Below are 144,179 nucleotides of genomic sequence, written 5' to 3' on the forward strand. Positions count from 1 at the left end.
ATTGACTGTTTTACAAATCTGAATGCCAATAACCAGTAGTCACGTGTTCATCAGCTTCTGTTTTTGTGATATGAAATCCAATCAGGTCATTAATCGCACAGTAGGTTTCATGCTGCATTACAATGACAAGCTCGTTGTTATTCAGATGCAGCCACACATATTGCTTGGCTGCATGCCTCTGTTCTGGATTTATATAAGAAGGGTTTGAGCAAAAGAATTGTAGGTTGGTGTACATTTTATCATGTGTGAAAATAACCTTTCAGAAACATATTCTAAGGTATTAATTTGGCTACTAAAAAAGCTATGATTTTTACCTCGTGGCAAGTCATGTGCAGAAGTAATCTTTGAGGTAAAAGCTCAGTGAAGACCAAGCACCTCAGTTTAGCCTTGAGTTAAATACACCAAGGCCAGCTCCAAATGTGTGTTTGGATAATAGGTCAGTTACATCATGCTAAAAATAAAGTGCTTAGTCTTCTCTTTTTACGTCAGAATAGTTCTAATAGTTCTAGTTTTTCACCTATTTCAAGGTGAAAAAGCCTGCATTTTAAGCAATGAAAACAAAGTCTTCTATAATATGGTAGCTTCTGTATTAGTTTGTCCATTCACAAGTCAAATGCAACAAAATGCCACTCTTTCAAAAGGTTAGCAGAGATCATTTTCAACCACCCATACATCCTCTGAGATTCAAAGCACCGTTTACTGGATGTACTGCTCAGAAAAAGCCTGACCAACTAGTTCTGTCCTGTTTCTGCCTCTAGTTTGCTGCTAATATGATCTTATTAACATGTTCATATTAACACAGTCACCTCTTTCAGTGACCATGGTCATGATCAGGGTTAATATGCTCATGTTTTCAAATCTTAGAATAATGTAGAAAGTCTTTCTGGACCAGCTGCTTCCATTTTGCCCTGAGATTTCCAAATTATATGTTGCTTACAGAGCCCTTCCTACTAAATACTGTTCAAATTCCACTCAACAGACCTGGTAACTTGCTGTAAAGATGTCTACTTTAGTTGAAGTAGCATGCCCATATCAGCATGCAGTTTTAAAGGGCTTGTGATTGACTTACCCATTCTAGTTATAATCAGCCACCGTCACCTCAATTACAGAAGGTGTTTCTTAGACAAACTATTGGTAAACTATTTCAGATCAACAGCATTGCTTTTTTATTCAGTGAAAGTGAGGCCGGTCGTTTTTAAAGCAGTGCTAGTGATCCTTATAGTTTTCTGCTGAATCTTATTTTAGTAACAATAATCAGGAAGCAGATATCATCAATGAAGTCTCTGAGCCTAATATTTACCTCTGAAACTTTGGTTTCTAAGCCAGAGATCTGTTGTGTAGCTCAGTCAGTGAAGATGCATAGCAAAAGAGCGAAGATGAAACATTCCCCTCCAGTTCCTTGAAGTATGTAAGATGTCCTCAGGGCCCAAGTCCTGGTAACCTCCATGAAGCTCACTGCATATGCCAGTACGACTGTCCTTTATGTGTATTGACACATAGAAACTAGGTTTCCCTATTCTGTACTTCCTTTTATGATTTATTTTTTTTAATCTAAAAGCTGGATTTCAAACTCTGCTGTGCCCGCAGTTATAATCCTAAGGGAATCCAGTTGCTGGTTGCTTGTACCTTACTCATTGTTCAAACAGGCCCACATCTCGTAATGGCTCTGTGCAGGGAACTGGCCTATTTGGTACAGCTTGGCCTGTCCTACAGAGGCAGAACTCTCCTACGTTTGTAACATGATTACGCCAAAATTTGCTGTAGTTACTTCAGTTGCCACCATAGAACAGGCAAGGCCAAAATAGGTTAAAGTACTTCTGTATGAAGCCTACAGAGCTTTGAAAGCTATTTGCCACATCTGTCAGAGTCTAAGAGTGCTGTACCTAAAACGCAGCCCCTCAGCTTGATATTCCACTTCTTCAGGCTAGGGGAAAGCCTCATCCTGTGCATCCAGTAACAGCTGTACGACAAACGTTTAGCCCAATGTTCACTATGGCTAAGACACCAAAAGAAGCAGAGCCCAGCAGGTAATGCGGAAATGAAAAAAAGGATTTAATCTACACTTGAGTTCAAAAGGTACAGAGAGAGGTAATGAACAGAACACAGGAAGGGCAGGGACAAATGAGCCAAGGAACTCTACAAAGAAGTACAAATGAGATACTAAGCCATTATAAGTTGCTCCCTTGGTTTATGATAGGCAATTGTTTGCCTTTGTGTGCTCATAAATGCATTTAAAATAAACAGAACATTTCCTAGTATAGGCCATGGCACTGGTTTTTGAGTGGGGGTTGTTCTTTTTTTCCTGGTAAAAGTTTTAAGAATAGCATAGGTATATTAAGATGCTGACATGAGAAACTCAACAAAAGAGCTACAAACCTTTTCCTGTTATTAAACAAACGGAAAGTAAATATTCAGGATTGGGAGATATTCCATAAGAGGATGTTCTCTTGTTTTGTATTTAAAGACATATATACTTTTGGCAGCAAATTGATTTATTTGGCTTATTTCAATTCTTAAAAATGTGATGATTTAGAGATTCATCCTGATTTGCTTGTTGTTTTGTCCTTTTTTCAGTTGTGACATATGAACCTAGACAGCATTTCAGATGAGCTTTGAGACACATTTCAGATAACGTCTGAATCCCAATAGTATTATTTGTGTCCTTAATGGCAGATAGCTATGTTAAAGCATGCTCCTGGACCAGAGAGTGTTGAGATTATATGGAGTGTCACCAAATTTTCATTTTGTTGTATAATAAAAATTAACCTATTTCTGATTTCTTAATATTGCAAATGAGCTAAAAGTGTTGGAGACAAATTCAGTTTTAGATGTTATACACACATCTACATGAACTATAAATTGCTAGTAGCTGGTCTGCATGTGGTCCTGAAAGTTCAGTCTTTAGATGGTCTGATATACAGCATTCTCTAAAATCTATTCTATCCCTACATTTAATATAACTGACAATGCATAGGAAACCAGAAGAAGAAAAACAATGAAAAAAGTCTCCTGGGTTATTCCTAGAATGGAATTCAGCTCAGGATAAACTAATGTTAAGTAACGCCTTCATTTCAGCTCCTTGGAATTGCCTAGTACTTGAACTATAAATAATTAAAAAGTATATGAATGGGTATGCAAATCATAAACACATCACGGAGGATATAAGCAGGTACCTCCACTCGCAGTGTTACAGGTAACCAGGGAAGTGAGTAAGAATGCTACCAATTTGGCATAACAAGACGACTCTCCAGATATGCTGAGGCAAATGAGCAGAGTGATGACAGAGATACTCATCTGCCAGCGCACGCAAATAGATGTTTGGAGTCGCAGCCTGGTGCTTTCCATGAGCACTGCACTCACTATTTTGGCAGGAGATGAGCATGCACTTAAGATGGAGTGCAAACCCTGCTGTTCACAGTTGCCATAAGGGTCCCTTGCACAGCCAAAGCAGCGAAAAGCATCTTTAGTAAATGAATACCAAGGCCAAAAGGCTGTCTACAGACAGTTTGTTCAAAATTGTGAGAATAAAAAAGAACATGTGCTCAGTTACCAAAACATATGTCTACATGAGCATAACTATGCTTCCCAACACTCATTGGAGAAGTAGGTAAATATCAGCTACTGATATTTGAAGAGAAATGCCATGAGCAAAGCTATTATTGAACAATTAATTATTCAGGCATACCTAAACATTTGAGCCACTGTTTTTTTGCATCTGCATGCATCTGAATGCAAGAAGAACTGTGTACAGAAAAGCTTGAAGCCAAACTGAAAAAAAAAATCCTTCCAGTTTTTCCAAATATTCACTCCCACCAGTTAATTCAAAGCACGTAAAATTTGAAAAAAAAAAAAGAAAAAAAGAAAAAAAAAAGTAATTAAGAAATGCAATGTTGTAAACAACCAGAGAAATAATATTCAATATCTGAATGATCTGACAGCCTTCTAGGTCCTTTTTCTGAATGTGGTTTAATGACTATTAGATGCATGAAGTAAAAGGGGTTTTGTGTGTGTGCATTTTGCATTAGATTCAGTGCCTTTTTATACAAAGACCCAGGCACACAACGTCACTAGTATGAAAGTCAGTCTTGTCTTTACAATTTTCAGTCAAGCATAGCACTTTTTGTGCATTTTGCACAGGGCAACTGTATTCATTGAAGTTGTGACTGAAAATTGCTGAAATATGGACATCTAGTGGAGACAGCTAATCATTACAGTTTTCCTTCCAATGGAAATACCCCCCCAAAAAAAAATAAAAATGAAATGGCCTGTTCCTGACTGTCTTGCAGGAGCCTGGAGTTTTGTCCTTATCCTTTGCTGCCTGGCTACAGCACAGCTGCATGCAGTGAAGGTGACGCAGTCAGAACTTGGTAAAATAGAAGCTGTGCGTCATTTAACTTACCTAGGTGATTGATGGAGCAGAAAAACTAACGACCCATGAAGGAACAAATGTTTCTCAAACAAAAGGTAAATAAATCTGATAATGGAGCTGTAAGGATGGGTGAAAATCAGAGGTTGTAAGTGCCCTTAAATCCCCCTGAAATTGCAGTCTCAGGCCTTCTGCATGAATTTCTATGGGGAGAAGAAAAGCAATAACTTTGGGGGTGTTGAAAGCTGTGATGCAGAGAAAATTAATGTTTACATCATTTTTAAATGCATACAGTTTGTAATACACATTGAGAGCTAGCTGAGGACAAAATTGCAAAATGCATTGCATTGTAAGTGCACTGCAATGACTGCAGAGAGCCCCCGGGTCACACTGACGGGATGGGATTCAGCCGGATCCAACGGTGCCGTAAGAATTCCTCATCAAGGTGTGTTTAAACTCCGAGAATACAAAATCATTTTCCATTAAGTATGATAGCTACATATTCATTTTTAGTGTTCTCCTGTCTCATGCTATTCGCTTTATTGCTGTTCACCTCGGGATTTCTGCTATTATGGGATTTCTTACTGGGCTGATGCTTGGCCAATATTTGTCCGACTTCTCTTTTTTTTTTTTTGTCTCCTGTGAAAACTGTCTGAAACTAAGCAGAAACTAACCTTAATTTATTTCTTTAATAAACAAAATTAAGATACTGCATATTAATAAAATGAAAAGTATTCCCTTGTTGGTTTTCTTTTTCTTTTTTTTTTTTTAAAGTTTCCAGAAACAGTCCCATATTTCTGTCAAAGTTAATGTAACTAGAATTTCCATGGGAATTTGTGTTGATCTGGGGAAACTGGAACTGGCTAATGTAAATAACTATGGCCCATCCTCCAACTACTGTTCAAATCACCTTGTGAGAAAGACATGGGCTTTATTTAAAAGCAAGCGTCAAAACATTTCTCGTGGACTACAGCTAGCATGGGATACGAAAACTTTACAGGAACATTCTGTGGAAACCAGAGACAGAAATTAGTCTAATGACAAATCATGACTTAAATTTCATGAGACTCTACAAAAAAAAAATGTTTTTTTGAGTTGTATGGAGTCCAAAATTAACAAAAGACACAACTAGGACATCTCATTCTTTTACAATTTTATGACTAACTTCCTTGAGAAGATGCAAGAAAATGCTACATAGGCAAATATTTTTACAGACTAACATTTCTGTTTCCTTTAATAAGCCTAAGAATGTAAAATACGTCTTTAAGGAGTACCTAGCCTGTATGTTTCTGCTGAGATGGCACTGGGAATTAACTTCCCAGCCCCTTGTAAAAGTCCCCAAACATCCAGAAAACAACCACCTTTGATAACAAAACTCTCCAGCACTTTCTGCATATGGCAACTTAATTTTACTGGCAGTAGAATCTTCACAGCATGAAAATTAGTTAATATTAGGTGTTAAATATTGGTAAATATAACATTAAATGAGTTCTCATATGAATAGAATGTGTTTTATCTAATGATACTAGGCAAACTGTAATACGACTTCTATTGTGGAAGGACACAATAAACTGCAAAAACATTGAGAGTACATGATTGCAAATGCTTATGATTTTAAAGGATATTTCCAAATTTGTCATCACAGACAGTTTAATTAGTCAGATAGTGAGTGCCTGTCTTTCCATTGTAACTGTTTTTCAGTTCTACTCCTCAACCACTGGCTAAGAAATTCTGTACCAACAGAAGCTAGCAGCTTCCCCCTAGAAGGAAATACTGTTAGTTCAGAGGGACAACCACATATGAACTGGTACTAGCGTCCCCAGATAGGATGATTCGGCAGGAAATCATGGGTATGGCAATGTGAACAACAGGACATTCAGAGCCAGGCAATGGACAGCTGAAAACAGCACAGCAAGGGCAAGAGTGTTAACGTTTGAAGCAATGTATGTCTAGAAGTGAAGGGTTACAACCAGATTGTTCTCATTACAATTTGGAAAAGAGGGTTATATCAGCCTTTTCAGAAAGCTGGTGTTGGTTTGGACCTTAATTTGATAAAGGATAATTAAGCTCAGTATCAAGAAATAGTAAGTAATGGAGTACCCTGCATTAGAAGCAATGAATTAGCCACAGACAACACAAAATAGGCTATTCTCACAAAGATACTCCTGAGCCAAAAGACTGTAAAACAGGAATGGAAATCTGAGAGATGATTTAACAAAAGGTATGGGCTTTCAGCCTCTGTAGGACAGTATAGAGTACTGCAGTTTCTGTGGCACTTCAAAGAGATCGGAAAACCTCCTGAAAGGATAAATCCTGAAAACTGCCATGAAAGTGATCTTCAGTCCTCTTAGTACTGTCCCTTGTCTCAAGGCAGGATCAACTTTACTTGAACTGTTCTTGAAATATGTTTGTCTAGCCTGCTATTAAAATTTCCAGCAATGGAAATAATCCTATCCTCCCAGGTAAAGACAGAGTTGACCTGCCCTCCTAGGTATAACATTATTTTGTGATGTAATCTAATGGTCATGCCTTCTATAACAGCCTATTTTGTCAAATTTACATTTTCTAGACTGAGTTATTTCAGTCTTTCCTCACGTCACTCTCATCACTCTCTTCTCGACTCTGTCCAATTGCTCTACATGAGCAGTTCTTCTAACTAGACACGCTTCAGCTGAGATTCCATCTCATGCAAAAGAATTGATGAGTTACTTCTTGTCTTGGATGTGACACTCCTGCTTATAAATGCCAGTGTAATACCTTTTTTCAAAACAATATGACATTTCTAACACATTCCCAGTTTGTGATTGACTATAATCCTCAGGGTTCACTTTTCAGAGCTACTGCCTAGTCATCTAGCTGCTGCCTTGTCATTGCTGTCTCAACATAAAAAGAGAAATCCAGACCTTTGTGAAAGCATCTGTACAATCACTGATATTCTAAAAAAGAATATTGTCATGACTCATCTTAAAGAGAGCTTGTCCTTCAGATAGCAAATATTCTGGTTGAAGAACAATCTGAACTTATAATCAGAAAAAGAAATGAGAACAGATATGTATTCTGCATATTCAGTTGAAGAAATGAGTGTGATTTAGTTAATTGACTGAATGGCGTATACTGTGGTTTCCCTCTCAAGGCTGTATGAAGATAATGAGATGTGGAGGAAAGCAACTGACCTATAGTTTTTTGATGTTTTGTCTACTTCTCACTGTAATGTACGTCTCATTGTAATATGTCTGCACAATGAGAGAATATAGACATATCTATCCTAGATACTCCCTACTTACATTTAAAACTGATTTGATTTGACAAATTTGCAAGGAATTTTGAAACCAAGTGGTATCTTTGATATTTGCTTATTTTCATGTTGTTACCTAGAATACTTTAGCTCACAGGTATTTTAAAGGTAGAGTTCTAAGAATGAACCTGAAATTATCAGAGCGTTGCCATGTACTTTGGAGACAAGAATACAACGGGGTCCTCTGTGGTTTACCCTCAACGCTTTGTATGTGAATCAATGTTCAAGATAAATGAGCACTCATCAGGTGGTATGTAAAGTAGATCTGCATAGGAAATAACTAAGAATACTTGCTTGGTATTCTCATGTTTTGCTCTACATTTCTTGTGTGGCCTTATAACCATCACTCCCCTCTCTGTGCCTCGTGAATCTGTCTGTAAAACAGGAATAAAAGATGAAATATCCTAATGATGTGGTTTTACAACTTTTCATCAGTACATTCACTGATCTCCCCACTGAAAATCAGATGGACTTCCCTACTGAGGGTCTTCCCCCACAGACCAAAATGTCTTGGTCCTTTCTTTGACAGCAGTACCTCACAACCTAACCTCTGAGCAAGAAACGGTAGTTGCACTGTAACTGTGTGTATGATTGTGAATTTGATGAGGCCTAAACTGGTGTCGATTTCATCGAAAACACAAAAAGGGATGTTTGCTTCTTGCTACCTACTGAAAATGCTTTGCATTTTATTCAGGTACTTTTTTTTTAATTACACTACCATTTCCTCCTCAGTTCAACTCATAATAAGCTGCACAATCACCTCTGTTAAATTGTGCAAGTAGCATTGCATTATCCTAGGCAGCCACATGAGTCACCACAAAGTCAAGGGTTTGTAACAGAGCCAAAAACAACCGCTTCAAGCTGAAAACGATCTTTTTCCCTCACCTCCCACAGCTATAAAGTTCCACCCGCCCATGTATCTCAGCTGCCCCTCATTATGAAGCTCATCACTCATTTCAGAACGGGCGTTCCACGCAAAATGCCGACTTTTTCACTTTATTGAACCGCCAGCGCGGGCTGTCGGGCAGCCTGCGGGCACTACGGCAGCACCCAGGCCGGCAGTAGCCACCACCGAACGGCTGCGGTGCGAGGTCTCGGGGCCTGCTCCCCGCAGCCCGCGGAGGCCACTTTCCCTCCCCTCACGCCATACCCTCCCAGCTGCCGCGCAGGGCCCCGCGCGCAGGCGCAGCCTCCCGCGGGGCGGGGGCTCGGGGCGCTGCCTGACGGCGCCCGCTAGCGTGCGCGGCCTCCCCGTGCTGCGGAGGGTGCGGGCGGTCGCCGTAGCGACGGGCGGGCGGCGGGGCCGCTGAGGGCCGGGCTGGGGCACCGTGGGCACCTCGTTCCCTGCCCCGGCCTCGGCCCCCAGCACCTCGTCCCAGGCGGGGCCGGGCCGGGCCGGGCCGGGCGCTGTCTGTGGAGGGCGGCGGCGGCGGCGGCGGCGGCGTGGGGGGTAACGTAAAAATGGGTGAACTTTCACTCTTAAATATGTTTTGTTTCCACTTTTTTAGGAGGAAACATTAATATTAGGAAATGGCAGAAGCAATTTTCCGTCCCCCAAGAAGGAAAAGAAGAGTGTTTGAGTCGTATGAATCCCCCTTTCCCGTGGATGTAGGTGGGAAGGATTTCAGAATATGCCAGGCTGAAATTATGAACAACAATGTTATTGTGAGGAACCCCGAGGACATAGAACAGCTCTATAACAAGGTGGTGTACAACTTTTGCACAGTACTTTTAGTGTGTAAACACAGGTAGAGCATAATGTTTATTTAAAATCTGCTTGCCTCATGCTTCCTTGCCCTGTTAGCCTCCGTTAACCCTCCATATCTCCCTCCTCTCCAGAAATATGTACAAAGCATGTGTTCTGTAACAAATACAGAAAGTACTTCATCCTTAACCCAGCAAATAAATACCAGAATAAAGTGACATGAGCAAAAACAAACAAAAGTTCATGTCTGTTATGTTTATTTATCTTTTCAACACTTATGCAGCCTTGCAGAAGCATTTTCTCAGAAAGTTGGAGTATTGATGTGTTATAAATGCTTGTAAAATTCTTTTAAGCTCAGAGTTTATTGAAGTTACTTCTTGAGTAATATGAGCTATGAGCCCTTTATGTCTGAGTACCATTTCATCACCATTCTTAAGCAGTAGTTTTATCTATGTCTTTGTTTTCTGTTATGCGTTGTCACAGCATTAGGTGCTCTCTTCTGCATCTGCTTTCAACAGTCTGCTTAGAGGTGTCATCTGACAAATATTTGAAATTGAGGAAAAAGACCCAAAACTCCCCTGGTTAAAATTTTGAGTGCAAGAGTACTGTGCATGGGTTATGCTTTCCCATTAAATCAACTTTGATCCAGCTTCTAGAGGCCTAATCCCAAATTAAGACTGGTCTTAAAACTGGTTAGGCACTGTACAAAGGTGGAAAAAAATGTAGTCCCTGGTTCAATGAAGCTTACTAAAACAGAGACAACAGATCAGTGCAGACCAACTGTGAATGCAGCCCTTCACCAAACTGGCACAAGAGGCTGTGCTATCAGGCTAGTTATCAGAAGCTAAACAAAAAGCTTTAGGCTAAGATTAGATGCTTAAGATTTCAATTACTTTTTTTCAGCAGATGAGGGCAGTAAATATTCTGTCACTTGAAAAGAGGTTCATTTTTGTCTGATAAAATAAAGATTTTTTCCTTATCTTTGAAGGGTTATTTTGGAAAAGGTATTCTTTCGAGAAGTCGACCAGCGTACAGCATTTCCAATCCTTTCCTGGTTTCCAAATGGCAAGGTAAATTGTGCCCATTTGTACTTTATTCACTAACTAATAATACTTTTGATTTATCTTCACTTGTTGAAGATATACATGTAAAAACAGCACACAGAAACAGAGTCTCTCTGTTGTGTCAGATCAAAGTTCCATCTATTCCCATATCTTGTCTCTGATGATGGCCAGTACAAGATGCCCAGGAAAAATACATATGTTGATATCTCCCTAGCACATACTTCTAACCTCCACTGATTTGTTTTGGAACTGTGTTAAGTAAAGGTGTATTCCTGGTACATGTCTTCCCATAACTGTCCAGTTTTTCTAGGTTTTAATCTGCAGTTTTTAGTGTCCATGAAACCATAAGGCAAGGATATGTGAAAATTGTATATCTAATAGTTGCTAATTATATCTGGTGTGCTCTTGGTTCCTTAGAGAAAGACTGTCATGCTTTATCCATCTGTTCCATGACAACTACGTCTACACAGACCTTACTGGATTTTATAATATCCTCGCAGAATTGTCTTTTTAAAGGCTGGAGAAAAATAGTGTATTTAGTTATCTTGTGCAGACAGTTTCATCTTCATTACCTCTGCACCTTTTCAAGTTCTTGTGTGTCCTTGATACAGGTAGGACCAAAATGACACAGAGTACTGAAAATACACTAATAATTGAAAATTATTAGGCTTTAGATTATCTCAATGATCAAAGTCACGTGAAAACTTTTTAATGTTGATGAAGCTATGTATGATTTTTCTTAATACAGGTGCTAATGTAAACATGCCCATAATTACATCAAAAAAAGTAAGTCAACTTATATTTTTTACAAGAATAAAGTCATATGTAGAAGGTAGGAGTTTCTATTTAGTGTTTTATCTTATTGGTTTTCAGGTTGTTGGTTATATAAATGCTGATGACTTCTATTTCTTTCCGTTGTATTTCAGTTATAAATTACATTTGAAAAAAATGAAATAGGTGATACTCAGTTTGTTTTTTCGTGTAAGCTTATATATATTAAATGCTAAATAGAAGCCAAGACTGAGTGCATGCGTAGTAACATGGTAATTAATTCATAGTAGCAAGCATAGCAAACTTGTTCCTCAGCTGAGGAGGAGAAGGAAATTTCTGGGGCTGACTTTAAAATCTTTTACAGTTCCTTAGTGAATTAATATAGAGCTGAAGCAGCTCTTGAATTTTTATATTACGTAAGTGCTTTACCTTTTTCCCATAGGCATTGACAGTTTGTACATATAGCAAAACAGTGTGGGACCACATATTTATTTTGTTCTGCTTAAATAGTGTATGATCTAATCAGTGCATACTAGTTACTGTGTTTGCTTTTATTCTATGATGACAGGGGAAAAAATACTATAAAATTTAAAGTTCAACTTCTTCAGTCTTCAACTTTAGGTAAAATCGTAGTAGCAACGTTACTGCTACTACAATTACTACTACTTGCAGAAACACTTGCCATGCTTATGAGTCTACTTTGTAACTGCTTAATGTGTTAGCAGGTAGTGCTGAGCATTAGTGAAAGTAGCATTGCATTGGTGCAGAAGGTGCACTGTGTCTGTCTCAGTAGATTGGGAAGCGCCAATTGCATGGTAATTAAGTCATTGAACAAAGAGGAGTCTTTTTTTGTAATGAAGTACGGCACTGAATTATATGGCTTTGTTATGAGACTTCAGGGAGGACTGGTACTTTGTGTTGACACATGAAATTTGTGTTTAATTGCCTTTGCAGTTCATCATTACCTGGTCTGTAATTGCTGTGTTAGAGTTTCGTTTTGAGAAGTAAAGCACGTTGTACCATAATTGTCTGGGTTTGGTTAAGGACAACTGTGCTCAGCTACCTGTAACTTTCACAGAGAGATTAATGTCTTAAACTGGATATTAATGCTCTCTTCAAGTTGAGAACTAACACCTAACATCTGGGATTATGGTAATTATTAGAAACTGTAAATCATATGTACAGTTTTCAGCTAATAAATCACTGAGAGATGAGAGGAATTTGGTTAAAGATTTTTCAAAGGTAGTTAAAATCATGTTTGAAGATAACTGTTCTCAGCGGTTGGCTGTGTAATAGATGAAGTATTTAAGAGCTCTATATTCAAATTCTTTGTTGCAGTTTTTAAAAATGTGAACTCTGATACCAAGATGTTTTTTTCAGGGAATTAGTACTTAAGGCTTGCTTGGGGGAACTGAGTTTTTGCTTGAAGTTTCTGCTTCTTGAAACTGTATCAGAGTAGTTCTCCATGCATAGTTCTCGTGTAGCATTCTGTAGCCCTGTTTGTTGCCACAGAAATTTTAAAAGTCAAAACAAAGCCAAAGAAAGTAGCAAAATCTTGGGTGTTCCTTCTTGTCTGAAGTTTTCTGAGGAGTGGAGTGTCCTCTCGTGTTTTATGGGGCGGTTATTGGGACGCGTGTTCAGATTTGTTTTGTGAACCGTGTTGAGCCTTCCTTTGTCATTTTTTTTTAATACGCTTGTTTTTAGGGTATTAATTAGAGGTTGTAATGCTCTAGAAATCTTCATTTATTTTACTTGTTTCCTAGGTACCAGTGTCGTGTTCAGTGGGCTAAAAGTATTTTGCAAGAGCAAGGACTTGATGACTGCTCCATTACTGAAATTCTTGAAAATTACACTAAGCCTCTTGAGTTGCCACTTCTGGAAGAGGAGGGAGCTGAGCAAACTGGTGACAGTTGCAAAAGCACGGGCCCAAATACAGAAAATACAGAGCTTTCCAGACATTCTTCTGCAGACACTGGAAGTGTAGTAGCTCTAAGTCCTGAGTGCCATAATGAAGGCCACCAGAAGGCCTGTTTGGAAAGAGGTCCAGTTTTGGATCCTGTGGCTGCATTTGGCCCTAAAGAACAGAAGACTGCTGACTTGAAAGAGACAGCTGAAGTGTCTTGCCAGAAGCATGTTTTTTGCATGCATTGCAACTGCAAGGCTAAGGAGAGCACTGAACAAAAATCTTGTGAGATGGTCAAGTCAAAAGAATGTGCTCCAGAATATGTATTGGTGCAAGAGGAAGAGGAATATGGCTTATGTCCTGAAGGTGACTCTGCTCATGAGCAAGAAAATGTAAGGCTAAAGAGTGTCCTGTTCGTTCAGAGAAATTATATAATCACTGCTAATTTAAGAATATGGTGTTTTTTCCAGTTTAAAGTTTTAGTAATATACTAAATTTTTGTTGTAGCTTGTCAAGAAGCAAAAACTGGTATGTAGAAGAAATCCATTTAGGATTTTTGAATATTTACAACTCAGCTTGGAAGAGGTATGTTTCAAATAAATAAGTTGTAGTGTGTGTTTTAACTGCCAAAAGTAAGCATTGATATATATTACATTGTAATTTAATATCTGTCCCTGAAGTACAGGGTTCTCCCGTGTCTCCTAAATATTTGGAATGTTTTGGTCATTAAACTAATTTTTGAAGAACCTGCAGTAATTACAGGAAATGTTTGTTTAAAAAAAAAAAAAAAAGTAGGGTCCAATCCCATTTGCTTCTCCCGCTGACATCAAAGAGACCAGTTACAGGAGTTAAGTGTAGAAATACGAGGAGTATAATATTTATATAAATCTTGTTTCTGTTGTGCTACTACTAAATATATTCACATGTTACTTTAATACAGTGCCTTCAGGAGTCTACAGTGCGTGCATAGATTTTTTTGTAGTTTTGTATTAGATGAAATTTAAAGGTTGTAAAGAGCTCAAATGAAAATTTCGGGCAACTTGTTTGTCTGACAACATTAGGATTCTTGTATAAAATGAACATGAGCCTTTGTTGTTGTGTGAAATATGAACTACAGGAAGAGTCTAGATACCAGTTAAAATTTACTCTGTTTATTTTTTCAGGCTTTTTTCTTGGTGTATGCTCTGGGATGTTTAACTATTTATTATGGTGAGGTAAGAGATGAGACTAACCTTGAATTAATGGGGATGCCATTAGTTTTGAACTGTTTTGGACTGAAATTTTTTACTGATTATGGCAGCATTGTATGCTGTTAATTCCAAAAGAGGAGAAGGCACAGTAATTGGGAAAATTTTATTACGAATCTGTTTTAAAAATACTGGTCTGAAAATGTTATGTCTACCAAGACAAATGTATCTAAACAGGGTCTTTCTGGAGAGAAAGTTTTCTTGTTGTAATTTATGCTTTAAATATAGGGAAAGGAAGCATGGGAGGAATAATATGGTGGATATTCTTTCTTTCCTGAAACAAGAAAATTCTGTGGCGTTTTAAGCATTAGTTTATAAAGATATCAAACTACTGCTAACATAAGAACAAAATAATTGCAACCTATTCTTCTAGTTTAAGATTTATCAGATTTCCTTTTAAACAAGAGCCTTATGGGAGTGATCATGAAATGATTAAAAAACTAAATGGAAACTACAGGTTTCTGTCTTGTACTTAGGGATTTCACATTTTATTGCCTGAAGTTCGTTCTCTTTGCAGTGGGACTGTGATATCTGACATTTTGCTGTTATGCTGTACTATACACGGTATTCTCTATGTGCTATAATATTAATATAGTTGTGTTAATGTGTTCACTTGACTTACAGGAGCCCTTAACAATTTTGAAGCTATGGGAATTTTTCAGTGAAGTGAAGCCCAATTTTAAAACTACTTACATGGCATATCATTACTTCCGCAGTAAGGGCTGGGTCCCCAAAGTTGGACTGAAGTATGGAACTGATCTCTGTGAGTAGCTTCCTTTAAAAAATAAAATATTTTGCGACTGACTTCCTTTCAGATATGACAGCCAGTGCAAGACTTTGGTGCCAAAGATAAATTCAACAATGAGGAGATGCATGACTGGAGAAGGCTTTGCTGCTTGTAGTTGGCAAAAGACATCTTTGGCTAGGCTATAGATTAGCAATACAGTTAGGATGTGAATGAAACATAACGTCACGTATTCAGTAGCTGAAGAGATAGCTTGAAAGGCCTTTTATTTTGCATAATGAAATCAAGAATTAACATAGGATTGCAGGAAACATTTATTTTATCATTAAAATAGTTAGCAATGTCCATAATCCCTTACCGAGTAACTGAAGAACAAGTATGTCAAGATTGTGCTGGGCTAGTCCTCTAGATTAGCGTGTAGGTTTGGCTGAATTCAGCTTCCTTGTTCGTAATACCCAGGGCTATGGATAGGGTTTTGGTATTGATCACCTAATGTACATGTGAAATTTATATTAGTGTGGTCATCATTCATTTGTGTTCTGGCCTGAATGTGGTGGTCAGCATATCGTTGCCTTTGGATTTGTGCCAAACAAAGTGGATTAGTTTAACGCTGGCAAGTGTTCGGCCCACTCTTGAGCTCCTCTAGCATCTTGTTCTTTGACAGTAGCTTCTTCGAGTTGGTATTGCTAAGATTGTGCATAATGGATAATTTGCAAATCACGATTGCCACTGGAATGAGGAGCTGCTCATGCTTTTCCTGATGAGGTCTAAGCTAGCCAGCCATATAAGAAAGAAAGCCTGTGCTAGATAGTCACCTCTTACAAGCTCATGACAAAGGGGAGACAGGAAATGTAACCATTTAGCTCAGTTAACCACAGTCCAACTTCTATGAATCTTGTCTGTATGTGAACATAGAGAAGGAAATTTTAGTGGGTCTACAGACGGAAGTGTGGCAGTGTTTAAGAACTTGTGTCTTTAGCCTCTCCTGAAACCTGTGGAAAATGCCCACTTTGAACAGAAATTCACTGACTTAGTGATCTTCCACTTGTATTCCAGTGGCTCAACTTCTATTGCAAAGACGGTGTTAAAAGCATGAGTCTGTTGCAGAAAAATTCCATCCTAAATTCTTTTTCTCTGTGGCAATTGCTAACTGTCTTTTGGCTCTGTTTTTGTTTTTTTTTTTTTTTCTACCTGCCACTATCCTGTCTGCTGCTCCCATATTTTTTGTCTCTCTTCCCTCCCTCTTCGCTTTCTGGGACAACTTAACTCTGAATTCAAAAGTGTTGAAGTTTTGTCTTGTGTAATTAAAATTTATGAAGCATCTGAAAATATTTACGGACCCAGATATGAAACTCAGAAGGAAACTTTGATTATCTAACTCAGGTGTTTCTCCTCCTTTTCAGTGCTATATCGAAAAGGACCCCCCTTCTATCATGCAAGGTTTGAAGCTGATGTTTTTTATGAACTTCTTGGTTTTAAATTAGAAAATTTCTCTCACTATTTTAGTATCTTCACTGATTAAGCACATACTCTTCACCCAAAATACTTTGTCAGATGTGTTCATTTAGCAGAGGTACTAAATCACACAATTTTATTGAATTCTTGTGACAGTAGTAAGATGTTTAAAGTTAAAAGTTTCAGTAAGCATATTTCACACTCATATGATGAATGTAATTTAATTTAGTAATAATGACTTTAAAAAATATATAGTATGAATAACATGTAATTTGGTTGGAGATTTGACCCTCAAAAAAAAAAAAAAAAACACACACCAACTTTTAAGGGATGATTAATATCTTTATTCCTTAGCTAGTCAGGTTAAACTCCTAAATAGTAAATTGATTTTAAGTGTCAGATTGGCATTCATAAGAGAATAGCTCCAAGTACTGGCAGAAGGGTGAGGAGGCAAAGTGCCAGTCAGTGTATTCACAATTTCATCTTTTCTCCTCTAGCTTATTACAGACTTAAGCTTCAGAGCTTGCTTACTGCATGCTGGCATATTGCTTAACACAGGTTTTTAGGCTCTATTCTTAAGATACACGATCTTCCTAAAACAGTAATTTTCTTTCTGTGAATTGTCCCATCTGCTTTGTTTTCCAGTTACTCTGTCATTGCTGAATTAGTGGATGACACTTTTGAAGGTTCTCTTCGCAGACCATTCAGCTGGAATTCCTTGTCTGGCTTGAACAGAACAACTGTTAATGCTTCTAAGGTAATTGTGTAAGCTACCCATTTTAAAATAGCTTTGAAATGACGAATACACAATTTAGTTCCAGAGAATAGAGAGGTAGGAGTGAGGCCAGAAAGTGAATCCTTCTGATTTTAGTCTGCAGAAGAACATACTGAGTTGCTAGTAGGCAAACAAGTTTCATTTGTCAATATCCACACTTCTGGAAAAAGCTTATTAAAGTTCTGTCCCCTGTAGGAATTTTAAATGTTGCGTGAAGAACAGTTAGAAAGACATGAGGGACACTTCTTTTCTGCTTATCAGTTCCAATTTTAAAGTCGTGTCCATCTATCAGGTTTTCCTTTTCAACTGTAGAATTTAAAGTTTCCCAAAGATTTTTCTGTGACAGAGCCTTATGCATAATGCTTTTATTCTCATAGTCATGCTGCTCAGGTGTTGTGTTACAATTCTAGTTTATTTCATAACGGTATTATGCTTTGATAAGGAAAATGAGGTATCCAACTTGTACAGCTCTTGGTTTGCAGAAGATGTCTTGTAGGAAACTTGGTATCTGCACTTCTAATTAATCTAAAACTTGTATAGAAAGAAATCAGATGAAATTCTTGCATTTTGTTTACCAACAGGAACTTATGTTATGCTATTTGATTAGACCATCTGATATGACTGAAAAAGAGATGTCCACACCAGAATGTTTGAAAAGAATTAAGGTTCAGGTGAGTAACTCTCTCCTTTGCCTGTGTAGTTTAGCCTTGGGGCAGCTGGACAGCTAATGACTTATCATAAGAGCCCCCTTGAACTGCTGCTTGCTTTTTAGCATGCTTTGTTTTTGCATGAATAGCTGCAATAAAATAGCTAGATCCCTTTGTGCCCCAAGGCAAGAGAAGTGTATGACATGCCATTTAAACACTTTAGGTCTTCCAGTCTAAATCTGTATGTTAGTGCTATTGTGAAGCATTTGCATGAGAAAATATAACTGTGGAGACTAAGGTTTATGGATGTTTAAAAATGGAGAGAAACATGAAAGGAACTCACTTCAGGAACAAATATAGTCATCTGTTTAAGTTTTTCAGCAGTTACATAATATATGTCAATCTGTTAAGGCTTAATCACAGTCTCTCACTGATTTTTAGCATTTTTTTTCCCTTTTCATTACCATAATAGGTATTGTTGTTTTTTTATTTCAGGAACTTATTGTAACTCGTTGGGTGTCTTCCCGTGAACGTAGTGAGCAAGATGACCTTTAACTGAATGCATAAGAAGAACTTATTTTTTTAATACATTGCATTTTTTAACCTGATCTCACAATGAACCATTGCCTCAGAACAGTCTCCACCAACATTCAGTTGGTGTGTATAAATGTTGTCTAAAATTGAGGCATATCCTATTTAGTGGAGAGAATGTCGTATTGAAAAATAGTATGACTGAGCTCTAATAATGCATATGAAGGGGAGGAATTAAAGCTGTGTCCCAAGTCAAACTACTATGCTGTTTCCTTGTAATTCATAAATTTTAAATTGTTTATAAAATGTATTATTTTGAACAGTGACTAGACTGTAGTGATTAGTAATGGTATTTTTAATACTCTGACAGATTCAGGCATTAGTGCTGAATAGGCAGTATGGCTTGCAGAGCCACTGAAGTGCAAAACACAAATCTCTGACTGAAAGCCTAAGCAATGTGGAATCAAATGGTTTTCTAATAATACCTCACAGATTCTTCAAAGTTGAACTGGGGAGTTGTAAGGCTTGCTTAGTTCTGTGGTTCACACAGGGACATAGTCTTTTTTCAGAAAAAAAGACTTAAGCTTGAAAGGGAGAGTTTAAAAAAAGAAAAAACAGCAGTAATTACAGTGAGTCAGATAGATAACCTTTCTGTCTTTAAACTAGGCAGCACTTTGTCTTCTGTACTTACATGACCATAAAAATCTCTGGCCTAAAATGATGCAAGTCTTATAAGTGCTATGGAGACATGGTGCCCTTTGTTGGCTTTTCTTTTGATTTGGCTTTTGCCTGTTGCTCTTTTCCTTTGCTGTGCTTTTTTTCTAAATTGGCATTTATTCACAAGTTCTCTCTAAAATTCTTTTGCCATTGGAAAGATGATGTCAAGTGATTGTTGTCTGAATATTTTCTGGTGGTTGCCATGTTCACCTTAGTCAGTCAGGTTTTCTTGGCTTACCTCTCTCTCTTCCCACTCTCAACATCAGAACACAACAATAAACAGTAGGCGTGCACAATGACAAAAACCAAACCCTATGCCCCTCAACCTTGAAATACTTTTTTTTTTTTTTCCAGTTGAACTAAATCCATGTTAATGTTGCTGGGAGGAAGGCTTGGCTTAATGATTCAGTTGGAGGCTTAGGATTTGAGATACCTATGGTACCATTCATCTTCCACTGGAAACTGACCTGATGTGATAGACTTGATGAAGTTGTACAAACTTAGATTTGGGAAGAGATTTGATTGTTGCAGTATTTGAGCATTGTAGGTCTTTGGAATGTAAGACCAATCCAGGCTCTTAGGTGGCTAGACCCTGGAATTCAGTGGTCCCAACTAAAATGCTTATTTTCACAAGCAATGCTCAGAATTGATGAATTCTTCCCAGAATGTGCAAGGATTTCAATTACTTCTGGAGTCTAAGCACCTAACAGCAATTTTAGGTGTTAGGCAGTAGGAAGTGCAGGGACGCCTTTCCTCGTTTGGGTAAGATGTCTTACTGTAATTGAGATTTGTAGCAGAAGATTCCTTACTGAAAGTAAGAACCAAATCTCGTAACATCAAAGATCAGTATGTATGGATCACCCATTTAAAACATAGCAGGTGATATCTCCTGGCTCTGCTCTGTGCAAGAACACATTTAAGTTGCCCATCCAGCTCTGGTTTCCTTTGCCTTGAGAAAGTAAACTTGTTCCTTGAAAGCAAGATGCCCAAACCACACGTCAGTGTCCTTTACTTGTTCTGAAGATGGGTTACTGTGCCCAAAATAGTGAAGATTCTCTGAGCTGTAGAGAGGAAGTCAGTCTCTCTAGCTTGGCAAATATAGGCTTCAATTTCATCATTACTTTTTTCTTTAATTCAGAAACTACAATGCATCTGTAGAATTTGTCACAGTGTACTAGTTGCTTTGCTCATCCTGGCTTACCTTATAAGCTATGGACTGGGAGACTGTTTTTTGTATGGAGTGAGGCATAGGATACTGCTGAGCAGTTCTGCCGTGCTACGCTGGGTGCCCACGAGTTTCTAACTTGCGGGTTCCTAAACAGGGTGTCTGCTACTGAGAAGACACATTAAAAAAAAAAATAAATCCCACAATGAAAAAAGAAAGAAAACGATTCAGCTCCTTCAAGTACAGCCAGCAGTTGTGGTTTAAGTATCAACTTAAACTGGAGTTTGAGTATTGCTCCTATAGATTCAGGCAGGCATCTGAGCTCCATCTTAGTCTCTGAACAGTAAGCTTCCTTGCTTCACAGCACTGTGAAACATTTTTATTTTTTTTTCCTGTGCTGTGAGAGAAAACATTTTGCTGCAACGGTAAGGATACACTATAGTTACTGACAATGATGGTGGGTTTGAATTTTCCTTGTGCTGCTTTTGTTCACTATAAAAGAGGGGGTTACTTCCTGTTCTCAGTGAAATTCCCAGGACTGGTAAGAATTCTGTCAGCTCTGTCTGTTCCCACCAAACACAAAACCACAATCTTGTTTACTGAGGTCCTTAAATTGTAAAGACATGCCATGAATGCAGGGAATGATATGCAACTTAGTGGAAGATCTAGTGTTTGTTTTCATTTAATGGAAAGACATAAAATGAAAATGTTAATTGCGTAATAGCTTTTTCAAGCTGAACATCTATGTATGTGTTCACTGTATGTGACATGGTGTTTCAGTTCTAGCTGCAGATAACTACGCTTCATGTTTCAGTACTACTGTACCAAATCACTCAGATAGTTCTACCAGGGCACTGATACTTCCCATGTATTTATATTTTAACAGTTAAAATACAGTTCTTAAATGAAGTATGGATTCGACTTACTCAGAAATAACTTATTGTAATTTCTTTTTGTAAGCTAAATCTTAACTGAAGAATTCTGACTTGCTCTAGAGGTTGCTGGGTAAATCTCTAACAGTAGCAGAATTTTGTGTTTCAAACTGTTTGTCTCTATTTTGTTGTGGTTTTGAATATGCTTTTAAAGAAACTAGAATTTAGAATTTAGCAAGAAGTGAAAGAATATGGGGGTGGGAAACCGTGGTCTTTGCAGCTAGACAGTGTTGTGGAGGGGCAGGGTTAATGCAGTTTGTGCATACAAAATTATAAACTAGATATGGGCAAAATCACAATCTTTTATGATTACTTCTCCATCTTTGAGCAGATAGGACACAAATCTAGACCCAAACTAGCTTATTTTGCAGAAACTAGTAGAAGGAAAAAGAATACTTGTCTTAAACTAGAATATGTGTAAATAAAGTGTGCCAAATTATGAACAGTAGAATTTCATCCTCAGTATACATTTCTCTATAATCTACAATATGTAGAAGTGCTGTTGGAGGATCTCTTTTTTTTTTTTTTAAACTTAAGTTTCTTTTTGGTAAATTCTCAAGTTTTACCTCTGAGATAAATTCTGAATTTGTTGCTCAGCACAGACGTGACACTATGATTATCTTCTAATTCTAAGCATCTGTCTTGGTGTGAGGAATAAGTGTGCAAAATGCAAAGAAGAATTGGAAAAGAAATATGTCAGACAAGGAGGCTGGATTTACTTGTTATATTTATTAGTAATTGAAGTAAAGGAAAATGACTTTGCGTTGTCATGGACTTTAGACTTGAGCAGCAGGCAAGTATAATTTCCTTTTTCGCCTATCTGTAAACAAATGTGACAGCTGAGGAAAAGTGATGGTTTGGTTTGATACAGCTTAAGTTACAACAGTTAACTTGTTAAAACCCTTGATTACCCAGCAGTTACGATTTCTGATATTAAGCCTCTTGGCAGAACACAGTGTATAGTGAATGTAAAAAGGAAAACAAGATATGGATTTTCTCCATATCCAGTTTCCATAGAAATTTTCTGTAGCATGTACATCATGTGCATGTTATTTTATTCAAAATACACAAATTTAGTTTCACGATCCTTCCATAATACGCAGGTTAACATACATAAAGTTGTGTTTTTAAATACACCAAGCAGTTCATATATCTTAAACCCTGAGATTTGGAGTCTTAAGGCTTCCTTTTCATGTTGTATTTTGTAGGTGTTTTAATGTCACAACCTGTCAATTTCCACACTGGTTTTCTCGATCAGGAAGGGGTACAATGTAGAAATCTTTAGTAGTTAGCTCCTGATGCAGGGTAATATATTTAGAAGCATTCTTTGTCTGTGGGATCACAAATTTCTCTGTAAATTCACTTTTACTCATTTGCTGCTTTCCTTGTGCAGTCAGTATACTGTTAATGAATGCTAGTGCGTATGTGTAGCAATTGTGGTCATGTTCTTCATACCTAGGAAAAATATCTCATTAATAAGAGTTAGCACTAATTGTTTAATCACTGTGCATGAAGGAATATTTTAGTGAGTGACATAAAGAAGCATGTATTCTCCAAGATCTGTTGCCATTTGCTTTCATTGCTGGTGCTTAAATATATTCTATTAATTGCAAGTTGTGCTTTCCAGACAGAGATACTAGAAATTGTGAGCATAACATCAAAAACAAACGCTGCAGACTTCAAAATAAGGAGTTTTTATTTTTTATACTGAACTTTGCTTTTACCTTGTTAATCTTTGCTTTTCCCTGTGTTGTTTACTCTGTTACCTTGAAAAGTTCTTTCTGCAGCAGTAACCTCCTGTGCCATCATATATGCTTCTTTCAGTGTGGCATTAACTTGGAAGCTTACTTAAAATCAAGCAGACTCTATCACTAATATATTATTGATACTGTTGCTATGCTGTACAGAGTGCCAGTCAAACTCCCACTGGCAAGCATTTGTACCAAGTGTGCAAGAACAGAAATACTACCTGAATACAGTAGCCATTTAAAATGTCCTGGTCTTTTTTTTTCCTTTTTTCCACTACCCAAAGCTAGGAGCACCAGACCTTTATTTTTCATTGTCAGAATGTTTTTTCAGATTCTGCCAAATGTTTCATGTTGGCCAGTAACAATTTGAGTAACTTATTCCTTTCCCTCATCGCATAGTGCTCCTTTTTCTGTTGGCCCTGTGTAACTGCATTTGATGGTCAGTCTCCTGTCTGCCATCTGCCTAATTTTCAAGCTTCTTCTGTAACTGCCTCATCCTGTGTCACTTCTCCGTTGTTCCTCCTAGCCCTGTGACTCATTCCTAGTCTCATACTGTCAGTGGCTCCATGGTTTGCGTTGCCACAGGGAATCTTCCGCAAGCCTTGCATGTCAGCCCTGGGAATTTACGAGATCTTTTTGCAAGTTCTGAGGACTATTGCTATCAAAATCAACCCTGAGCCCAGTTCAGGATTGCTGTTTCCTCCAAAGCTCTTCTGGTTTGTTAAGGGTACTTATTTGAAGTGACATATGAGATCCCATGTAGTAAGCAAGAATTTGCTACAGTGCTCTTTACCAAAATAGTTGTCAAAAAAAAAAAAGTAGGAGGAATTTCGAGAGGGACCATCACTGCAGTGCAAAACAATGGAAAATTACATAGCAAAAATGCTGGATTCACTTCAACTCAGTGCTGAATTAGGCCACTTTGCCAGGAGGTGGCACATGGGGAAAACAGAATAAAAGCTTGTGGAAGAGATGCATGCATCTACCCACCTTCTGCCATTGCTTTTTTGACATCAAGTTAATTTTAGTAATAACATTAAAGCACTGGGAAATGTAGACGTGTCAAAGATAATTGTAAAGCCAATAGGATTTGTGTTCTGTAGGTATTTTAAAAAATCTATTCTAGGTCAAATTCTTTCATCTCCTGTTATTAGGGAGATAATGTATTATCTCTGAAAACTTATAATCAAACACATACAGAATTGCTATAACCTGCTTTTGATTTGTTGTTGTTTTTACATAAGATGACGTCTACTTCCATTAACTGAAACACTTCACAGAACTCTGCTCTGACAGGCTGCTTGTTAAATGTACCATTATCAACAAACAGCTCAAGGACTGGTGATTTCTGGGACAGCAGCTGCTTTGTCACCAACAGGCTTGGTGATGCAGCAGTGAATGTTTTTGCTGGGCTGCATAACTTGCAACACCGTCATCAGGCATTAATTTGAAGGAAAGTTGCAAAAAGAACTGAACATTCTGGATGGAACATGCTGGTTCAATTCAAAATCTGTGGAAGTCTTTCTGTATGTAACTATCCAAAGCAACGTTACCAACCTGCTGGAAGAGCTAAAAAAAAAGCCTCATTATTTTTCCCATTTCTGACCATTGTCAGCAAAGAAGTCATCTGGAGGTAAGATCTGGGCAAGAATCCCATCAGTGTAGTCATGATTTCAGCCTTTAAATCTAAATACCTCTAAAACTGTTGAACCCTAGAAGAAATTATTATAGAATTGCACCTGAATTTTTGTACTCCTGTACCCAGCAGTATACTCTTTAAAGGTAATGTTCCAGTGAAGTGTTCCTTTTCATGCAAGATTATTTTGTTGCTGAAAAGTCCCCTAAAACGTTCTCTTATTTTAGCACTTTCATAGTCCAGCTACTTAAAAGCACCTACAGTTTAGCAAGGCCACTGGGTTTCAAGACAACCTGGAAGAGTTTAGACTAGGTTGTTAGCAATGTTTGTTGTGAAGGAGCTGAATGAACCACAACAACATCATACATCCAAAATGGAATACCTTAATTTATCATCCCAGACTAAGTACTCTTATTACATTCACCTATTAAAAAACCTACCTGTGAGGAAGCCAGGCCTCTCCCACAGAAAAATCCTCTAGGAGCTTATCCCACTGCTGAAGAAGCTCAAACATATCTGGTTGTACTAGTGGGATACTAACACACTGTTCCCATCCAGTTTCATCTCTGTGAATGCCTTCTTCGTTGTAGTTATACACCACTCCTGAAAACAAAGAGCAACAGATAATCAGGTAGCACTGGAGAAAATGGATTCTCATGTACTTTTCAGTGATTTTGAAAAGTAATTTTCCTTAATGCCATTCTTTCTTACTAGTTAAGATCATAGCTTCCCAACAGTGGCCTTCTATGGCTACGGAGTAGAAAATGCAGTGTTTACTTTTATCAAACAACTGTTCTTATTTTTCACAATGTGATTTTGGAGCTTTTGATAACGAAAACAACTTAAGGACAGACATGATTCTTTTTTTGAAACCTTGTAATTAGACTATTTTTCTATTAAATAAACATCTCAAGTAAGATATTGCATAATGAGCTACTCTGAGAACCTGTCACGATTGTTAATATGGCTCTTTTTTTTTTTTATTAGGGATGATTTTGGAATTAGCGAAAATATGTTTTTCAAGATTTCCTGAAAGTGTTTTCATTTGGGTGACTTGTTTTTGTTTTGTTTTTTAAATAGGCTGCCTAGCTTTGTATTTCCATGTCAGGAATACAAGTCACCTGTCAATCCCTCTGTAACTCCTCAGCATTTACGTGGACCTGGGAGTGGTACGTGGCTTCAGTTTGAAGCTCCGTGCTCACTGCTGGAAGGCAGGATAAATTCTTGGATTTGGATTTCTTGATCTTTGTGTGATACTCTTGCAGTCCACAGCTAAGCTCCCACTTCCCATTCCTGTGGTGTGCACAAGGAAGCTTTGCACCCTTCTACAGCAAGGCATCAGCTGTGTGGGTGTTGCAGCCCACCCTTCTACCAGGTACGAGGTGTTACGGTGGTAGAGGTGGCTTCGACATGACTCTCAGGCTGTTCCGATTACCTTAGGCAGAGGGGTGCAGAGTTGCACTGGGCATAGAGGAGCGAGGCAGCGGGTTTGTAAGGCAGCTACAAACTACATTTTACCGTTGGTGTTGGTTATTCCAACGTGAAGATCAGATTTCCCGTCGTATCCTCTGAAAGAGAAACAGCGTTTGGGGCTGAGCGCGGCCGTCCAGGCATAAGTGCCCTCCCCCGGAGCAGGGCCTGCTGCTCCCGCCGTCCGGCCCCAGACGAGAAGCGGGGCCCGGGGCCCTCCGGGCCGTGCGGGTGCCGCCGTCCGGCCCGGCCCGAGCCCCGCGCCCCGTACCCGAGGAAGGTGCCGGCGGAGGGCCGCAGGAGGAGGGCTCGGCGCTGCCGGTGCCCGTGGCGGAAGGGGCAGGGGAGGCGCACGGGGGCCGCGGCCAGGCCGGCGCCGCGCAGGGGGCGGCCGCAGGCGGGGCAGAGCGGCGGCGGCTGGCGGCAGAAGATGGCGGCGCCGCAGTGCCGCAGCCGCACCACGGCGGCCGCCTCCGGGGCCACCTCCATGGCCGCCTGCGCCCTCCCGCTGCCGCCGCCCTCCCGCTGAGCGGCGCTCGCGGCCCGGCCGGGAAGGCGGCCCCGGCCCCGCCTCTTCCCCCGCGGCCCAGCGGAACCGGGGCGGGCGGCGGGGCGGCGATGAGCACCAAGCAGGTGACCTGCAGGTGAGCGCCGCGCGGCCGGGCCGAACCCCACCCCACCGCCGAGCCGCCCGGGGCGAGGTCGGGGCGGCCGCTCCCCGCCGCTCCCCCCCCCCCCGGCCGGGCCGCGGGGCGCCCCCTGCCCTCTCCTCCCGGCCCCTCCCCGAGGCTGCCCGGAGCTCGGGGATCCGCGGTCGGCCCGGCCGCTGCTGGAGGGGGGCCTCGGGAAGGGGCCGGGGGAAACGGCCCCGGGGGAAGGCAGCGGCTGCCGGGCTCGTCCCCACAAAATGGATTCCTGAGCGCTGAACTGCTTCCCCCCCAGGTACTACCTGCAAGGAGTGTGTCGGGAGGGAAACAAGTGCCTGTTCTCGCATGATTTGGCCACGAGCAAGTCATCTACTATCTGCAAGTATTACCAGAAGGGACAGTGTGCCTACGGAGCGCGGTGCAGGTAAAGAGCCGGCCTTCTCCTTGGAGCAGTGAGCTCTGAGGGACCGGGGCTAGTAATCGCGTGCCCACGGCTTTAAACCCCAGGGTCTCGAAGATCAGGAAAAGATGGGACTTTCTGAACAGCAAAAAGAATGAAATACTATATCAAGCAATGATGAGCCTTGTCTCCCACTGCTAAAGCCAGCTCATGAATACAGTATTGTAGTTTGACAATGTCTTAGCTTCAGGGATGATCTTATCCTGTAGAAACTAAACTCCAGGTTTCCCATATGTTTTCACCCCGTTCTTATTACTGTGAGAACTATTAAATACTAAAAACAGAACTTCAGATGTACAGCTTCACAAAAAATGGCATTTGGCAGTGTGGTTTGCTTCCCACGTTACCACAGTGCCTGGAAGGGGGCCGTGTTTCGGCAGTGCTGTGCTGGTTTGCATGGTGGAGCTTACAGCTGTGCTCACGCAGATCCTAATGCAGAATTTTGAGGACTTTCAGCTCTTAGAGCAAAGTGCGTTTTTTTCACGTTCCCCTAGGTTTTGTGGGAAAAGTGAACAGCTTTGCACCCTTTCCTGCAGCCTTCTGGTCAAGGCTCCTTGAGAGATCCTCCAGTAAATGCTGTGTGTTAGTGAATGTAGTTACATCCCACCAGCCTGGGGCTCCTTCACAGACAAATTCTGGCCACAGATGAGAAACATGTGTTTTGCACATTCACCTGACAAAAGCTGGAGGTCTCAAGGTGTTACTATGTTTGTAATAGCTTTTTCTGCGATCCTTTCTTTGGTATTGTTAATGGTATCAGAATTGGAACAGAAAACCAAACATTAGTGAGCTGCCTGACTCCCATAAACTGCTTAGATGGAGCTGGCAGTTTGTAACGTGGCTGCTGGCTGTGCTGCTCACTGGGAGCACCTGGCACGCTGCAAGGAGCGCAAGGACAGCTGCAGCCTATGCTGCTGTTTTGCTCCAGCTGTTTTGGGACAGTTGAGGGCACGTGATGCACATAACCTACTGATGTGTATGGCAAAACTGGGCGCTAAGTACAGGACCAGAAACGAATATGGAGAATATTTTTGTTCTCACCAGTAACACGGTAGTATTCAGGTGTGCCTGTGGCTTAGCTGGACCAGCCTCTGTACTGTACTGGTTGCTCCTGTTCTACTGCTAAGCGTGTTTCCATCATTTTACCAGGTGTCTTGAATCCTTCCCTATCCTGCACACAAACACTGCGTCTCCTGCCTGTAGTGTGGCAGCATGAAGTCTAAGTGTTGCTGCTTGGAAGGGGAAAACAAGATCAAAAAATGTCAGTCCTTACTGCACATCTTTTAATTTTGCTTCTCTGAGAAATGTCAGCAAACCTGTTTGTGTGGGGAGATGACGAAGATCTGATTTAATATGCACATGAATAATGTTCTTTCAGCTATGCTTGGTGTCTCTAGAGAAGAAAATCTAGGTGTGCGTTCAGAGGCATCCATTTTCTGAGACTGAGAAACTTCTAGTCTGGCCTTGAAAGAGAGTCAACATTTCAGTCAACTTGTTAAAACAACCCTTTAATTTTTTTAATTTTTTAACTTTTTGTTTTAAAAAGGTAGCTGAAGTGGCTATTCAGCTTTATTTTGTTACAAAAAGGACAGGGAAATTCATCGAGGGAGCTGTCCCTCTGCTGTGCCCCTGGCTTAGCTTTTGTACCACTTACTCTGTCCGTTTCTTTTGTAGATATGATCACACCAGACTTCCTGCGTCAGGGGGTGCAGCAGCTCCTGTGCCACCTCCCCTTACATCGGCAGCGCTGCACAGCCCTCGCCATCCTCCTGAGTCCAACGCGCCAGTAATCAAGAGCAAGCTGCGTGAGACTGGCAAACGGGAAAAGAAAACACTAGTGCTCCGGGACAGAAGTGAGTAGGAGTGGTTCTGTGCTCGTCTTCAATGATGTCATCCTCTGATCTTTATGGGAGTTGGATATTTCTTCACCTTTTTTGTTACTTGAATTTCATGGACAGCTGGAGAGGGATGCTGTAGGGCTTCCTAACTCATGAGTCCCCTTTCCTGTAAACACTTGTGCCTGTCAGTACCTTTTAGTGACAGCGTTTAACTGACCTGCTTTTAACCTGGTGTTCCCTGAAAGGGGTTTTTGGTCTAGGGTGGATTTTTTGGTAGATAGGTCAGGAATATTGTTAAAATATCCCCGCTTGTCAGATCTTTTTGTGCATTTTGTTCTCAATGAGAGGGCATTTGAAATGGTGAGAAACCTGGCTGCTTTGTGCCAGGGCACCACTCTGTGGAGGATTGTGCCAGTGCGTAGGAACACAAGCCCCAGAGATGTCCCTCCATGCCTCGCACCCAGGGACAGGAGCTGAGGCCCCCTGTTGCCAGCACACTGTTCCTACCCCTTATCACAGTCACACCAAACGGGCCAGTTGCCCTTATGTGAAATGGGAGGATTTTTTATCCTGCTTGTAAATAGAGAGAGACCTTGAAATTCGTTTGTGAAAATTCTTGCAGTTTGGGAGCAAAAGAGGCTTAAGGATGAGAAGATGTCATCGAGAAGGAACTAAAAAAACAAACGAAAAAAAAAACTGCTGTTGCTTGAAAAGAAAGTACAGGAAGCTTCTTGAGTAGGTTTTGTGCTGTATCCTGTATTGTTCATAATATGTTTCTTTTTCATAAGATCTGAGTGGCTTGAATGAAGAAAGGCAGAAGCCCAGTGCCACAAGTGATGTGGTGTGTTGCAGTGACAAAAATGATAACGTAGAAATGAAGCCCCATTCGTATCTGGAAGCTATTTGCAGTGGACTGGAAGATCCTGCAGCTGGAAGTTCTTGTGCTGATGGAGAGCAGTGGTGTCCTTATGCTGCAGCAGGAGCGTGTCACTTCGGAGATCGCTGCCTTTACCTGCATGGAGACGTGTGTGAGATTTGTGGATTGCAAGTACTTCACCCTTTTGACCAAGAACAGAGGAAGGCTCACGAGATGGTAATAGTAACATGAAATTGCATTGGATTTGTTTTGCTTGCTGCAAGATTGGGTTTGTTTGATCTAAAATCCAAAGATGTTTTATGTAGAATAGCCTGTTGTTCCAAAGGGCTTTTCTGGCTATACAATGATTCTAACAGAGGTCTGTTTAAGTATCTAGGACTTAATTCGTAACAGCGGTGCAAATAGCTTTATACAGCAACTTCTTTTTTTCCCCTTTTCCTCCTTATGAGAAACTTACCTGCAGTTCTGGGAGACCAGAAGACCCTAAAACTCTACCAGGAAAATGTCTTTGGTAGCTTACAAGAGGTCTCAATGGTAGACTGCTGTCTTAGAGCAACCACCCTGCTGGTCTGCTGAGTCACCTCTTCAAATATCCCAGCTTGTTCAGGGCTGATTTCAGGGCAGTGTGAAACAGGGACAGACTGAACAGAGTACAAAGATTTTGGAGATGAACTTTAAGTAGGAAGGCAGGGGGGACTGGATGAAGCATTGGCTGGGTAAGGAAGCCCTTAAGAGGCTGCTCTTCCCCGTGCCCAGCCTCCAGATTTAGGTCAGAGCAGGTGAGGAACAGGAGTTTTCATTTCAAGGCTGAGGAGGAGAAAGACCACAGGCTTTAGTGGTTACTGAGTCATGGTCTCTCCAGAGCCTGGAGTAGAATCTGAGGGGTTGGAGTCTCAGTTCTTGCGCTCCCAGCGTATACTTGCAAAACGTGCTATTGTGGGAGTTCCCATCCCGGCAGCCTGCTGATGTCTGAGCAAGCAAGAGGTAAAGCTATGCAGGCACAAGCACCAGCTCACCCTGTAGTGCTGTAAATCGGTTGATGGGTCAGTACTGGGATACCATGATGAGATGCTGTAGGAAAGCCCATAATAAGAGATTAATTCCTTATCTAGGATAGATAGTACCTGGTGACTGAAGAGGGTGGCTTTAGTAACAAACAGGGTAACATCTTGAGTGTGGTATCCATTCTGGACCCTGAATTAGATGATTTTTAGGGGTATTTGAAGCATTTCCTTGTGTGATACCCGTTCCATGACAGATGCAGGCAGGTGTAAATTGCAAGTGTTCAGGCAGCCTTACTTCTGATACTTCTGAAGCTGCAGAGAACATCGGAGGGCTGAGTTATGTGATCGCCCTTAAAGTAATTAAAAATAAACAATGATTACGAAGGGTAGCAGTGATGCTCTTAATCAGTGTACCTTGTTTTTCCTGTCAAATCCCTGTCATAGACGCTTTTGTTTTACAAGGAACAGGCTGCTCTATGGACTACAATAACCAGTGACATCTCTCCTGTGACAGATGTGCATGGCAACATTTGAGCATGACATGGAGAAGGCCTTTGCCTTTCAGGCAAGTCAGGACAAAGTGTGCAGTATCTGCATGGAAGTGGTATATGAAAAGCCATCAGCCTCTGAGAGGAGGTTTGGGATCCTTTCCAACTGCAATCACACGTACTGTTTGTCCTGCATCCGGCAGTGGAGATGTGCCAAGCAGTTCGAGAATCCCATCATAAAGTAAGTTTGTGTTAACTAGACTGTCGTACTGTGGCCTGTGTCAGTGAGATGGGCTCTCCGGTGTGCTTTGACTTGATTTGGAAATAAATGTGGTCATTCCTTAGCTGTAAATATTAGCCTAACCATTAATAAGATCTAAGCTCAGAAAATCCTGGTCGAAGTGCTGGGAAAGTGCAAGACATCAGATTATGTCTGTGAGATGAGATCAACCTCCACGTCCAGGTAGAAGACATCAGGTAAGTTTACTTGCATGCTGCAGCTCAGCATGTTGGCCTTTTTAAACTTAACCCTCTCTCACTGCATTGACAATGTGGCAAAGTGCAAACATTCAACTGCAGAATAGCTGAGTTGACTTCTGCCCCTGCTTCCTTCACAGGAACCTGTTTGCAAAACAGTAACTCCTTCCTATGTATCTGTTGAATTACTGCATTCTTCTCTTAAATATAGCTTACTCAAGCTAAACCTCCCGTTAATCACACATCTGTATCTGAGTAAACGCCTTCATCTTCTAACTACGTAAAAAACATATTCTAAACAGATTCTTCCTTAGATGAAAGAATTTTAAACATCCAATTAGGGCAATTTCCTTTTTTTAGAATCTCTTTGAAAACTCTTTCAAGATACAAGCACGCTGAGCAAGAGGAGGGAAATATTTTCAGTCTGCTGCCAAAATAGACTTTCCTGGACAACTTTCATTATGAATTTCATTGAAGTGAAAGTTAGCTCATTAGACAGGTACTGAGACATTCCGGTTACAACAGGGACTGTGGCTTTTTTGCAGAAACAGTGCTCTGGAATCAGGTTTGGGTGTGATTAGGTACTAATACAAATTCTCCAAAAATGTTTTTTACATTATTCATAATAGTGAGCATACCATTTTTTTGTATAGTTACTCTAAATGACGGACTTGGATTAGTTTCAAAAGCACTGCCTGCAGAGACACGAGGTGTTTTTATGGGACTTACAGGGAGGTACCAGGTTATAAAGGTTTTCCTAGGCTTCTTGGGGTATCAGAAGTTGCTTATATAATTCTTGATCTTAGTTCCTAATGAATAAATCCATCTCGTGAAACCACTAAATGAACAACTCAACAGTGCTGTAGATTTCAGTTCGTATTTCAAAAGGCTTAGGGACAGTCCTTTTCCTTTATTCATCTGCTTTGGCTTTCTGCTGTATGGGAGCCGCAGCACTTTCATAGCAGTTAGTTTATTTCTGTGTATTGGGCCTTTAGCCATGTTTCTTCAGGAAATATCTATCACTTTTGTTCAAGTCTTGAAACAAATGCAAGGCAGCACAAGCCTGACTGTGCCATTTTGGATTATTTCAGTTGAAATAAATAAGAAATGTGCGTATGTGCTGTACTAACCTGTGAAGCTGTCTGGTGCATCCGTGTGACTAACTGTCGCCCTTTCACTCAGGAGCCTGCAGTTTCGGGCTAATTTATTGACTATCGCTTTCAGAAAGTAACAAAGCATTCCTTCTTTGTCTTGATCCATTAAGGTCTTGTCCAGAGTGCCGTGTGATATCAGAGTTTGTCATCCCCAGTGCGTATTGGGTAGAAGACCAGGAGAAGAAGAATGAGCTGATTGAAGCATTTAAGCAGGGAGTGGGGTAAGTTCATTAACCGCAGATATTATTTACATTGTCCTTAAGATACACTAAGACTTACTCAATTAAAATCCCTGTATTTTGATACTTAGGTGATTACAAACCATTCAGTAAATAACTCTTAATCTCTGTTAACGGCACACCGTTTTTGTTTAGCTTAACTTTTCAGCTGTTGTGAAAGGGTCTGTTGTAGTTACAGATCAGAAGTTGCTCAAACTCATTGTGCTCTGAAATGTTGAGGCTTTGTCGTTTCACTTGCCAAAACTGGATTTGTGCAGTTTCTGCTGATCCTTTGGACGTAATTGCCTGGAAGGCTGTCAGTTATGGAGAAAACAAATAAGGAAGGAAAGCTTGATTTTTGTGATACTATCTTGAAATATGGGCTCAAAATTTCACAAGTCTTTTGTAATGGCTACTGGAAATGGAAAATACATCACTCCATTCCCTTTATTGTCTAATAAAGATTTGCCTAGTGATTGGAGCACTGGGAGAGGTCTGCTAAAGTGTTGTTTTACAGCAGCTTTGCAAAGCTGTGCTTGCCTGGAATATGTACAGGTCACTTAGTTCAGGGAACAATAAGGAACCATTAACTTATCTCATTGCTCACCCTTTTAAAGGGAAGCAAGTAGATTTATGCTTGACCCAAATGAGTCATGACTATTTTGCTAAAGGTTGTGCAGCTTTATTTTGTGATATGCACTAACTTTTAAAACTTGCCCTTTGGAGTACAAAAAAATAGGTTTAACTTAAAGCGGTAGCTGTTTACTAGCTTTTCAACTACTTGAGAAGATTTGTCTTTGAAGTATTGTTATAACTTAGCAGCAGAATTGCTGAAAGCTGTACTACTCCATTAAATCTTTAATTCATCTTTAATCCAGCTTCTTGTTTTATCTTACAGTCAGGCAAAATACTTGAATAAAATTAATCACTTTACACTGAGGTTCTTGATACTGTTAGTTTTCAATACCCTATTGCTGGTGTGGTTTTTCACTTTAATCCTGAAGGACTTTGTGCTGAGCGTAGTAAGTTGTGCTCAATATCTTGGCTTAGGCAGTTTTTAAATGACCACACATTCTAAGTAAGGCAAGCTTTTGTTTTATTGGAATAGCACCATCAGGTAGTGTTACAAGCTAGGTTTTGGTTTTGGCTTTTGCTTTTGTATTTTGAGAATACAAAAATGGTTTTTGCTTTAAGTGTTTGGCTAAGACTAATGTGTTGTGTTGTACCTAAGCATCTCTGTACCAAAGAGGTCTTACAAATAGATCTCTTGGCAGTCAGTTTAAGTTTGAGGATGTAGTATTACACAGAATGAAAAAATACTAAGAAGATGTTCACTGAAGGGGACTCTGAGCTCAGAGCAGGGGGTCGTCCCAGCACAAACCCATTCTGATTCATATGCCAGCACAGAAAGAAACAAGCCAAACTTAGAAAACTGGAAGTCACAGATCACTTGTGTTCTAACCCAAGACAAATTAATTCAGTTTTTAATGCACGGCCTGATTTTTTTTTTGTGGTGGTGTTTGTTTCTTATTATTGTTGAGCTTTCTTCTCCCTTCAGTTGCTATTTAGGAGGCTGTATTTAGGACTTAGAGCTCAGTTTCATCACTATTTGCATATTAAGTTTGCATATAAGTTCAGTTGCAATTTCTCTGTAGCTTCACCTTCAGATATTTTTCATGGTAGAACAACACACCAAACTCCACCCCATCCCTAGTAACGCCTTTATAAAAAAAAAAAAAATGCTATGTCACTAGAACAACTTAGTTGAACACCAAAGCTGATGGAAACTTAAATTAATAAAGTATTGTCACGGAACTTCTAAAGGAGATGATGCGAGGAACTGGTTCATAAAAACTAAGCAGTAGAAAGCGACAGATTTTGTTCATGGGAATGAAAACGTATCTGTGCAGGATGGATGGCATTCTTTGAGCATCCTTCACTTCCAGTATCTTAAGATTTTTTTTATTATTATTATTCTTTAACTTATGGTGCTGCTCTTTTATGTATTTCTTCATTCATGTTTAGTTTTCTTTCCCATCTATTGAACTGTTACCAATTAACATACCAAGAGTTTTGGTCTCATATTTAACAGTAGTACTCTGCATCATGGAATACGATGAGATAATTAAGCCATGGAAAATGAACTCTATCTGCTTCCAAACTCACTGAAGGCAATAACTCTCTCTTCTAATTGAATCAGAAAAAAACCCTGCAAGTACTTTGAACAAGGGAAAGGAACCTGTCCATTTGGAGGAAAGTGTCTTTACCTTCATGCCTATCCAGATGGGACTCGAGCTGAACCTGAAAAACCAAGGAAACAGCTCAGCTCTGAGGGGACTGTGAGGGTAAGGAAATACTCGTCAGTTGTAATTGAAAACACTTTTTGAATGTGAAGTGTACCACTTAAATGTGTTCTGTGTAATGCATGGCCTTAAGAGAAGTAAAGAAAACATCCCCCAGTTTTCCTTGAGGCAGAGGTTTGTTGTTAGGGAGAGAGGGCACCTTTCATTTAATAGCAAAAATTCATCTTTTTTTAACCAGTGCTTCTCATTGCAGACCTCTCTACAAAGAAACAAACCAGTTAGCACTTTCACTTATAGTACAATTAAAAACTACTCTCACTTGCCTGCAAGTAGCTATCATTGAGACCAGCTAAGATGGTTAAAGCCTTCTCAGAAACTCATCATGCCTTGGCCGCCATCCTGAATGGTCAAGACAGGCCTAATTATTTTAATACTATTTAGATATTAGATACAGCTCATTAATGCTGCCCAGTCTGACATAAACTATTATTTACACAGTAACACTAAACAGACTAGTTGTCACTTGAATTAACAGCAAATATTGCTGGTTTAAGTCTCAAGTTCAGCTTTTTTTGTTTTTAATGAGGAAAGAGGACTGATAAAGGAAGATATTTTAATTGAACTATGTCAAGCTAAATAAGATATTTTTTTTTTTCCTATCGCAGTTCTTCAATTCCGTTCGTCTGTGGGACTTTATTGAAGACAGAGAAAGTAGGACTGTGACCAGCACAGATGATCAAGTAACAGAACTTGGAGAACTTTTCATGCACCTTTCTGGGGCTGATGAGGATTCTGCTACTTCTCAATAAAGGCAACTAAAGGTGCACTCTTTGGTAGCAATCCAGCTATTTATTTAGCGATGGTTTTACTTATTACAGCACAGTTAGAATGAATGTGCCCTGTGGTTTACTTGTGCAGTCCTGGTAAAGTTTTCAGATAGTTTTTTGTATGGCAACAGAAAAACTAAAATATATTTAAAAAGTTAAACTGATTGCATGGAAAAAAATCCCTTAATACCAAGAGGATTCGCTTCCTCTTTGGCCTAACGTATGCTGTCTTGTAAATTGAGTGGTAATGTTAAATATGACTCTTCTCTTGCCGTTTAAAGCATAAGCTGTTAAAAACTGTTGCTAAAGCTGTTTAGGGTGCTTTTTTTTCCCCGTTAAATCAACTAAAACGTGTATCTACAAAAACCCACTAGGAATTATGATGTGTGTAGCTTCTCCTTTCTTACAGAAGGGATTTAAGAGCTAATACATTATACCTCAAAGTACTTAGAATTCAGAAAAAGTTTTCTGTATTCTTACAGTGAGTGTTTCAGGAATGGGGCATGGACGCTGCCTGTCTGTCGAAGACCATACAAGTTCGACCATACAAGTTCGGTTCCTACCATTGTTTTAAAATAATGAAGCGTATAGTGGCAGGAAATGCCTCCTGGAGCACCTGTTGTAAAGCAAATACAATTGTACTATATCCAGGCAGAGAGCAGTAGTACTAATACTGGAGTTAAAAAAATACAGCTAAATTAATCTTACAGCACAAACTGGATATTACACACTGCATAATGAGAATAAGTAGATAACTTTCAGTATTAATTGCAACAGTAATAACTTTTTTTCCAAATGTATTTAACTTGAAGGGAAAACCTTGATTCAGGTTAAATGAAGTAGCTAAAATTGAATGAGGTAACTAAATAATTTTATATCAGTGATCTTACAGTTCATATCTATACAACATTAAATAATTTCAGTCACAAAAGAAACAATTAGTTTTAACCACTACTTATCTTAACTGTGTGGGGAGTAGATATTTAGCCTTTTCCATCTCCATGTATTTCTTGGATTCTGAGACACATCCTTCTGAGTCTCAGCCCCATTTCCATGTACCTTCCATCCCCAGTTGCAGCCAGCAGATGCTGTTACTAAAAGCACAGGGAGAAGCTCCAACATTTATTACTTTTAAGTGTGGCAGTTCTGTAGGAGGACTGTCTCCAGCTGCTGATTTGCCTTTTCTGATTAAGGGCAACACTGATAATAGAGGGCCAGGAAGTTACACATTAAAGCACATATCTTCTGAGCCAATTGAATTGTTACTGAATTGTTTTTTTCTTTAAAAATTTACTTCATGTTTGAGTTGCAGAAGCTTTATGATTAAGTTCTGTTTTTTTAATTACACTTTGAGCAGAAGTAATTTACAGTATGATTGTGCAATTTGTAAGAGGTTATTTCTGCTAAGTCATTTGTATTAACTTTGCAGTTAAACTAAACTTTGGTCTGGACTATCTTTTAAATGGCTAGTGAATGGCTTTTAAATGGCTACTGAGCATTAATACACTGAGTACAAGCAAAGTTGTTTTTTTTTTTTCCCAAGCAAGTTCAGCATGCAATTTTAAAATGAAGTACAGGGCTAATTTTACTGATACCTTTATGATGAGACTGCATGGCCTTGAAAGGCTGCTCATCAGTGCAGAAAATATTTAAAGACAAACATTTCAGGAAAAGTGATTATTGACACAACAAAAATTGTTGTGACACAAAGTATATTTAGAGGCATTTGTGCAAAAAAACCTCTTGTCTCAGCACGGCATCTCAAGCACTACTTTGATGATCTGAAACTAGAATCTGTGTCAGTGTCATAAAGCAAACAGCAGGAACCTTGATCTGGTATTCAAAATTTTTAAAATAGTACCAGATTACTTACTCCAGGATTACCTGCTTCATCTGCTGTTTGGCATTTCTGGGTCAAAACTAAATCCGAGAAGCATCTGGGATAAAAGTACTAGTTTTCTGTAAGGGTTCCAACAGAAGAGGGAGAAATCCTCTCTCTGCTGGTTAACAGTTCCCTCAAATTGCACAGACACATCTTGCTCTCCGTTGTGATCTAGGAAACGTAACTTTTGCGTATTTCCACACTAATTGTTAACAATGCTTACTGTGAAGCTAGTCCTTAGCTTGTAAACATGTATAACTACTTACCTTTCAACTTCCTTTTTAGAACTGGCATTTGAAGGCACAAGTGATGGTCTTAATCTAGTATGTCATATTACAATATAATTCTTCATCACTAATTAATTACAGAGATGAAGAAAAATAAGTACCTCTAAGAGCAATGCAGTTCTGTAAGATGAATATTCAAGAGCTCCAGCCCAGCCATACCTTCTACCCTAAAATACTTGCACCCTTTAGCCTTACTGCTGAAGCTTTTTTCAGCCAGTCCTGCATTTTTTTTTAGAGAGAAATATTTCAGTGGTGACATACAAAAAAAAAAAAAAAAAACAATTGAGAGGATATTCTTTACCTTAAAGTTAAACAAGACATTCCTGATTTACTTTGCTCCATGAAAACAAACTGGGAAAACAAAAATCTGAAATTTAAAAAGGTAACTTGTTTTTCAAAACTACCTAGGGATTACATAAAGGGAACTTTTAATGTAAGAGCAGTAAGACAAACTCACACCTTTTTAAATTCTTCATTTTACAGCTTTCAAAATCTAACGCTACACCTAATACTGGTTCAAAATAATCCTCTTGCTTTTATCAAGAATGTTTTTTAGTTTTTCCAGAGATACATAACCTGTTTTTAAAAATTAGGAGTTAATAGTTCCTCTTTTGGAATTCAGTGCTAAGGTAAGAGCAGCTTTCCACTTCTTTTTATCCTTCTTAAACTTTTTCAAATTAAAATGAAGGTAAAATGAGAGACAAAGGACATTTAGAGAGGGCTACGTTTAAATATCAAGAACATTAATAAAAAGCATGCAGAACTATACAGGACTGTTTTCTAAACATGTCCTAAACATGAATTTTGTCATCATTCTCAATTACAAGGGTGGAAATATTATTCCCTAGGCAATAACGTTATGCTGATATTCTGAGGACAAAGTCTAAATATTTTTATGGTAGTACCTTTCTGGCTTACGTACTTCAGATTCCTTTCTTTCATAATTGCTTTGTGTTTTTTCTTTTTTTTGTTTTTGCTTGCTGAAAATTAGAAGCTGAAATGTCTATTTTGACATTACAGGCAGTTATGAGTTGCATATGGAAGATGTCAAAATTCATGGCAAAACAAATCATCTCCATTTTGCCTAACAAATTTTAGAGGCAGCAGTTTAGACTGAGATAACAGTGGTTCCATTTCCTCACTAGACCTTGTACATGGATACAAACCCCATACTTACAAAGCACATAAAATCCCAAGAATGGAAATTTGGCTTCCATTAATGAACATATTTGAAAAGAATGCTATTTATCAGTAATTCTTAGATTAAACCACCGATTTCTTGTCACCTGCATATCAGCCAAGAGAAAACACGCACTACCTAAGCAAAAAAACAGGCTTACAGAAGATGAAACAGAGCAAAAATGGTGCAGTTAAGTAGCTTGATAGTGTATCAGTATAGGTACGTTAAAAAGTAGACTCTGCTGAAAGATTATTCCAGTAGAATAAAAACCATATTGTAATGCAAGTGATCAGAAACTGACAGGTTGTCATATCAAGTATGTTTTACCTGTTTTTACCATTTTTACTGGTACAGTAGTATCTGTCCTAAGAACTTCTCAAAATTATTATTTTTCTGAACTTTTCAGATCTACACGTATGTGTCAGAAGTATTGCTTACTATATTAAATGATGACATTGAATCTTAAACCTAAAATTTAATTTATTTTATTAAAATAAGATAATCAGAGGAACCTTGGCTTACAATAAATGCATTTTCTCAGGAGCAATAAAAACAAAATTAAAACCCAAATCAGCAAGAAAAACTGTGTATGCTCAGTTTCCTCTTGATAGTGCATCTCTGACAGCTTCAGATGGGATGAAAACTATGCTCATTTCGCAGAAGTATACTGATACTGTTAATTAGCCTTTTATCAGCCACAAAAGCCTGTCTTTCTGCACTTACCACCTCATTGGGCTGCAAGAAACAAGTCAATAGTACCAAAATAAGCTGCTTAAGTTACTGAGGATGACCATAGCAAGACTGGCTAGCTTCCTTCTCTGAGCAGTACAGTTTAGAATATACTCCATTCCTTTGCAAGAGTTTGTCTTCTATGTGCAAAACTATTGCAAAACTATTTCGTGTTGAATTAGCATTTTAACTTATTTCATTGGCTTGATGAAAGCTCTTAGGCAGGAGCTGATTTCCACAAAGTTTTTTGTTTTTTTTTTTTTTTCCTCTTCCCTCAGTCTTGTTTGCAGATACCCATTTCCAGCAAAACTCCCCCGACTTGAAGTGGCAGATGGCCTGGAGCAATCAAAGAGCACCAAAACGCATTATCTTTCCTCAAATGCCAAGTCGAGCCATCTTTGCTGTAAAAAATACCAATTTATCAGCAGATTTAAATCAATCCAGAAACACTGCCGAAGAAAGATCCATCTCTTCTGTGTATGGGAAAAATAAGGCTCAAGTGCATCTATTAAAAAAATAGTAATAGACCTCTTGATTTATAGTCTGTTAACTATCCCAGTAAAAGAAACTGTAGAAAAAGGCAATGTGGAGCTGTGTCCCTGCAGGATAAGAACTGCAGACATCCGTAGCAGCTTGCTCTTAAAACTGGGATGCGGATAATCCTGCTGGCACTGATCCTGTACACCGAGGCATTAAAAGCACAACTTCTGTTACTTCTGTTTCTTTCCCATCACTGGAGAGAATAAGGGAAGGGGAGCACGATCCTAAAAAACGGGTAGTCTTGTGGATGTTAATGTGCACGAATTTATGTCCTCTGTATGCGCTGCACGATGCAGAGATGGTTCAGAAGCACTCCGGTTGATTTTGGGTAAAGAATGTTGCAACAATTCAATGGAAGACAGTATCTGAGGGAAATGCACATAAAATGAAAAGAGATGTTAGAGCTGCATCTCTTTCTAATTAAGTCTTACACCTTCATTTGATAAGCACCTTCTCTGCTTTAAGCATCTCCTTAAGAACAACAATACATTATGTAGAGACACTGTAAAGAATACTTTGGGAATGTGCCAGTGTGAACAACTGAACTCTGCCGTATGTTTTTATTGCTACGGGGAGTCTCAGAAGAGGGAAGGGTAAGTCTCATTATTTCATTGATATTACAATCAATATGCAAATTTACCTAGGGAAAAGAATTTTTCTTCTGCACAGGGAAAGAACTGCGTCCTCTGCCTAATCATCTGTTTAGATAACCAAATTTAGAAAGGTTTTCAACAACCAAAGTTACACTTAAATGTAGCAGCAAGATGTTTTTAAAAAAATCTGCTGTTATTCAATTCCAGGTATTTAATGAGTACAAAAAACGTACCTTCATCATCCTCACAGTGACAGAACAAGGGTCAAGTATGCTTTTTAAAAATAACGAAAACTGGCACGTGAATTTAAATCCCCTAGTGAGTTTTATTTTCTTGTACAAAGTTGTGGGGAAGGAAAATTGGAATGGTCTCTACTTCAGTGCAGGGTTGAGGGAAATTAATGTACAAACAATTTTTTTTTTTTTGCTTCTCTCTGAAATGGTTTGGGTATTGCAAGCAAATAGTTCTAATGTCAGTCTAACACACCTTCAGTCAGCACACACGTTATTTTTAATGATTTTGTACATAATTCCTTTAAATCAGAATTATAAACTGCACAAAGGAGCTGGGTTGCTAAAGGTACATGTGAACAAACACAAAAAGAGAAGCATGCCGCACTTTATTCCTGCGTCTACCTTCAGTTTCTAAACCAAGGCTTGTATCCATCTAGAATGTTTTGTGTGCTAATGGCTATTTATAAAATACTTCGAGACTGTTATCTGCAGAAAAACAAACACTTACTTGTGGAAACAAGGGTCTTTCTTCCCTAACTTTCTTCAAACAATCTGCTACAAGCCTCTTCATTGCTTTGGGGCAGTTCTTATACAATTTACTGAGGTCTGGAGAAGCATACCCTCGGCCAACCATGAAAATAATCTAAAAAAGAACAAGTAAATAGCAGAAAACCAAAGCTGTAAAAGTTGTTTCACTGATTGAAAGCTCTAGTGTACCAAAATGATCAAACATGAGCACCACAGGCAAACACACCAGCACAGAAAAAAGCACACCATGTAGATTTGTCCCAATCAGTTAACTGAAAAAATGGTCTTGCTCTTGTACAGTGTAGGACGTAATTAGAGTGACACTGTGGTTTATAATATTCCAAGAAGTGAAGGCACTTCTGCATTTAGAACAGGACAGGACATAGTATGTGCCACAGCAATTTCCTTGAGTTGAAGTCTACAAGTGCCAAATGATCCTCACTCAACAAGCAGACAGTTTGGCACAACAGCTTCATCGGTCGCTAGAGCTGTATTTTCATGTATCTCAGTAAAATATATCTGCAAAAGCCGATGTACAGCTATCAAGTGGAAAAGAGTTCATAATGACTAATCATAATGATTGCAGCATAAAGGAAAAGAGGGTTGTTTAGTGTTTTTTTTTCAAAACAAACACTAAGAAATAGTGTTGGAAAACACATTTTCTGTTTTAGTCCAAGTTAGTGGGTCTTCGCTGAGATTCTATCCGATTTCCAGTAACCTTAATAGCTAACTGCGAAGTACTGGTAAGCCTATCACCTAGTAAAATGGTGTAGGTTTTGTTGGTTAAAGGGGGGTTGGTTTGTTCGCAGTTGCCTTTTTTTTTTTTTCCTTTTTTTGGGGAGTGATGGGAAAGGGGGGGGTTATTCTTTTGTTTTTAAGCAGGACTAATTGTGCTATTATTTCTTCTTCAAGTTAAGTTAGCTCCAGAAAAAGTCCATATAAAGTTGCTAAAATAAGGTCAAATTCCCCAAGCTATATTCCATCCTTCACAAAAAAACTTATTTGAGCGGTAAGTGTCACATGTTTTGTGATAGTACTGATCATTAAAGCTTGCACAGAATTTCAATATGATGAATTAAAACACATTCCAATATCACAGTTTGTAGACAGATTTTAAAATAACAACACACTTCTTTAACTGAACTGGCTTCTACTTGGAACAGATGATAAACACAATAGGGGCAAAACCAGTGGTTTGTGTCCCCCCCCACCCCAGCTCACTATTAGATCTTCATTTAACATAGCAAATCAAACAAACAAAAAACAAAGCAACAAAAAAACTGAGGATCAGCAAAACAGTGATCAAAAAGATCTAGGAGTTTTAAGTTCATGCCCTTCAGAAAAAAAAAAGTTTTCAATAATGAATTAACTCTACACTTGCTAAGCAAAAAAAAAAAAAAAAAAAAGCATTCATCTAAAGAGAACACAGTTGAGGTTTCAATCCTTAATGTGCCTCTTCAGCTGTTAACTGACTGGGTAAGAATACAACCTCGTGAAGACTAAATCACAGGGCACTTAAAATATTTATAAACAATTTTTTTTCTGGAGTAACTGTCATTATCAATATTTAAGTAAATATTCAACTACACAGATTTACTGCTGAAACAAACTATGTTGTAAACAACATTCCAATTGGTGTTTTGCATTTGTCCTTATCTTACATTTCTTTAGGAAAAGTCAAAAATCATGCCTAGAAATAAAGTGCAGTATTCTGAAGATTGCTTCTTACCTGATCTCGGTTGTTTATGTGGGAGTACGGCAACTCTCCTGTCATTAGTTCATATAATACTATTCCATAGGAGTAGACATCTGACTGGAAACTAAACGGGTTACTGTCCTGCATCCGTATCACTTCTGGTGCCTTTAGAAGGAGAAAAGAAACAAATTTAAAGCATTAATGGAGTATTAAAAGTATTAATTAAAAGTATTAATGGAGCTTTGAAACAGACAAGTGGAAGGTACAATGGAAAGCAGAGGAGTTCAGAAATAGTGAACAAAGGTAAAACTCAGAGATCTTGAGGTATCCTAAGTTCAGTCAGTGTTATTCTGCATCTTACAAATATATATATATATATATACACACACACACATACAATTGAGTGTAAACAAAAAAACAATTGAATTCAACAAGCATTTTACCATTATATTTGCAATATATATTGGCTTTTTTTCCTTTATCTCTTACATACAACTGAAAATGATTTTCTCACTGCCAGTTTTAAGTTTTAAAACAAGTATAGATGTTAAAAGGGAAAGACACCTGCCTGACAAGAATGCTATTTGTTGTGTATGAAGTTCCAAAATATTACCTGCAAGTCAAGCCGCACACGTGCAAATAATGGACTTAAAAAAAATACAGAAAGAAAAACGCCTAAAGCTGTGCTGCCTAAACTGTTCAGGTTCCTTCCAGCAGACTTGCTCCTACGGCTCCAGAGGAGCCAGGGCCCTCGGCCCACACCCAACCAGGCACAGGCACAGAGCCCCCTGGTTCTGCTGACAGCCAGGGCGGGGAAGGAGGATGAGGAGTTCCCGTGCTGAGAGCCTTCTACATCAGGCACGCTGCCACGAGTTACACGAACCGATCGATGCTCTCTTCCACCCAGAAGCATTCAAGCCCCTATCTCACACTTCAGGAAGTGTCAATGGCAATAGGCAGTTTGGCACAAGAACATTTTTCTGCTCCTTCTCCTAAACTTACGAGAAAGTACTTCTGAAGAAAATAATTCAGGCAATATGGAAGCAAAAAGAATACCAGTGGTTAGAGCATCTGCATGAAAAGAGACCTTTTCCCCACCTGCTTCAAGGACTAGTTCCCAGGGCATTCGTGATACCAGTAGGCATTTCAAATGGACATGCAGTTTTATTCTTCTGTTAACAGAACTCACATCCTTTCTCCAACAAAACCTAAATGCTCCCAAATTCTTTTGTTACTTTAAACATTTAACCACGTTCAATCTATTTATCCATTAAAAAAGCTTGAGCAGGCAAGTAATAGAGGCCTAAATATAAAATTGTCATACAGACTAAATTGCTTGAAAAATTGATACTAAAACATTTACATAAAATAAAAAATAGCATATATTGAAGATCATGGAAGAAATGCAAGAGCACTCTCATCTTTGCAAAGCAAAGTAAAATTATGATGCTAAAAAACAAAAAAATGTTGACTGATTTAGTGAAACAATGCATAAACCATCAAAGCATCTTTCCTGTTAACTAAGATATTTTCCCCTAAAGAAGTCCCTCAGAATTACTGAGCAAAGCACTACATAAAAGTACCACAGTACGACAAAAACTCAGATCATATCAACTTTCAAGGAAACAGAATTGATCTCCTTTATATGTAATGACAAGTCAGCAAGATGGTCTATAACTGATTAAAATGAAAAAAGTGCAAAAAGCAAAAAATGCATTTTTTTTTTCCCTCCAAGCTGTTTTATGTATATAGGCATACTGTTATGTGTTAATTTTAAGTATCTTTTGGAAGTTATAAGGAGCTTTTTTTAAAAAAAAAAAAAAAAATTGATTTTGTAACTTGGTTTAGGTTCTTTGCGCATTTTCTGTCACAAACAAATCTTGGCCAAGTATCCTGGTATTCTTAATGAACACTTCCTGCCTTTTCTCAAAATACAAACACCCAAGTAACAATGAAGGCTGCTAGGAATTAAAAAATAAAAAATAAAAAGGAAAACCTGTTTCAAGTAACACCTGCAAGTCATTCAGCATTAAGGATCTGAAGATTTAATATGTACAAATACGTAGCACTCAGCAAGTCATTTCTAATTGGTAACACTTCTATGAAGCATATACCACAAGTGTTGCTACCTGGGAGCTACAAAATACTGTTAATTAAGCCACATTCTGAATCTAAATAAATTGTATAGTATTAACCAAAATGGGTCAAGTGAAACTTCAACAGCACATTTATGGGATATTGGTGCTAAACAGGACATCCTTGTATAATTTTAATGATGCTTTTTAACTTGGTAACTGGCACTGTTCAATTATTCCATTTACTCTATTCAAGTCATATACCTGAAAAGTTGCTTGATTTTTTCCAAATGATTTTTTTAAGGAAAATTGTGGAACTGCCTTCTAAGTTCTCGCAGAAATTAAACATGAAGGCAATCACTGGGAAAGTCCTCTCAGACAAGGACTTTGCAATAACACTTCGAAAGAAACCCCACAAATTTCCAGCAGAATTTGAGAACTTCCACATACACACTCACATTCACCTACAACGCTTCTGAGCTGCCTCAAAACTTCCTGCAGCAATCTCATGCAAGGGAAGGACCAGCAGTGGGCCTCACAGCTCCATCTTGGTATGTATCAAGCATCATACGAGCACCTAAGGTGACTTGTGCTCCTCCCCACACTTCAAGGAGCACTTCCCATCCTTTGCCCAACCACCTGACAAAGCTGCTGAATGTGTAACCAGCAAGTACACGAGGTGGGATATCACCGAGTCCGTAGCAGTGCGCAGGGGAAGAAGAGACCATGATGAAGAACACAGATAAAGACAGCATCTCACTGATCTCCCCCAAAGCCACTATTAAGCAGATTAAAGGCTGCTGTTCTCCAGTGAGAAGAGCCCTTTGGGGGAAACGTAGGATGACTGCAGGAGAAAGACTCTCCTCTGCTCTTGGAACAACTCCTTGCAATTCCACCGACAGCTCTGTCTTTACCCTCTATGTTTAGAGCTCCAAAAATTCAAGAGGAAAACCTTTAGATTCACACGGTGAATGGTGTGTACTTTGGACAATCAAGCACCTCAGCACTTCGTTCTTCAATTTTAACTTGTTCTACAGCTGGAATAAACGTCTACTCAGTACTAACAGCACACATCGTCACTTAGATTTAAAGCTTTGTCCAAAATCTAGTGCTCAACAGACAAAACATACTTTAACAGAATGAAAGAAAACTATTCAAGAAGCAGCACAGTGTTTTGCTCACCATCCACAAGATTGAACCAGTGGGTTGTTCCACCTGTTGTGATCCACTCCACCTGGACTTTACAGTTGCCAGACCAAAGTCTCCTATTTTCACTGTGAGGCCTTCATGAAGAAATATATCTGAACAATCGTTAAAGAAATTCTGTAGAAAACTTGAGTAAATAATGCTGAATTTTCTATCATGATTACAAAGCATCTGGTTAGGGTCCTCACAAATACAAGTCAAATATCCAAGAACAGTGCTGGTTTTTTGTTTTGCCTACTATGCATTGTATCTTAGAGAAAAAGTAATTTCATGGCATCTGTATTTACAGAATTAACACTTAGGACCAGACAAGACTATATGTTTTAGTGTTATTTGTATATTTATCTTCTTTACAAGGTACTATAGAAATTAACTGTTGACATCAAATACAGGTACTTAAGTAAATGCTGTCAAGAGACACAGAGAAACACCACAGAAGTCATCACAACTAAAAAAAGAAAACTAAGAAAAAACTATTGCAAAACAAATATCAAAATAAACTTATTTACATAAAGCCCTCTGGTAGATCTCCTGAAATTTAACCATGACCTAACTACTTCAACTGGAAAAATGCAGGTCTGCACTAGTTGTAATCTATCTGCTTAATAGGTTTGTCTGTAAAGATTGAGAGGCTAGAACTTTGTTTGGATTATTTTAAGAAGAAATAATTTTATAATTTCATTTAAGAATGTCTTAAATTTGAAAAGATGATTCAGAAATATCATGACAGACAACAGACTCATAGTTCAAGGTTACCATCACGAGGAATCACAAAGTCCTAACCTATACACTAAATTTCTATATACTGAAGTGATTATTTTTCTAGCCTAACTGAAAAGGAAAATTCCTTAAACTATGGAACTACTAGATTTGACCTATCTTTTAATAATTACCTTTGCAAAACATTCTGTTCACATGTTAGGAAAGGAAGTTACCACCCATGTGCTAACTCAGTAAGTTCTCTTCTCAGCAATTTTAAAAGCAGACATTTTCAAAGGTGAAAGACATCATTTCACAACGTATGTACTCTGCATGCATTACTAAATTTACATTTTTGAAAGAAATATATTGGTAAAAGGTCCCCTTTTCTTGAGTTTAAATTAAGATTTTTGGCTTCATTTCTGCCAGTCATCTGAAGATGTTTAAAATTTACTAAAGATACAGAGGATACAGCATGGGGCCAACGTGTGTACATATGCATTGGTATGCACACGCATCCCCCCATCAAGTAGCACTTCTCTACAGTAACCTCCAGCTAATAGAGATATATTGCATAAACACCATTTAATTAAAATAAGACACGTCTGGACCATGACTGCTGCACCTCTTTTTTCATCTTTATAACAACAGTTCAGTAAGCATGCACATACCTTCTATGCAAGTCCTTGCTAAACTTATCTTCTCACTCATCCAGAGGAATTATTCATTTTTAGTTATATACATTTGAAACAGCTATTTTAAACCCCCAGAAGATCCATGTTAACAACAAATCACTCTCACGTTAAAGTGAGATTAAGTTAGGAAAGGATACTATTGGACTTCATGTCTCTGTGGATGATATTCTTCGCATGTAAGTAGCTACGAAAGAAAAAACAGAAAAGTGACATAACGGAGGCTGTTTGTATAAACTGGGCCTTTTCATTTACTGAAAGACAGTGTCAGTTTACTACATACTCAACTACGCTCATAATCTCTTGCTTTAGTGAATTTACAGGATACAGAGAAATTTACAGGAAAGAGAAATGTAGCAAGTGCTAGTCAACTACAAAGCTACAGCATTACAGAAAGTGAAAGCAACATAAATCTCAAGAAGAGAAATAGTAGCATCGTTGTCATGTAACGTAATAATGCCCTAGAGAACCTGATGCCATCCTCTTATTCGTGAAATTTGCATGCTATGCTAACGCTCACTTTTCACAAACTGTTTTAATCTGCAGTCACAATATATGTTCCTGGTTTGCTGGGTGTCAGACTGGAAACCTGGGTCCTGACTTACAAAACAGATGAGCACTGACAGCTTCAGCAAATGTCAGCATCTTCTATGCTATGAACACTAATATTAATTGGTCTGAAATAGAACTGAGGTGGTTACTGTTTCTACTCAGACTTCTAGAGAACTTTTCCAAGATTTATCTGTGTGTGAGATCTGCCACTGTAGAATGAAAAGAGCCATCCCTTCATCTCACATAAGTACTGTCAATATTAATTAGTGCTTACCAAAGCACTGCAATGTTATGGTAACACTGTGTGGTGGTAGAATTATTATTTAAGATTTGAGAGGTCTAAGAAGTTTATTTTACCTAAAAGAACATTCCTTTCAACTAAAAGCTATCAGTGTGATTATTTCCAGCCTCTTGCTTCTGAGGTAAGATAATACTGAGGTTGCCATTCCTACAGGCTCCACCAAGAGCCATCTCTCCATATTGTCGCACTGTTTGACTCCTTGCTAGAACCGTGGCAGTTAACAAGCTACTTAAGGTGGCCAACCCTACCAAGTAGTTGGCCTTGTTAACAGCATGATTGTTTTTCCTTATTGCCTTTTTTCCCTCTAACAGTATATTGATCGGATCTTTGCAATCACTTGGCAAGGAACAGGGGAGCAGAGGGAAAGATGCTGTCCAAATGTTCTTTCACTAAGATCATAGTTGATAAAGCTTCTGTCTGACCTGTCTTAAATTGTACTTGCATTATTATACACTCAGAGTCCCTATATTCTCCAACAACAGGGAAAAAAAGAAGGAACTTACTAATTCTAAGTTTAGAATATGATCTCATCTATTGCTTTTCAGTAAGACCTTAAGGTACAATGTAGATAAAATACAGAAACATTGACTCTTAGTGGCTAGTGGTCTAACATGAATTAAGACAAGATTCTATCAGAAAAATCCTAGATGAAAGAAAGTGACAATGCATACAACAGTGCTGGATTAAGGCTGCACAAAACCTTTTTCATTTGACTTAACTTTGCAGTCTTAACAGTCCTTTGATATGGATCAGAGTGTAATCTTTTAGAACTATGTGGCAAAGATTTAAATAGTGTTTAAGAAGTTCTGAAATATTATGTAGATTCATAACAAATCTTCATTCACACCATATGTACACAGACACTAACTCCTGACTCAGCACACCAGCTTGACATATTAAAATCTTGGAGCAATAGCTTTAAGGTTACATATTAAGGTTCGGGGAAGGAAAAGGAAACAATTCCAAGAGATGAGAACAGACACCATTATTGATCCTACTCACTCCATTCCCTGTGCTGTCTGCCGAGCAATATCAATGAGCTGGAACATTTGGAACTTGGTCTCTTGAACATGCAGGTGTTTATACAGACTGCTTCCTTCACACCACTGTGTAACAATGGCCAGGTTGTCTTTAGTCATGTAGCCCATAAAGAGCAAAATGTTAACATGCCGAGTCTTCCTAATAGGAAGAAGCAGAAAAAAGAAATTAATATCTTTACAAAAAGCGTTTTCAAGTTCTTTTGAAAATGCATTCCCATCTGAAGGAACATATATTTCAGCTTTCAAGTCCAAAAACAGTTTAAGTAGATGCATGTGTAAAGTTTGTTTTTAAAAATAATAAAAATATGCCACAGTCACTAATTTCTGTTTGCCTTTTTTTTTTTTTAAATAAAATTAGCTGATTTTCTTTTTAGATAAAATACTTCCCTTTAATTCCACAGAAGTTATTTAAGAACAACGTTTAAGAGAAAGGTGTCAAGAAAACTCAGGGTTTTTGAAGTTAGTAACCAACAGTCACACTTGCAAGTGCTATTAGAATAAGTGACTGGAATAATAAAAATCTCCCTGAAAGCTATGAAAAAGTGACAACTTAAAATAGAAGACTGAATCCCAATAGGAAACTAAAGGGTTATTATAACCTGTAAAGGAGTTAACAAATGAAAAATATAGTTCCTGTATATTCTAACAGGTTCAGTCACAGGATTCAGTTTTAAAATTAGTTACTTAATTTCAGTATTAAAATTAGTTACTTTAATTTCAATTAGACATTACAATACCAGTTTTTGAAAGCAGAATACATGGAAAGTTACATGGATCAGAGAACTATAAACAGGGAATTATGCTGCAATTTAAAAAAGGTACAGATTGAATATTCTGTCTGGTGATGAGCGTTATGGCAGAATTTGTTAATCTTCACCTGCTATTACATGCCAAATGTGACCTGAAGGACTACGGATGTTAGTATTAGTTATCTGAAAAAAACAAATTTCAGAAGTAGTGAAGAACCACTGAGTTACTACTGGTGTCTCACAGCTGTACAATAGTATTCAGAGGTATCACCATATGCTCTCTTTTCTGTTGTTTTTCTCTGGAGATCTGCTTTTTTTTGCATATCAAACATAGAATACTGAGTAAGATGGCTTAAAGGAGGGGTAGTAGGTAAATATAGTGCCATCAAATAAAATGTAGCAAAGAAACTGTGAACTCACCTTAATACGGCCACTTCGTTTCTGAAAGCCTGGAACTGTTCTGGGGTTGGATCTACAACCTTTAGTATCTTCACGGCTACATCCCCTGAAAATACATTTACAGTAAAAATTACTAAAAGTGTTTTTTTCAAAAATAATAAATAATGGTACTTTATGGTATACATAAAATCCCTAGGTTGTGCACAGCACACCTCTAGTAATCTGTAAATAGGTCAGGATTTTCTTGCAGACACTTGAACTTCTGTAGTACCGCACAATTCATTTACCTGAATTTGAGAACAATGAAAGTCATTAATTGTTCAACATGCTTCCCTTCTATTTTTTAACAGCTATAGTTGGCTAGGACTATATGTATGCTTTTTCGCAGGATTTGAAGCTATTAAAATCTCAAAGGGGTGCAGTCACAGATGTTTCACAGGGCAGTATTTTAGTGTAGCTGCATTCTCAGCACATTAGTTCAAGCACAGTCACATCAGAGTTTCTTGGCTTCCAAACAGTATGCAAAGTCTCATCACTATCCTTTTTATATCCAGCTTTACCATATACGTGTGTGTGTGTGTATAAACTTATATTTTTTTAAATATATACAAACTCTGTTTATTCTAAAGCTGCATATTTATTTTTACTTATAAACATCTCAAGTCCCTGAATCTCAGGGTAGGGTCTGGGGGAAAAAAGTCACTCCCATCATAAAAAAAAGGTCAGGTTCAGGGCCACCTGAGACACCTGAACACACGTGTCCATGGGACCTGACAAGATGCATCCCAGGGTCCTTCGGGAATTGGCTGATGTAGTTGCTAAGCCACCCTTCATCGTATTTGAGAAGTCATGGCAGTCAGGCAAAGTCCCCAGCAGCTACAGAAAAAAGAGAATCACGCCCATTTTTAAAGGGCAGTAAGTAGGACCCTAGAAACTACCAACCAGTCAGCCTCACCTCAGTGCCTGGTATGATCATGGAACCAATCCTCCTGGAAGTTACCATATGGAAGACAGGGAGGTGATTAGTGACAGCCAACATGGCTTCAGCCAAGATAAATCATGCCTCACTCAACGGCCTTCTATGATGAGGTGACTGCATCAGCGTACAAGGGAAGAGCAACTGGTCTCATCTATCTGGACTTCTGTAGCGCCTTTGATATGGTTCCCCACAACATTCTTGCCTCTAAACTGGAGAAATATGGATTTGATGGCTAGACTATTTGATGGACAAGGAATTGGCTTAATTGGCTTTCCATGGCCAAATAGAAACCTGTAACAAGTGGTGTCCCTCGAAGGTCCATATTGAGACCAACACTATTTAACATCTTCATTAATGACATAGGCAGTAGGATTGAATGCACCCTCAACAGGTTTGTGGATGACACCCGAGTGCAGTGGTACAGTTGACGTGCGTGTTAGTGGGAAGAGATGTCCTCCAGAGGGACACTGACAGGCTTGAGAAGTAGGTCCAAGTGAACCTCAAACTCCAATAAGGTGCTGCACCTGGGCTGGGGCAATCCCCAGTACCAGTACAGGCTGGGGGACGAACTGATTGAGAGTAGCCCTGTAGAGAAAGCCTTGGGGGTACTGGTGGATCAAACATCACATATGAGCTGGCAGTGTTTGTAGCCCAGAAAGCCAACCATATTCTGGGCCGCATCAAAAGAATCGTGGCCAACAGGTCACGGGAGGTGACCCTGCCCCTCTACTCTGCTCTCCTAAGGCCCCACCTGGAGCACTGCATCCAGCTCTGGGCTCCCCAGTACAAGACAGACGTGAACCTGTGAGAGCACATCCAGAGGAGGGGCATAAAAATGATCAGAGGGTTGGAACACCTCCCTGTGAAGAAAAGCTGAAAGAGTTGGGGGTGTTTAGCTTAGGAAAGGCTCTAGGGAGACCTTATTGCAGCCTTTCAACAGGAAGATGGAGGAAGACTTTTTTTTTTTTTTTTTTTTTTTTTTACCACATCCTGTAGTAACAGGAGAAGGGGTGGCAGTTTTAAACTGCAAGAAGGTTCATTTACAATGAAAAAAAAATCTTCCGATATTACGTTGAAGGTGCTGAGACACTGGAACAGGTTGCCCAGATTTCTTGTGGTTGCCCCACCACTGGGAGCACTCCGAGTCCGGCTGGACAAGGCTTTCAGCAACCTGATCTAGTGACAGGTGTCCCTGCCCAGGGCAGTAGCACTGGACTAGATGGCTTTGAAAGGTCCCTTCCAACCCAAACCGTTCTATGATTTGTACATAAATTTCCCAGACTGAAACGTTGCTAAGGTTCAGGAATGGGAGGAATAAATGTTCTGTTCAGGAATAGCAGAAAAATTATGAACAATATAACTGATTTTAAGATTTCAGTAACAATTTGGGGACTAAGTGAAATATCTTACTGTTCTTTAAGCTGATATACTATATTTTTTTCCTAAAAGATTCATTTGAATTGATGTCAGTGTACATGGTTGGTTTAAATTTCAGTGTCTGTTGAAGGGTAATCCAGAAAGGAATGAATACATAATGACTCAGTCCTATCTGTTTAAGGTCTATTGCCACAGAATAAAGTTGTAAAAAGCTTTACAGTGTACATCTAGAAAACAGTAGAACTGAACTGATCAAAAAAGGTACAATAGTAGAATGAAGCTGACCGTTCTAACAAAAGTAAAGCCACTAACAGCAAGACCCACCGATTCCTCAGTGAAATACGTAAGCACCAAAATCGTATTAACTACGGATGGACAGAACATTTTATAATTCAGGAGGGGGATAAACTTGCCTTGCCACCGTCACAAGAAGGTAAAAGGGGCTTAGGAAAACTGAAACTTATTCTTAGTCCACATAAATGCAAAGAGAAATTTGAGAGCAGCTCTCTTCTCAAATAGGCTTATCCCACCGTTTGGGGGCTGCTGCCACTTCGCATTCCAGCACCATCACCTACACTACAAAAAAAATCCCTAGAATGACAGATTTCTCTGCTACCACAATCAACTCATTCTTTTCTTAATACAGTCTCTCTTCCAAGATATACATGAAACACAGAATATTTTAGAGAATTTTATATTCTCTAGAACATAATGATCAGCTGAAGACATTAGGAATACTAACAGCTCAATTAAAAAAAAATTGTTGCAAATTATGAAAAGCATATGCAGACTGGTACTTGAAAGTTTCAGAGAAAGTACCCTGATGGAAACTGCACTACCTTCCACTGTAGTTACTGTATAATTTCAATTTACAGAAAGATGTGCAAGTATTGAACACACTGCTGTACATTTATATCTTCTTCCCTTAACTTCCATAAATGCAATGTACTTCATATTTCATCCTTCAGCACCTTCCTAAAGAGAACTATCTCACATTTTCAGTATGAAATTTTTTTCTATAATTTAAGAGATCTCTGCTTACACACCAGAACGGTAAAACATAACTGGTAGAAACACAACCAATTTCACATGACTACCAAAACGAGCCCCTAAAGTACCCAGTACGTACTGCAACTACCGTTCATATACAATGCAAGATCAACAGATGTCTGTCAATACTTGAAGTATATTGCTAGGATATGCCAAGACAAGGATGCAGCATCCACTGATTATAAACCAGGTATTTTCATATTATTTTTCAGCATATCCTCCATTATGATCCTTGCTCCACTAATTAAGTGATGTTTTTAGTTTCACACTGTTTTTTATTGAATCAGGTGCCACACTTTTTTAGGCTGCATGGTATTCCCCAAGCAGTTTCCTCTACAGAAAAAAATACACAATAGCACTTGTTTGTTTAGCAGCAATCTGAAGACAATTAGCTTCCACCACCCCCCAACCACCAAAAACCTAGAACTGATTACCAGGGTCAAAGGGGAAATGAGTGTTTATGATAGGTAGTCTTCCAACCCATTTAAACTGCCTTGGTTCTCTTTCCTCCTTTTAAATTTAGAAGCATGCTACAGGACACTACAGGATCCAAATGAGGTCTGTAACAGAAGTGGTGCAAATATTAAAATTAGTACTTAACCATCAGAACAATCTGGAAAAATATGGAAGTGCAAGATACCTGTTCAACAAGAGATGCACTCCTCATAGCAAGACTGTCCTTGACACTATCATATCAATGAAACTGATAAATTTAATTATTATTTTGGAAGACTAAGTCAGGGAATCTTAGTGGAAACCTAATACAGTTTACACACAGTTGTACACATCCTCTTAACTGCCCTTAGGTGCTCTCCAAACATACAGTGCAAACAGACCTTCGTGGTTGAGCATGTTAGGAAAGCTGACACCTCTACCTTAACCCAGAATTTCTATTTAAGTTTGCAGCAATCTGCAACACTTAATTTCCTTTAGCTTCACCAAGACAGTTTTATTGCTGCATTTGTACTATTAGAATAGGTTACTAAAAAAAAATCTGCACTTCATTAAATTGTGCATTGTGAACTCCCCATTTCTACAATTCTAAATGAAAAAGACTTGCAAGAAATACACTTTTAAATCTTTCAAGACCACACTGCAACTGATGGTTACAAAAACAACAAACAAAAACAAAAAAGGAAAAAAATGCTGTCCTAGAATTTCACTTTAACAGAAAGTCAGCAACATTAAAAAAAAAAAAACAGGAAAGAATGGTTTCAGTTACTTTGCCTTGCTGACATTAATTCATAAAATCAGACTGTTATTTTTTGGTAATTTAACATCGTCTTTCCCCAGAAAACAGGACAACTATATACAGTTACCTCAAACAAGATACCCAATCTTACTTATACTGAATTAGGTGATAGTTATAAAGCCATTTTGTGCACACAACTGAAGGTCATTTGTAAATTGTAGCTCCACGCAGCTCCTGTTTAACACATGAAGTTCTTGATACACGAAGGATAGTTGCAAATGTTTCGGTAAAAAAAAATATTCACAAGAAATTCACATTTATAACCTTGTTTAGTGACATCTTACTTAATTTTTTTCCCCCTCCTGATTTCTGTGTTTCAAGGGCTTTGTGTTGTGTTTCTTTTTATATCAGATGCCCTGAATTTGGAACCTAGTTCCGTAGTTCTACAGCGTGCTTCTTTTTGAAGTATTCCAGCAACCTTTTATTATGAACTCTCACATTAACCATCTTTTTCCTTAGAAATAATCCACAATGAAAGCAATTTATAGTTATTTCCTTCCCCTGCCACCTTGAATATAATTATGCAAATTAAACTACAGAGGTATTCAAATGAAAAAAGGTAAATGTAATTCAACATCCTGCTGTGAAATTTCAGAACATGGTATTAAAGAAAATGATGTTGGATCCAATATAACAGACATGGAAATATCAGTTGTTAGATTCAGATTTTGATGTCTGATCTGTGTCTTAGTTTTTCCAGTGTTAAAAATTAGGAAATTAGTATTTCTCACATAGGACCTTTGGTGGTAGATATGCACATAGCACCACTAAAACAGTTTCACTGTTTTCTGGATTACTGTCCTTCTACAGTATCAACATTTTGAGAAGACAAGAACTTACCATGCCATTTGCCTTTGTAAACAGTTCCAAAAGAACCTGACCCTATTCTTGTAGAAAGCATGACTTCACTTGCTTCTATTTCCCAGTAATAACTGGAATCTCTTTGTCCACGAGGCCTCTGGAACAAAAATAGGCATAGCTTTAGTTAATTATTTAATCAAGTAGATTATATGCACCAAGAATTAAATAATTTCATTCACATAAAATTAGGATGCACTAAAGCCTTGAGGATTTTGTTTCTGTAGTTTGCACTTTTGTTTTTCTCAGTTTTGATAGGCAGAGGGGGTACCTAACAACACTAAATGAAATAAAAATTTAAATAGATAACAAAAGAAAATATTAAGTACACGTTCTTTATTTATTCATTTAATTATTTTCCAGAATACCATTTAATTATTTCCCAAACTATTTTTTTTTTCATAGAAGAAATACAAAATGTATTATTCTTGGAAGGCTTTAACTGCTTACGAAACTATCTTTAATTTCTGCACTAAAAACTTAAACCCTGATCTGAGACCTCAAGAGGAACAAATAATTGTGGGTTTAAATAATCAAGTATTTGAAGACATCTGAAATATTTAAGAAACTTACTTAAAAAAAATCACAACACTCAAATTGAAGAACTCTTTTACATATTTAAAATGTTAAAAATGGTAAAAATTACTTACAATTTTGTTTTTTTCTTGTGTATTAGATCCAGGGGCTCTCTCTCTTTGGGCTGGGACTGGGGTTTTGGGCTGAGACCAGCCAGTTGGGCTCATATTGTTAGGACTTCCAGACAGAGCAGAGGGTGAAGCTTAAATATAAAAACAGAATAAAATAGTTATGAACCATAAAATAAACACAAAATAATCCTACACTTTTATTATTATTATTGAAACCATACCTGATTCACTATGGCTTCGAATTGCATCCTAAAACAGAGAAGATAGATCAAAAGTTAGGAAGTACACAATAGCATAAAAAGAAACAAGCATGAGTAGTTGTGTTGAAATACTTCTTAATAGTTTTGATCAAGTATTATACAACATTAACCAAGACCCTTTAGAAGATGACAGCTTAGTTATTTTCTAGTTATAAGAACCCTATTTGCTATGAAACATGCACTTTGTCAATTTTTACAACACATTAAAAATATTCACAGCATATTAAAAGGTATTACTACAAAAAAAAAGGGGGGGGGGGGGGGAAGACATTGAACAAGAATAAACACCAGAAATACTTTCTGCATTCCCACCACTCTGTTGCTGTACATGCTTGCATTTCAGATCTGAACATAGCTCCTGTCATGGTCCTGTATCTCCAGGGCACAATTTTTCAAAAAGGTTTTGGATTACAAGTAGGAAACTTCAAAAAGCCTCTAAACCATTCCAGGTGAATATACATTTTGAAATAGTATGGTAGAGATATTTCAACACATAATAAGCTACATCTTGTGCTCTAATACAAAAACAGCTCATTTTCAAAACATTTTTTCACAGATTAAAGTTTGATGATATTTGAAAAGCATGTTCTTACACAGTTCACTAGTTGGTACAGTATGACAACTCTCACCTCATGCCACAGGCACTTTACAACACAACTCTACAGCCATGCACAAGATAAACTAAGCTCTGACAAACATGACTTCACAACTTTTCTCACCTGCTATGTATTATCCCAAAGAACATACAGGAAAGGTAAAATATCCAGGTACTGTATAAGTACAAAGCAAGAACATGCACTACAGAAATGTTAAACACTGAAAAAGTTAATAGAAGTCAATTCAAACTTTCTGACTAATTAGTAGAATAACAAATGTAAGACTTCACAGGAGGACAGAACAAGCTGATATTCCACCACAGAGTTTTCAAATTAGCCCAAATTATCCTTAGTAAAGATTCATTCATGAAATGCATTATTCTAGCTAGTTAGCTGTATTCTCCCAGGCTTGAATTCTGAACAGTGTATTCTTGCAGAACTCCTCTACTCCATGCCTGAGTGAATTAAAATCTATATAAACTACCAGAGAAGAATTTTTGCAAATTATTACCTTTGTCCATTTTGAGGACCATAAAGTTATTTTCAGGAACCTGCATTAATTACAAGGGGTGTTTTTCTACATCAGCCTGAGAACATAACTTCTTTCAAGCTGGCAAAGAATCACTAAATAATTTTCAATTGCTCTTGTAGTCACGTATAAGTAGTTCTTATCCGAGAAGAAAAGTATTTTTGTTGAACTTCAGTCCTGATTTGAATAATATATTTTTTGTTTATGAATTCTACAGCAAACGAACCAAAAGTGTTCTCCAGAGTTTTTCTTACAGCACAAAAAACACCATGCACCAGTGCTGTAGCCTGTCACCTTTGCTTTGATGTGAAGTACATCATGTTCCTAATCTAGGCTTTTGTACAGCTAAGTTCAACAAAATAGTTTCCAGAGAAAAACAGCCACACAACAGATGTGTTTGAGAAGGTTTTAGACTTAAAAATCTGCGTGACCAAATATGTCTCTAATCCAAGCCTATTCAAGTTTATAATAAGTATCACAGTAGCATGGCTTCATCCATCTAACTAAAAATGAAGCTCTTCTATCAATTTGCCTTTTTCAATTGTTGTCCTCTGTATTTAAGTATGAACACGCTACAAAGACTTTCATTAAATCAACTCCAGATTAAACACTTCATGTGGACACTGCCATGGCTTACAAGTTATAGCAATCCTGTTAATCACAAGAAAACAAAAGGCACCAAGAAAATACCTACTCTTCCCCTCAAACAAAATCGTCTGCACCAGGAACTGGGAGAAGCATTCAGGCTGTTATTCTAGGCCAACACAGTAAGAGATAAAAGAACAGAACAGAGGAAGTATAAAAAAAATAATTAATGAAATGTTAGGATAAATGAAAGAAAATGTAACCTAAGTTGTTTGGTATATGATAATTAAGTGCAATGAAACTTTTAAGTAATTATTCCTCTTCAAGCCAAAAAAATATCATATTATTCAACCTCTGGTAAAATCCTTCATTAGGGTGGCCTTTCCTATAGCATACCTAAAGGTATTTGCTATCTTTTTTTTTTTCTTTCTTTCTTTTTTTTATTCAGTCCTCTACTCTATTTAGAAGAGGCAGAATAGAAATCATTTCCTTCTTTACTGCTATGCATAAAGGACAAAAAAAGCAATGTCTCCTCAAAGGCTCATTGCACTACCATGTTTAATAATTTATATTCTCTTTCTGGACTGCTTCATTTTTTTTGTGTGTGCCATAAAAGACAGTAGGTCAGGCTTATAAAGCAGTTAAAAAAAAAAAAAAAAAGTAAAAATTGAGCAAGCTGCAAGCCTGTAGGAAATGCTATCTGCCCCATGAAACCCAGCTGGCACAAAGCTTCTAACCAGAAAATCTTCATGTGGCTGCAGTGCACTTTGCTTCACTTCCACCAAAGATCCAGAGGACTTCTCTGGCACATTGAAGAAAGCCTTCATATTTCAAAGAAGCCTGCAAGCTACCAGCTGAAGAAATATGCAAGTAAACTCAGCAGTCAAAGGATTTGGTTTGGCCTAACGAGTTTTTAAACTACTCCAGAGGGGAAAAAAAAATACAGCGTGTTTTCTGAAGTTCTGCAGTTCATCACTTTCTTTCTGCAAGCCTTTCCTGCAAACCACTCCCTTATACAAACAAATAATAATTAAAAATAATAATAATTAAAAAAAAAGAACTCTTTAGGCCTCACTTCAAAGAATTCTCTCTCAATGCTGCCAGTCTAAGGCTCTAAGGTAGGAGAAGGAAAAAAAAAGGATTCTTGTAATGAAGTAACAGCAGAAGTATTCTCAAGATACAGGTGGTTTTAACACATGAGCCCGGAATCCCCATCAGTTACACATGGGTGTAACACACAACATACTGTCAGTAAGCTTTGACTAGAGGATTAAACCTCTGAGAACTATAATATCTAGACTTACACCTCCAGACTGACTTAAAACAAACATTAGCCCCCCAAAAAATCCAGATTTATAAGTCTCTAAGAACATTTTAAAATATGCCCATTAATGCATACTTCTTCAGAAAAACAGAGCTTGTTTTCTTTTCAGATCTGTGAAACTTGATTGTTAAGCTCCCCCATGTCTTTACAGAAGCCAAAATCTACCTAGAATTTTAGTAAAGACTGCAAGAATAAGCTGTCAACTTTCTAGGCAATTATCACCTATGTCCTTCATCACAGCCTACAAGGGAAACTGTACACAAATGACAGAAGCAAAGAAAAAAGTGTTTTTGGACTGGACAGGACAACCTGGACTATTAGATAGTCAGTCACAATTTACAGCTGTAGTTTAACTGTGTGATATTCCATCCCTCTCAATATTACCTCAATTATCCGGCTGTCTACAGGCATTGTAGTGCTAACCATATGGACATTTGGGGTGGATGTAGATCGCTGTCTTTGGGAGAGGGAGCCCTCGTTGGAAGGATTTGATGGGTTGAATGTAAAGGCATGAGGTGTAGAATACCTGTGCTGGGAACTGGGAAGAAAAGAGAGAGAAAGTGGTTATGGTTATTTTTCGCCCCGTCTAGCAATTGAAAAATACTATTCAGTGTAGCCTGTCCAAAAGCAACAACATACACAGGATTTCAAACACAGGAAAAGTTGGGACTAATGTGCTAACTAAAGTATTTGCTCAGCTGAATTATTTTCACTTCAGCTGAGCAAATACACTTAAAAAACTTGCCACACTGATCTGGTGTGTACCTCGAAGTGTACTTCTGCCATTATAAAATTTGCCACGGTTCATCTCAATCCCCATCAACTCACATTTAAAATACTGATAAATTACTGACTCTGTTGGATTAATTCAGACCTGTTAAATTTAAACAAACCACTCATTTCAAGCTTATTAAATGAACAGCTTAAAAGGTACTTTTTACTGCTAAGCCCTATGTTTTTAAGTTTGCAAGACTGTTCAACTGTTCACACAGAACAGCCAGCAAGGAAGTCATGAAACCCAATACCAGTTAAAAAGAGGCCAACAGTAAAATCCAGTTCAACAAAGAGTTATAAATCACAGCTAATGTCAATCAAACCCTATTTATTACAAATCACACAGGTAGCTTAACCAAAACCAACCTTCACAAAAAAAAAATATAGTTAATAAGTCATTGTTCAGTAACACTGGAAATAGAGTAAGACAGCAAAGAGAACATAAAATCAATTACTGATGTAGTTCCAGCTAAAATAAATAAATAAACAAACAGAACCATTTGCAAGTCAGCTACGTGCTCTGTGTCTCATTCCTGAATAGGTCAAGATTTTTTCAAAGGGATGTAGAAAAAACAAAAGATGGCCTGCCCTCTTCAGGCTCTAGAATTTAGAGGAAAAGAATACAGGCACAAATTAGGATCAGAAGACAGGCCCCTTTGGAAGAAAACAAATTTTATTCCAGCATTTAGAACTACAGGAACATTCTTGCTAGGTCTCAGAACTTTCTTTAAAAGAACAGTATTTTCTGCTTCCACTGTTCTCTCTTTAATCCCTTATTAATGGTCATAACGTCAGGACTTTATTTTATTTTACACATTTGAGTCACGTATAGTAAGTGAGTTAACCCTTACGTGTATACTACCTGATTAGATGAAATAGATTTAATTCACACAAAACCAAAGGGATTCTCAAATTTTCTTAGGCAGGAAAACAAACGTCTCCATAAGCTTTTAATATCCTCACTTAAAATCTTAGGACTAAAAATTAAAAATACAGATTCCCAATCAATGCTTTGCTTGAATCTAAGAACAAGGAAGGACATTATGTATCATCTATGACAAAGTGGTGTTGCCTTGCACATTTATCCCAACCTTCTATGTGAGTGTTCTATTTTCAAGTAGTTGGGGGTGTTTCTTTTTTGTTGTTGTTTTATTTTGTTTTTAAACAACTGTATTTCCCAAAACAGAAATGATAGGAAATACCAGCTTACCTAACAGGTATCCGGGAGACAGACTCCCGCATCCGTCTCATTGTCAAGGGAGGTAGTGCAGGGACACCACTGTCACTGATATTTGAATTTGGGAACAATCTGAAATATCAACAAAAACAATTACAAATTCAACTGCTACACTACCTCCTGTACAATGCTCTTTAAAACTGAGAATTTAAAGGGCTGTTTCTTTTCAGCATAATTAACTTCATGAACATGTCCCTGTCTTTACATCAAGTTTTCCTTCTGTATGATATGACTAAAAACTATGTCATCAGACTCCCATCAGACTTTCATGTGTTCTTACTAAACTTCAGATACAAATCTGCAAGACTTCAGACTTTCCTGACAGGGTATTTGAAGCCAAATTTTTTATTAAACCCAGGCACTCACAATCATCCTAAATTCCGATTACTAATCAGTATAAGAAAATGCATACCTGTTTGACCAGTTGTTTTAAAAAATGCAATCACTAATCAAGACACAAAGCCATTTATAGATTTTAACACTTTTGGATAAAAGAACTTCTAACATAATGATCTTCAATTTTTTCTAACTGGTATTACGGAAGTATTATCCTTCATCACTTTTCTTACTGTTCCATTCATTTTCAATAGGGTGTGAAAGGCACTGGCTGTCCTGAAACACTCACGTTTCCAACAGCTAAAAACCAACTGAATCACGATTTCTTTTCTTCCAACACAAGTATTATGCAAGAGGAATTAGGATGCCTTCCCATGCTGAATCAAAAGGGCATTATAGTACCTGCCTGTTCATTCAGGAACTTTGTTTGCTTGTCCCAGAATATCTAAATTTACAGCACTAACAAAATGCATATAAACGGCCTTCTTCACCTGGGAACAGACAGTCATTGCTGGCTGTTTTATGAAATCAATACACACGGTCTGGAACTCGATGAAAGTGATTACACTTCCCAAAGATCCGAATTCATCTCTATAATAAAAGATTTAAAAAAAAAAAGTGCTTGTCTGTCACAGAGAGTTACTGTTGCTGTTAAAAAGGAACAGTCCTTACAAGAGTTGCCTGATATTGCTCCAGTCGACACACATGGTTGGAACTTTAGTGCTGCAGTGCTCATGGAATTTATAACCACATGTCTGACACCGAAACCCATTTAGGAGGAACTTCTGGCAGATGTCACAGAAAGCAAGCTTTAGAAATGTCTTCCGAGCCTAGAAAACACAATGAACGATTAATGCAAGATACTAGCTTCTCTTAATTAACTCAGCTGAACATCTTTCGAGCTTGACATAAACAAAAACAAGGATAAAACGTTATCAGTGCCCCCAAAATGTTACTGAACTTCAAATCACACTTGAGCATTCTTGCATGTATTTCCAGTTTGGTTGGAAACCTGGAAAGCTTACAAACATTTAGGGCATTATTTAATCAATAATTAAAAAAAAAAAAAGATGAAGTGTTCAAACATTCAAAATCACCATTTTGTATTTAGTAAGGTGACAGAGTTGGATGGGGTGGGAATTGTTTTTTGTTGTTGTTTTTGTTGTTTTGTCTACAAAGTATCATCAAACCTGAAAGAGGATCAGATCATTTATTAGCTCTATTCATTCGCTCTATATTGAACAAATCTTACATCTCCCAAAAGAGAGACTGTCAAATTACTAGGCAGCATTAGCTCACAGAGCAACTCCATGACCTTGCAGAATTAACAGCACCCCTGTAAATTCAGTGCAATTGCCAACAGATCCATAAGGCTGATACCTAGATTCTGACACTCCATCATCAATTGATATTTAGCAAATTCAGTTCATGGGGAGTGGGGGGAGGATTCAAATCATCACTTCTGAAATTTCCCCCTGCTTAGAGAGCCAAAAGGCACTTAATCCCTAAAACATTCTTTGACTAAATGTGTAGTTAAACTGGTACAATTTATATCAAAATACATAAAAGGAAATACTTACAAAGTTGTGTGTAGTGAGTGGAACATGATCAAGAAAGTCCACTTGTAATTCCTCACCAATCAAGGAGGCAGCATCAGTATTCCAATCCAAACGCACTTTTTTACTGAAAGAAAAAGTGGAGAGGACAAATTTATTTAGGAGATAAGTTATGTCTCATCAATGATCTATGTTTTGCAAGCTTTCTTGAGTAAACTGAAAGCAAATACAAAAAAGCGCAGCTAATTTCTTATAGTAAGCTGTATTTCACTTCTTTAACATAAAAACATTAGAAGCAACTTTGAAGCCATGGCAATTCAACTCTTTTTATGTCTGTTTTTAACATGTAAGTCATTTAGATATAAAAATTATTTGAACTAAGACACCTAAAAGCTATAATGGAGTCGCAGAAATACCCTTATAAACAAAACAAAAGAAATTATGAATTATGACTTAGTGACATGAAAGCTGTATTATGTGCTTCAGCACTGAAGTTACTTGTGACCTCAAAATGGACTCAGTTACATTGAGACATAAACCCACAAATGACTGCCTCATGACTGAGGCTTAAAAGAGCATTAAGCCCACGCCTTTCGAGGTGTGAAGTTAAATGTATTAACTCCATGAGATACCTTCACTCCCTCAGCTTGTAAAAGAATCATTTGGTATTTAATAGCAGCATCCCCGGTCCTACAAAAAATAAGGAATACCTGAAGTGAGATTTAAATCCAAATACTGAAAATTTGTAGAGGAATGCAGAGCCTTAAAACTGAGCACACAGAGGAGATCTTCATTTAATTGGCCAAGAATTTCTAGCACTGAAGTTTACAAACTACAAATGCACATGAGAACTGCACCTCAGATATGAAGTCATATCACATCACTTCGACTAGAGCATGGCAAAAATCTTTGTAAAATGATTCCAGCAACTTGAGCGTACCCCTCAATTTTGAACACATTTAATACTTAGCTATAAAACAAAGCCAAACTTTTTAATACCCAGAAAGCTTAAGGTTTTGCCCCAGAGACGAAAGAGTAAGGTAAAGAAATCAACATGGAAGCATTCACAATCAAACTGCACTTTTAAAATAAATTAGTAAAACAGGGAAATTAAGCATTATTGCTGCTATTCTAGAAACAAGATTTTAAAATAATCTAGCTGACAGTTTCACTTATAACATTATCGACTCTTACCCTTTTGGTTCAGAAACGAGTCGAAAAACTGCACAGCATTCTGGCTGCAGACCTCTTACTTTAAGTGCCTTCATAAGACAATCATGTAAGGTCATCCCATTTCGCACATTTACCTGTGACCAAAGGAAAAAAAAAACTGTAGTGAATGATGGCACAATTAGTTTAATTTTTTTTTTGGAAAATAAAAGTGTTTTTTTTTTCCCCTCCTCTCCTTTTCCCTAGAAGTTCCAGTAAAAATGCACATATGTTCACTTTTAAAGTTAATAAATAAACAACAAATATACTTGATTTATTTAACAACAGACTGCTGTGCCCTCCAATTTAATTCCCTGCATGTTAAGCCAACCTGCGGGGCTGGCATGTTTTCTGTTCCTGCATACTTAAGCAAAGGAAGTTTTGAAGCCATTTTATAACTTTTGAATTTCTTACTAAGTTTCTGTGAAACAATTTTATACAGCACTTATATATTTAGGTAGCCTATAAAAGCAATAGAAATGCAGACAAAAGGAATTACCTTAAATATAGAAAAAGATTTAATTCAAACTTTAGGAAACTTTGCTTAAGATTGTATTTATTACTGGTACACTCAGCTCTAGAAAATCTGATAGCAGTGTTCCCTCAAAAAGTTCTACTTCAGCTTTATCTACCATACTTCACTGTGGACATTTACGGGAAGAAAATGGTGACAGAAATTACTACAATTTACTTCACTCAGGCGTCATTGTTTACATCAGCCAACTGTTTTCTTTTACTGTTAATATTTAAGCAACATGTCTTGCTCACGTACATTCAAAAAATACAGCACTGAGACAGAGAAACACTGGTGCTCAAAATACAGCCATACTGTTTTTCAAAATGTGTCCTCTAGAATTAGAAAACTGATGACAATGTATTTAAACACAGAAAGACCTTTTTGTGAAGCTTGGTATTTCTACCGCCAAATACACGTCATAGTATTAGCAATGGGAATAGTATTACATTTCTTACATAAAAGTAACACAGACTTACCACTGTGCGTTGCTTGTTGGGCAAGAAAACCCGAATGGTATTACTAGTTTTAGAAGTATCTGATATTTTGCCATCATCAGATGCTCGGCGTTGATAACCAAACTGCTGGACGATAGTCGGCGAAATACAGTTTGGGCCATCAAAGACAGAATCCTTGAGTCCAAAACCGTTACTGATAGTCTTCCAAGCTCCCTGAATGTGCTCCATTGATGCAGTCTAAAAAACAACAAAATTAGGAGAGTGAGGGAAAATTAAAATATACATGATACAGTTCACCCACATCTGCAAAGTTAGCCCAAGTCTTGAAAACATCTGCTTTTCTGTACATGCATAGGTCATCGGGCATGTATGTATAATTCCATTCTCATTGCATCTCTGGTGTCAAAGCAGCATTTTACCATCATCTTAATTTAGACACTTGATGCCTGAAGGTAGTTAAATGCTAGCTGCAGGCCAAAAGAATAGTCCTGTGTGCAAGATATGGTATGCAAGCATTAGCACATTATATATATTTTAAGAAAGAAAAAGAGGCCCAACAGAAATCATAATAAACATTAAAAAAAAGGAACAAAATCTGTTTTTATCAGTGACTTTGGGGGGCTGGCTTGGGTCCTCCTTTCTGTTTTTGTGGTTTGTTTGTTTGTTTTGAAAAGAGTAGCAACCCACACTACACTCAGTGACATTTCAGCGTAAGCATCTCCAAGTGCAGAGACGTGAACGCACCCCTGCACACTGCTCAATGTGTACCCAGTACTACTTTTGCAAACTCAGGGATAATGATAAAGGTATTTTTTCCCCAGCTCTTACAACTCCAGTATGGTTTGAACTCCAAATCATATTCCAAATGCATCTTATTCAAAACTAAGCAAAGAAAGAAACAGTTCTGAAATTTGAAACGTTATCCTTGCCAAATTTCAAAGTAGTCAGACTCATTACCAAGCTTTCAATAATAGTAATAATAATAGCAATAACGGAACAGTGAAAATAAGCTTAGTAGCTTATTAACCCTCCAAAAAATGCATCCCTCTGTAAACATCTGAGAAATTGATATTCAGAACTACCCAGTGTACTTTTGCCACGTTAGTAGATTAATGCCAGCTTTAATCTGAGGCCTTGTGCACAATCACTATATTCCTGATCACCTCTATGAATGGGAAAGGAAGTCATATTAAAGCTGCTAAATCAAAAAACAAGTCAGCCAGGAAATACCAAAATAAAGGTCTTCCAAGCAATCTTAATTCCATCCCCTTATGGCACAGTAAAGCCTACTCTGAAAGACCTCTGTTGTTTCCTAAAGCCACCAACAACTCAGTGCAGAACACCAAACACGCCATTACTGAACACCTATCAGCAGCTATTCAAGTCTCATTTTGTGCTTATTTGAATCCTCCAATTCATTTCAGGCCTTTTTCTGCAGCACCCATGCTAGAGGCTGTGTGCTCCCCCCACCCCGAACAGACACACACGTTGGTCAGAGAAAAAAGGCTGTTTGCTATAGCTGAAGAGCTAAAGTAATGGAATTCACGGAAAACATCTCCACTGGTGTTAAGTGTCCATTTTGAGATGCCCAGAAGTGTAAACTTTGAATTTCAGAGCGTTTCCACTCAAAGCACAGCTACAAAAAGCCTGAGCTAGGTTGGTAAGCACTCAACATTGCTACAGACCTACACCCAGATGTGACTAGTACCTAGAAAGGAAACATAACGAACACCCTTGAAGAAAAGGGTCTGGTTCATGTGAAACACCTACCACTGCATGCAAACTGCAGCAGAAGCGAGAAGGAAAAAAAATCCATTCTCCCTCTTTAGTAAACCACTACCTACCTCATTCTCGACATATCTTTTAATTTATGTAACAAATCCACTGCATGTAATACTGCTAAAAATATTCATGGGAGGAATTATATCAGGTTTCTGTTTCAAATTTCAGTGAAACAACATCATACAGAAAGCAACGGCATCATTCTGGTGCCATTCTCTGGCCTAGAAGTAATCTTCTTTCCCAAAATACTGTGTATACGAGATTTTCCCATAATCTCTAAAAAGCACACTTCTGTAGTGGGTTCTTACCGCCTACATATTTTTGTCACGTCCTATTGATATTTTCTAGAAACAGTCCACAGCCACAAAACATTAGCAAGCAAGATGACTGATTTCATAAACTAGACAACAGCGATAACTATATGGGAAGTCTAAAAAGATGCCGGTGAGAGCAAGAGCAGTACCGATTCTACAGGATTGCTACTGTAACAGTACTGGTACTGTAACTGGTACTATTTCCTGAACTTGTAAGACAAATTGAATTAATTTAAGTTTGTAAGAAACATACTCAGTGAAAAAGTTACCTGTTTTCTTCCCTACAAATCTCTATACCAGCTCACCCACGGGGTCAGGTGAACACTCGTTCTGCTGAAAGACTGCAGCTGAAGAGGGGCAAAACTGCACGAGAGCAAACTTCAGTCAGTCAACCCGCTCACAAACTGCATCTGAAGTTACTAGTGAACCGCTCTTAAGCCAAAGCAGATCGCCCTGTCCGGTTCTGTGCTCAGTCTCTTCTTGGTGCACCAGGTCAGAAGCTTGGAGATGTGAAAGATGTCAGGCTATAAACTATAGAGAAGTTTTTCGTGTGTGTACTTTTCAAGGAAACAGACACAGGGTGCATAAATAAAAGGCCTTTTGTGCTCCCTCTTATTTCTAAAGCATCTGGTACATTTGCTTGTCCCCTCTCCCATGAAATTTGTTGTGTACCAAAACCACCTCACCTTTCTCCACACCCATTAAAAACTACACACCTCCACTCTCCGTTCCACACCATGGCCTCTTATGCTCCATGCTAGTGGGGGTCTTACCAGTCAGTTGGTGAACATTTCTTTCACTGAGGACGTACCCAGTGACCGCATACACAAGAATATACACATCCTCCTGCCAGCCGTCGTCACTCCTGCACCAATGCCATCAGCTCTGCAGGCCCACTTCTTCAAAGGTTCACAACGTACTTTAAAATGCCAGTAATATCTAAAGCTCTATACCCAATCAAGACCTAATAGGATTTAGATATTTTAAATTACTTCTTTTTTAAACCTATCACACATTAATGACAGCAGTTGATGGGAACATGGAATGGAAAGAAAGAGAAGTTCTGAAAAAAGGAGGGAGAAGTGGAGATAAAAGTGAGGAAAATAACAGAGTTCAGCATGCAGAACCAACTACAAGTACGATAATTTAAGCATTCGTATATATTTTCCTACACTTAGGAAACAGAAGGGAGAAAAAAAGGTATGTACAATAGCAGCGACCACGTAGTGCATACACATAGCTACAAGAGTAACTAATTAGATAGCAGCAATAAAAAGAATGGGGATAAATTGTTATATAAGAATATTAAGATGAAAGTCAGTCAGTCTGTTCTCTGTCCTCCTCTCCACTTACCCACACTATGGAGAATCCTTCTTTATTTCAAATTTCTGGGTACTGTACGAGACAAACCAAGAAGAGAAGAGCTCAGCTGGATTTCTCCACTAGCAAGTGAGGTGCAGAACAGCTGGGCAACACCAACACCTCCCTGGTGCTACTGCTCAAGTCAGTTGACAACAACGTAACATTAATATATTTTGTCATGCTGCCAACGTTTCCTGAAGAATTCAAGTGAAAACAGGAAATGACAAAAAAATTCAAACTTGCATCTTGACAGAAGCCTGGTTTCATACCACAAAAAGGTCCTTCCCTACTCCAGCAGCGCTCTGCCCCAGTACCAAAGGCTGCTGAGGCCACAGAAGGTCCTACCCACAGAAGTGAATTTTGAGCCTGCTGTACACACAATTACAAAAACAAGGTCAACAACTGCTACCAGCCTGCTGTACAATACAAATGTCAGCAGTATCCTTCATCGTGCAGTCACGTCCTTCTCTCTCCTAGGACCTTTGCCTCGTGTAAGTGTTCTGCTCAAGGAAACGCAGTATGTTCAGAGGCTCTCTGAACAGTCAGCACTCTGAGGAGGTAGCTGCAGTTATTCGCCAGCAACTTATACATATATAAGCTAGAGGAGGCAGCAGTCATGTATTTCCTTTTCTTATAACTACTACTGCAAAGTAAACTCTGGCAGAAAACAGGAATAAACTGCTGCAAGTCATAGTAATGTTAATCTGCTGTAGAGAGATTTACTTGAGCTAACCCACCTTAGTCCTCATTGACTGAGCTTACTGGGTAACTTAGCGTCAAACCTGGAAGGGATTCCAGGAGCTTGGGCGGCAAATAGGGAAGAAAAAAATGGAAAATGATTGTGAAAGAACCTTACACTAACAGCATTACAAGCTAATAAAAATAGAAGACTCTATTCCTGCCTTCCTAAGCAAGCGAGCAAGTCCCTGAGATCTGTGCCTCTGTATCTTGGTGGCAGCCTTGCAACACAAGGCAGACGGAAGAGTGGGATGACCGTCAGGGCTCAAATTGCTGCAGGAGCGCTCTCGTGTTCAGTCCTAGTGTCATGTTCTTGAGAGCCTATACAGCACGTGTAGATTGCTGCAGAGGACAAGCTTATAGCGTTTGAAGAGAGACAGAGAACTTGTGAACTGTGGCAACTGTTCGCGACGTCCTTTGCCTTGGCTCACTGGAGGGATTTGTCAGGCCACCAAGAGCCTAGCCAAGAACACCTGGACTCTGACAGGGCACGGGCAGCCACCAGACACCTTCCCTCCTCACCAGCCACTGGTCTCGGTCTGTTATCAGGGCAGAACAGGGCCAAAACAACTGCTCCTTAAGAAATAAGTGAAGAATTACTTTTCCACTGCCCTTTAGTGCAAAGGAAACTAGCTTAGAAAATTATATAAATAAATACCAATTTTGAACATAACTAGCTCATTTCACACACCGATGTGAGCTAAGAGAATAGCAACTACTTGAACTGATGAAAAATATATAATCACACAACATACACACATCATCTGAACACATATACACACTGAACACCAAAGGAAGCGCAACAGCAGAAGCCAACAGGACACGGGTTAATTCCGTTTCTGGCCACCCTAACACGTAAGACGTGCACTGAAGTGTAGCTTGCCTTTCAGTGTCCAGTACCTTGTGCCCTAGCATTGATTCCTTTATCCATTTGGGGTCTTTGCTCCAAACAGCATTCCACGAAAGCCACTTGCACTGAAACTAAATTTTTTACTCGAAATCTCCCAAGATCCACACCAGTTCACTCCAGTGAAAAGCTACCTGATATGTTCTGAAGAGAAATTTAATTTAAAACAAAGGAAGAAAGATTTTATAACGATGCCTTCATAAATACATCATTCTTAGTTTATGCCTATTCCAGAAAAACTAGTTTTTCTTCCTTTAAATGAGTTACGAGCCTGTTTTCGAAACATAATCGTTACCAGATAGTAGATCTTTATGCTATGTTCAAATAGTCCATTGCCAGCTGAATGCTTTCACACATCTTTTTAAGATTTTTCTTCCTGCTACTCTTCACTTTCATGGAAATTACTACAGCCTGTCTACAACCGAAAAACTGCAACAACAGCGTTCAAATATTATTTTAAGTATTAAAGTATGAGCATATTGATCTCCTTCTAGAATCAGTACCAGTAGAAAACTGATAGTGATTCATTTCATATTAAACACTCAAGCTGAATGGAAAAAAAATCTCATACTATTCCTCCTCCTTCCACAGCTCTACTACATGCTGGGACCAAGATTGCATCTTTACCTAGTATTTTTTTCACAGATGGCATATCTTGATAATTAGTAATTTGTACAAGCATTAAAACTGAAAGCACAAAATGGCCATGAGATGCGCACACCTAACTGTAACAAATTCCTGGAGATCATTCACTGAACAGTCCCAAAGCTTCATTTCCAAAACCAATTAGGTGGAAAAATCTCTGCCCAATGATAAACACTCCAATGTTTAATACACTGAAGAAATCTTTTTTTTCCCCCTCATCAAAACAGCCATTAGAGAGCAGTATATTTGCTCTCATCTAAGCTTATTGCATGGGTGAGCAATTGTCTAGGAAAAGCAACACAAAACAACAGCAAAAAAATAAATAAAAACACCACACCAAAGAAGTGTCTACTCTGATATATGGTACTATATTTTTAAAAATAGCTTTACATAGCAGTAGAAGATAAAATATAGAGCCATTCCTATCCCAATAAATACAGCTGTTATGCATGCAAACATAAACACAGGGCAAGAGTTAGGATTGGTTTAACAACCCAAGCAGATCTCTCGTGCATCTAGAAGGCTGGGGATTTTCCTTCTGATGTTTTGCATTTAAAGAGATGAACACCATAAAGCAAGGTCCCTCTTGTTAGAACCGAAATAAAAAAAAAAAAAAAAATTCTAAATGTAATTGTCCAAAAAAGACAAACAAACACACAAAAAACCCTGACCCATAAAATACAACCTTTCCACCTCAGTTATTCTGATCTTCTACGCATCTTCTCTAACCTTTTTCTCTCTTTCTCTGAGCCATTCATTTCTTATCATTCTGTTGCTGCTGTAACTTGAAGGTATTCAAGGAGGGAAAATACAGTACGGAATACAACTGCTCCGTTTGATACACTTCCAGACTGATTAAACCTTTGCAAGTCTATTAATTTCCTGTATTTAAGATTAAAACTTTGGCTAGTAAGCATAAACCAAATCATACTACTCTGCTTTTACAGCCCCGAAGTTCTAAACTGTTTTTTTTTTCTGAGAAAAGCAGGACATCGAGTGTAAGACATAAAAAAAAATTAACGATACTTTGCATTTCTGAAAGCATGATTAAAGAGAAAATAAAAAGCATTTCCTCTACAGCAAATACAGGCAGCACACTGTGCTTGTACTTTAGCTCTGAGATCATGGAGCTCTTCAGAAAGAACCCCCTTCCTCTACGCCAATTTGCAGTAAAGGAATAGGAAACCATCTTTCTTAAGAAGTTTCTGTTCCTAGGCTGGATTTTGGGCTCTGGTTATGAGGTATTTATCACGAAAGTTATCTGCACCTTTGATTACTTCGTGCCTGCTCTCCTCCTGGTGGTTATAATGGCTCCAGGCTACTCTTCCTAAAACACCTGTTGCTAAAATCTGTTTGGCTTGTCCTTTCCACATGGGTAACCTGGTTGTCAGTCACCCATTTCTTCACATGGAATTTCTACCAAGTTCAAACTCTGAGCTCTGTAACTTTCCCTACGAAAGCCAAATTCCTTCATTAGAAGAAACAGAAGCACTGAACACTCTGCTGATATCTAAAAGAATAGAAATTGATACAAAATGCAAACCCTTCCCTTTCCCAAAGCAAAGAACAGTCCCACGTAAAAAGAAAACTGCTGTGGGCATATCCAAGCATTCAATCGTACCTTTTTACAATTTTAGTTAAGTACTGTTGCTGACTTTAGATTCACAATAAATACATAGAAATAAAATTACTATTAGAATAGTCATGGAAGGACAAGGGAAGCTGGGAAAGGACACATTTTCTTGCACTTATGTACAAGGTTTGCTAACAAAGCATCAGAACTCAGCATGATGTAAAACCTCCATTTTTTTTAATGCTTACTCTCTAGTATTACATGGAATCCTAAGCTGATTTAGTAACTGTTACCTGAAGTATAATGCCCTAGAATATTTATCTTACAATCAAAATTGATAAATATCAAGAGGTGTTCACTCCCTGCTTTTAAGGTGTTCTCTTAAATCTTGGACTATTGCAGTGAAGTGATATTTAAGACTCTCACTTTTTAATTTAGTCAATTCAAATGCACTGCTAGAAATAAAAAGCATACATAACAGTGCTTCTTATACCTGACTGTATCAGAATCACATCACATGGCATTCTTGCCACCCTCAGACTTCTTGTTTTTCACCACGTTAACTTCTCCATGAAGTTACACAGTCCTCCAGGAAAGACCCAGGAAAGAGGCAGCCCTTCAAAGAGGTGCAGAGCGGGGCTCTGAGTTTACACGCGTATTTACATTACACAGGCAAGACAGACTTTGTATGTACAGTTGATAGCAAAACTTGTGGAAAAAAATGCTTGTCCATTCTCAGACATGTGCTTATTTGCATTTTGAACTTGCTCGTGCTTGAATTGTTTCAAGTATGGATGAAAGCCCCAAACTGTGTTTAGAGTTCCCTGGAACTCATCCACTTTACAGCAAGGATGAAAAAGTTACTCAAATGTCAGCAATCCACCAAATGCCCTTCCCACACAAGTTCTCCAGAATTAAACAAAAGCGGCTGAGAGCCTCAGCACAAAGAGGCCCTGGCTCTCTCCTCCTCAGCTGCATGTAGGAAACGAAGCACCACTGAGGACACCACCATGGCTCTTTAAATGAACCCCAGTTTTGCTGAAAAGGAAGGCAGCCCAAGATTAGGTTAATTAAATAACTACTGGGAGGTGCTGGTTATGAAGGCTATGCATGTTTGAATTGTCGTATGCGGTTCAAACATAACACAACTGCTATTAAAAATGTTACAAAATACCAGATAATGCTAGATGATCTGTACAGTCAGAGCAGGATGCAGTGATCCAGCTGAGCCAAGAGTTAGCTGTTCTCTGCACTCACCCCGGCCAGTTTTCAACTGGTAAGTTTAGTTTATTAAATGTGAGCTCTGAGCCAGAACCAGCAGAGCCCCAGGGAGGTCAGGGCTGCTATTTTAAGGGCCTGGGTATGGACAACATACAAATCCACACCTGGGGGGCGAGGGGGGGGAATAGGAGGCAACAGCACCAAGAAAGGATTGGAAAGAACCTTGAAGATACTTTTCTGGGAGCTTACAACATGGGAATAAAGGATTCCCTTTGTATTTTATAGCCAGTACGTGCACCTGGGAATGCTTCAACATATGCATCTGCAATATGAACCAAACCTAACGCGGTAATACTCAAGTATTTTAGTTACAAAGTGCCTGGACAGTTTTACCAACGTTCTTTTATTGTTTCCAGTGCATAGATATACAAAACTTGCATAAAACGGCAAATAAAAATTGAATCTAAGCAGAATTTACCAACTGAATACAAGCAAAATTACTTAATATACGTCAAACATGTACTGTCTTTAGTGCCTGAAAAGAAAAATTACATTCCAGTTTAACTCTACCTTACATTATCTTACTAAATACTTTTAAGAAATTACAGTTCTTACCTGGGTGGGGTTTTATTTATTTATTTAGCTGAGTGTTTCAGAGGTACAATCTCAGAAAAACAAAACAAAACAACCCAAACAAAAACAAAAAACCTACCACTTGAAAGATAATGCCACAGACTTGATTTATATCAGGTCTAAATTATTCACAACAGATCACAACAATAGTTGTGTGGAAAGGCAAACGCTATTTAGAGAAAAGTATCAATAAAGTTCTAAACCGAGGAGGGGTTTTCCTCTACAAAGTAAACATCCATGGAGACTGACTAAAGCAAGAGCTTAAGTTAAACATGCACTTCTGATAAAGCAAATGCTGAAACTGCTGTAGACATCATACCGATTTTGTGGAATTTTTCAAAACACAAAAAAGCAAATTTCAGCAGTAGTCAGGGAATACAAGCACAGAACTCGGTTGTGATAAGATTCCCTTCCCCCTAGCAGTGACCCAGGGGACTTGGAAGAAAGGATGAGGCAGACCAAGGAGGAAGGGAAAGACAGAAAGTGATTTATACCTTTAGTTCTCCTTTAAGTGAACGAAGTCCTATGACAAAATGATGAAGTACATCATCTGTGGAAAGTAAGGAAAAAAAAGATATTTACTACTTAAACAGACAAACTTATACACACCAAATTAATAACCAACAGATTATTTCATGAATTACATCAACATTAGGGTTAACTTGTCTTCTCTCTATTCTACTAGTTTTCGGGGCCCTTCATTATTTTTACACATTTCAGGGCAATGAGATGCACTGTGTAAGGCCAGACTGCACGACAACCAAGACAAACATGCCAATAACAGCTAAAGAATCTCATTCTTATTCAAGAAACATCATAAAAATCTTTTATTGCTGAAACTAACTAAAGTAAACAGCAAGTACATCCTGAATGCTTTCTTAGCCATCAGGCCCTTCCTTACACAGCAACCACCTTGCTGACTCAAACATTGCAACAAACCTTGGATCCAAAAACAAGAAAGAAAAAGGTAACAAGGTAAACCTCTGAGGCTTTCTATCTTGTGTACAAGCATTAACTGTAAGAGGAGGAATTCCCAGGGAATCTGCAGAAGCCTTGGTTAAAAGATTCGAAGCTCCGTTTAGTTAGCAGGGTCTGCTCCAGCAGGTTGCCCAGGGCTAGCAGTTGGGTTTCAAGCATCTCCACCAACACAAACTCTCCACAGCCTCTCTGAGCAGCCCGTTCCAGAATTTGACCACATGCAGAGTTTAAAAAAAAAGAAAAAAAAAGTGATTTTGCTGTGTTCAGATGGAGTTTCACATCTCTGAACTTGTGCCCATTGCCTCCTGCCATCACTGGGCTCCCTGAGAAAAGCCCAGGGTCCTCCCATCAGGTATTTCTATGCATTGATACGATTCCCTGAAAGCCTTCTCTTCCTCAGGCTGAGAAGTCCCAGCTCACCCAAGTCCATCCTTATATGAAATAAGAGAAAGTACGCAGGGGGGGAAAAAAAAAAAAACAACTAGAAGAGCCCTTATATTGCTAGCTCATTTTTGGTTGTAAGTATTCTCTCTCCTGGACAGGGCAGATGTGTGTGTGAGGGGAAGCTGCCCAAGACTGCCCAAGATGATTTTACCCAAGACAGCAAGCTCCCAAAGACTAGCAAGAAACCAGAAGAATGCTTTGTGATCTTCACCTTACGCTACTTATTTTAAAGCTAAAACCTACTGACAGTCTGAATTGAACATCTACCCAGCTTGCGTAGCTCTCTCCAGCCTTCAGGCGCGCACCATGCAGAACGCTGCGATGGTTTCCATCGTGGAAAAGGATAAGCAGGGAGACTGCGGAGAAGGCAGGGAACGGGGTCCTTCGCACGCTGCCGAACACGCTGAGTGCTTTAGTTCTAGCAGGACTGGTGAGCAGCAACGACAAAACTCAGTGAGAATATTTGCTAACAGAATTGGCAAGGAGGAGGGTGTATGCAGTGAGTTGACAAAAATACCAGCTGTTATTGCAGATGGGAGGCTCCATTAAATCTGAGAAGTAGAATTGTTTACCTAAGACAATGGCAAAATCAAGGCAGAAGAAAACTACTCTGTACTGGAGGAAGTGTGCCTACTGCAGGATTTCCACCTGAGACGCTCCACAGTACAAGGGACGGAGCAAGGGAAGCAGGTGTTCTGCAAAGGGAATACTGAACTAGAGCACGTTCATCTCAGATCGCACCGCAGTGTCAAAACATCACTTCTGAAATAGTAGTAATTCTGCTACAAACACACACCGGATTTCACAAAAAGCCAGAACAAGAGTTTGAAACACAGACCTGTAAAGCAGTAGCTTTGTGTTTCAGTGTTGTCAGGTCACTTTGGAATTAGATGCTGACAGTGTTAGAAAAGATACCTGGACAATACTGAAGAGGAGAAGTACAAAAGTTAGACGTTTCGCTGTCTGTGACCCAGGCGGTCGCACACTCGCAGCAGGGACGTTCTGGGTGTGATACTTCTCAAGCAAACCACAGTGTCACCCTGCGATGCCATTCTTGCTGTTTCCTCCAGTTCGCACTACAATCGGTTGGGCGGATATGGCACTTTGTCACTGAAAATCTATTCCAAGAAACTATATTAAATTCATTTTCTGTTGTGTGAAGGAACCAGCAACTTAAAATTAATTAACACTCGCTAGCCTTCTTGGAAGTTATGACAAAAAACCTCCTACTACACTTATTCCTCGGCTACACTATTAACTCCCATCTTTCAAATTACACCGCTTATTTAAAGGCTCCACATGAGAAACTGAGACAGACAAAACACTCAATATACAAAGGAAACCAAAATAGAAAAACAAAAAGAAAAGCCTCTTCCAGACATAAAATATGCAAACAAAAATGAAAAAAAAAAACTTGCAGCCATGGCAGTAATATTATTTGTGGTGACAGAAGGAAAAATATTTTCAAGCTTGAGACAATTTTAGTCTCAATCTGCCTGATAATTTTATTGAATATTTTCTTCAGAGCATATTGTGCTTCTGCAAAACAAAATAATTCCAGGTACCGTCCTGTAATTTAACATCACAAGGGCAGATCTTACTGGAATAGGTAAAAATAGCACTAGTGAACATGCCAAAGGAGAGTCTTTCCACTATATGGCCACTGCTTAGATTGCAACATCAGCTGGCTCTCTTTTTATAACCTCTTGATTGCCAGTGAAAAAGTTACCCAGAGAACTTGAAAGGTTTGAGAAACAGAAGAGTAAGCTCTGAAACCCCTTTCAGCTGAAATCAATCCACTGGATCACTGACACGAACGCTTTGTTGCAGCACGCTATTAGTGCCTGGGTAAGCTTTACAGTTGCTTCTAAAAGCATTTAACACGAATGATGTAATTCAGAAATACAGCTTATTTTTTCTTAAATGTCAGCATGAAGTTAGAGGCTTGCACGCCCTCTCGTTTCTTTTGGTTGCAACACAGCCTGGGAGCCCCCTACCTCACTGCGTCCTCTAACGCCTGCCATGTGCCATCCTCCCGTCAACCCATTTGGGCCAATTTCTGCAAACACCCCCCCCAGTCCCAGCCACCTTGCAACAACGGCTTCAGAGCACCTGAAGATGTTCTTTTCCATGCTTCCACATAAAGGTAACATCCATCACAGCATGGACATCTAGAACTGCTAGGGCAGCACTCAGCGAGGCACACGGGCTGCTTCGCTACAAGTTCAAGCTCTCGTTAGCCACCACTTGACTTACAGATGGCCGAAACTGCTCAGCTTTCTAACTAGGTACAAGGAAACCAGCCTCCTCCCATCTTCAACACCACACACAGCCTGCTGCCTGCTCAGGCCAACATATTGGTACTGACTGGACACAGCTTTCTGAAGTTATTGAAGGGGAGACGGAGAGGGGGGAAAAAAAAAAGATATAAAACAGCAGTGCATGACTTAGCTTGCACAAAGTTGCTATTACATTTTTTACTTCATTCTATAAAAGACTGAAAGAATGTCAACATATTTAACTCTCCGTAAGTTTGAAATTGCTGCCATGATAAAAACCATTCCTTATTTGCACACAGCGGCCCCAGCAGCGTGTGTCTGTACGAAGAAATACACGTAGGTCTCAGGCGAGTTCAAAAGCAGGAAGAGTTGGGACATCTGCCGTGCATATTACAACCATGCAGGTTTTACAATAAAATAAAGTAAATGCACAAAGAACTGATAGAACAAGCAGGTATTTTAATGGGCTTCTGAAACAAATTAGACCTAAAGAAATTCAGATTCTATCAGAGATTAGTGAAATAATGAAACTATTTACCTGACAAGAACTTGCAATTAACAGTTGCCAGGTAAACTCTGAACCTCTGAAATCCTGAAAAAAGGTTTTATACAATCTGAAGCTGGAGTCACATCCCATGGCACAAGTGTGATCAACTTTCGGTGCAACTTAAAAACAAAGTTTCTAAAACAAACCTTAAAAAAATCAAGTTTTACTGCGCATCAAAACACACCTTTTCAACCGGAATAACTTATTTCAGAAGTTATTACAGGTTCTTTCATCTTCACATTAAACGAGAACTTTACAAAACTGTTTTAATTTCTATGATGACGACTTGGGAATCATGTAACCAGCATTTTTGGTAGCAATAAATTAGGAATTTTTTAAAATCTTATAAAACTTAACTTGCATTTCTTCCTCCCAGCAGCACTGCCACGCCTGAAGCCCCAGCCTCCCTGCCCTCCCTCCCGTGCAGGACGGCCGTCCCCTGTCCCTGCAAACACAACTTCCACGCCAATTCCACGCATCTGAGAGGGAATCCTGCACCTTCACCGGACTCACTGGGCTTCCTTCAGGTTCCCCAAGAAACTCGTATGTAAAGTATCGCATGCAATTTATTCTGAACAGGGGGAGATACGGAATGAAGCAAAAAGGATGACAATTTACCCATCTGTCCAACAAGCAGTCGTGGCTGGGCAGGGGGTTGGGAAGGACACTTCCATCTTCTCCACAGGTAGGAATAGTGGGCAGTGCCTTTAGTGCTACTCTAACAGACCAAAAAGACCACTCTAGAAAATCCCAAAAACACAACCAGACTTTGGGCAAACATGATTAAATGGCAGAGAACGGAACAAGACGGTGGAATATGCAAAAAGAAGCCCAAATTACTGATGGAGGTGACAGAGACATATACTAGAGCAAATGACAGCCGAACTAAACAGCTACAGAAAGACAAAAAGGCAAAATAGTTGCATATGAACATTTCTCAATATATACTTAAAAGTTAGCCCTACAAAGGTACCATTAAAGACCTCTTTCTAGTGGGGCACTACCTTGCATCTCTCTGGGGCCTGCCTCTCCAGCTAGGTGTTCCTAAAACACTCCTTTTCAGAACCCTACCTTGTTCTCTAGTGGAAAGAGTTATGTAACAAAGCGCTATAATGGGGGCTCTGAGCCATTTTTTAAAGTCTAAACCTCTGAGCTAGCTTTAATTACCATGGTTAACCCCACGCCACACCCAGCTTCAAGTTAGTGAAGCAACCTCCCTGGCTTGGGAACAAAAAATATACAAGATGTCTCAACTGCTCTTAACCGATACTATGTATTTCAAGTGGAAGGCATATTAATTCACACCTTTTGGTCAGCTGTTAGCCAGAAATGAGTATTTTAGGGTCAAACCAGCAGCACACATGCAGCACAAGCTGAAGTTTGAAATGGAGCCATCTAATGCAGCAGTAAGAGGCCACTGCAGCAATCAGTCCAACATCTGCAAAGAGCCACAACGCAGCGAGCGAGATGATCCCACAGAGCAACGCGACTGAGCTGAAAATAAAGGTCCTACCGGCAGTTTGCAGATAAATGCAAAGAAAACGAGGCAGAGACACACACCCACCACGCACAAAGGTTACTTGCAAGGCAATTCAAAAAGTCTTTTGCCTGAGCTAAAACCAGTCGGCTTAAAGTGATCTGTGCTAGAGCCCTGCTGCGTTTGGGCCAGCACGCAGATGTGTGGAGCATGCACAGGAGAAGCAGACCACAGGCACACCTGCAACTGCAAACAAATGCACTGACCTGCACTTGCCACTACATTGTTCCATACGAATCCAGAGCTTTTTCTCAAACTTAGCTCTAAAAAGCTTGTCACTCCCCACAAGCGGGCAGAAACCTCTGAAAAATAAGTGATTCGATCACACTATGTCCCTTAAAAAAATACTCGCTTATGTAAACATTCTTGCTTATTATCAGTTACAATTCTTAGCTCTGAAATCTACCAAGAAAATGCTTTACTCCTTTACAAATGACTCAAGAACACTTTTGTTTATCCTCATCTACTGTACGCTCTGCAGCATTTCAGTACACAAGCTGACCATATTCTATTAAACTGTAAAAGGTCAGTACACACTGCTGCAATAAAATCAACTTTGTGTGAAATAGATGACATTTATAGTACAAACACAATATTCAAGTCACTAAAGGAATAAGCGTATGCCAGCTGCTTTTCAAAGCAAAATTGTTGTTTACAGAAAAATAGTGTACGCAGCAAGAGCCAACAGAGCACTGAGAATTATTCACAGAACTTTGTCCAAAACAGACTTGCTTTTCAGAAAGCCTAGGAACATCACCAAATACATATCTGGATCACCAGTGGAGAAAGCCATACAAAATAAGGTGCATTTAGTTCATGCTGTCTCAAAAGAAATAAGCTAGCGCATGCTCTTTGCTAAAAAAACTTTTTAATTTGTCATCAAGGTAGCATTTTTACCCCATTTCCTAGTGTTGTATCATCCTTTCTTTTAATTAACTTGTAGAGCTGACAAAATGCTTCCACAACCTTATTCAATACACAACGGATTTCAAATTTAGGAATTTCTTTCAACTACTAGATTTCATACCAGAAATACCAAAGGCTTTTGTGTAAGCAATCATGTATCACATTGGTACAATGGTGATGAAAACACCTGCTCATTTACAAACTTATCTTAAACTTACTGAAATCATGCTTAAATTACCATACTTGAAATTTTAGTTAAATCATAAGTTTTAATCTTGCTTTTTGTACTTTTGTTACTTCCTGAAATAAAGATAATTTTGATATATGCAATTTGGTATTTTTATGAGAAACAGAACGCTCACTTCTATTCCTCTTCTCACAGCTGCAGTCTTTAGATTTCTGCATTTTTAAGTTGGAATATACTCCATGAACTTACTTCTTAAGAAACAATCAACCCTTCCAATTATTCATCTGTTTCAAGCTGCATTTACATGGAACTTTTGGAAATGAAACTGCACGCAGGAACTTTTACCCTTGTGTCCTCAGTAACTAGTCTTAAATGACCATGCCATCCAGCTGTCCTTCATCCCCTCCTCCAGTAACTCTTGGGCACACTAGCTTATTTCAACTAACCAGTTAGGGAGAGGCATCAAGAATATAAAGTTCCCACGGGCTATGGAAGTAGGAAGCCAGAGCACAAAAGAATCCTTCCTTCGCTCTCGCAGCCTCTCCATCAGCCGGGCACTGCAGCACAAGCCTTTGGTGTGCCAGCTGCAGCAGCACCTCACCACGTGATGAAACCAAACCAAGAAAAAACCCTCCCTCCTGCCTAGCAGGCAGGCCAAGAAGGTAGACAAGCAACATATGAATAGAGGGAGAGGGGTAGAAAATGCCTGGAGAGTGCTTAAGCATGGCAATATTGAATATGGGGAGGCAGGAAATGCTGGAGGTACTAGAAAGCTGTGGCAAAGGGAATGAGCGAAGGTATCAAGGAGGGGAGAGAGAGCATCTTTGCAGCAGAGATGATCACACACCCAAATACAAATATGTATTTAGTAGATTTATTAGCTCATGTGCTCACATGACTTTATTAGTAATATAAAAATAATTTAAACATTCTGTATATACAACACAAAAATGAATTTATCAGCACAAGTCCTACATTTGAAACTAACTGATTAAGGACTTACTTAGTCATCATAATTTCAACTAGCAGCTTTTGATTTCCATCTCCTGCAACAGCTTTAGAGCTAACAGCTCTCACCATCTCATCCGAATTTGTTTTCAAGGACAGAAAACAGGGAAAACTTGTTTCTTCCCTCAACTCCTGGTTTCCCAACAGTGAATGAGACAAATAACTAAACTGGAGGGGAGGAGGGCAGTGTATGTCCCAGAAGAAACTAGTGCTGATTTAGCACACCAAGAAATGCTGACCAACAACTTCCGTGGCTCATGTCTGTGGTTTATAAAATATGAGTTATTTTAATAAGTTGTAGTAAGTTCAGGCCCTGAGACAGCAGTACACTTCTTGTGTAATTTGAATTGACTTTGTTGCCATTAAAAAATAAAAAATGAAAATTCCTATGTACACAGCAAAAGCACTAAACTGAAAAACATAGCTTTATATCTTCTTTGGAAAAAACAGATATTTTGTCTGCTACTTCCAGATTTTCTTTCAAAGCAGGTTAGTCAGCAGTGTTGCACAATACGTTGTCCAGTCCTGAAGATATTAAGTATGGCAACAAACCACATGAAAAACACATTCCAGATTTCTGAAAGCAGCACTGCTCCAACCCAAATAAGCTAGTCCACTTCTGATTTAATAATCTAAGACTAAATTGCTCACCATATTAATCAATCTTCCATTTTACATGCATAAAATACAGATCCACACTCATTTTTATGATTAATTGTAGCCTTAGGGTTTGCCTACGGAAAATATTCTTTAAGACAAACTAAATTAAAGCCACTTCCATTCTTAACAAGTGCCCACAGAACAGATTTAACTGAACTGCTAGAAATTTACTCTCACATTCATCAATGCAATCCTTTCTTCTGCACCTACACTGTGGACACGTCCTAAAGGATAAGCCTATCCATTGAAATTTTATCCTGGTTTACCCAATGAAGAAATCTTAGGCATTATTCGGAGTTGGGCTTTTCAGAAGCCAAAAAAAAAAAAGAAAAAAAACCTTTAAAAGTGCTGGATTTTTTTTATACAAAAATATTTTCCGATTTTTTTTTTTGTGAGATCCTAGGTTTACTCCATTACCGCCTCTTCTTGCTTTGCACACCTACAACATGCAGCTGCACCTGGAATGCCTGTCGTGCTGGGGCAATTCCACTGCAGCTGCTTTTGAGGTCTCATTGTTCAAGGTAAGGCCCCTGTACTTACAGATGTCACTTAAAGGCTAAGGAGGAAAAAAAAAATCTACTCAAATTATTTTGCCTGACGTAGGCAAGGCATACAATGGCGAAGAGAAGCGGTGCTGTCGGTAGGGGCCGGTTATTTCTGTGTACATTTGGACTGTAGATAAAAAGAGTCCGGGAACAGCGCAGCCCTGGAGCTGCACCACGTCTGCACGGTGAAGCCGGGATAACTTGGAGGAAACCAGGAAACTAAGCAACCTTACCCTGTTTTTTTAACCGAATCTAAGTCGAAAATAAAAATCAAGCCAACAGCTCAAACAGAAAAACGCCTGAAGAGAACGCACCCGGTTACGCCAACCCAACTTACAGCCGTTTTCCCTTTGCCAGCCCGCAAGCGGCGGGCCCGGGCAGCAGCGAGGCCGGGCGCCCCGCAGGAGGCCGGGCGCAGACAAAGCTCCGGCCGCGCTGAGGAGGCCCCGGCGGGCGGCGTGAAGCGGGGCGGCCGCGGGGCAGCCGCCGGGGGCCCCCCGCAGCTCGCGGCCGCCTCGGCCCCGGGGCCCGCCCGGAACGGGTCGGGGGGCTCCGGGGGGCTGAGGGGCGGCGGCCGCCGCGGACCCCCACGGCCCGGGGCTCTTCGGCACCCTGCCCGCCCCCGGCGGCAGCCGAGCCGTCCTTATCCTCCCCCCGGTCCCTGTCAGGGGGCGAGCGGCCGTCCGGGAGCTGCCCTCGAAGCCGAGGCGGCGCGCCCGGGGCTCGGCCGACGCCGCTCCAGGAGCCAGGGAGAAAAGGGAGAAAAGGGAGCCGCCCCTCCGCCCCGCAGCCCCTCCGTCCCCTCCGCCCCGCAGCCCGCCGCCGCTCCTACCCGTGTCACTCCCTGCCGGCCGCTGCCTGCAGGCCCACCTCCCCGTCACTCGGCGCCGTCCGTCCCGTTCCTCATCTAAAATGGCGGCCTCCCACTCAGCCAGACATTTATCCGCCGCCCATCGACCCGCCGGCGCTCGGCTCCTTCCCTCCCGCCTGCCTCCCGCCGCCCTCCCCGCGGCCCGAGCGCCGAGCGATCGCTGCGGCTCCTCCCCGCGCCCCCGCCCCCCGCCGCCATTTGGGAGCGGCAGCAGCGGCTGAGGCGCCGCGGCCCGGCCCCGCCCGGCCGCCGTGGGGGCGCCCCCGCCGCCTCGCCTCTGTCACCCCTCTCCGCCCTCCGCGGGCTGCTGGCAGCCGCCCCCCTGTCACAAAACGGCCGCCTCGGCGCAAAACCGGGCCTCGGGGCCGCCCGTGCCCTCCCCGCCGGTCTTACCCCGCGGCCGGCCGGCCCCGGGTGTGCAAGGAGCGGGCAGGAGGGCCTGAGGGGCGGTACGTGCTGGGAGGGGGGGGGTGGTGGGAGCTGCTGGGAAAGGTGGCTGCGGGAGGGGGAAAAAAAAAAAAAAAAAGCTAACTTGGAGCCTCTTCTCCTGGAGGAGACGGGGAGCAGCTGTCAGACAGCAGGCCCCTGCGTGCGCCTCAGCGCAGCCTCCCAGCGCAGAGGGACTGAAGGACGCTGCTGGCCACGGGGCGCTGGGAGCACCTTAAAGTGGCCTGTTCCAGAGCCGGCTTTGGAAGGGTAAAGCACACGAAATACGGCAATCAGTTCGCCATCCCAAAACAAAAGTTGCAAGGATAGCCAATGCAGAGTAACACGATTCCCCTATAACTTTTTCAGATGATCACACACAGTTGCGTTTATAGTTACAGAAGTTACATTAATTGTTAATCAAGTAAGCATTAAAAAGAGCCTCCAGGAAAACTGTCCCGGCCTTGTTTGGGATTCCTCTGCAGAGGAAGCCATATTCAGATATAAACCAAGGATGGAGCTCAGTTAAAATCACACTAACCTCGTAGAGACATAGCAAGGGGAAGGGAAAAAGCAGCACTGTAGGGCTTGCTTCTCCTGAACACCAAATAACAAAGGAAAAAAAAAAAAAGACTTCAGCTACTGGTGCCCTCCAGGAAGAAGTGTGGTTGCTAAGTAATAGGAGAGTGAAATGGTGATGGCAACAAGCAGCCCTAGACGGCTGAAAAAAATCTCCCTGTCCCTAGAATACCATGATTCAATACCTTATTTCTATATATTCTGGAAATTATCCACTTATTCCAGTGTAATATTGCCTTTTATTTCGAGAATATTGCTAAGACACAGAAAAGATTTAACTAATCTTTTGTAGCACTTTTTTTTTACAAGGCTAAACAAATCATTTGTGTTGAAAAACACCTCTTCTTGCTCCTCCCTATTGCCATGGACTCAGACCTTCCTCAAAAAAAAAAAAAAAATCAGCCAAACAAAAACCCAGACCAAGATCACATCTACAAAGGATAAAATTTATGAATGTGAATCATACTTTACAAATTCTCATGAGCATCTTTTCTCGTGTCACATTTAAACTGAAAATGTCAGCTGATGTACAGTCATGTAAACTGTAACAGGATTCATAACCATATATCAAAGTGTTGGCCCAAGAGAAATGCATACATTCGAAGCAGTGCATACAGTGAATATTCACGTGTCTTAAGACTAAGCATGTCCATATAGTATTGTAGACAGCAGTACAGATTTTGGCAAAAACTTAAAATACAGTAAAATATGAATAAAAACACAGCATGAGAAGTTTAAAAAGAAAGGAGGAAAGAACAGATGCTCACGTTAAAAAGGGTGGTTTTGACAGAAGACCATTCATACGATTTTAAACTTTCACAAAGAGTGGAAGGAATAGTAGTAGTTATGGAACAAGTGACTACAGACAGGGAGGAAAGCAAGCCAAGTTTCAGATAGTTAAACAATGTAAGTTAGAGTTGGGTGGTGTGTTGTTTTTTTCTTCCCTGCATCGTAGAATTTAAGTTTTATACATGTTTACAATGATAGGACATCTTATATATGAAGCTAGCAAAGCAGCATACTTGTTTTGTTGGAATGGAAACTGTAGCACAGTCTGTTCTCATTAATTATTTTTTGTTGTTTTATCCTGAACAAACTCTAACTTTTGGTTTTATCCATACCCAACTAAAAGTGGATGCTCTTGGGCTGTTAACATTGCATACCTTTTCTCCACTCTTACCAGCATCTTTTCAGCCAAATACCGAAGCTGAGCATTGGGAGTTTTTCTTGAGTTTTTCTTTTCCTATGAAAATAACATCTAACTCCCCATATGGACAGCACAAGAGATGCCTCCCCCCAAAAGCTTCAGTATTTATCATCATAGATTAAGTGGGTAGTGACTTTGTTACTTCCCTGGAAAGCCTGGATTCTGGAAATAGATCCATCTGAGCAATTCATGCACTCAAAGAATTCAGTGAAAGTTAGTCAGGGTACGAGATGGGGTTACATAGGCTTCTGTATCTGCAGATTCTAACCCCCAAAGATTTCCTTTAGTAAATCTTTTGAGTACAAAGTCGTCATTTACTATATGATGTAGAATAGACTGTGCAATACAAACCGAGTATATGCTGTTACTACTTTACAGTTCACTTCAGTATCTATTTATAAATTAAGTTAGTTTAAATTCACTTTCAGGGTCAAGCCAATTTAAGTGCTTTAAGACAGTTAACAAAAGCAGCTTTACGTGAAAGCTCAGTATGTTTTACATACACATACCCCCTGAGACACTCTGCCAGAGATAAATATATTGTGCCATATTTAACTCCACAGTACTGCAAACACATTTTCCTAGGTTTACTGACCACTTCATTCTGTCTTTATACATTTTTTTCTTGGTTATTCCTTTTTTTTCTTTCCTACTACTATAAACATGTTCATTTAGGAAGCATATTTATCTAGGGAAAAAGAGTTCTTTGTCATGTCAACGGCTATAATCCTCTAAAAATTTGTATATTCCTTCTTCCAGAATCAATTCCATCTCTAATGCTATGGCCCACCTATTAGGCACACCTATGCCTATGATTCTTGGGTGGTCCTTATATAAATTTAAGAATAAAAATATTTGACAGAAATGTCAATTGCAATAGATTTCAAATGCAAGTTTGTGTGGAAGCACGTCAGAGTGAAACTGAAACAGTTTTTCATTAAGCATTACAGAAATTAATTATTCTGAGAGAGCAGCCCTATAAATAGTAAGCAACAACCTTTTACTGGAAAAAAAATGGTATGAGGCTTTCTTCACTGATAGACTTACATAGAGCATATTAAACTTTTCAACAAGCTGTCTACCAATTTGCCATCCTCCATATGCTCCCACTGTAATTGATGATATTATAGATATCCAGTGTCTCAGGGCTTATTACATGTAGTGCAGCAGAGAATTTCATCTTCTCCAATTTCAGTGCAATGCAATTGCTTCTAGGAAAATTCAGAGGTGCTGCACTACCCCAGCCAGTTCTCTCAGACTCCTCTCCAGACAGGAGGTGTTGCTGTCTTGAATTTTAGGTACCCATTTGCAGCACCTATTACCAAGATTTACTTTTCTTCTAACATGAAATGAAGTAGTGCCACACAGGAATACTGCTCAGAAGTTTGAAACCTGAGAACATGAACACAGGTGCTGGGTACAGACCATTGTCCCTGCTGCGTGACTCAGCTCATGTCCACTGGCGCATTCCGTGTTACACGGCTTGGCTGCCCGTTTGTTTGCAAACGATGAGGAAAAAAATACAGATCATTCAAGCCACATAGTTTCAAAGCGATCTGTTAAATTGTGTCTGACATAGCTGTATTTTGTTAGGTAACCATAGCTGTGGCCATCTTGAGTTAGAAACAGATTTGAGAGAGAGCAGTTAGATTCTCAGCAGAGGACTGAGAACCTGAGCCACGTACCTTTTGTCAGAAAAGGAGCCTAGGAAGCTTCCAAGAAGAGCTTAATACAAACTTGCTAAGTCAATTGGTATACCACTGTATACGGAGAATATCAAAGCAAGAAAATAGTTTTCAAATAATGTTTTCTTAAAGCAGAGATGCTGAAGCGATGGATATTCTGCACAGTGAATAAATATTCAGTTTGAGTAAGTAATGTGAGCTCTAATAGAAAAAAAGGCTTTCATTTGTTGCTGTTTGAAGAATCGTTACTTCATAGATAATAAATACAGCAGTTTGATTTATACATGTATTCTATTTCTGAAACCTAACCAAGCTGGTTTACTGGGTTTATTTTGACTTTCTGAAGAAGTCTAACCACAATAAAATGTACTCAGAGCTAGGTACCACAGTTTAAAAATAACAAGCATAAATAGCTCCTTCCTGACAAGCTTCTTAGAACCAAGCCTGAGCATATAATTGCTCTGCTTCAGAAGGCTTCTATTATTATTATTATTTTTACCTGATACAGAGCTACATAAATAGTCTGGTCGTCTGATTTGGCATGACCTCAAGCATTATTTTTCCTGTGCATGAACAGTTTCTGGTGTGCAGTAACTGAACCTCATTCAATACTTAATTTCTCTAGAAATTGTTCATTGTAATGATGTACATCAGGATGACAGTAACAATTTCAGCTTCGCTTGAAGAATCACAGGTATTGAACGAGGAGCAGCTGGATAAAAAAAGATGTAGGTGCATACACACATCTGACTATTGAGGACACATGCACATGTTCAGAACATACAGAGGGATGATAGGCAGCAAAAAGCAAAACTTACAGTTTTTAGTTACCTTCTCATAGGTCCTATATGTTGTGATTCTTCAGAAAACAAACTTTTTTTTGAAGAAAAACCTATTCTTGTAGTCATATGGGTGTATTGTATACAGAAAGGCTGGCTTATGCTCTTTTTGACATCACACAGTGTTTATCAAAGGTAGATCCTAAGAGACAAGGGAATCAAAAGCAGTCTAGCCACAGCATATCTAACAGCTTCCAAGCCGCTCTCCAGCACTGCTATTCCCAGATAAAGCCAGACTAATTATAATATAGGTATAAGGTTATGAATACCTGACATCATTCAAGGGTTTAACGTAATTCTGTCTAGCAGGAAGACAAAAGTCCATTTTAGTCCATGTGTGTACACTCACGTACTAACAGAAACAGAACACCCATTTACTGAATTTGTTATAACACATGATGCAAAGTTAAAAAAAAGTATTTGGCTTTCAGCATCAGCCTATTTATCCATAGCGTTTCAAGTTCATCTTAAGCATTCAGATAAACAAAGATAGGCGATCAAAGGCATACATTGCCTTGGCAAGTATACCTGCTTTAGCTAGCCTTTGATACTCTGTATATCACTGTCGTATACAGCAAATTGTGCATGACAAGAAGAGCATGACAATTAAAATTCTGGTGTAAGCACATATTTTCATTAGTATGCCATTTCTGAAGCTGTAAAAACCCTTCACTGTTAAGCTGATTGAGTTTTGTAGCTGCACAAGTGTGTAACATGGCTGTATAACGCATGCTGTTACATAATATTTCAGCTGTAGACTAAGATGCATTGGTGAAAATTTCAGTAGAGGCCAGATCTCTATGACAGGCACAGACGTCGTTATTCCTGTAGCAGCAGAATGCATCAGCAGTCTTCACCATGTGAAGCTCTGTAGGATGGTACAGTGTAGATATGCTAGTCCAAAAAGTATATATGGTTAATTTAGAGTCTAGATTATAAATGGAGGGGATGTTTTCATCATATGTTTGATGTCATTTGTTAATTTTTTGTTGCTGTCTTTATAAATTCATTTCTCAGACTGGTCAGTGGTAATCAGACGGACTATATTCATCAGGATATGCTTTTCCTCCAATGGAGGAGTTAAATTACTTTTAAACCTGCTAACACAAGCTGATGTTCATTTTGGTCTTGTTTTTGTAAGAAGATTTTTTGTTTCTTTTTGCAAGATACTAAAAAAACAAAACAATGCTATGAGCAAAACAACTAAATTACTTGAACAGTAATTAACAAAGACATCAGGTCAAAGGAATGCAAACATACAAGTCTATTGCTATGCCTCACTCCAAAACTGTAGTATGCCATGTTAGTAGGTTTGTTAAATCTTTCAGCAATTGCTGAGAAATGAGTATCAACATGTCTGCTTGTACCTGAGTATTTTTAATACTTTCAAGATGGATATCTCCTGCTCAGATGTCAGATGTATTCAGATTAATTTATTCAGACATTCCTTAATTTCAAGCATATTCCTGGTGGAGACAGAAGCTTTATATTAGCTTTATATTAGCAACAAAATAGGTGAAATGCAAAAGAAAGCTTACATGAATGGAACAGTGGCTTAAGAGCTTAAGTAATTGCTAAAACATTATTGCTGAGACATCAGTTCTGTTCGATAGTACAGCTGAATAAGAAAAAAGACAGTCTCTTGGGGGTGACTAAAGCTCTATTTCTCATGGAGCAAGTGTTGCTAACATCTGTGAGTTTGGGTATTCTGATTCTGTATGCAGACATCAGCTTTCACACAGGAAACAAAACAATATTTTTTCCCCCTCTATATATAAAGTTGAAGGGAAGAACAGGAACAGCAGATTCTTGTTGCCAGTATATAACACGTATTTACATATAATTCCAACTCGGGATTTGATGATTTCAACATACCACTACTTTAATTCGTCTATATACACCATGCTATTACTGTAATCCTAACTGGAATATTACTTACAGCGCTATAGTCTCTTTGGTACTTTATGGTGGTTCCGACAGAGCAATTGAAGTAAAGTTATCTCTTTCCCGAGGCAAGTAGTGTGAAACTCAAAAGCAGTATTGCTATCTGAGAAGAATCAATGGCTGAGACATCTCCCCGGGACACTCCTGACAGATACGCAACTTTTAAGACTATCTTCTGAAAATAAACTAAGGTGGATTTCCCCCCTGCCCTTGTGAAGACTGTGAGGTTAATAAGAAACGCTGTGACCAAAGATAACTTGCATTGATGCACGCAGCCTTCAGATGCTTTACACCAAAGTCTCTTGTGCTTGCTTGACCCAGCACACTCTGGGTAAGAGCTCTGACTTCTTATAGTTTTCAGGATCAGACTTTGCAATCAGGTATTTAACGAAATATTTGTGGGAAATATTCAGTACAAAGCAAAGTTATTTCCCCCAGTAATGGATTTTGGTTTATTGAGTTTAAGTAGGATCATGCTTTTAGCTTACAAGAATACAGGCAAATTTTTTTTTTTTGCTAAACTTTAGTATTTTGTAAACTTTAGTATTTGATAACAAAGTCAATGACAATTAAGTTAATTGAACAATGTGTTAGTGATTATAGACAGTTTTGTTCAAAATAATCAGTGCATATTTTTTTATAAGCAAGCTTTCTGAATATTTGAAATATTTGATAAGATTTAAGATTTAGTAAATTTAGTAAGTTTCCATTTAGTAAACTGACTAAAAGAAAAATAACCTCTTCCAGAGGTACCTGTCCTTCTGATTGGCTTCTGGATTCTCTCCAAGGTAGGCTAATACTTCAGATATACTAATATGTAATGATACTTGCCAAGCCTTAGTGCAATTATGTTTTCATTTGAACACACCTTAGACCAGTCTAGAGTATTTAAACATTATCAACATAAAAGCTTTAGCATCATGCACTACCAAAAATATAACATTCAAAGTGGCAAAAGCTGGTATTACAATGTATCCCAGTTCCTCTAAGAGCTGGAGTATGGCAGAGTAGTGTTATCACAGTAAGCTAAATTACAGATGTTGTACACGTGTGTTAGCCACTATTTTATATTTAGATCATAGGATTTAAGAAGCTTCCACTTATCAAAAGGTGTGAGATGGCAGCTACTTCATACATTAGAGAAGCAGAGAAATCTCACATCTAAATGAACAAAAGAGAAAACAGGCCTATAAATAAAAAATTCAATTTCTGTAGCAATCACAGGAAATGTTTGAGTATGGCTAAGAAATATATATTGTGTTAAATATGAGAGCAGATTATAATATTAAATAATACATCGTAGCTTTGTTGAGTTTAATATAGGCCATATAATTCACTTGAGGTTTTAAACTTAAATGTGAAAAATCCTACTTTCTTTTAGGCATAGGAAATAGACTCAAGTGATTAAAAAACTTCTGGTTATTTTTCCTGGTAGCTTTCTGTTGCTTGTTTTTGTAGGAAGTTAAGAATTCTCTGAGGAAAGCACCAAGATGTTTGTGTGGCTTTATGAGTAATGGAAAGAATTTACAACAAAATATGCCACTGCTGAGTAGTGATATGGAACAGTAAATAATAAAATAGTCAAGAAATAAGGATAGCTGAGATTCCTGTTCTGTAGAATAGCTTTCCTTGAGGAATGTGAAACTGCTACAGAACAACTTATATGAAACATTTAAGGTGATGATGCTTGCCAAGAAAGCCCTACTTTGAACTTGACAACAAGCAAATATGTTTTAATTACCTTAACTTTGCAGTTCAACTTCTCAGTAAGAGTGCTACTTGGAAGTAGCTATTGCTGTAGAATTTGATTATCCTGAGTAAATTAAATTGTTCTGCTGGGCTAGAAATCTAAGCGGTCTTTTACAATACCAAAACCATACTGAAAATACTGTTTTACAAAAAAGACTTGACAAGGAAATAAAGTCTTAGGTAGCCAAAGTTAAGGAATATTATAAATATTTATGTAGGTTATTAAAAATAGCTCTCTTTTTTTATGAAAATAGATATTTTTCACATAGAATACTGCATTCCTAGTTCAAGGAAAAGAGAGAATAGTAGTTTCAAGAAGCCTTTTATCACAGAGAGACAGAATATAGAATTATCCTTTCATTATAACTTAATGCAGTGGAAAACTTCCAAGGCAATAAGCCATGTAAGTACTGGTCTTGCACACCACTGTTTACTACAAGGCATAACACCCTTGATCTTCTTTAAGATTTTAGAATAAGTGAATATCCTTATGAATGCCAGTATGTCATACTGGAGCAGCTGTTGGTACGCTATACATATGCTAATGTAACTGAAAGCAGCTATCTTCAAACAGTTGCTTTATTTTTTAACTTTAAACTCAACTTGTTATTCTGATTTCCCACTGATAATACGAGAGTAAACAACTAGGAAAAAGACCACTGTTATCAGGGAGCCTTAATTGCTATCTGCCTTCATTCTCTTCTGCCTTCCCCCGCCTTCACTGCCGCCATCGGTTCCAAAGTTGTTGCATCACTTGCATGGCATTAGATGTATGCCACCCAGTATGCTTTCCCAGCAAGAATGCCAACTGCATTTATCTATTTTTATTTATAGAAGGCTGCAGTGGGCTTTTCAATTCATAGAAGCAGTCTAAATAAATAAAGTTTTGCAAATTATTCTCACTAGAATTAGACTCTCTCCGACAGATTTAACTGAATCAGCCTTTGTATTTCATTAGAGAACTTCATTTATTGGCCTAATTTCTTGACACAAGCTTTCACTTTCAGTAAAAGCAGTCTGAATTCAAACCTGTATAACAATCACAAATGATGTGCCCAAAGCAAATCACAGGTCTGACAAAGTGGACAGCAGTTCATCTTTTTCTTTGGGGTTAAAGCTTCACATTGAATCAGAACATTTGGGCTACATTCCACACTGGGGGGGGGGGGCGATTCTGAATTTTGTTAGTCTCTCTGCACTTCCGGTTTGTCCTCTAAAGCAGCAGCAGAAACACTGCTATGCTTTATGACCTAAGTGCAATTTCACAATACATTTTACATAGTGACCGTCCTTTTGGCAGCCATCTATAATTAAACTTTTTTTTTCCCCTTTCAGCCCCTTCTGCACGTTTCCACCCCCTCTTTCACACTGGATCTAGCAATCATGAGACTAAATGGTGAGTCAGATTTTTTGTTTTCATGACTAATCCAGCAGTCCCAGCACTTCTTGATCAATGCAGGGGAAGGAGCAGAGAGGCCCAACTAGTGGATGATGTGTGCAGAGACTGGAATCTTCCCACTTCGCAACAGCCTACACATCCAATTATTTGGTTTGTGAAACGACAGCCTAAGTAGTTAAGTAGTTAGAAACTGTGATCCCAGAAAGAATATCTTTTTGTATATGCAAGGTATATCTCAAAGGCTATACCTTCTTACTCTTCTGTTTATCACACTGATATAAGTAGTAATGTTATGTGCAGTCACAGCTGAAGCTGCTGAATTAGATTTGTATATTTTTCATATATTCCATTTGCTGTAATTTATTTTACCTCTTACAGTATAGATATTGTCATGTTTGAACAAAAAACACAACTTTTTCAAAGGTTATAGAACAGAACAACTGGAATGAATAGGAAGGTAAGTAAGCTTGCTGATAAACAATTTTTAAGACAGTTAAGACAAATGAAGACATTCAAAAAACAGTATTAGGTTATGAAATATTAGATTAAATCTTTTGCAAGTGAATGCAAAGCAACAGTCTAGGAAAGGAAAACCTACATCATATGTTTGTTAACAGCAAGGATTTTCTGTTTCTGTTCTTGTCAACCAGATAATGAGATGTGGGATTTACTGTGAATAGCTCCCCAGAAGTACCAGCTCAGTGCTCAGCAATGGTTACGACAAGAAAATGTTAGGAATTTAGGATGAGAGCTAAAAAGCTAAGAACAAACAAGAAAAAGTACTTATTGCATTGTATAAATCAAGAGTGTACCCACATTTTGACTATAGCATGCAGATCTGTTCCTGTGCCAGAATGTATGTCTAATAAAGTTAGGAGAAGAACAGAAAAGGGCAAAGAGGATTATCAGAGATAAAAAAAAAAACAGCTTCCATAAGGTAAGTGATTAAGTAGATTAGGACCTTTCAGCTGGGAAAATAAAAGGATGACCAAGAGAAAAATAAAGTTATTTTTATAAGACAAGTACTTCTCACATGCCCATTTATTCAAATCTATCTTTAGCCACTACAAGATGACTAAGTTAGGCAAACTCAGAAAGTAGGTACTCCGGTGTGTATTTGTAGGTATTTCCTATCCTAGGTTCTAAGAGCACTTTATAAACTACAATGAATCCAGTGATAGATTATTAGGAAGACTGCTATAAACAAAACAAGCAGGTGTTTTCCACCTACTATGATTTCCCACACAATCGAGGTAAGATTTTCTTAACTAGAAACTGATTTTCTTTCTGTGCATTTGACAGTCTTCTGTATTTTTAATGCTTTCTGTAAGTTATCTTTTGAAGTTTGTATCTGCCTAACTATAGCTTTTTATATATAAAATACTGGAGCCAAGGGCTTTTAAATTTAGAAATAACTTATACTTTGTTTCTCCTTCATTAGGTTTGGAGTAAAAAATCCTTTTGGATTATTCCCCCCCTCCCCCCCCCCCCCTTTTTTTGTCCCTCCCCTTTTTAAAATCAGTAGACTGTATTGTGTCTCTGGAATAGTATCTTCAAACTCCAAAACACCTACAAACATTTTACCCTTTTAGATGTTACTTCAGAATGAAACTGATTTGCCTAAGGGCACGTATCGTGTCAATGAGAAATAACCTGAACAAAACTGAGGAGCAAAGGCTGGCAAGTCTGTTGTTTCAATATCCAAACCATATTTCTTTGCAAGGAGTCTGTTTGCCGGAGTATTTTATTGTGTTATTTTAATTACTCGAGTTGAGTTCTGGAAAAGGAGATCTTTCTACTGACCTTTTTCCAAAGGGATCCACCTAATTCTTCAATCAGCAACCTTATCATTTGGCGTCCTGTACAAGGAGGCCACCAATTCACCTGGATACATTCATCTGAATAATGAGCTAGGCATGGAGGGACAGTATAGCTCATGATTCAGTAGATGGCTCTGACCTGAGAACCTAAGTTAGCATTCCAGAAGTCAAGCTGCCTGACATGCCTTTTGCAGATTTTCAGTGCTAAGCAGCATACTGTATGAGGGTCAGAGATCTAGCTCTAACTCAGTACAAGAAAAATGAAGCTCAGAAGCCAGGTTTGAGAACCCTCATCATCACAACACATTCATTTACTGGTAAACTCAGCAGAAGAGTTAGCTTTATGCATGACTGATATTGGCATTGTACCATATTACTTCCCCCTGCAAGTCTTATTATGTAAGAACAGCAATCGTCACTTCTTGGCAACAGTTACCCTGCCATTTCACCATACTGACAAACAGTTACACGAGATATGCTAGGAGTTGAACAACAGTGAAATATTCCTATACATCAAGATTTCAGTTTTATATCATCTCATTACAGACCACAATTAAAGTAGAATGTGTACCCTATTGACAGGGGTCAACTGAATAAATCTAGAAGTAATTTACAAAGAAAATACCTTCCATTTGTTTAATGGGACGTATCACTATGACTGTAACAGAGACATCTGAACTCTATCAAATATCAACTTACATGCACCTCTGAAAAAAATCATAGATTTTAATGTTCTGCTATATGTAGCAAGCACATGGAACGCGATAAAATTACACAGCAGATTCCCACCAAAAAGGTATACATAACTATTCTGAAATTAATCTCTACTTTTACAAAATGCAGCCAATATTACAAAAAACATTTTTTTCTGTACATTAAAAAATGAAGAAAAATGCACCTAGATTTCAGTGGAGAAAACAAAGATATTGATTATTATCAGGTTTTCACAATTTAAGTGACAACATCTCAGTCAAATGATTTCAAGCTATTTTTGTCCCTTTGCTGTTTCTGGATTGAGATTTTTAGATGGAGTGCTGATCTGATTTTGTTTCATTTCTGTCCAGAATGACTAATGGATTACTTTCCTTTTAGTCCATTTACTGAAATACTGAATGGCCAAGTTCTCTCTGCCTCCAAAACATGCCTGAAGCATAGGGTTCTGACCAGTCCCAATTTGGCTAATAGTCATAAGTAATGTATATCAATAGACAGATTACTTATTGTTTAAAGCACGTGCATCTCCTAGTTTGAGAAAGATTTAGGACAAGATTTAAACCCAGGTCTGTTCTCTGAATGCTCCGTTATTGTAAGAATCCTGATTTACCGATCTAAGAACGCCTAGGCTTTTTAGAAGAATTATGGCTCAGATGTAGGGATGCTCTTGTTCCTTTACAAAATCCTCACAAACTTCTTGAGGTTCCATGTTTTGCCTTGACTGACCTCTGTAGAATTAACACAGTATGAACACAGTTTTTTCTCCAACATCCAGAAAATGGAGAAAAAAATACCAATATGACAAAAATACTTTGAAAGTTTTTACAGTAAAGTAGAAATACCAGCTAGTTTAATTTGAACAATTAAAAAGCTATTTTGTATTTACAAAAATTTTGTTAATAACCTGAAAATCCTTGACAGGTGTATCCTAAAGAAGTATCTGAGATACTAGCTTCTGGAATTAAGATACAGAGCATATAGAAATATGTTGGTATCATTGTTTGTTTATACGTGGCACTTTTTTTTTTTTTTGGCAACACAGAGCAACATTAAATGTGCAGCATGTTTTTAAAAAAGCAAACTTAAAGCACACAGGACTGACTTCACAAAAGAAAGCCTATAGACCTAATAAGGTGGGGTGAGAAGAAGAAAGAAAGAACACTTTCCCAGGCAGGTATTCTGGAAAGTATAGCAGACTCCACCCAACATTAGTAAACAGACAGTTTACAGAAAAGCCAAGCTCAAATGAGAAGTAAAATGAGGAACTCTGTAGTCAAAAAAATACAGAAGTTTACTAAATAAATTATCATTCAGTGTTAAACTTTATCATCCTGATTCTAGGAACTAAGTGATATGACCACAGGCTACAAAAATAGCTACAGAAGAAGTCACATGGAGTGATGTAATGTGAACATAGAATAAGTCCTTGCTTTTTTTAAACTGAAAAAAATTATATTCAGTGAAACTCTGGGAAAAACACAAGCCAACAAAAAAGTTAGCCACAGTGCACTGAATCAGGTCAAGGGCAGCATTCATCTGTATGCATTTGATGCTTACATCAATATCCCATAGTAGAAAAATTTGAAACCTTGGCATATGAGTGCAAAGCACTGCACAAAAGTGATGGAAAAAAAACCTTCATTTTGGGAAGAGTTACTAGCCACTTAATAGAGTGCTTTACATTCATATATCTACTTTTATACTTGGGCAGAAGAAATTATGAATCTCTATCCCCACGAAGGAGGTGCATGACTTCTCAAATATGGAGGATTTTTGATCTGTTGCTTTTCTACCATGTGTTTTTTTAAATAAACATACAAAGGAAAAATTGAGATGCAGCAGAGCAATGTGATGCAGTGCATTTCAACCTTGCCAGCCTGCTCTCCCACTCCTATAGTAATAGGCTTCAAGATAACGTTTTCCAAAGTCTGAAATATTTTGCAGAAACCTCATTCACAAGTGTAATTCATTCCTAAACGAACCAGAAAGACATTCCTAAAAACATTCCTAAACAAGCCAGAAAGAGAATAAAACAACTTCCAATATTTCTATTAGCATATATTGGAAAATGCTAGACCACAGTGCTGAACTGTGAATGGTTAAAAAGGAGATGATAATGACTGTATGCGATGTGTTAATATACTAATGCAAGCAAGAGCTTAATTCCACATGCCCTGGTGCATGAGATCATTGGCCAAGTGGCTGGATATTTCAAACCACATGAGAGAAGCAGTGCTCTTTCCAGCTTGGAATATGGCCACACAAAGTTTTAGAATCTCCTTTAAAAGAAAGCAAAATAAAGTGCTGAGTTGCACATGACTTGATAAATCCATCTTTTAGAACTGGTCTTGAATTTAAAATAGCCAATAAATGTATTTTGCGTTACCTTCTGTTTCTACCACATCGTAACAGGATTAAGGAGTTGAGCAACAGACTCATGTGGCTTTGGAGGCTGTGATAGCTCCTGGTTCTTAAAGTCACTCTTATGAGCCATCTCCATTAATTCATTCCAGTTTACTTTTATTCTAGAGTACTCAAATACTGAAATGTGATGCTTAGTACCATTTAGTTCTCTTCACAGACACAGATGATGTGTCCGAAAGATAAAACACAGAATAAAAATATACACCATAATATAGCGAGTTTTAGATTATAATGAATGACAGCTACAAAGGCCTTGGATTTAAAGCAGTGATGGGCTCAAGCTGTAGCTCTGCCAGAAACTAGTCAAGTCACTTAGGTGAGTAATTGAAATGTGCTTAAACAGATGTTAAATGATTTACTGTGAGACTATGTTAAACGTAAGAGAGATTTTCAAGAATCCCAAAATGACTTTGTTAGCAAAAGTACACATCAAGAAAAGTCAAGTAGCAAGGCAGGAACAGGAAATATCTGTAGTTAGTGGCACCTACAGTTTCTAAAGGGAAAAAAAATCATTGACTCAAAATCATGAGATTATACCAGGAAAAAAAAAATCCTGTTTAAAGATTACATCCGTCCCATGGAGGGGAGGGGTGGGGAGAGGTGTCGTTTGGTTGTTTCAACTCCCTCAGCTTCCCCCAAAAGATAAGAGGCTAGCACACATTATATTACCACCACCACACTGAAGTTTACTTGACCCCAAATTCAAGAGGTCTTTCCCACACTCACATTTCAGTCTCCTTGCTGACAGGGACTTAGTTCTGCTTCCAGTCTTAGCATCACCACTGCTAGAAGCAGCAGCCTGGCAGTACAGCAAGGAAGGCAGTTTTTCAGAAGAGTCCTGTCCTTGTGGAAGGCTGCAACCCGCAACAGGGCTATGAATTCTCATATCCTCACAGGACTGATACCAGCCTTCACCAAACTTGCATGATTCAGGGAAGTCTCAGGACTTGACAACACTGAACTAGTGACTGGGGTAAAAACCTCAGCACTGCTGTGAGTTTTGCACATGCCTGTGTTACATGGGCTATGTCTAGAAGGCTCTAAAAGGGCCATTTCCAGAGCAGCTGTAAGCACAACTTCCGTAAGCGCCCATACCTACTGTCCTTCTGCACGTTCACAAGGCACCAGACTTCTCGGTATGCTCCAGCTATACCCAGGGCAGTACCACCAGGTTCCAAGCCTTCACAGATAACAGGTCACGTCGCAAATGCAATCTGAGAGGTCATCTCTGAGAGACATTAGAGACAGTTTTAATATGCAGTTTTCGGTCATGTTCTGTTCTAATTTTAAACTTTATACCTCAGTGAGGAAGGATAAAGCAAAGGTAAGCTAAACTTCACAAGACTTCTGGGCACTACTGTAAAGAAGACTCTGTTCCAACATTTTGGAGCATATTTGCAAAATGCTTTGTTCAGTTAGGGTCTGTTTACATTCCAAGGTTAGAAAATTGTTGTGCTTCCCCTGACACTTTCAATTGTATGAGGCATCAGCATTGGTTATGTGAGGGACATACCCATTCATAAGGCAGAATTCCTGCTAGCACAAGATGTAACTTGAATATTGAAAAAAAAATATATACCCAAAATACCTACTAACTGGAAAGTATGGAAAAAAAAGTATTAATGAAGGACAAGCAACTGGAAACCAAAGAAAAACTAACACTTTGAACAGAAAGAAGGATTAAAGTACACGCTAGAGCAGAAAGCAGAATAATTTAATGGCTTTAAACTAAAAAGGGGGGGGAGGGGGAGGAGGGAGAATAACTCTCAGTTATCAGTAGAGAATCTTATCATGGAAGGGCGTGCTCTCCAAAGCCACACATGCTGCATATCCTTTCCCACTAGGAAAAACTGATTGTAATTTAAGTTTGATCTTTTATGCGTTCTTACTACTCATAGTACTTGTACATTTGTTTTACACACCTGTAAAATCTAATGTCTATCTAGGAGGAGTTTCGCTAGAACACCTGCAGCATGGACAGTCTGCTCTTGCTGTCCAAAACGTAACAGAACCAAAGTTAGGGGAGTTATTCACTTATCAGCATACTGAGATGACATTATAACATATGAACATTGCAGTTTTATGGCTAGCAACCCTGTTCTTCCCATGGCCCGTGAAAGAAGGAAGAAAATTAATGCTCAGCTCACATTGCAATAGTTAGAGATGCTCAATTGTCCCTCTGGCATTATTTTATAGCAGCTATATTGATCTAAATTTGTAAATGTCAGGAGGTATGAAATGCAAATACCATCACAAATCAACAAGTTCCCTAAAGAACAAAGCTGATTACCACCTTGTTTCCAAGCTGTCATGTGACATATGTTTCTATCTTACTTTGATTCATCTAACCTTTAATGTGAAGGACAATTAAACACTGCTGAGATACGCCATATCAGGGGTTCTGGAAAATAGCAAGGAGTGTGGATTACGGATCTTTTTGGAAAGCGTATGCAGACTTTCAGTGGGAAGTTCGAAATAAAAGTTGTGTGGCAACAACTTACCTTAAATTCTTTGCCAACATACAACATTTTGTTAGCAGTAAGCTCTGGTGTCCTGAAGCCAGCTGTATATCAATAACTCCATATTTAACCCCGCAAAGGGAAATTCTTCCACATATTGTTAACGGTATGGCTCATCCAGGAGATAGTCTGTTCCTCAAGCCAAACCAAGATTATAGTCCCTGACCAATTCCTTTGAATTATGACAGCAGTGTTTCTAATTCACATGATTCTACCATGAGTAGGATGATTCTGTCCTGTGATCCAGCCAGTCTTTTGGAAATCTAGCAGCTCAATTCTTGTATCATTTTCAGCCCGGTCTGGGGAAATTCCCTTCAATTCTCTGCTACTTCTATCTCCTGAGGTAGAACATCTAGGCCATTACACCACAAGGCAGATGGATCTGTCCTTCTCTCTTTCAGGAGACAATATGATTTTTTCCAGCTTAGGTTAAATAGGTAGGGCAGTCATTAATGCCATCTTCATAGGAGGAAAGGAAACAGAAAATGTCCAGAAGTCCAGGCCAGCACTCATCCCCTCTCCCCATCTGTTCCTGCAAACAGCAGGCCAGCTGGGCTTTACACTCCCTCTCAGCTTAGGGGAGGTCTGAGAAACAGTTGGTGTTTCCTCTGTTTGTTCAGGTCTGAGAAGAGAACTCCAGTCTAAAAGCTGTCTTAAGCGCGTGGTAAGAGCAGGTGCACACTGCAACCCACATGGAGTAGAAATGTAAGTAAGGGCATCAAAACCATGATTAAATGAAAGCAGGCTGCTGTAACTAGTGATCAGGTGCCTCACTAACTGATGTAACCAGATAGAATGGTGGAACAGAGCGTGGGGTACTGCTGGAAGCGTTTATAATCAGGCAGTTTCAAAAGTTCCTGTACCCCAAAGGCAAATTGCATTCTATACATTTAGGACAACTGGCAACATTACAGAGCCAAGTTCAGAGTGCTCAGGATAATCTAAATAAAACACATTCCCTCCATATGCTTTTCTTGGTTTTGTTGTGGAAATTTTCTTCCTTGGGATATTTTGGCATCCAACCTGGGCTTTTTGAAGTTATTTCTGCAATACCACCACTAAATTTATAGTTAAAGACATTTTCCATTTCCATTCATCCATTTGTTTTCCTATCACGAAGCATATTGGAGAGGGAAGAGTCTGGCATTTTAGCTTCTACTAAGTATGAAAGGGGATGGTGCTAGGAGAGAAAGATAGTTAAAAACTCTTGGGGGAAGGGGAAAAATTGCTGTGGTACTGTACACAAAAGGCTCGAGTAGGATGTTTCTGCTTTAAAGAAAGTTAGTTCTCTGCTCCTTAACCTCCTAAATAATTCAACTACGTAAACCTGCTTACAGAATAAACTGCAAGTTCTACATAGAGCCTCCTTCAGGTTTGACTTTTTTTTTTTTGCTTCTTTTATCTGAAGGGAGGAATTCAGGTTCATTTATGCTACAGTGACTGCAGCCTCCTGTTTCCTAGCTTGAGTCCCATAACAGTGCAACTTTATTTGCCACCTGCAAAGCAGTTCTCTCTGGATTAGAAATCACTTCCAACACATCAAGTATTCTGGGAAGAGCCCCCACCTCCCAAAAAAAAAAAGTTTTAGAGGGTAAAGACAGGACCATTTTTGAAACTTGTCAATAAATCAAATAAAAAGTTAAGGATAAATTCTCTCTCTCTCTCATCTGCATGCTAGGTCTTCAAGTTCTGCCATAACTGAGGTGGATACCCAAACCCAACTCTGGTGACTGCTTCTCAGTAGGTCTTCCAGTCTCTCCCAAGGGAGATATTTTTCTTTATAGAAATACACATTAATAGGAGCAAAATCCTGAAGCTTATTTTGTTCTAAGCAAGTGGCCTGTTTGCTACATTATTTGCTAATTTGGAATGAAGGACTGTCATTTAAACCAGAAGCTTTGTCTTGGAACACTGAAACCTTTCCTGACAAAAGCTTCACCAAAATAGCTCAACTTCCATGCAAAGCTTTTGGCTTCGAATGTCATTTTCCAAGGAAAAAACATTTTGTTGAAAGATTCTTGATGAGCTCTTTCTAAACTGAGATACATTTTGAACAATCACTGTGCAAGATAAGGAATGTGAAAAATCATGAGCTTTATCAGTGTCATCCAACAGATGCATTTTGCATAAGTAATTAACTTGAAATAAATATACATAAGCATTCTCTGCTGGTTTGCAGTTATTTTCAGGGTATAGCAAGTAATCTAACACTGCATCTGAAAACAGCTGCAATTTATAGATGAGTGATTTTTGCATATGAATAGATTTTTTTCTGCATATGACTAATTTTTACTTCTGAAAGAGATTAAGCATCTTTTCCTTCCTGTTAGAAAGCAATTACAACTTACTTGGACAATTGCTTTTTTGCTTGTTTGAAAGAAGTATTGCATTTGCCAGTATTGAACAATACAGCTAGATTGAAGCTATATTTCATTTTTAACTTTTTTTCAGTTGCTTTTGATATTCCTCAACAAATTCCACTGGAGCAGAATGTTAAGGCCCAACTAGTGATAAACCACATGACTCTAAGCAGTTAAATTATGTGAACCTAAGAGAATCTGAATGTTTTGAGTTATCTTTGTGCTCATTTCAAAACATATCTAATACATCGTGTTTTGTTCAAGCACTTACAATATATGCTACATTGCAAGAGGGGACGTGATCAGGTTATATACCTGCCTGTTTTAGTATAGGTAAAGAAACAAGTAATAGTAGTGAGAAGAAGTTATCATGGGTATCACCATAGAAAGCAGTTTGAATCCTGTAGGGGCTCATTAGTATCTATGCTCAAGATGTTAATATTGTTACATGTCCAAAGTTCAATAAAACTAAGATATGCGTACCAATCCCACGACACAAGCTTCACTAGGACCGTTGATATACCCTTTGTAGGTAATTCAAGTGCAACATTTGAAAGGGCTCGACATTTATGATGTAGGAGCCACTGGATATTTCAAGCTTCGGACCTACTTCCTGGCACTACCATTTCAAAACTACGTTTTTCTTGGATAATCTCTGATCACTGCTTGCACAAAGATTAAAGTAAACAAGACAAGCATCATGGTAAACACCTAGTTTCCTCAATGATTTTTCCTCTCCACTAGTGGAAGACTGACTTGAATATTCTGTGTCTTATTATTACACCATAGAAGAGGGACCACCAAAGCTCTGTTAACATGCCCAATACGTTTTTGTTTCTCATCAGGTCTTTCTAAAAGAAAGAAAAAAACAGCACAACATACATGTAAAAGCTAGCAACATTGCATTAAGATTTCTGCACTGTTCAAAAGAGCAATGAAATACTGCATTTTGCTTGTTGAATTAAAAATAAATCCACTGGTAGTTGGAGACAGTTAAGCAATGAGATCATATCTTTTTATAATCTCAGAATTTAATGTGTAATTGAAACCAGGAGAACAAAAACTGTCTTTTTAAGACAAACTGTATCCATGGAGTACGTATGAATTCGCATTTGGAGATGCAGGATACAGAAGGGTGGGACTTGGTGCAGTTTGTCATAAACCGACAGGGTTCCATTTGTTGTAAGCAAAGAGATAGTGCAATAGCATAAATAATATTTTTCATATCAATTGATAGTTAATAATTTAAAGTTGCAGTGGATGGGGAAAACAGGAAGCACGACAAACACTGGATAAAAAGTACTGGTGTGAAAGCTACACTGGTACTTCAAGCACAAAGTATTCATTTCACTAAACTATACCAAAGAATGATGATCCTGTTACTCCATGGTTCATCTCTAGTACCTTTGTCCATAAATAAACACTTCAGTCAGTAATCTCTTTCATTTACCATGATCCTGATCAGAATGTGACTGTTCATTATGTACCATAGCATCTATTTAGCTTAAGAATAGTAGTATAATAACCAAATTTGAATCTGGGTACTGATATAAAGCTCTATTGCACAACACTAAGTCTAAAATTTCTAAGACATTGCTCTGGTTTTATGTAACAGTTCTTCTTCATTAGCCTATTCAGTAATTTGTGTAATTCTTTGGAGAAATAATTTTTCCACAAGTCCTCCTTAGCAAATAAACTTTGAGTAGGAGTAGCATATGTTTATGCAAGTTAAAAATTCACAGCTCTTTAAACAATTTCAATTGTTTGGATATTCCTGATGGAGGTCAGACTATCATGGAATTCTTGCAGCTTTGTGTTTATACAGAGAATTGGGAAGGTAGGCAAAGCATATATTTGGGGTTTTGAGACTTTGAGGAAAGAACTGGGAGCTTTTGGCAACATGTAAAGGAATCCAAACGCAAGCCTGTGAAAGAAACCAAATTCAGGAAGTTGCTGAAAAACACTTTGTAGGAGGCATTCACTTGCAAGATTGGACCGAGCAATTAAACTGGCAGGGAGACTGAGGTAGGCAGGTTGGGTGGAATTGAAGCAGGTTTGGGGTTGTTTTTTTTTCACAGCACTACACTAAGCTAGTTCTTACAGTTTAACTCTGGCCAATGGATATGTCATTAATAAGCAAAACAGGATAGTATAAAGTTCACAGCATGAAGTTATATTAATTTTGGTATTCTAGACATATTTGAATGCCTCTTAAAGAATTGAATCTTCTGTAAATCTAAAACTAATCATTTTGCATTAAGTAGCATATCGTGAATTAACGCAGTATTTGGGCGGTCTTACACTACTAGTCTTTCAGGTAAAGGTTCCTACATTCACATCAGGAAAAAAGAATGGTTATCTGGGGAATAAAATCACTACAAGAAGCCCCTCCTGTACATGCTTATACACATCAAAAGCATCACAATATAGAGATGGAGGCTTTAATGGGAAACGGTTAATCTGAATAGTGGATGATAATATAGCCAATTGGGCTGCACATTGATAAGTTTGTAAAATAACTGCAGTGACTGTGTAAATTCCTGAGTGCTGGTTGCTTCATTCAGTGTTGCCACATAGGCCCCAAGATGTGTATGCATATAAAGCATTTCTAAGTAGTACTTATCTAATGTATGAGCTGAACACATACGAAGGGGACACCGAGCTGTCACAAGGATCTGTTACATACTTTGTGGAAACATAAAATTGGAGCTGTCTCCAGTCCACATGTAAAATTAGTTCTAGTGTTTAAGAACTTTTCTTAACTAACATTATATACTAGGCACTTAGCTCTCTCCAGACAGCAACCATATATTTTTGTATTTAGTGGGCAACGTATGGTGTACTGTTCAGAGTAAAACCATCCCCACAGACAATTTGAAACTCTTTCTCATGACAACACAAGATTTGTAAGTATATAGCCAACTTTAATATATAATCTGAAGAAGACCAGAGCTGCTTCTACACCTTGAAAACATTATCTTTGATTAAACAGTGATTACCATCTTCCCTCAGATTAAAAAAAATATATATATGTGTATATATATATTTATGTATATAATTTCAAAATCAAAGCCTTGTACTTACTGCATCTTCTTCTGCATGTCATCTGATGGCACTGGGAACAGATCCCAGCATCCCAGAATGCAGCCTGGCAGGTATTAGTCTCCTGCTTATAATAGACTCTCTAATTGCAATGCATTTTTTTCTCTTTTGAACTAGCTAGCTAACCTGTAATTTTTCTCGTTATCTGCCCAAAGCTAAATGAAGTATCTGATACACCCAAGGAATTCCTCACCTGCTACAGGTGACTTCAGAGGGGGAGTTGCCGTCACCAAATAAGTATAAATCTACATGTAACCAGGTTTCAATAATATCCGCAGGCAAGGCAGATCGCTCATGCTTCCATTTTTATACTGTTTATTCTTATGAGAACAGTGAAGCCCTCAGCATACAAGTCTCCTCCCCTGAGCTCCAACACAAGATTGAAGCTGAGAGATTCTGATCATTGAACATGTATTGACTTGATTTAATAAGGCAAGGAGAACCTCAATGAGCAATTGCAGTTGCTGCTGCTACCCATTAGCTTCAGGTGTTAGCAATTCGGCAGATCTGCAACGAGTACACTTAAGCTTGACCCACTTTCTCCTCCCCATTTTGCAAAATCAGGGTTATTCTTGTTATTTTGCATTTGGCACTTTGCACTTAGGCAAATGTTTTGCAATAAAGCATCTTCTACTGTCACAGTTTGAGAAGATTCTGCTATTAACGTGTGTAGCTGTACAAGTCAATGCAAATATAAAGGCGGGGAGGAAGCAGCAGCAGAATTTATTGCAAATCACTATCTTGTGTTAGTGCAGCAGCAGGAGAAAAAAAAAAGCCTTGAACTACCTTGAACTAGAATACTGATTCTACTTTCCTTCTCATTTTGAGAAACACTGATTTTTTTTGCCTTTTGTTCCTTCAGCTGTTCATGTAGCCTCTTCTGCCTGCTGCCACCCTTAGTAGCAGATAACAGCCTTACTGCCCTTACCAGCTGTCTCCTTGGTCTAGATTAAGATAGTGGCTATGGGTGGCCTACTTGTCTCTCAGTGGGCAGAAGCCTGCCCTCTTTTTTTAGAGGGTAATTATGTACCTTCTCTAAGAGTGGAACTACTGCGACCAGTATAGTGCCTTTTCTTCAGCTGTTTCCTCTGTTGAAGAAATATCTTCTGCTGTTAAGCAATTTCATGGACTTCTGCTTTCTGCAAGAGCATGGAGTAGGAGAAATGAGGTTTCTTTCTCTCTTTTTTTTTTTTTGTTGTTACCATGCCCATTCTTTCATTGTTGTCTCTGTTCTGTTGTGTATGTGGGAAAGCAGACAACAATCCTGAGAATAATGTAAGAATGGTAAGACAAACCAGGCTCTTTACTCAATATATATGAGCTTTGGGTAGAAAGAAAGTCAATTTTCTTGCAAGGAGATGCAATGTTTCCCTAAAAGGCTTCCCATATGGTCTACTGGGCAAGATAATGTTGCACTAGAACTATGCAGCCTTCCCCCAGTAAATGATTTCCTTTTATTTGTAGTTAGTCATTAGATAAGCTCTGTGTATGCAACGGTGTAGCAATGTTCTGCTTCTGGACAAGTCCTTTTTGTACTATTAGCAAATCTCCACTCACCACTGTAGTTGTGTATACACGCAGAATCAAATTAAAAATAGCATGCTGCACATAAGCCAAATGCAAAAAGCCTGTAGTGAAGAAAGTAGATTCAAAGATCAGGCACACAGCCTAGGCAGTTCAGAATGAATGTTGCAGAAAAATAATTAATCCCAAGTATTCAAAGTTTGGCTTTTGGAACAAAAGGCTCAAGGTTTATCATAGAAAATCTTGGATACCCTTCACTCTAGGTAGGAGCACTGCTGTCTCTGCCTGTAGTTACAAGCTTCTATATCCAAAAGTGTTTCATATCATGTAGTTCCCGTAACTACCAGGTTTGTTTGATATCCATTACGTTTCCTAACAAAAAAGGTTGAATAATTCTCCATATGAAAGTTTGCAGAAGATAATCAGTTTTAACTAGCTTTTTTAGGCACCAATGAATAAGTAGGCAGCTTAAATTCTAGTTGCCTAAAAAAATACTAGAATTATTCCCATGTATGTAATAAGAAGGAAAATAACTCTGGTAAAAGGAAATAAAAATAAGCTGGTGGTTGGGCTTAATTTCAGTTCAGCTTAAGAAAATGTTGTCTTGCTATCCATAAATGCATGGTTTTAGTTCAAGTACTTGTTTTTGCATTTTAGTTCACACCTGGCCTATAAATGATGCACAACACATGGACAGGGGAAAGCAGCCTATGGTTCTGTAACAGCATCTAACATAGCGTGGCAAGCTTGGAAGAGCTTTCAAGGTGAACATGTTTGTGGCCTCTGCTTAGGAACAGTTTAAGTCCTGCATTGTCCACCTGCAGGTTCCCCTGTTTTAGAAAGAGAAAAGGATGCTCTAAGTCTTGTGCATGTTATAAAGCAGGATCATCTGTTTCAGGCAATCCCTGCCTGCGGGAAAGAACCTCCATGACATGGTTAAGTGTGTGGTGCTGCTTTGATCAGCGTGTTGATACAGTGGGAAAGTTTACAAGATTACAGGTATGTGTGTAGACGTTTTAAAAAAAGCAAAAACAATCTACAGGTGCAGCTAAAAATACCTCCGTGTAAAATTCAGTCAACTAGTTAAAAATGTGAGTAAAGTACTTGCGTCAAAGGGTATGAATCTGCCATCATTTAGCAAAAATACTTCTGCTCTGTATTTTTTCCTTTAGTACAATGACTTTAAGTTAATCGCTAGTTCAGTAAAGAACTGTGGCTTCCATAGTGTGGTTCAGCTTTTAGATGTGTTGTTTTTTTTTCCAGGCTTCTGTGTCCACAGAGTTTTATTTGTATGCAAACATTTGTGCAGGTGTCTGCCTGGTGTTTGGGGTGTGCAAAACCAGGGCCTGCCAAAACTTTGATTTTTTTTTTCCTAACCAATCATTTCACATACCAGAGTGTTTGAGCACCAGAGGGATGTGGTCCTCCATTTCAATTAAAGTCCACGTTCTTTATGGAACTATACATGCTTTCTTCTTGTCCTGTGAGTTAATAAGGGTACAAGGCACAGTAGAATAAAACTTTGTGTAAGAATTCTGGATTCTTTCTATAGTGTCTCCAAAGTAAGAAGGTTTCTTCTGTCTGAACCCCCTGACACTGCTACCTGATGAGATGATTCTCCCAAAATTCAAGCTGAAGATAAGAGCAGTCACTGATTGAAAATATTCAGGGGAGGGAACACGCTAAGGATCCTCAGACATGAGGTTCTTTAAGCAGGGGCTTCTGCATACCTTCTGGAGTCCACATGAGCAAGTATTAAATTTGAGTATCAAACTGAATATACTTCTATTCAATTCATTGTCAAATTCAATATACTTCTGAGTATCAAAATGAACAGGGATTCAATTAAACTTCTGTTGCAGTATGATTAAAATATATAAAACCAAGCACTTTTTTTTTTTTGTGGGAGAACTATTTAAATGTAGTAGCATTTTGTGAAGGGATCAGCTCAATAGCAAAGGGAACGTAGTTCATTTTCTTGCAAATGCTGGTCCGTTCTTCCAGCTGTGCACACAACAAGAGCACAGCTGCTGGTCTTGTTTATACAGATGGCACCACTACCCCCATTTGGCTCACCCACTGGGAGTGATTGTGCTTTGAGCACCTTTGTGCTTTGGGGGGGAAAGTACAATCAAAATTCTCTTGTTCCCCAACCTACAGAGAGGTACTGGAAAGGAGCACAGAGGGCTTCAGTGGACAGCACAATCCATGCTATAGGAACATATGAACACCAGAAAAAAGATAGCATACAAACTTCAAAAATTAAGCAGGTAGTGACCACATCAGCTACAACAACGTGATCCAGACTAGTTTGCAGCTGAGGCAGCACTGACTTAATTGTGGTATGCAGAGTAGATAGCCAACAATATTAATCTGACATGGTATGAATGCCCAGAATACCCGTCCCATTCTTTTTGCTTCAGATTTTGAAGATGTATGGGATGTCTGCCAGTGATATGAGACAGAGTATAGCTTAGGAGCTTAGAGGGAAGAATTACAGTAACCTAGCATTCAGGAAAAAAAATCTTACTACTTTTCCATTTGGTTATACCTATTCTTTTTCTTGCAGCCTGATTAATGGTAATCTTTCAATGGTTTCCATTCGACTGAATTGTTGGAAATGTAACTTGACATTACTATTAAAAACATATAAGCTCCTTCCTTGAAGCAGATGACAAACAATATGTGCTTCATTCTGAAACACAAGCGTGTATCACTGCCAAGAAAAAGGACACTGGGCAAAGGGCTTCTGATGCTTAGTGTTTGGCTTTGGTCTGTGTTTGTGAAAAAATGCACTTCCAGTCATTTGGGTGTGGGGATTTTCATGGAACAATCTTGATTAGCTTGCTTTCCTAAGAAAAGGAAGCTTATGTAATGGTTCAGTGTATCTCTCGCTCCAAATTACAGACGTGTTTAACACATGAGCCAAGGTCTCAAAAATAATTAAATTTCTACAAGTTTCTTGGAAGTCAGCAACCGAAGACAGAAAAAGGAACCATATTCATTCCCTAGCTGAAGGGAAAAAAAAAAAAAAAAAAAAAAGAGAGAGAGAATGCAGCAACCAGCCATTGTACATCACACTGTTTTAATATAACAGGCCAGCCAGGCACTGTTTAGCCACAGCATCTGAGGTTTTTGCCCTATGGGGGTGACAGTGGAGTAAGAAATATAGTAAGATATCCTTATCTGCTGTTACAAATTATAACGTAGCTGGGGCACCAAATAATTTAAACACTGGATGGAAGTATACACAGCATTTTGGTCATTGGCTAGAGGATCATAATTTATTTCATGTAGCACTTGAATGGGTGAGGGTGGGCAATAACTTTTGATCTCTCTTCAGGATCATTTTCATTTGCCCAGATTACCCAGATTCAGAATGAGAATCTGAACCTATCTACTGAAGTTGGCAGTAAGTTGACTCAGATTTTTATGAGGAATAAAAGCAGTGCATTGATATAACTGTGTAGGAAACTTTGTCCAAAGTCATTAAATGCCTAGCTTTTTTTTTTTTTTTTCCCTCATGGCACAGCCATATCTGTGTCATTCCTTTTTCATTTATTGTTCTAAGCCCGGATTCCTTAGATAACTTTGCTAGAGACTTGAGTTTTATTGTAGATATGGAAAACTGCCTAAAAGTTTGGCTCTGTGGTTGTTCTGGCAGCATTCCTGCCTCGCTGATATTCAGATGCAACACATCCTACTTGCTCCAGCAATCACTCTTTAAAACAAGGCAGAAAATAATGGACACCAAACAAAATGATCTCTGCCACTACCTTAGTTAGCAGCTCCAGAAACTCATGAAAATGTTTTGTGAGCTGGATCTTGGGAGAGCTAGTCCTAATTCCTTTACACTGGTTACGTGGGCCTTAAATATAGCTACAGGAAAAGGGGCAGCGTTAGTGTAGACGTCACTAAACCCTGCTCAGCATTGCAGATCTTGAATTGCCAATGTTTGTATGGCCAGCCGATAGCCAAAGAATTTCAGTAGCATACTCCAATCTGTCCACACAGTTCAGTTGTTCTCGGTGCCAGTTTGGCTAGCACCGGCTGCTGACAATAGTGAAAATGCATGCAAAGACACCTGGGGTATATTAGGCAACGCAGTTAACAAAAACCTAGCTGACTTCTGTGAAATACTTATGGCTGCATACAACCAAAAGAAAAGGTATAGAATAATAGATGGAGTTACTTGAAGCATATAAGGATAGTATGCTAGATTTTAAAGCTATCTGAGAACATGACACATAATATACACATCTGAGTGGTGTAGATAACCATGCCTGCTTGGTGTTTCCAAGTACAAAATTCTGATTTCTGTTGCTTGTTAGTTTGCCAACAGTTTGTTTGGGCTGTAAATTTTCATGCTGGCTCTCTGCCCTAGGGTGATTTTGTGGGTGTGGGTGTCCATGTGGATACAAGAGCAACAGTCGATCAATTTCTCAGGAAGGAAAAAAAAGTAAACTTTACTCTTTTAAGGATTTTTCAACTATTTATTTGAAGTTGTAGTGTACCCAGTCTTTCAAGCAAGTGCTTCAAATTGATGAATTGATTGATTTGGTTAAAGATGTGTCTACTGACATCTTTTAGACTGATAAAGTTCCCCTTGCTGGTCATCCACCAGATTTATTTAGAGGCTGAGTCACTTGGTCATTTGCAATCCCCAGCAAACAAATAATAAACAGCAGCAGCTCCTACATGGCTGCGAGGGGCCAACATTGTGCCTGGTGTCCTTCCTCACAGTGGGGTTTAAACACTGAAGCCCTGAAACTTAAAACATCTGTGTGAAACCTCAAGAAATTTGTGCACGTTGCCCAGGGCATACCCCATGATCACTGGTTGCACTGTTTGGACGTGATAATGAGAGAACACAACGCCCAGACTTTGGATGAGACTTTTAACGTGTTTACTTACAAAGTACCTCAGAGGGACAATAAGAAGAAAGTCCCCTCCTTCCTTCTAACACTTGGTTTCCTCACTGCACTTGAACAGATCTGGGACTGTGCTAAGCAGCTTTCAGGTTTCCATGATTCTGGTTTGCCTTATCTTGGCTTCCCTTCAGAACTTCTACCTTTTCTACTTCTACCGAAAGTCAGCTTATTTTGACAGCGCTCTGTCCTACCGTTAAACTGGATCTGTCTGGTACAGAAGTCTGCTCGTCTCTTCCTCTGTGGTGGTCGTAGCTTCCTGTGAGCTTCAGTGAGTCTGGTTAGGTTCCTTCACCAAGAGTGGCAACTGTGTGTCCTTGAACAACTTACTCAGTCTCTGCCTCAGTTCTATGTTTTGGAAAATAATTGGTATTTCATGTGCCTTACCTTTTGTCTTGACCTCTGTTTCAGTAACAAGAAAAGGTAGGGTAGGGTTGCATACTAGGCATGTAATCGCTTATTTTTACTAAGCTGCAAGAGGAAGGATTTCACAAGAACCTCAACATACAGCACAAGACTGAGGGAGTTAAGAGAAGCTAGACTTCTCTGGCAGCTGAAGAAATTAGGAGTCAGGCAGAAACTCCAGACCTTAATGACCTGGCTGATACAAGCTTAATAGAGGGGATGCTATTGCTTTCTTTGGGGCTTCTGACCTGCTGTCAGAAATTCTCCCTCTCTGGACAGTCATCAAAACACTTGACACTTTTTTCTATCATAAGATACAAATGGCTGTTACATCCTTAAAATGAATTCCAAATACATGGCTGAAATGTATTAAACCTCAGACTATCTAGGAAAAAAATTAAAAATCTTTGGGAGGTGAGTTTGACAGGTTTTTGCTCTAATGAGAAATGTAACCTATGCAATCATTTTTATTAAACAGGGGCTTCAAAGAATTTGTTCTATGGCTGAAACAACAATTTGATGAGATATTACAGGAGCCCAGCAGGACTGAGAGCAAGGAGTGAACCCTCTTGTAGGTGTGTGTGTACAGTGCCTGGCTCACAGGGCTTCTGATCCTGGCTTAGCCTTCTGGCTATTTCCTAATGGGGTGAGTTCCCACAGCAGCTCTGCCTTGAGTCACACTAAGTCAGGCTCACTAACCCGGTGACTTCCATAGCGTAACAGAGCAATGTATTTAGTTCCTTTGTACTCTCAGAATCTCTCACTGTATGGTGAATTTAATCAGCTATTAAGCTGCAAACCTGATGTGCTGCAAAACTATAAAGGAATACGTCACGTTCATATACATAAGTAACAGGTATTTTGCATCCTTATTTTTTAGGTGTCTTTGTTTAGAACACACACAGCCTGAGACGATGTGAAAGAGCTTCAAATGCCTGCCTGCTGGTTCCATTAGCTTTTCCTCTGATGCAAAATAAAATATATAGCTCCAAATTTGTACTATGAAGCTAACGAGAGAAATTAAGAAATATAAATTAGCAGTACAGTTTTTAAAATACTTGGATTGTGCCTTTTAAATTATTATATGTTACTATAACATTTCATTTTAACTATACTATTAAAAATCATAACTCATGAAATGCTGCACGTTGGGTACTTTCGGGTCACACAGTTGGGACAACAGAGGTTCTGTCTCCGAATGTTAGAAGGACCCCCAAGAGAAATACCTGTGCAGTTTTAAACACCCACTTAATTCTGGCAGGAGGTCACTTCTAGGTTTCTTTAGAAAGCACAGTGTGAGCTACCAAACTTAAGACAGATCAAGAACCAAGGCCATCCCAAAATTGCATAACGTTACAAGGCCAAGGAAGTAAGGTATTCGGTCCTATTGCTCCATCCCCTGCAATAGAATCCATTGCAGTAATGCATTGAGAAATTGAGTTAAGAGCTAAGAGGGGGCATTGTAACATCTCAGCAACCTGGAACAGGGCTGGTAAAGGTACACAGGGCTGGACTTTCGGTTTGCTATGAAGGAGCAAAACTTCACAGCTCTCGTGAATGCTAATGAGTCCCATGACTAAACCGTGGCATACTTTGAGAATGCAATCCATAACACATATAATCTCAATCATCATTTGGAAACTTCTGACCTATATGCAAACTTCCAAGGAGCTACTGCAGATAAATTATCACTGCAATTACGGGTAGCCATGGAGCTCTAGTATTGTGTATATATAATACATTGTTATGCAAACACACATCTACTTTTAAACCTCCGCTTCACCGTCATCGTGGTTTTAATTTCAAAGCATCAAAAAGGAGGCAAAAATAAAGTCTCTTGCAAAAAGATCTTGATTATATCTAGCAAGAATTTTTGCAAACAATTCAAAAACAGGCAGTCTGGAAATCCTAAAATGGAACTGTGCTAGTGAGGAAAGGACAGTTGCCCTTAAAAGTTGTCCTTAAAATGAAACTTTTTACTTAATAAAATCTAATTCTTGTGCTGGTTTAATGTTAAACAGGAAAAGACAATTTCATAGATAATTGCATCTTTCCTCAGAACACAAGGAAACTCCCACCAAGTTTTTTGTGAGAAATTCATAAAATGCCTCCTAGAAGTAGCACTCATTTCTTCCTATCTGAGCTCAGATTCGTTATTGTAACCTTGTGAAGCAGTATTTAATCCCGCAGGTATTTAATCTTGATCATTTAGCCTGGACATTTCACAGATTAACTAATCTTCTGTATGTCACTGTACAAAAAAAGAATTTAAAAGCTCTGCAAAAACTGTGAAAATAATATTCCCCCACTCATCCCCCCTGAGACTCACCAGAGCCTGAAAATGCTTCCCACGCCCAGCTAGCCTGCTGGCACCATCAGGAGTGGTTTTCATCCGAAGGAGAAATCCGAAGACTGAGAAGGGATCCCATCTGGGAGGATTTTGGTAAACAGAAACAAAGTGTACCTGGGGTTAACAGTTCTTAGCAGAGCAAAGGCAATAAGCTGAGACAGAACGATCTGCCTCTCCAAAAGGCTGTAATGCGTTCTTTGTGTTAGCAGAAATACCTGGACCCACACACTGAACTCTTGAGCGTCACATGGGTGACAGAGCTAAAAAAGGCAAACCCATAGGCTTAATTTAAACTGCCCCCAATATGTTAGTGTTTTCCCCTGAGACAGCTTATGTGTCTCTTCAAAACTTTTCTACGATTTTCCTGGAATTTTAATATCCCTCTCTCTTTGGTTTCATACTTTTAAACTCTTTTATTTTTAGATTCAATATTTCACAGTGGTCTGTAGAGTCTGCTTGACGCCAGCAAATGTAACTGGATCCCAAATCCCTGCAAGCCAGGAATTGCAGCCATGATCAGCACGCTGCTGAGCAAAACCTTGGCACTGGTCAAAACCAAATAGTCTGAATCCTCTATTTATCTTATGGCAGGGCTTGGGAAAGCAGGCAAGAGGAATTCATCAAAATGTAAAAAAGGAATAGCTGGGAAAGGCTAGGGGTAAGTAAACAGAAATCAAAGATGCAAATAGATCTGTTCTACAACAGATTTGTGTGACCGGACTTCCAAAAGCAAGAACAGGGGTTTACAAAAAAACAGATATTTTATTCTCTAGTAACCTAGTAACAGGACAGGCACGCACAAAGCAGATTGCCTTTAAAAAAGGCTTGTGTCAGCAAGGTTGACTTTAGTGGAATAAATAAGAATAAGCTACTTGGCAGCAGATCACTGCTGACAATAATCTCACAGGTCAGATTTTCCAAGTTCGTTTCATAGCTCATTCAATACACTCATAACTCCAACTACCATTTCTGTCTAGGAACAATATGGAGCACCGTCTCTCACCCAGCCTTTGATAATTAGGTCTCAGGTTTTTACCTTAATTTTACACGGTGTGCAGCTGGAATAAATCCACTCTCTGAGACTAAGGAGCTGAATTACCTTGCTTGAACTTTTAATTTTCTGTCACTTGCTGCCCCTTCTTCCTGTAAAAGAGAACAAAATTAAGAATTGACAGTTTATGTGATTGGGAAATTGTTCATCCTAACTATTCTAGGATCTCTAACTTCGGTAACTTGTGTCTGCAACAGAGTGTGACCACTTCACGGAAGAAAAAAACAAGAGTATCAAGGCAGTTATTTGCCAAAGGTGACATGATGAGTCAGCAGCAGAGCCCAGATTAGAGTACAGTGCTCAGACTGCCCATCCCATACGTAGCTCACTAAACCACTCTTCCTCCTGCAGCATCAAGGGAATAAAGTTCATTTAGTTAGGTGGTAAATGCTCAACTCCTGCCCGCACGCTTCACCTTGTTATTTATCTGAGTTTTGGCAGGCTTAATTGTTTGTTGCCAAGAAGGACTACAGATCAAGAGAAACAGAAAAAATGTTGGTCTTATCCTCAGATAAGTTTTGCAACAGCAAAACTCCACTTTGAGAGAACAAGAGTGGTCTGCACTTGGAATATAGTTGTATGTAGCACTGAAATTGCTTTTTGTTTGTTTGTTTGTTTGTTTGTTGTTTTTTTTTTTGCTTGAAAGTGATTTTTGACAACACAGCTTCTCTGTCTCTTTATAAGTAAAAAATGCAGAGTAAAAGACCCATAAAGCAAAGATCTTGAACAGAGCAACTTACATTGTATGTCCGTTTTCTTCATTGCATAAAGAAGGTTCTATATTTTTTAAGCCATTTGGCAACTTCTGTAGCATTGGCATATTTTCTTCTCCTGGCATAGATAGTATTTGGTATTCACATTTGCTCAACTAATTAGAAACTTGGAAAGCCAGCCCCAAGCAGTTCTGCCAGCTGTAAGTGATGCCACGTTACTTACATGCAGGAAGTGTTCTGCCTTCACTGGGCTGTTGTTGCGGGAAGAGATTGGACAAATGGGCCCAGCGTAATCCTTGTAATATTTCGGTTACTCTTTGGATCACAGTTCCTCCTGGTTCTTCTTGGTACATCTGGTTCTTGGCTAACTTTTCATTCTCATTGTCCTAGTTTGCAAGCTCTTAAAGGGAAACATAAGAAAACTAATATCATTCTGTGGTTTATTTATTACCTGGCACTGAATATCACAGTTTAGGAGTCTCTATTGTCACTGTGATGCTTCAGTGTTTCGTCACATTAAGTGTAACTAAGGTGGAAATCTTGCAGGTCTCCCATACTGAAGCAACTATTCTGTAGAGTTGTTCTTAACATCAAGAATTTTGTGTAAGTGACCCAAAACCATAACTTTGTCTTCCTGCTACTGGCTAGCAGCCTGATACACCTCCCTGAAAATGCTTCAGATCATGGCTTAACGATGAGTCAAAGATTTTTGCAGTTTGTTCATTGTCAATTTGTCCACTGAGTTACTTTTTTTTTTTTTTTAAGGAATTGCTAAAACTTTGTTGATTTCGGTAAGGGAGTTTCTGATCTGCTATTTATTTTTTTGTTTTCCAGCATTCAAGATATATACAGATTATGTAAAACAGTGTAAGCTGACATAGCAGTTGTCAGAGAGCTCAGAAGTAGTAACACTGTCTTAGAAAGCTTTCTGCTTGGTCCACAGGGCTCAGAGAAGCTTCACAAGGCAGAAAGTCCAGTGAATCCTAAGTAGCCTGGTCTCTGGGAAATTGGAAGCATCTATGGACTATCTACCACCAAGCAGCCTCTTGAGGTCAGCACAACCCAAGATGTAATGAGCACTAAAAAGTAGGTGACCACCAGGAAAGAAAACATGTGACACCACACTGGGCTCTGTCAGGGGGCTCTTCTCCTCTTGGGAAGAATTTTCCATGATGAAGCATGGATGGCAGAATTACAAGTCTCTAAGATATTGAGAACCAAAGTGTGATTTGGGGGTACATGTTCCATTCTATTTAATAAGTTATGTGGCTAAAAGTGGTTTTAAATGTGGTATCTCTTCGTATGTACTTTGAATGTACATAACAGTACTTTTTCTATGACGGATGGTGGAGAAATGCTTGTGCTGGGCAGAAAATTCAGCCAGATACTCTAGGAAGCCTCCACGGTAGCCTAAGGCAGCTGTAAAAAGAGTATGGGGTGCTACTTAGATATTTAACAGTGGGGACTGAGTTACCACTACTGGTCATGATTCATCAACTTTTTGCATTTCTATCACCGAGCAATATAAAGGAGTGAGTCCACGAGAGCAGAACACACAAGAAGCCTTAAGCTCTTACCATGTAAATATTTGTAAAGCAGATGGTGAGTCCTGAGCGTTAGGGTAAACATACATTTTTCTGTTTTATTCTCAAATGCAAGTGTATTTTATTCAGACCTCAATCTTGGTGCTGTGTAGCTGCCACTAATAAACAGTTTCTTTTCAACTAATCTCTAGAGAAAGATTCCTACCTACCCTGTCATGCCTTTTGCAGGCATGTTGCTCTTTCCTTTGTTGACTTATTTTTTCTTTTTTGGACATTGTGAAAAAAGGTTAGGCATCTGTACTGTGGAAAAAGCAGATTTTAAAACTTAATGATACAGAGATATGGTGTGGAAGGCATAGAAAATTTAAGTTCAAATCCTAAGGTTTTTATTCAGTTCTACAACTGTAGGGAGAGCAACTTTACTTATGTTTTTGAGAGGGGATGGGAATATCTCCACAGTCTAACTTGCAGTATCAAACTTTAGGGTCTTTATAGAAAGAAGTAGACTCCCATTTTTTATTTTGGTTTCTGGAAGATCCTGTCTCTTTCTGTTGAGTACAAAGTGTGCCAGGATTAGCAGAGCCAAACCTTGTTACATTAATTCCTTCAACGTGAGGATTTTGCTTTAGACTGAGGAGGATTTGATCTCTCTCTTGTTTCACTTGGAATGAAAAAATTCCTGTCAAATGCTAACCAGATTCAGATCTCTGAGCTAGAGTGGTATTTTGCTCAGTAAATGCGTCTCATTGACACATTTGCCTCTCATTTATGCCACCAGCTGAAAAGCTTCAAAATTTACTGTCATAACTATTTCCCTCAAGTAGGGATTTCATATGTATCATGACCTGAATTTATCAACAGACGGAACATTGATTTATAACCTATACTGTGTGCTTCTTTTAATTAATTGTTCATGTGCAGGTAAATTGTTTGAATTAGCTGTAGCAGGCTTGGTGAAACATTAAGTATGCAAAGAATATTTTCAAGGATCTCAGTTTCCTAGCAAGACCATTCTGTTATTGACTTGGACTTGCTTCATGACTGTCGTTACAGTATTTTTACTTTATTTCTTTCTCACTCTTTTTGACTGTTTTGTGGTTGCTCACTCAGAACAGAAACCCAAGCCCAAAGGAGACAAGTGCTTTCACAATTGCACATATACAGACTTGGGCAGGACAGGCAAACAGCTGCCTGGATGTCTGTAACAAACACAAATCCTGGCTACAATTAAATACGTCACTAGTTAAATAAGCAAATGTGTTATTCCAAATAAATTAATTTTTAGATGATACAGTTTCTTATATGTATATGTTTAATTCTTAGTATTATTTCAGAATCAGAGAAGTAGGCTACTCTACTTTTTGCATCACTTTTATACCCTGGTAGACTACTGCCCTCACTTTTGGGGTTAAAACTGATAAAAATTAAAACCAAAGTAATATCATCAACATCCTGGATTTCTTATAGGAATTTCTATGCCTGGCCATTTTGATAATCTAAGATGATGTAGTAGTTAACATTTTGTTTGCCCTTCGTGTACAGGCTCTCAATACCCTTGAAATCTCCGTGTAATTTATAGTGCTTTGTAGATGGAGACACAGAAAACCAGCAAGTAAATGTGAGCAGGGGAGTGAACTCCCGTGTGACTATTACATCACTGGGAAGTACCACCAGTCTCTCTCTTTCTTAGATCAATCACACCACATTACTAAGTAACACACTAGAATTTTTGTACATCTGGGACAGGGCTGAGTCTAAAAATGATAGTCTAAGATAATGCAGAAGTTATATCATTTTGGAGGGAAAGAACTGCTTCATTTTGTTTACCTCAGAAAACTGACGGCCAGAATCATTCTTCAGGGTGAGCTAGGTTGTAGTTAGTACATTCGTGAATGCAACTAGGAAGCACTAATTTGTTGGGCTTCATAAACTGCCCTTGTAGCAATTTGGCATCTCAGCAGAGGCAAAAAAAAAAAAAAAAGGGGGACGATCCTAGAGTCTTCCAAGTCAACAGTTATGGCTGAGTTACCATAAGGACTTGTGGGGCAGAATTAAGGGTTTTAGTCTCAGGCCTGCCACCCTCATGTGACCATGGACAAAATCTCTGTGATGCCATTAATAACATAATTGAGTAATATAGTATTAGACGTTTTACTATCAACTGCATCTAAAAACTAAACTGCCATCTAAACTGCATGGAGCAGCAGTAAATACACGTAACAAGGATACTGAAAAATATATACTTGCTATGAATGTGTGGTAGATGTAAAATATTACCATTATAGGTCCTTTCAAGTAAGTAATAGTTTCATTAAAGGCAAGTTGCAAAAAGGGTGGTGCACATACTTAGATCAGGCCAAAATTTCAACTGAAATTGTTGGAACAAGATCTTTAGACTTTCATTGCTCTTCATTCTTCCTTATCCCATGCAATATACATACATAGGAAAAGCAACCATAAAGCGTATTTATCTTCATGATACGGGTCAAGAGCCAGGATGAGAATAAAGACACTCCTTGGTGTTGATAACAACTGCTTTGTGGTTGAAACTGGATCCTTGATGTTCAGTGCCTTGTTTTATGTGGTAGGGTGGGAGGAGTCCCCAGGCTCCATGTTCCTCTGTTATCAGCTGGGAAGCAAGTGCTTGAGTTTCTTTCCTAGAGGAGACTGACTCCTGATGGGGCTCTCTCTCGTTTTTACAGAGGGCTAAGACAGCTTTTCAAGTGCTTTATGAAGAAGTTTGGATTCAGTGTCTTAATCTTAGGAAGAACAAAAAGCAACAATAAAAGTCAAATCAATGAAAACAGCTTTTTGGTTTTATATCTGTATCTGTATCTATCTATCTGTATTTTTTTTGCAAACCAAACAGGCTGTGGCAAAGGTATTAAAAGTGAAACTCAATAGATACAAATTCAATTCACTGATCTAGTTTCCCTCCCTTGACAGAAGGTAAGATTATGGAAACTCTAGTCCAAAGTAAAATAGAAGTTAAATTTTAAATCCAATCATTTAACTACGTAGTCACAATAAAAACTTTATTTTTCAGAATCAGCTATTCTAACTATACAACCACAGACATACCCTTACCTTGCATAACAAGACAAACAGGGCCACCACAGCACAGTGCTTCTTGCCCTGATTCATAGCCAGAGAATTTGATACAAAGCTACAGACCCTGTATTTTTTTAACATGCCTTTAATGAGGTTGTGGGAAGGGTAGGCTATACAGCCGCCACAAGAGTAATGTACAGACAAGAAAAGGAACATTTTGCAGCTCTTTTGTTCAAATGAGCACCAGCCTGAACTTTTTCTGATCAGCCCGTGCTATTTACCATACAAGAAGTAGAAGATCTTAGAAAATAATGGAAGAAATACTAAGCAGGGTGAGCTTTCTCTAAGCTCCAAGAAGAGCAGAGCAGAAAAACTCATGATTTTAAAAGTCTGTGATCATTTTAAATGTTTAGATTATTTTATGTTAGTGACAGCGTGACAATTCCAATAGTGACAATAAGATGTCTCTTGGTCTAATTGTGACACTTTGAATCCCTGCATGCTTTCAGTTCAGTCACTTCAAACCATTCTTGAATCAGCTCAGATAGCCGAGTTGTACCTAGAGCACTGCTGCATGTGTGTTCAGCCATGCTGAGCTGATAGTTTTCATCAAGGGTAGGGTTAAATGAGCTTCACTTACACATCTTCAGTTGCTGTCTATGAAGCATGAGTCAGGAGGAACCCCACTTGATTTTAGCCTCCCTGGGGAACAGGTAGACTTGGCAGTTCAAGGAAAAACTTTTTTATAAAATGAACAAAAGACGGACAGATTGAGACAGCCCTCCACAATGTCACTTTAAGAGTCCCTTTTAGGCTCAGAAATGCACTTTAGCTGAGCCTGTCACCTGCTCTCAAGCCTGTTTACTGTACACATTGCTCAGTGCAGTTATTATTGCTTGCTCTCTTTCTCAGATCTGGGCGTACCTTGTCAAAAGACCTTATGGAAAATGCCTAATGTAAACCTAGCTTGCTCCTCTGGAAGTCTGTCAGCTTTCTATCTATTGTTCAGCAGAGCATTGGTTATCTGACACTGCATACCAGGGAGGTTAAGTGAATGTCAGCTCCTTTAAAGGCACAGGTACCTGAAGCATTGAAGATTGCATCTGTCCTTCATATGTGGTTACGTGAGGTCTTTTTCAAAGTCATTATCTAGGTTTCATCATATTGCCTAAATGGTTTTGGCTACTTCAGACTGGATCTGAATTCCAAATGACACCTACCCCTAAGGCTTTTTATATAAAGGTAACTGGGCTCTTGCATGTATGGTAAAACATGCTGATCTGCTTTGCATGCTGGTCTGCTCTCCAGCCAGCCTGGCTGACAAGGCCAAAGGCACGCTGCTGACTCAGGTGCAGCATCCCTGACAATTGGTAGTAGTCCTGTGTCGCCAGCCAAGTATCCAGAAGAGACATTGTAATTCATTAGCGAAAGAGGCACTGCAAAGTACTGGGGGGAACTACCAAACCAGAAGTGAAAATTTAACTGTAGTTCAGTATTAAATTGGAAAATGTAATTTAGAAGTATTCCTGCATTTCGGAATCTTCCATGTTTCATATCCTGTATGCTTTATGTTATACGCAAAGAGCAAATAGCAGTAACGGTTGAGGTTTACCTCACAATGGGAAATATGTAACCAAAGCCCAGTTAGTATGAGAACAACGTGACCTTTAGAAATTCACCAACTTTTGCATGCTCAGGCGCCTTGTTTTAGGGGGCATCCACATTTCCCTCACACGTTCTTCTTCACACAAATGTAGAGTTACTCGGATGGGAGAGCTTTTGCACCATCTTGAGGAAGGAGCACTGTGATTTCTATATGCAGATTCTCTCCTGTGCAGATAAGTTTAGTACAGGAGTGCTGGCCGAGGGAAATCTGATGCCCAGTTCTTGCACCGACCCCAATAAAGCTATGAGAATCTCTGCAGAGAATGTCTCCTGGAGCAACTTAACCAGTCAGGCCGAACCAAGAGTCACTGGGAACTGATTCTCCGAGTCCAAGCAGATTAATGGCTAAAGCTGATTAGAAATTTTGAGTAACCAGAGGGCAACATTTTTTATCAGAACATTAAAGTCTCTGTCCTTCCTACCCCATTTTTGAATAATTCACAGCTGAAAACTCATTTCACTCAGTCTTTCAAACATAAAATTGGCTTCTGATCTGGAACCACGCATGGAGAGCTTTGACCCAAGAGGAATGTATTTATTAAAACTTGAAACCATAGAAGCAAGGGGCTGAAACTGACTACCAACACTGCATTTTAGAGGCTACTTCATGAGTTTGCTAAGGTTGTTTACAGAGCTTCAACTTACAGTATAAAATATTATATTTATTGGAGCTAAATACTAAATACTATTCTGTACAGTCCTTCCCCAAAGCAAGAGTTAGGTATTCTAATCATTTTCATTTATTAGCTGCTTTTGAGCACTTTTGCTCCCCTTGTTAGTGGGGGTTCTGTATCTGGGTAAGAAGTGTCCCGGGACATAGGCGGGCAAGGTGTGTTAGCTGCCTTTCAGCTCCTTCCCAGAAGACAGGGGGATCCTAGACGGGGAGAGATGCTGAAAAACTTCAAGGGAACTGTTCAAGGTACAGATATGCGGATCATCATCTCTACTTCATTAAACTTCATTAAACATAAACTCCACTGATGATTCAGTAATGTGAATGTACAAATTCAGTTTGGCTTAACCCCTGCTTCATCCTAGGACCCCAATCAAGTTAATTTACTTCTGGGTTCTGCATGCGGAGCAGTGCAGCACTGTGTTCTGTACATGCAGCGGGAATGAGGCTCAGATAGGTATTGTTTTGCTCAGCGTTGCAGTCCCATGTGAAACTGGTGTCCTCATATTTGTCCATTTCTTATCGTTTGGCAGGTCTAACAGGATTCGTGTCCTCACCCATGTTGTCTGAATATACAGAGAGCCAGAAAAATCACTTATAGGCTCCCTCAAACAGCAGACTCCCTAGCATAGTCTTTATTCTCCAGATAGTCTGCTGCCCCCTTTTTTCCTAATTGTTACATAGAATGGCGTAAGCAATCACCAGGTGTAGGGCAGTGCTGCACAGAATAAAATTGAAGTTACTTGTAAAGCTGTGACAGTTTAGCCCTAGAATTTCAGCTGAAATATATATATATATTTTCTGTCTAAGAGCTTTATATCTGGTCTTGGAAGAGCTTCTGCTTCTCTGAGAGTGAAGACTGACCTACGGCCAAACTCAGGGCACAAATATCCAGCTCCTGAAGTTTGGAGTCAAGGAGTCATTCTATGTGTGCATCACTGTGACAAAGCAGTAAAATGGAAAACATTGAAAACACTGTTTTTTCAAAGTTTTGCTAGAAAGATTATGGAGGAGATTGCTTGTGGTGAGAGCAGAACACTAAAAAAACAAACTTGCTGAGGCTGTCACACGGACCTCCAGGTACCCCCTTGCAAAACTCCTACTGCTGGGCAATAGCAAGATGCAATCCAAACCATTTCCTAACCACCACTGAGTGACTCTGTGCCTATGAGGGCAGCTCTGTTAAACATACTTTCCCTGATGAAACAGCCTGAGTGACAGGAGCCTGCAAATACAGCCTTTGGGGCACGAGAATACTGCACAGCCATTTGTGACTAATGGGGTATCCCAAGAAAAGGGAAGGAGCCTCTCTAAGTAGGTTGCAGGGCATACGCTCTCCGAAAGTAAAACAGGTAGCTACCTGCACTCTCTTCAGCTTTCTGTTTATTTTGCCTGTTGACCATAGTAAAACAATCAAATGCCTTTAACACAACTTTTGCATTAGGGGACACTGGCTTACTTGCATTTACCTAGAATTGGGGGTAGCAGCTTTGTTTTGTTCTTTACTGGTTCATAGAGGTTTAAAATCTAACTATGGTAAAATGCTTAGGGGTGAACGGGTGATTCTAATACTTGGAATAATATTAGAAATCACAAATAGTAACTGAAAAAGACCTTCCAATCACAAGGTTCCAATATGGATAAACTTGAGATTTTTTTAGAGTCATTGCTGACACAGAGAAACGTACATCTGTATAAACACAGATGACTTCAGTGGGGTGGTAGAGCTAATAATAGATTGCCTTCTACTAATTGTAAGTCTGGAATAGCAAAAGTGGTGGAATTGCAAAGCTGCTGGAATACATGATGTGGGGCTCCAAGGAACAGAGAAAGGCCCCTGCACCTCAGGAAGATTATATATTTTTCCTCCTCGTCAATAACACATAATCACAGACTCAGACTAATTTATTTTTATAATTTCAGGGAAAATAATTCGCCTGGTACATGGTGATCAATGACTGGGGGCCCTGCAATTTACAATGACCTAATGGGCAAGAAATTAAATAGATGCTAATTTGATATTTCAGTAGTTTTAGACATTTAAAAATATCTTTATGAAGAAATAAACTAGCTTCTTTCCATATGCAGATCCCTGCACTCCTTCTTGACAAAACTGTAATGATCCTATCTGTTCTGAATGCCTGAAAAGTGAGGAGCTCACACCTTTCAATGAAGACTGAGTTTCTGCATAGCCACAGCAGTTCCCTACAGGAGGCTTATTAAAGCTAAAATTTGATTAAAGTCCAGGCTGCACTCACACCTTTGCTATTAATAAAAATATATCATTTGGTATGTTTTAGATATCCTTATAGGCAGAATTCTTTGATTTGTTGAGCTTAAAAAGAATGTATTTTAAAAGAAGTATGATCATACTCAAAAAATGAAGTAGGAACCTGTTAAAATTCTTGCTCAGAACTAATTTTTTGATGAATCAGAAATGGTTTTGATTTCAATCATTTGTATGCAACTGCAGCAGAGATCATGCTTTTCTAGTCAAGATAACACATTTGCGAACTGGGAAGCATTTGGGAAAGAGAACTGGTAGGCTGTTGTACACTACCATAAATAGAGAAGAACCATAAGAACTATTTTATAGCAATCCAAAATAAGCTTAAAAAATACCAAAACTACAACCTTTTTTTTTTCAGATTTCTATACAATTTGTATTCTGCCTTTTTACAAAGAAGCTGAAAACTTAATTTATACAAACGTTCTTACTCTGTTGTCCAACAAAAGATATATGATGCTCAATTGATATGTTAGTACCACCCTTTACACTCAAATCCCTTCCAAGATTAGTTTTATAAATGTCTCTTTGACTACCTGGTAAGCAGACTCCTAAAGTTCCCCTCCCTTGGAAAGTCTGAATACAGCTTTAATTTCTGCTGAAGGATGTACAAGTCTGTCTGGGATCTTGCATCATATTCTCATTGTCGTCATATTTCCTTTCGTATTTATATCAGTACCAATTTGAAAATATTTAAAGTGTCCACAAGTTGTGTGGGGAAAATTGCATTGGACATCCAGACTCTGGAGGTTGACTGGACTTGATCCCTTAAAGCAGCCTGCTACAGTAACAGTCCGATCTGGTGAACCCAGCCTCCAGCAGGTATCAGATATGGGATGCAGGAGCGGCTGATGATGAAACGAATGGGGACTGAGCATATGCTGTTTTGTAGATTGTATTCTTTGTCTGACTTAAAGCATTTTTTCTGCGTGGACTTACATTTTTTTCCAGTGGCAATGATTCAGACTTGAGCTCTGCAAGAGGACCAAGTGAGGGTAAATCCTGCCTTCTCTCGCCATGGCTCAAAGCAAGTGATACCCATGTACTCTTACACTGAAACTCAGAATCCCAAGAGCTTTGTTTGGTGCCATCAATGTGACTTTGGTTGTGAGGTCATAAAAATAAAACACCGCCATTCTTGTATCAATCCAGGATTTCTAGCTCACTTTCAGAGTACAGACTGACCTGGAAAGAGTTAAAGAAAAAGAGTTAAAAATAATTTCCCTGCTGTCCTGCAGCAAGGCTTTCCTCCAGCAAAATATCTGCAGGAAGCTAGAAACAAGTACTACTGAGATACAGGAGCAGAGGGGATTCTGAAAACCTTTCTTTGTACGGCAAGCAGACAAGCAGTAACAAGTCTTTCTTCCAATGGTTATGCATTAAGTTAATAATGGTTTTGGCAGTGTTGGATGGAGGAGATTGATTAAGGGGTTGAATATCTGAAACCCCTCTTTCAGATGACTGTATTCAAGTCTTGTATCACAAAGGTTCAGTGATGCCTAGGCCGTTCTCAGAAAAATGTGGATCTTGTGCTTGATGGTAGTACGGGAGCACTGGAGCTGGCACGTTATGGCTGCAGACTAAAAAATTCCGACTACAAGGATATAAAGAACATGTGGAAGCTCCTGCAGCCAAGTGCTTGCAATCCATAAACCACAAACCGTGTCTGGGCTTTGCAGATGAGAGGCACTGTAATTCATTAGTGAGCACAGCTGCACATGTAGATAGAGGACTCTGTATTTTAAGATGTGTTTGGAGCCTGTATGACTGTAGCATGCATGAGCTGTTGCCATGGTACAAGGGCTGAGCTGTTTTGGAGGACATAGCTGCTATTCAAAGACATTGTCATAGTGGTGCTTATGGAGTCCATGACCCAAAGTACGAGTGTTTGTAAGGAGCTGTGAGACAAGGCCTGAGAAACAAGCAAGAAAGTTTATACCTTTATACCTATACCTCAGCTGGTGTTGAAGAAGTTAGAAGAGTCATGATGAAAAACTGAGCCGCATTTCATGTTTTTCTTCTCAGCTGCAGGGAGTCGAGCCTGACAGGCCCATCAGTGCAGCTCGCTGTCAAATAACTAGACAAAATAAATACCTAGTCAAAACAAAAGTCCTAACAGTAAGCAGTGAAAATCAGATTCTAAATTAGAGCTTCACTTCTCAGAAGTCATTTCTGAACTGTCCCCTCAACAGAAAGTTACAACGTGCATGTATCTGATGTAATGACTCTGGCACTAACAACCTGCTGTGAACTGACTGCTGGGATTATTTCATTCACAATGACCACATTACTGAGTTAATCTATATTGTTGCCTAAATTAGGACATAGAACTAGGAAGAAATTCATTGAACCTCAGGTCCAGCCCTCCTCCTATCACAGAAAAATTGCTCGTTATCTATTGAGTGATGACCTGCCATCTCCCATTTGTTCCTTTTTGAATCCTACCTGGCCCAGTGGGGAAGCCTGGAGGATACCCTAGGACTGTGAACAAGGCTATCACCATTTTCTTTGTGTCACCTGATAAAAGATTTGCTTGTGCATGAATATTATCCAATTGAAAATATAAATTTTGACACTTTTTTTTTCTCTGTAGGCCGTCCTCTTCAGTATTCAGATGGGAATACATTCATTCAGCTGGTGATGTGTAGAAGAGAAGGCAGTGAACATGCAGAGTACAACCAAGTTGTAGTGACTTTACTGTGAATTGCACAAGCAGTGGTGAGTAGTTGAAAAGTTTAATGTATTTTGTAATGGAAGCCTCCAAAAAGTATATGCTGAATGGAATAATTCTAATACCTGAATCTCTAAGTTTTGTCAATTTACATTTTCTCTCACTTGGTGTGTTCCAATGAGTCACAGCATGATCATATTTAGAATTGTAATAAATGCCAGCAATCATGAGCCCTTGCTATTTATAGAATGGAGAAGTGAAAACTAGTACTTTCAATGTAACAATTTAAGCTTGCTGAAACTTTCCAGCCAGGACAGTTTTCCACCAGAAAAATGTTGATTGAATGGAAACTTATTGGGCTATTTGTGGTCTATTCTTAATCTTAGCATCTCTCTTTATGCTGGCATTGAAATGTATCCTGTTTAGTTGATACTGTGAATGACTCCTTCTCATTTTCTCCTTCAGCTCACACCCAGTAAAACTGTAGGTCTGTCTTTAGCACTCCAATACTGGACTGTTAAACATGTAGGTGCAACTGTTCTGTAACAGAAGTTTCAAGTATTGGAAATTTTTACTCAAAAGAAATGTACAGATATGAACATGTGGCTGTCACTGCTAGATCAGTTTAGATTATTTTCCTCCATGTACTTTGAGCTGACTTGACCCACAGTGTGTAAATTGGATATCAAAGCATGCATCACCGGAGTCTGCCACTGTCAAGCTATTCCTGTGCATTCTAGGAATACCATTATCCATCCTCTGGCTACCAGGGCAACCTCTCTCTCTATTTGGTGTTGCTCAGGGAAATTCCTAAATGTGGTGAATACTGCTGCCTTGCTTCTTGTTAATCTGAGGAGGATCATGTCACTCTAGTCTTCAGACTTCGCTAGTTTCTTTGTCTGTTTAATGTTGAAGTAAAAAAATTCCCCTCTTAGTTTTAAAACTGACCATATTTAGTCTTGCTTCCGACTGTCTCAGACTTTGCTCTGCTACTTACTTCTGCTGCAGTGCTAATTGCTTTTGTCTCTCTTTATAATCACATCGTATTGGATACAATAGCTGCCTCCTGTGCTGCTTTCCTGGGCCTCATTAACTCATGCTGAAGTTTCATATTTCAGATGCCAGTTTAAAGCTTTGGTCATAATCTTCAAAGTAGTTAATGGATCAAGCCTTAGCTACTTTAAAGGCTGAATTTTGATCTGTGAACCATCGTGACAGCTGCACTTCCTTGGAGCAATGTAGATTACAAAGCCTAGAAGGAAGTGTATGAAAGGGAGGAACAAGGCAATCTTAACTGAGAGAAACGAAAAATATCTGGAAGTTATTCTGCAGATCCAGACCTCTCAAAGCTGAACAAAATCTTTCCCTTTGAGTCACTCAGAAAACTGATTTCCCCCCCTATCGTAGAAGAATCCTGTCAGACCAACCAGAAACACCTCAGCACCATAATTAAAACAATTTCTACTGTGAGGAAATTACAGAGCTACCAGAAGTCTACTACAAATTGTGCTTAAGTGCAAAGTTCTTAAATATCCAAGTGCCAGAACATCTTTTCTCTCATGTCTTCAGTTGCATCGTTGCCCCAGTGTTATGAAATTTTATGATGCAGAATCAACAACAAAAATTAATGAGAAATATTGAAATAGAAACAAGCAGATGCATATGGGTATTTCTTCAAGTCTCTTCTTCAAGGGGGACTTTTTGTGAATTTGATTATGAATATAGTACACAGTTTACTTTTGATGTTAAACTAGACTTTTTCATTTCTTTTCTAAGCTAAATTAGTGTATTTCAGGCTTAATGTTTATGCAAACATAGAAGTCCCAATGGGTAATCTTCCATGGAGGTTTTAACCTATTCAGTTAAATTGGTATAAACACTTCTGTAAAAACTCTTAGTTTAGTTTATGTCAACTTGGAATCTGTTTATGGCAACCCAAAATACGCTATTCTTAAACTTGACTACAAATGTCAGCCAACTTCTTGCACCGATTTTGACTAAACTGATTTAAAATAGAATCTTAAGGTAAACCAGTGTAACTTTCCTGTAAACTGGAAACTTCTTTGGTAAACTAGAAACTTCAGTGTACTGCATGTCACGTCCTCCCTCTTGTGGCTGACATGAAGATTCACAGTTTTGGGGAATGTGCATTAAAGCCCTAAAATGGATTAGGCTGTCCTTAGCCATGACCTGGCAACACAGACGGTGGCCTGGCACTTATTTTGGTATCCAAATATATATAAAAACAGCTTTATAAAAAGAGAATAGCAGAATACTTGAATTTGTTAATTTGGAAAATAGAATTTATAATTATTTTGGGATAAAGTAACTACTAAATTAACAGTAAACAGACCTGCTAAAATTACTGATACTAGAATAGCTTGTACTGAGAGAACACTAGTAAGGGAAAGTTGGCAAGGATAGGTAATCGGGAATTGGGGTTGGCTTGTCTGAGTTTGGAACAAAGGGAAAAGCTCCAGAGGACAGCCAAGAGAAATAAGGTTGGCAAATCTGAGAGACATTCTGGAAACTACATTTCCAAATTTTGTCCCACTTGGTATCCACTAGTGGTAGAAGAGTGTCTGAAAAACTGGATGCAAAGGAGATACCGAGCACCTGCACCTTTACCTCACTGCAGCAGTGTGGCATTTGTTTGCACTGTCTGGCCGTGCCGGCCTTCCCAGCCTGCTCTGCCCATTCAGATACTGAAGGTGGAAATACAAAATAGTGTGACTGGTGGGTGGGGTAAGCTGTGCTTCTCCCAAATAAGAAAAAGCTGCCCAAGGCTTCAAGAGAACTCTAACTAAATTAGATAAAATAGATTCCCGGCCCTTGCCTGATTGACTACCTAACATAACTGAGCAACTTGAAGTTGCCATGAGGATCTCAGTCCTGGACTTCCAGATTTATTTAATTGTTGTGTTTACTTTGCTAACGCCATTATAATTTTTTAATTTTTATTTTTTATTTGGAATTTGGCTTAAAAACGCTTGGTGCCAGATGAATCCTCTATTCTCTTTCTCCACCCTGCCAAGATAAAGCTGTCTTACATTCCAACCCAACATAAGCTGAAAGCTGGCAGTAGTTTCAGATCTGCAGAATCCTTTAGTCCTGTCCATACTGTGATTGATCTGTATGCTGGCTGGACCAGAGCTTCTAGAGGCCCTTCTCGCCCTTTCACTAACCTGTTTAGGACTGGCTTTAAGTCCTCTCACTACCTCACTACCTAAATCACTGAGAACGGATGGGTTGAAGGAAGGAAGACAAAGATTTTCTGCTTCCGTTCTGTGAAGTGAACAAAACCTCTGAAGGAAAAGATGAGCCTGCAAAGACAATAAAACACATCATCTGTAAAATCTAAAATGGATTGAGAAGTCTTTCCTTGCTGAAGGCATAACTTTCAAATGTCTTTGGGAAGCTGCATGTTAACACATAAATTATCCACACTTCCTTGTCTCCTTATGCTGTGTTTCTCCACATCCATGCTCCCCACTGTGTGCATAGCAGGTTCCCCTGCCCAGCTCTCTCATTTTGTGCTGTGCTGTCCCAGATGCCTACCACACTTCTGTTGCCAGATGCAAATGTATCTGCTCCATCTCCAGACTCAGACCTATTGTAGCAGGTGTTGTTACACGTAGTTTTTCACACTGAGCCTCTATTTCCTTTCATTAGGGATGCAACAATACTGCTTTGTTAGGGTCCACCTCTTCTATGAGAACACCAGGACTGAGGAATGTGAGAAGTTTGTCTTAGAGGCAAGGAGGTTCAGGACATAGGGAAAGAAGAAAAGCATTGCATAACACTTGTGCAGCAGGGAAGAAGTCCTCCTGTGCCCCTAACTTTGCATCTCAGGCCATCCACAAAAAGGTATTTAGGGAAAAGAAGAAGGTGGTGGCACAGGAAACATATCTCAAAGAGAGGATGAGATGAACCTAGGGCTTCTAATATTGAGGTTGGAACACCTTTCTTCACGCTGGTACAGCCAGAAGGTTACTGCCAATAGCCAAATGGGCTGAAAAGGTAGTGGAGTACTGCCATAATGTGTGAGTGTCCCAAGGATGTTTCAACACCATCAGCAGAGCAGGAAGCTCTCAGAGCTTCTCTGCCCCCAGGAGAAATCATTTTATATTGGGGCGATGCTGCCTACACAATACTAATAGACTAGAACAAAGAAAATCCTGTTAAAGTAGAGCAGGGTCATCTTCTAGCTGTTCAAGCAGTCCACAGAATTCACTGCACTGATCAAGCAGAACATTGCATGGGTTAATGCAAAATAATCAACACAGGATGAAGTGTTTCTGTTTTGCAGCAGGGTTGGTGGGATAATCAGAGTTCTGAATTCATTTTTTGTCAAGATTTCTTCCAAGTCTGTTTTCAGTTACATTGTCACCAAATTTTGGATTTTCTGAATTTTGGGGGAGCTGTAAACAGCCCCAGTCTAACAAGGCTGCACCCACTGCCAGCAGCAAGCACCAGTGCTCCCTAAGGGACAGGGCGCCAGAAGCCAAGCACAGTAACACCACCAGAGACCAGCACCATGGTACCCAACCAAGGTGAACAGGCCAGACCCAAGATGGTAGCTAGGTTCAACCATGAGTCCGGATCACCCCACAAGTTCACAGTGACAAGACAGGGTCAAGGTCAAGCCAAAAAGTCAGTCCACAAGTCAGGGCCAGGATCAGGTCTCCTGAGAGTATAGTCCAGTGATTGCTGGGCAGGTCCCCTGCTAAGAAACAGCTCCAAGGTGAAGGTGGGAGGTCAGGCCACAGGTCAGGATCAGTGGGTCCATGGGTAGGTACAGCTGTGGCTGAGCAGTACCCTGCAGCATAGCGTGGGCCATGACTGAAGGCCCAGGGCTGGGCCTAAAGGGGACTGTGGGTGGAGGCCCCAGGCAAGGCTGGGCAAGGCCATTGCGGCCTGTCAGTGTTCCCAGGGCCCCAAGACCCAACGTGACGAGCATAGGTGACTTCTGGCAATGCCCTCAAAAAACAGGGATAGAGAAGACAAAGAATCCACCTGGGGAAGATAACAGGCTGGGACCCCAAGGAGTCTGGAAAGGTAAAGTGTGTGTTGGTAAAACTTTTCGTAGCAGATCTTGGAGAGGCATGGTCAGGAGACAGAAAGGATATGTTTGTTAAATATGTAAACAGTCATTTTGCCTGCAGTCTGCTCTGGTTCCTGAAAACACTGGGCTTCCACCAGGCAGAACCAGTATTTGCCTGGTCACCCAGTGGTGACTCATTGTAGCATTCAGCCCTGAGAGGCGGAGGGGGATGCTGAATTCAAAGTGATCATGAGCTCCTTTTGTCACAGTTATTCCCATTGAATGTGAAATAGAAATGTGGTGTACAAAAGGACTTCAAGAGAACAGCTAGGCCAAGGATGAGCATCTCTTCCATACTGAAGGCCAAAAAAGTCTTGGATACCCCATAGTAACAAACACTTACTGTCATCCAGTAACAAGATGGCAAAAAAAAACCATACGGCTATTTAGCTTTATGCTGGAGTTGTACATCTGGCCTCATAGTTTGGGCTCCTCTGTGATCTTGGCTACTTTTCTGTGTTCACGCACAATGAAGTAACATCCATCAGGCAAGGAAAGGTAACAGTGCAAAAGTGACCTTTGCTGAACAGCAGTGCTATAAGGTATTCACTGACTGGGCGTAATGAAAACTGGACAAAACTGTTGAAAAGTTAGTCTTTTTTTACATGTATTTATTCAACCCACTGGAACAGACATTTTGGACATCCTGCTCACATGTTTTGCATTAAAACATTATGAAATCCCAAATTCTGGTGCCAGATTGTTTTGGATTACTTTGCTTGTATGAAGGGTTTCATTTGGGTGCATGGAAAATGTAAAATATTCTGGTAATAGCTTTAGCAGGACTGTATATGCTGCATTTGTGTCATTCTTTAACTATGCTATATGCCTTCTACACATTATATTCTGAGTCATGAGAAAACTTTAAAATGTGAATTGAAATGTTCTGACTTCCCAGAACAGACTAAGCTCTGTAAAATGCTTAAAGGGATTGACGTGAAAGGAAATATTCCTAAAGACCTGCTATGCTGAGAAACCACACAGTGAATTAAAATAGCCCTCTCCTTACGAATACATGCCTCCTAAGAATGCATTGAGCCTGGTCCTGAATGTGAAGCTAGAAAAGAAAGAATGGGTAAAGGTCAAGCACACATCTGTTGTTTCTGCCAGTAATCATTTTGCTTGCTTTACTCGGTGAGCTGAATGAGTTTTCTAACAGGGATCTGTTAACTGTTAACAGGGATCACGTTTTTCTGATGATCTTTTCTTGGTGCAACCGATGAGCACAAGAAGTATAAATATGAAGTTAACTTGAAATTAGATCTGTTGGAATTCACAGATCCTATTCTACACAGTATGAACAGAGTGAAATGTTCCTTGCAGTTTCTGAATTTCATCCTGCATGGACCACTGTCACGTCATGTCCCGTACTGTGTGGCTCCTGCCTTGTCATTATTCAAGTATAGAATTACTTCTCAGATCCAGTCACACTCCCAAGTGCAAGAGCAAAATGTTGACCTGGTTAAACCAGTGGCTTTCTAGGATACAGTAATAAAAGTAAGCTGGGTTGTATATTAGAATATTTTAAAGTGACTTCTTTAACTGGGTGTGGTTTTAGCTGGTTTGTTTAAACTCAGTCTAGATGGGGAAGCTAGTGACTAGCTAGAGATAGCCTTTTTCTCAGTATCTTCTTTTCCAGTTTTCCAGAATTAAATTGCTTATTTTCAGACACAGCACAAAAGTAAGGGTATGACATATGAACAATGATTTTATTCTCAGAGTCATAAAGTAGGCTGGGCTGTACAGAGGGATTCCCCTGGCTCTGCTCAACCTTTCCTAGCAGACTTCACTTCCCTGTTTTCCACAAGTACTGAACTCCTGAATTTCAGCTTACAGCACAGAAAGAGAGGCATCAAAAATAAAATAAAATAAAATAAAATAAAATAAAATAAAATAAAAATAACCCACAGATGAACAGGAGTTTCAGATTTGATTTAGACAACTTTATTAATGCTAAAGAGTCTATGTTTCCAGTTGTACTGTGTTAAAGAGACTGAAAGTCATTGACTTACATTGCATTTGATCAGTCTCCAAGTACTCCAGAATAATTACTTGGGAAACATATTTCTATCCAGTTATTCTCTAAAAAGAAAGTGAAACAATGTAAAGTTTAGGAGTCTTGCAAGCTGTCATCAAAACCTGTGAGCTCCCAATGAGACTTGTGCAGAACAGTGGGAAATTACAAAGTTATACAGGACACCGATCTCTGCCTCAGCTGAGGTTCCTCATCTGCATCTCCTTACCAATGCGACTGAAAGTAGCAGCTGATGCCAGCTAAGACTGTACTAAGATCAAGAATTTTTTGGAGAGGTGGAGGGGTGGAGGAGTAAGAATAATGTCAGCTAGTATGTCTGGCATTAACAAAGTACCATGATCTTGCTGAGGTCAGCATCACACCCAAGACTCAGAAAGGCTGACTGCGATGGTTTAAGTAATAACCTTAGAGCTGAATATGTGCTGATTGGTTTGCTCAACTCTTCTCTAAGTCACTGGGTGGGGTATGCTTCAGAAAGGAGACTTCAGAATTTCAGAGTCAGGAGACTTAGATATAATGGTAGTATGAGAAAGCACGTGAAGCAGGTACGAAGCTTAACATTGCATATAGATGCAGGAGTTTTGTTTTTTAGTATCTGTATGAGTAGAAAGTGTACTTGAGCAACCTCCGTTTTAAATGAATGACCATTGTGAAGGAACTTGCACGAGCAGTTTGTTATGCTTTTAAAAATCCTGTTGTTCAGGCTGTTCTGTAACAATGACACTTTTTAAAACTGGAAATGCAGAAATTTCTGTGTCTTCCTCACTTGGTCATCTCTCCCACTGGCTCCCCCATCTATCTGGAGGTAGTCCAGAGAAGGCTAGAGTATCATGTGTTACTTCCCAGTGTTTACCTTTGGAAGACTCTGATGGATTGCTCATGACTGTAACAAATTTTAATAATTTTCCTGCATTTTTTTACTGGGATCTCTTCTGAGTAACTCAGGTGCCCCCATGCTTCAAGGTATGAATTTGCCTACAGCTGTGGTCATACCTCACCTCTGAAAGTGTCTCAAATACAGAACCTTTGAAAATGAAGCATATAGACTTAGTCACCACCTGTGAAAAGTTTTGTTTATATGACCTGTCTGTTATCACACAGATTTAGGTGACACAAACATGGATAGAATTCAGTTAAAGGGGACAACGATCAGTACTCTTAGCCATCAAGTTGTCCTTTCCCTTTCCTGCAGTCTCCTGTCTCATTGTGCATCTCCCAGCTTTTGCAACATGGTACACATGCCATTAGCATGCCGCCCTGATTCACTTCCAAGAAGGCTAGGGAAAAAATGGCATTGAATTATTTCTTTAAAGGCTATTGCAATTCTGTCCACAAGGTTCCTAAATTAAAAAATATAAGAGACCTTATCTCTGGTATGTCCCAATCTCTGAGTGCTTGGTCTGCAACCTATTGTATGTCTTCTAATAACTGGTATGGTTCTCTGGATGAATTTTGTCTAGAAATTCATAGGCATCATCAACATTCTGCAGTTACTGTTCTGCAGTAAATGGACTTGCCAAAAGGCACTTCCCCGTGTTAGCAGAGGGAGGTTTCCTTTCATTAAATGAAAATTTAACAGGAGAGCCCCATCAGGCCTTCCTTTTATGCATGCACAAGGGGAAGAGGCTTCTGTGTCCACCAGAGGAGGACAGTGGCACTGTTTGGTTAACATGCCTCCCTCTTCATTCAAACTGGAAACTTGTCAAGGCTTGCTGCAATCAGCACCTTTAGGGAATGAAGGTTCTCAGCTCCATGCAGAAAGAGTTTGGCTATTGATCATGGTATTGCTAGGTGGATTTTAGTCATCAGGACCGTTTACAACACAACTTGCAGTTGTACAAAGAGTAAGTGACAGTCAGCAATAGAATGGAAGCCAAGGACTTCAAGCCTCTATTTCACATCGAACGCACGGAGCTTTTAATTACTCATGTAGGCTGGCAGGAGTGCCATGACCACGAACCTGTTTATCAAGTTGTCTAATTAATGTATTTGTTTCTGAGTGTTCCAGTGTCAACGTTAGTCACCGTATGAACATTTGTAACAATAGTGGGATCAGGCAACACCCAAGGTCATTCCAAACTTAAAATATGAAAATACATTCTTAGTGTACTTTCCACTTGCTGTCACTTTTCTCACTCTTCCCAATTTGAAGCTGAGTGAGAGCTGCTTCCAGGAAAATAATCATGATCCTAGCAGATGATGTGTTTTATCCTGGTATACACCAAAGACAAAAACACGTGCTAATTTTTGAAAATTAATGCATTTCCTTTTTAAATGCAGAAATCAGTTCTACTTATTTTTCAGTTTTCAGGGGTATCCCATTTTTATCTTCCTCTCTTTTTTTTTTTTTTGTAATTTTACATACAACCTCATTTTTCCTATCCTTTCCTATAAATCAATATTTTATCATTTTCAAACTCATATGGATAAAACATCATTCTAGATGACTTATTTTATTAGTATGACCAACCCTAGAGATGGTTGTTTATGACACAGTTATGCCTAGGCTTTCAGTTGCCTGAATCTTAAAGGAACAATTTTTAAAGACCTTAATATGAAGTGTTCCTGTTAAAGCGGATGATAATACAAATAATCTCAGGCTAAGATGAGTTCTCACATATTTAATTACTATAATATGATATTATGAAGTAGGAAGTCAGTGACGAAAAACAATCCATACCTTTGAGTAGAGAGAGGCTTTATCTCCATTTTATTTGAGTAATGAATGCTGTAAAGAAATACCATTTCTGCATCATCCATTTAGGTGATGCTTCTCTATCTGCTTTTATAGAGTTTATGTAAGAAACAGTTTTCATATATTATATATTGTACTGTCAACCTGGAATTAGAGATGCCTTGAAAACCAAGTATCTGCAGTTCTGAAATCCATATGCACCATTTGATATAATTTGCCAAATAGACCAGTGATGATTAAATCACTCAAGTAGTTCATTTGGAATCCCCTTTTGGAGTATAAATAAACACTTTATTCTGCCCATCTGTATCTTACATTGACAAAGAAACTTTGCTGACAGCTCTTTTAAAAAATACTTTATAATTGTTGTATTCCTGCTTTTTGCTATTCTTGTAAACACTTCCTGAAAGAACTATAATCTAAAATGCTGGCCAAATTGAATCAACGGCGCTTTTAAGCAGATCCTGTTTTCTACCCAAGAGACTATATTTCAGCAACGATCCTGTTTCTCTTCTTCCATTCCCAAGATGTTGTAAAGTTTGCCTAATAGTCGTGAACCATTGGAAAAAACAAAATGCCTTAGAACTGTGAGGTCTCATTGTTCATGTAGTGGGTAAGAAATTCAAGCGGCATTTCCAAGCATTTGGAAAGACTTGGGTTTATTCTGACGCCTCCGTCATTCTTAAGTTTAAGACTAAAATCTGCAAAAAAATCACTTATTATTTTGCCTTAAGAAGTCAGAAAGTATTTAATATATACTTTAGGCAGACCTCTTCCAAATGGGTGTCCCTTTTTAACTGGGCACTGTTTTCTTTCTCTCATTATGAATGAGCAGTAAACAGCAGAGCAGAGAGTGACTCTTCACTTTATTCCTTTCAACGCAGCTTAGTCAAGCTACAGAACATGGAAGAATGAACATGTTTCTCTTTAATGTTTTATAATTGTGCTGTTTTTGATATAACAGCACTTAATCCTGTCATTTTCATAATAGTATCTGGTGGGGGGGGTTGGGGGGGTTGGTGGGGTTTTTGTTTTTTTTTTTTCTGTTATGAGCCATGTAAACCACTTTTTTTAGTAAAGGACTAATGATATATTGTCCTGTTGTGGCATTGACAAAAGTGAGCTAGGAATTTAGTTACATATCACACCACCTATGTGCACTACGTGTGCAGTATGTGTAATGCCAAAGTCATGCAGAATGTGTATGTGGGTTTTCCTGCCACTGCAGAGAAACCACATGGGAAGAAAAAACTCAAGGGAAACAGAATGTCAGTACATATAAAATTACAAAATAGAAACAACCAGAAATAATCAGCTTCTCTATGGGTCAGATGTTGGAAACGCCGTTTCCAGTGAATGCACATTTAAGGAATACCAGCATTAGGTGTGCATATAACGGAGGTTGATGAGATTAACATAAGAAAATCCAGCACTGTCCTTCTCAAAAGAACATGGGCAGTTACTGTCTAGAAACGGCATGCTAACAACTCTGAGCTGTGTTGATTCTCCTAGCTATTCACACATGCAGATACACGTTTAAGAGATGTCAAAACACTCCAAGATTAGGAAAGGTCCAGATGATGGCAATGTGTGTTCTTAACTCACTTTCAACCTGTGTGTATCACAGGAACAGAACTAAAGTTGTTCTTTCATTTTATCCCACAGGACCCCTCCTTCTTCCAAAGCAATATAAAAACGTTTATTGTGCAATATATGACTCTTTCCTAGGCTTTATTTACTATACACCAGTACATCCACACCTAGTGTGAATTATGAACTATGAATTTACAGAGCAGACCATACATGCTCACAAGTAAATCCTCTTCCTGAAACCCAAGACTTAGATAGCCACCTACCAAGTTAAATTTTACATATTAATCAGAAGAAGCCTAGGAAATCAAGGTATTTCCTTCCTGAGTAGAAGTCTTGCTTAAAACAGTGAAATAACCTCAGAAGCAGTGAAAACAGCATTAAGCACTGTGCAGAAGTGCAAAGCATGTCCTAAGCTGAGCCTTTATGAGTGGCTTCCAAGGGCCTGGTTTATGAAGGTGGCTTTAAGTTAGCCTTAACACACCGAGTCTAGGGATTCGGGCTATTTGTACTCTAACAGCCAGCCAAACCTAGAATCTCTGAATATTTCGCAATGTCCTTTTGCATTTCCAGGGCCATTTATGCTAGAAGAAATAGGCCTC

The 144,179-nt window shown here is 39.0% G+C and overlaps 4 protein-coding genes across 15 annotated transcripts; 2 read left to right on the forward strand and 2 right to left on the reverse strand.

Moving 5' to 3' along the window:
• Positions 1 to 8,597: 8,597 nt before the first annotated feature.
• TSEN2 (tRNA splicing endonuclease subunit 2) lies at positions 8,598 to 18,765 on the forward strand. 3 transcript variants are annotated; one of them, XM_050712771.1, is made up of 12 exons: positions 8,598 to 8,752; positions 9,170 to 9,365; positions 10,355 to 10,436; positions 11,179 to 11,215; positions 12,965 to 13,496; positions 13,612 to 13,689; positions 14,268 to 14,318; positions 14,976 to 15,114; positions 16,500 to 16,536; positions 17,197 to 17,308; positions 17,908 to 17,997; positions 18,469 to 18,765. In XM_050712771.1, exons 2-12 carry the CDS (start codon positions 9,192 to 9,194, stop codon positions 18,526 to 18,528), a joined length of 1,392 nt encoding a protein of 463 aa, XP_050568728.1. In that variant the 5' UTR covers positions 8,598 to 8,752; positions 9,170 to 9,191; the 3' UTR covers positions 18,529 to 18,765. The 3 variants fall into 3 exon arrangements, with proteins under 3 accessions (XP_050568728.1, XP_035414208.1, XP_035414207.1); XM_035558315.2 differs by lacking the exon at positions 8,598 to 8,752 and adding an exon at positions 8,793 to 8,926; XM_035558314.2 differs by lacking the exon at positions 8,598 to 8,752 and having other exon boundaries at positions 9,036 to 9,365.
• Positions 18,766 to 22,028: 3,263 nt separating this feature from the next.
• Positions 22,029 to 26,661, reverse strand: MKRN2OS (MKRN2 opposite strand). The gene is made up of 4 exons (XM_035558320.2): positions 26,444 to 26,661; positions 26,221 to 26,270; positions 25,143 to 25,305; positions 22,029 to 22,773 (listed from the first exon to the last, which is right to left on the reverse strand). Exons 1-4 carry the CDS (start codon positions 26,659 to 26,661, stop codon positions 22,548 to 22,550), a joined length of 657 nt encoding a protein of 218 aa, XP_035414213.1. The 3' UTR covers positions 22,029 to 22,547.
• Positions 26,662 to 26,686: 25 nt separating this feature from the next.
• Positions 26,687 to 41,069, forward strand: MKRN2 (makorin ring finger protein 2). Of its 3 annotated transcripts, none has more exons than XM_035558318.2 (9): positions 26,687 to 26,816; positions 27,115 to 27,243; positions 28,954 to 29,132; positions 29,906 to 30,210; positions 31,513 to 31,727; positions 33,228 to 33,338; positions 35,536 to 35,680; positions 36,304 to 36,459; positions 36,948 to 41,069. In XM_035558318.2, the coding sequence occupies exons 1-8, from the start codon at positions 26,791 to 26,793 to the stop codon at positions 36,445 to 36,447; spliced, it is 1,254 nt and encodes a 417-aa protein (XP_035414211.1). In that variant the 5' UTR covers positions 26,687 to 26,790; the 3' UTR covers positions 36,448 to 36,459; positions 36,948 to 41,069. The 3 variants fall into 3 exon arrangements, with proteins under 3 accessions (XP_035414211.1, XP_035414209.1, XP_035414212.1); XM_035558316.2 differs by having other exon boundaries at positions 40,822 to 41,069; XM_035558319.2 differs by lacking the exon at positions 36,948 to 41,069 and having other exon boundaries at positions 36,304 to 36,464.
• RAF1 (Raf-1 proto-oncogene, serine/threonine kinase) lies at positions 40,286 to 118,664 on the reverse strand. Of its 8 annotated transcripts, none has more exons than XM_035558296.2 (19): positions 86,486 to 86,645; positions 78,900 to 79,102; positions 77,057 to 77,112; positions 67,409 to 67,624; positions 66,401 to 66,513; positions 65,231 to 65,333; positions 64,323 to 64,480; positions 63,288 to 63,386; positions 61,688 to 61,841; positions 58,231 to 58,258; positions 58,013 to 58,140; positions 57,345 to 57,462; positions 51,868 to 51,952; positions 50,661 to 50,837; positions 48,946 to 48,992; positions 47,391 to 47,509; positions 44,167 to 44,298; positions 42,418 to 42,552; positions 40,286 to 41,448 (listed from the first exon to the last, which is right to left on the reverse strand). In XM_035558296.2, the coding sequence occupies exons 4-19, from the start codon at positions 67,613 to 67,615 to the stop codon at positions 41,308 to 41,310; spliced, it is 1,944 nt and encodes a 647-aa protein (XP_035414189.1). In that variant the 5' UTR covers positions 67,616 to 67,624; positions 77,057 to 77,112; positions 78,900 to 79,102; positions 86,486 to 86,645; the 3' UTR covers positions 40,286 to 41,307. The 8 variants fall into 8 exon arrangements, with proteins under 8 accessions (XP_035414189.1, XP_035414190.1, XP_035414195.1 ...); XM_035558297.2 differs by lacking the exon at positions 86,486 to 86,645 and adding an exon at positions 78,252 to 78,411 and having other exon boundaries at positions 78,900 to 79,086; XM_035558302.2 differs by lacking the exons at positions 78,900 to 79,102; positions 86,486 to 86,645 and adding an exon at positions 118,478 to 118,664.
• Positions 118,665 to 144,179: the final 25,515 nt, after the last annotated feature.

The sequence above is a fragment of the Cygnus atratus genome, chromosome 10 (assembly GCF_013377495.2).
Source record: "Cygnus atratus isolate AKBS03 ecotype Queensland, Australia chromosome 10, CAtr_DNAZoo_HiC_assembly, whole genome shotgun sequence".
In the NCBI taxonomy this organism is placed as follows: Eukaryota; Metazoa; Chordata; class Aves; order Anseriformes; family Anatidae; genus Cygnus; species Cygnus atratus.

Coding starts and splice junctions, on each gene's coding strand:
- TSEN2 (XM_050712771.1), top strand. CDS start 9,192: ATGGCAGAAGCAATTTTCCGTCCCCCAAGAAGGAAAAGAAGAGTGTTT. Junction 10,437..11,178: donor CCTGGTTTCCAAATGGCAAG/GTAAATTGTGCC, acceptor TTCTTAATACAG/GTGCTAATGTAAACATGCCC. Junction 16,537..17,196: donor CCCCCCTTCTATCATGCAAG/GTTTGAAGCTGA, acceptor TTTGTTTTCCAG/TTACTCTGTCATTGCTGAAT.
- MKRN2OS (XM_035558320.2), bottom strand. CDS start 26,661: ATGGAGGTGGCCCCGGAGGCGGCCGCCGTGGTGCGGCTGCGGCACTGC. Junction 25,306..26,220: donor TGGAATAACCAACACCAACG/GTAAAATGTAGT, acceptor CTTTGTTTTCAG/GAGTGGTGTATAACTACAAC. Junction 22,774..25,142: donor GAGGCCTGGCTTCCTCACAG/GTAGGTTTTTTA, acceptor TATTTTTCCTAG/GTATGAAGAACATGACCACA.
- MKRN2 (XM_035558318.2), top strand. CDS start 26,791: ATGAGCACCAAGCAGGTGACCTGCAG. Junction 27,244..28,953: donor GCCTACGGAGCGCGGTGCAG/GTAAAGAGCCGG, acceptor TTTCTTTTGTAG/ATATGATCACACCAGACTTC. Junction 33,339..35,535: donor GCATTTAAGCAGGGAGTGGG/GTAAGTTCATTA, acceptor TAATTGAATCAG/AAAAAAACCCTGCAAGTACT.
- RAF1 (XM_035558302.2), bottom strand. CDS start 67,615: ATGGAGCACATTCAGGGAGCTTGGAAGACTATCAGTAACGGTTTTGGA. Junction 66,514..67,408: donor CCAACAAGCAACGCACAGTG/GTAAGTCTGTGT, acceptor CTTTGGTCACAG/GTAAATGTGCGAAATGGGAT. Junction 63,387..64,322: donor AGCAATATCAGGCAACTCTT/GTAAGGACTGTT, acceptor TTGATATTTCAG/ATTGTTCCCAAATTCAAATA.